Here is a 136,991-nt window from a genome sequence, read left to right as displayed (position 1 = left end):
TATTAAATATATATTAATTGATTTTAATTGAGATAATGATGAATTAAAATAAATATCTAATTGGGAGTGTTTGGAAATAAGGGGTGTTTGGGTTGGAACCCAAGCCTATTCCATATGGGAATAGGGCAATTAAACTTTATTATAAAAGAAAAAGGTTAATTGAAAAAGTTGAAAATTCATTCAACTCATTTTAATTGTAAAAGAGAAAAACGCACAGCCCTTTTCCTCTCTCCCATGCTAGACTTGTTTGTTTATTGAAAATCAAAATACTCTTCATTTCTTCTTGTTTCTTAAGGCTAAAGAGGGATCTAGCAAATCCCTCCTTAGTTCTTTGCGATTGTCTTCATGTGGACTACGTCGGTTTGATCATACACTTGGGTCGGTAGCAAAATATATTCAGAGACAACTTGGAGGAGCCTCCAAACGTGCGTATGATTTCTTAAACTCTAGATTAATTTTCTACAAATTCTTATTTGGTATAAACTGTAAAATTGTACCCTGATCTTGATTCTATGGAACAATCCTTGTATTATTGTTTTTTTTTTTTGTTTTCCGCTGCCTCAATGGATCATTTCCTGACACTCCACACCAAAACTCTCCCAAGTTGAAGCAGTTCTTAATTGGCAAACTGAAAATGCTTTAGTCCAAAATAAAACCATTACAAAAATTGAACAAAAATTGGATCTGGTAACTCATTAGGTGGACTCATAGTCTCAAAACCTCACCATGCTGATTTCTTGTTTAAAAAAAAAAAAAAAAACAGATTGATCAGCTCCATTAGGAATTGATGCACATTGTCAGTATTTCTCATACCTATTCAGCTCAATTTCTCTAGAAGGAAGTAGAACTAAAGTCGCTCAAAACTCAAATGGTATCACTTTAATAGGAATATCTTAAGCAAAAACTTAGACAACCATAGACTTTTCTTGAAATGTCTTTGGTGCTAAATCCTTTTGATTCTTCATCAGCATGGCCACAACCCTGATTTTCATCCTTCCCAAAGATTAGTCAACCTTTGGTCTTGCCTCACATGCCCTCTGGTGCCATTCAGGCTTTTGGCAACTCTGAACAGTTCTATGCAAGACTCCACAAAGATTGTGATGAAAAGATTTGTTAGGAAACGATCATCTATGGCAGCGGAAAACAAAACTAATTTACATGACAGATCGTTCCTTAGAACCAAGATCAGGGCACAAAAATTACTGTTTATATGTTATAATAGAATCTGCAAAAAAATCAGTTTAAAGTTTAGAAATCATACGCACGTTTGGAGGCTCCTCTAAGTTTGTCTCTGAATGGATTTTGCTACCACCCAAGTGTAGGATTGAACCAATGTAGTCCACACAAAGACAACCCCAAGGAACTAGAGAGGGATTTGCTAGATCCTTTTTAGCCTTGAAGAACCAAGAAGCAATCAAATAAAATTTGATTTCAAGCAAAAATAAATCTGGCATGGGAAGAGGAGAAAAGGGGCTGGAGTTTTTCTTTTGTGAATGAAAAATGAATTCTCTAATTTATTTCACAAAGTGTACCCTATTCCATCATGGAATGGGCTTGGGCACCAACCCAAACAACTCCTTGTATCCAAACAGCCCCTTTAAGATATTTTATTTTAATTATCATTATCTCAATTAAATTCAATTAATATACATAATATATTAATATTTAACAATAATGAAAATTTGTTTAAATATATGCGAACACATAATTAAACGTAATCTCAATTATTTAATTTTAATATCAAATTAAATAAAGGCTATGACCTCAGCAAATTTAATTGCACTGTGAAATTAACAAAATACCTTTTTCCTAAAAAGACGAAAATGCCCTTCTTGTAAACTGGTTCTTAAATTATCTTCTATGTGTGTGACCCGTAGGCTCCTTATCATACTGGTAGTGTGTTGTATCGTGATTAATACCAATTAATCGTCTCACTACACATAGACCAAGATTGGCCTCCAGCAAGGCATCATGGCCACCCGATAGATTCGGATTCAGCGAAACACCTATTTGTCAACGATATGGTTACCATACAATCCGATCCTTTCATCATCAATTATCTCGACGAGACCGAGGTATAGACATAGTGTCAACCTTTGATTACTCTCGATATTGTATATTCAGTTACAGGACCAATGATCTGTATTATAAACTGGATAGAGCAACAACTCAATCCCATTGTGGCCACAGTTTTAGTGTCATTGCCATTTACTGAATTGCGCCATGAGATAACTTCTCCCGTACCCGAGAGTGATGAATCCTCTGTCTATCCACCATAGTCTTGATACACTCCTTGATGAAGCCAATAAAAACCGTATTGACAAATCTGAAAAGAACTAAGTTAGGCTAGTGTCAAACTACACCAATCGGTGCACAAGGAGCTCCGATGATCTAAAGTCTAAGGATCACATGCACCACGATTCGTTAGAGGATTTGTTCCATAGACACTGGGGTTACCATCCATATGGAATCCTCTGGTGGGTCAGTCCAGTGAACTTGCCTACAGCAAGCACCCATGTGTTGCACTAGGTTGTCACCAAACAACCTTGACAAGTGAGATCAGTCACTACCTTTCGACAAGGTCGTTCAATACTATGATAGCCTTACCATATTATCTGTGCCCTTCAGAATAATACTGGGGCTACGTACGTTTCTAAAATGGCCACCATATATGCTCATAGGGTTCTCACTATCAAGATTTGAAACACTTGATACCCTCGTCACGGTTCTACCATTCTAAAGACATATATCAATACATACAACGATGATTTACGTGACATAGTATAAAATGCCTTTTATTGATCAATGAACATTATTAGAAAGAGTCAATTCTACAATAATTGATTGGCTCTAGGGCATCTACTCTAACACATCATCCTATCCTTCATCTAGTATAATTTGTGGTTCTAGAACTTCATTGAGTTTTACTTTTCTTCCATTAGTACTTCTTAGAAAAAAATTAATTTCTAGGAAGGCACCAGAACGAACAACAAAAATTTTGCGCTCTTCTAGGTGGTAGAAGTAGTATCCTTTGGTCTCCTTTGGATATCCCACAAATATACATTTACAGGATTTTAGGCCCAGCTTGTTCGAAGTCAATTTCTTAACATAAGCTTCATAACCCCAAATCCTTTGATAAGACAAGTTGGGCCTTCGCCCACTCCATAGCTCATATGAAGTCTTATCCACAGACTCTGACGGCACATGGTTCAAAATGTGAGTCCCAATCTCTAGGGCATAAGCCCAGAATGATGCAGGTAAATCACTAAAACTCATCATGGACCTAACCACGTCAAGTAAGGTCATATTCCTCCTTTTAGATACTCCATTGTGCTGGGGTGAGTTGTGATACTATCCCACATTCCTTCAGGTATTCAGAAAACCTTGACCTTAAGTATTCACCTCCTCGATCCGACTGAAGAGCTTTAATACTTTTACCCAACATATTATGTACTTCATTCCTGAATTCTTTGAACTTATCAAAGGCTTCAGATTTATGTCTCATAAGGTAGACATAACTGTATCTACTGAAATCATCAGTAAATGTGATGAAGTATGAATATCCACCTCTGGCTTCAACTATTAGTGGACCACATACATTACTATGAATGATGCCTAACAGTTCAGTAGCCCTTTCACTTTGTACTGTGAAAGGAGACTTGGTCATCTTGCCTAATAGGCATGACTCGCATACCTCAAATGGCTGAAAGTCAAAAGGGTCCAAAACTCCATCCCTTTGAAGTTTTGCAACGCGGGTCTTATTAACATGACCCAATCTACAGTGCCAAAGATATCTCTAATTTTGATCGCTATGTTTAGCTTTCTTGGTTTCAACATTTAGAATATCTTTATTGTTTAAATCAAGAACATATAATTTGTTATATAACCTTGCAAATCCAAATAGACTATCATGCAAACTAAAGGATAACAATCCATTAGATATCTCAAAATGATACCTTATATTATCCAAAGCGGATATTGAAATAATACTTCTAGAAATAGAAGGTACGTGATAACAGTTATATAGTTCCAACAACAAGCCCATAGGCAAAGATAAACAGTAAGTCTTTATAGCCAATGCAGCCACATGTGCTCCATTTCCAACTTGTAGGTCCACCTCTCCCTTAGCGAGCACTCTACTCTACCTTAGTCCCTGCACATCAGTACAAATATGAGTACCACAACTAGTAAAACAGGCTTGGACTTCTTCAAGTCTTGTTCTGTAGTCCTCAGCATGTTCAAAAGCTCTGACAGGATTTTCACCATTGTGTTCATATTGAAGTTCATTATGAACGGTGCATAAGAGTCAGGCAAGGATTGCAGAATTAAATTCATTTGTAATTCTGCATCTAACTCAAATCCCAAAGTCTCAAGCCTCTCTATGTGCTCGATCATCTTGAGCACATGAGGACCAACTTGGGCTCCCTCAGTCCGACGACTTCCAAACAATGCTTTTGACACCTTGTACCTCTCATGTCGAGCATTCCCTTCGAAAAGTTCCTTGAGGTGTAGAATAATGGTAACGGTATCCATATTCTCATGCTGCTTTTACAACACTGGTGTCATCAATGGTAACATCAAGCATTGAACACCATCAGCATCATCAAGGAACTTTTGATAAGTATCCTTTACTTCCTAAGTGGCATTAGGATCAGGCTCAGCCATGTATGGCTTTTCAAGGATATACAATTTGTTTTCCAACTTAAGTATAATCCGAAGATTACGATACTAGTATGAGAAATTCGATCCATCCAACCTGTTTTCTTTCTCGATTATCGGTCGCAGGTTCATAATGCTCATTTTGGTGAATCGACAATTGTAGAAAAGACAAAGTCATTATTATTTAATATGGTCTTTTTATTAAATGACGCTCCCACTATTTTCCTCAAGTCAATAGCCCTCACTATTAAATCGAGAAAGCCCGTTGGCTTTCCTAGTGGACTGAAATCCCATCTTGCCTATTTCAAACCTTCGCTTTGGCGAACAAGCCAAAATGAGTTGATTAGGTAGGCCAACAAACTTAATCCACACCAGTTGATAGCTCCTACTATCAACCTCAAATGTGATAAAGCCAACACGCCAATCACACAATCCAATGGCCCCAACCATCATCCTCAAGTGTGATTCTCAATATCAGTAGAGTGGACACTACATGCCACCATGTACACACAATATGTGTACTTCTAACGCGTTTATCAACCTTCACTTTGGTGAACAAGCAAAACCATCATTTTAAGTTGACCCATCACCATTAAGAAAAACTCCAATGAATTTTAACCTCCACTGGTAGAAGTGTACCCTTCGCTTTGGCGAACAAGGTTCCGACGAACAGTGGTTTGACTAAAACCATGGTGATGGAAGGCTTACATGACTTAATATACTTTAATTGAGGGTTTGTTATTTAGTGTCTCACCAGATTATTATCTTTGTTAGAATAACATTGTTTGGCATGTTATTGAACATTCAATCTTAACATGCATTCTAAACAAAATATTAAAATGTGTCGGTACATGGCCCAACTAAAACCGATTTCCTCGAGCCTAGAGGAATCGATACGTCACCTAGGGGTCCTGTAATGAATATCTTGAGTCTTCAAGTACAATTGCCTCTTCCTTTGATCCGCCTCAAGTACATTAAAAAAACATCATACTAAATTTACAATAAAATTAATCTTAAAGTAATTTTACATCAATAAATTTAGAAACCTCGATTTACATTCGAGGGGAATGAGATGAGAAGAGAATGTACATCGAGAAGGGGAAGGAAGGCAGGACATGCATGCCCTATTTTAAAACTTACAACCATACATACCCAAAAATAATTTAAAACATTCACCATAGGTCATAGGGCTCATGTATCGGGCACCATGCAATATACAAACAAGTACATGGCATACATTTCAAAAACAATCAATTTTTGAATTGGGTGAGTTTATTATTAATTACCCTCTTATATGTTCAGAATGGTTATTGGCTTTATAGGTTATTAAAAACTGTAATTTGGTCCCTTCGCGAAAAACACAGAATTGGGACAACAACTTCGTCGCCGCGGCGAAACAGGCTACCCTGAAAATTCCAACAAGAACATCGCCACGGCGAAGTCTGCAAATCCCAGAATCGTACAGTTCTCGTTTTTGCAGTTTTTCATGTAATAACACGTATCCAAATCAAATCGAATACACAAGCATTCGACCAGGATACCAACCAACCAATATAACATTCATCAACACATTATTAAACTAATTGATCAACTGAATCACTCATTCAAAAGCAGATTTTGCAGATTTAACAAAATAACATGTTAAAATTTTGTAACCAAGGCTCTGATGCCACTGTTAGGAAAAGATCCAGTCATGGCAGTAGAAAGCAAAAAATAATTTACAACATGGATTGTTCCTTAGAACCAAGATCAAGGCACAAATTTACAGTTTATATAATAAATTAAAATCTATAGAAAATACAGTCTAGAGTTAAGAAATCATACGCACGTTTGGAGGCTCCTTCAACTTATCTCTGAATAGGTTTCGCTATCAACCTAAGGGTAGGATCAAACCAACCGTAGTCCACATGAAAATAACCTCGAGGAACTAAAGAGGGATTTCCTACATCCTCTTTAGCCTTAAGAACCAAGAAGGAATCAAATAATATTTGATTCAAGCAAAAAGGCAAACTGGCGTGGGAAGAAGAGAAAGGGGGTTGGAAAATTGAATGAATGAATTATTTAATTCACAAAGTGTTGCACTTATATAGTGCACACTTTGCCCTATTCCATCTGGACTAGACTTGGGCACCAACCCAAACAATTCCCCTTGTATGCAAACAGCCCCATTTAGATATTTTAATTTTAATTATCATTATCTCAATTAAATTAAATTCATATATATATATATATATTAACATTTAACAATAATGATAATTTCTTTAAATATATGCGCACACATATTTGAACATAATCTCATATATTTAATTTTAATATCAAATTAAATAAAGGCTACGACCTCAACAAATTTAATTGCACTGTGAGATTACAAAAATACACTTTTTGCCTAAAAAGATGAAAACGCCCTTCTTATAAACTGGTTCTTAAATTATCTTCCATGTGTGTGACCTGTAGGCTCCTTATCATACCGGTAGTGTGTAGCATCGCGATTAACACCAATTAATTGTCTCACTATACATAGACCAAGATTGGCCCCTAGCAAGGCATCATGGCCACCCGATAGATTCGTATTCAGTGAAGTAGCTACCTGTCAACGATATGGTTACCGTACAATCCAACCCTTTCATTATCTGTTATCTCAACTAGAGCAGGGCATAGAAATAGTATCAACCTCAGTTACTCTCGATATTATGTGTTTAGTTACTAGACCAATGACTTGAATTATAAACTGGATAGAGCAACAACTCAATCCCACTGTGGCCACAGTTTTAATGTCATTGCCATTTACTGAATTACGCCGTGAGATAACTTCCCCCGTACCTGGGAGTAATGAATCCTTTTTCGATCCACCATAGTCTTGATACACTCCTTGATGCAGCCAATCACTACTGTATTGACAGCTCTAAATAGAACTGCGTTGGGCTAGTGTCAAACTACACCAATCGGTGCACAAGGCGCTCTGATAATCTCAAGTCTACGGATCACATGCACCACCATTCATTAGAGGATTTTTTTCCATAGACACTAGGGTTACTGATAATCCTAGGATTATACTGTTTTATCTAGGATTTTTGGCCAGATTTTGGATACTTCTTCTTTCGTTTGTGCCTGAATTGCAACTTAATTTCATATATTTTATGTTTTAGGCCAAAACATGCAGTTAGAACAAATACTGAGCGGAATTGTGTTTCTGGACCCAGAAGCAAGCGAATCTCAGGATTTGGGAAAGTTTTGAAGCGGATTTGAAGCACTATGAGCTTGTTCCTATTGGAGATCACTAAAGATTGAAGATTCAAGCAAGGAACCAAGCAGAGGGTAGTTTCATAATTTTAGAATAGTTCAGAAAAGTTTGCCGCAGCGAAGTTCTTTTTTCGTCGGGGCGATAAACTCTCGGGTTAGATAGTGAATTAGAAGCCAACTCGATGTCGCGACGAAGTTTATTCTTCACCGCGGCGAACTCTGCAATTTTCAGTTATTGAAACTGTGCGTTTTAATTTTTATGCGAGAGTCTTAGGGTTTTGGGATCGACTATATAAGTGGGACTTAGTTATTTTGTAGGGAGTTCGACACTTTTGGAGAAAGAAGAGAAGATTGGAGATTGAAACTTTTTGGATTCATCAAATATGGAAGATTTTGTTCTCTTTTCGTTATTCCATCATGTTGAATTCTTTGTTTGTAGCTTTTATTTTGATTTGCTTTAATTTTAGTATGAACTAACTGATGCGTTGTAACTACAACACACAAAATAGCAAGTGCACTAATCGCAAAAGTAATAAAGTGATGAGTATCGTTCCCACGAGGATTGGTTGTTAAGCAGTGATTTTCCTATTTGTTTTTAAGTTGGAGAAACTGAAAGTGTTTGGATTTATGGGAGAATCTACAACTAAACTGAAAGCAAAATCTACTAATTATTAAAAAGCTAATTAATGAAAGCAAGATTAAAGTATGAGTAAATTCAAGTAAAGCAAATGGTTAGGGTTTTGAGTTTATTAGGACTCTATGGATTAATTCTACAAATTATGCTACTTCTATACTCACATGCATGGATTGTAAATCGAATTCCCAAAGTTGTAAAACATACCTTCTCAGGCTATGAATTCCTACTTTTCCCTATTAAACTTCCGCACCCAACAAATTGAAGATTAATATATCCAAGTTCATTAAGCTAATGGAATCCTAGATTGATTTCATTGTTCTCAAACCTATCTCTAGCGTTCAATACAACAATGGTGATCACCCAAGAAGCTCAACATGATTCATTTCTCAATCTCATCATGTTCAACAAATAAAATCAATAAAAAAATCAGAATAATCACACAATCCATGTAATAGAATGTAAAAGCAGCAATAATCTATTTATTAACCATAGAAATCCTAATTACATCAAAACCCTAACCCAAAGTGAGTTAGTTCATAACAAAATTAACACAAATAGCAAGAAAAACAGTAAAAACAGCGTTCAACATGCTGAAGCAAAGACAAAAGAGTAAAGATCTCCCCTAATTGATGAATCCACAAGGTTAAATCTCAAATCTTCACTTTTTTTCTCCCAAATGTCAAAGCTGCTCTAAAACCAGACGAACCCTTCTCAAAATGGCAAAATTTTTCTTAAATAGTCCGCCCAAAAACCTAAAAACTTTCCTAAAATAAAAATGTACGTTTTGAAGAAAACTAAAAATCGCAGACTTCGCTGCGGCAACGAATTCCCGAGATTTTATCGCTGCGGCGAACCTTGCTGAACAATTATGAAATTATGAAATTGCCCTTCGCTTGCTTCCTTGCTTGAATCTTCGATCTTCGATGCTTTCCAATGGGAACAAGGTTCATAGTGCTTCAAATCCGCTTCAGAACTTCTCCGAATTCTGAGATTCGCTCACTTCTGGGTCCAAGAACTCGATTCCGCTCATTATTTGCTCAAAGTGCATGTTTTGGCCTTAAACATAAAATATGTGAAATTAAGTTGCAATTCAGGCAAAAACGACATAAGAAGTATCCAAAAATCTGGCCAAAAAGCCTAAATAAAACAGTATAATCCTCGGATTATCAAATACCTCCAAACTAAAGACATGCTCGTCCCTAAGCATCAGGTACAAAACACAACAAAAAGAAAAACACCAAACACAAAACAATAAAATTGAAAATGAAATGAGAAAAATTAGACTCAGGCTCAAACATAACAAACTGCCTAGAATTTATACCAGTCTAAAAAATTGTTGAACAATTATTACTAGAAAATGCTCAACACTCCAAGAAGTTATTAGTTGCATTGACTATCTTTCTCTATTGGTCCCCTGAGTAGGTGATCCCCACTTCAGTCCACATCCCAACTTCCCGGATTATTTTATGCGGAAATGCAAAGTTTATCAAATGGCGACAGACTCCATAAGCCTAAGTATCGAACTACTCTCCACTAATAAGGATTAGACATCACTAAGGATCAAAAGGCCTTTACAAGCTTTCAACGTTAGGCTCGGTTAGTGGGCTCTAAAGAAAAGGAAAAGATAGACAAAGCAAAAGAACTCGGTTTCCCTTAAGCAAACACTAAGAACTACATCAACTTCCACTTTCTTTCTCAACCACCGCTCAAGGTGTCAACCATATTATAAGCCTCAAACATGTGCACTTCTTATTTTTTATTCTGAATGCACTTCTAAAAACTTTACATTTTTTTTTTTTTTTTTTTTGTAACGCAAACACTAAACTTTTTTTTTAAATTTTTGAAGGTTAATTACCCTTTTTATTCTTCTTGCCCTTCTCAAGACCCCCAAACTGATCTTTTAGTTCATCAGCATCTCACACAACTTTCCAAGCTCTTTGTGTTTGCATTAAGTTCAAAATTCTCTTAAGGGTTGTGAAACGTGTTTAGGGTGAAAGGTTTGGGCATTATTGGTTGCACAAGGAAAAAAAAAAAAAAAAAACAACGACGATTTCATAAGGCTCAAATGGGTGACTAAGGATAAATTTTCATGGTCGGCTGGAAAGGCTCAAACGTTTCGAAAAACTGCCTAAATCACTTCCTTAATAATGTCTATTCCTAGAATTTCGCCTCAAGCACTTCTCAACTAGGTTCTAGAGTCCCCCAACATTATCAAGACTTCACCTAACCACATAAAATGAATCTAAGCATGCCAAAATAATGGAAATGGTGGTTGAACCACTCAACAAACCTCAAGCTAAATCAAGTCAACAAACCTAAACTTGAAGCAATGCTTAACATTTTTCAACAATAAAATCCCAACAATCCTATTCTCATCATAAACTTATGCAATTCATCATTGGCGCAATCAAGTCAACAAACCTAAACTTGAAGCAATGCTTAACATTTTTCAACAATAAAATCCCAACAATCCTATTCTCATCATAAACTTATGCAGTTCATCATTGGCGCAGCAAAACAAAACATGAAAACACTAAACACAAATAAAAAATTTTTCGAAATTTTCCTACCCCCAAACTAAAAATGACATTGTCCCCAATGTCACATTATGCACAAATTAGGAATAGAAAAATAGAATTGAAAAAGGTATGAGATAGACTATCAACTTAGCACCTAGCAAGTAAGAACGAAATTTGTCAAATGCAAAAACCACAGCTGACAACTCTTTTTCAGTAGTGGTGTAAGTTAACTGTGCATCAGTGAGTGTTTTTCTAGCATACTGAATTACATGCAACACTTTGTTCTTTCTTTATCCTAAAACTACTCCTAATGCAAAATCACTAGCATCACACATCAATTCAAGCAGTAATTCCCAATCAGGAACTGTAATAATAGGTGCAGACACTAACAATTTCTTAAGAGTTTGAAAAGCATGCATGCATTCATCATTAAAATCAAAAGGAACATCTTTAATCAGTAAATTGCAAAAGGGTTTAGAGATTTTAGAAAAATCTTTGATAAACCATCTATAGAACCCCGCATGCCTAAGAAACTCTGAATTGCCTTAACACTTACAGGTGGTGGCAGCTTCTCAATCACTTCTGTTTTTGCTTGATCCACTTCAATGCCATCCTTTGAAATTCTTTGACCGAGTACTATTCCCTCCTACACCATGAAGTGGCATTTATCCCAGTTGAGCACCAAATTCGTTTCCCGACATCGCTACAAAACAAATGAGAGATTAGATAAACAATTGTCAAAAGACGAACCAAAAATAGAGAAGTCATCCATGAAGACTTTTATAAACCGCTCTAGCATGTCACCAAAGATTGACATCATGCATCGCTGAAATGTGGCTGGTGCATTGCATAACCTGAAGGGCATCCTTCTGTAGGCAAAGGTGACATAGGGACAAGTGAATGTCATCTTCTCTTGATCTTCAAGAGCAATGGTGATCTGATTATAACTTGAAAAATCATCCAAGAAACAATAGTAAGCATGCCCTGCCAATCTCTCCAACATTTGATCGATGAAAGGAAGTGGGAAATGATCCTTCCTTGTCGCTTCATTCAATTTCCTGTAGTCAATGCATACCCTCCAACCTGTGACTGTCCTAGTTGGTATCAATTCATTGCTTTCATTCTTTATCACTGTGATACCTCCCTTCTTTGGAACCATTTGCATTGGGCTCACCCATGGACTATCAGAAATAGGATAAATTATGCCCTCATCTAGAAGTTTCACCACTTCCTTTCTCACCACTTCCTTCATCGAAGGATTCAATCTCTGTTATGGTTGTGCCCTAGGCTTGACATCATCTTCCATGTGTATCTTATGCATACAAAACGATGGAGAGATGCCTCTAATGTCCGAAATAGTCCATCCAATTACTGATCTATGTTCTCTTAGTACCCGAATCAACCGCTCTTCTTCTAAATTACTCAACCTTGAATTGATGATCACTGGAAAGGTTTCTGCTTCACCAAGATACACATATTTGAGGTGAGAAGGTAAAGGCTTCAGTTCAAGTTTTGGAGGTTCTTCTATTCTTGCCTTTTCCTTCTCTTTCTCAATATCAAATTCTTCAAATTTTAGATCGTGGCTCACATTAATCGACTGAAGTGCTTCCAAAAATCTAGCATACTTATTCTTCGCTGGCTCATCTACCTCTATTATTTTTTCTTGGGCAATACAAGCTTCTAGAGGTAGTTGAGGGGTGTTCTCTTCAATAGCCTCTGCTACTAGTTTATCCACCACGTCTATACTAAAACATGAATCTGACTCTGATGAAAATTTCATGGCTTCAAAAACATTGAATGTTACTATTTCATCTTGAACCCTTAATAGCAACTTTCCTTCTTGCATATCAATGAGGGCTCTTCCAGTGGCAAAAAATGGTTGCCCCAAGATGAGAGGCATTCCTTGTCCTCTTCCATGTCCAACACAACAAAGTCCGCAGGAAAGATAACTTTGTCCACCGTTACCAACACATATTCAACTATGCCCCTTAGATGCTTGATGGATCTATCTGCAAGCTGCAAAGATATGGTCGTGGGTTTCACTTCTCCAATCCCTAATCTCCTGAAAACAGAAAAAGGCATTAGGTTTATGCTTGCACCAAAATCACATAAAACTTAATCAAAAGTAATGTCTCCTATAACACAAGGAATAGTAAAACTCCCTGGATCTTTGAGTTTCGGGTGCAGCTTCTTCTATAAAATGGCGCTGCACTCCTCCGTGAGCATCATTGTTTCCTTATCTTTTAACTTCCTTTTGTTTGATAAAATCTCCTTGAGAAATTTTAAGTAGCTCGGCATCTGTTGCAATGCATCTACAAAAGGAATGTTAATATGTAGTTTTTTTAATATTTCAATGAATTTGGAAAACTGCTTATCCTGATTTTTCTTTCTGAGTCTCTGAGGAAAAGGCACAGAATGGGTGTGATGTGCCAACTCTGGTGGTATCTCGGGAAATGGCAATTTCTCTTTCTTTTGCCTTTGCCTCTCTTCCCGCTTTTGTTCATCTTCCCTATAACTGGTTGGTTTCTCTTCAACAATGATCTCTTCGTCAACTTCCTCATAGGAATCTTCATTTTCTTTTGGTGGGCTTCATTCTTTCCCTGACTGTTCCACCTCTTCCAAGACTGTCCTACTCCGTAGTGTTATTGCATTTGCTTGTTCACGTGGGTTTGTCACTGTGTTACTTGGTAAGGAACCTTGTGGTCTCTCATTGAGCTTATCAGCCAATTGACCCACCTGTACCTCCAAGTTCCGAATAGACGCCCCTTGGTTTCTGAAATTCATCCTCATCTCATTCATGAAACCTATGGTCTCTTGCATAAATTTTCTGAACATATCCTCCAATTTTGTCACTCTTTGATCTCCTGGTTAATTGTTCACCCCCGCTTGGTTGTTTGGCATCGTTCTTTGGTTCCATTGATTGTTTTGCTGATTCTATTAATTCTAATTGCCCTAAGACAGGTTCAGATGATTCCTCCAACCAGGATTATACGTGTTGGAGAATGGATTGTTCTGTTGTCTTTGATTTCCTGCCAAGTAGTTAACCTGTTCTGATGATGAAGACGCTAAAGCAAATGTGTTCCCCACTTGACATTCACTGCTCACATGACTACCTACACACAAATCACAAGTTAGTTTAGGTGCTTGAATAGAATTTACCTGCATACTTCCTAACTATTTCTAAAGTGTTGTAAGTTGGGCTGAAATGGACATGTATGCATCAACTTCATGAAGACCCATAGATTTCTTCAATTGTATCCTCTTATTCGGTATTTGATAATTGTTGCTTGCCAGAACTTCAAGCAACTCATAAGCTTCTTCAGGTGTCTTATTTTGCAACGCTCCTCCCAATGCTGCATCTACCATCGTTTGCACATTAACCATTAATCCATTATAAAATGTTTGGACTTGCATCCAAACTGGCAACCCATGGTGTGGACACCTCCTCAGTAGTTCCTTGTATCTTTTCCATGCCTCATATAATGATTCAGACTCTTCCTGTAGAAACGATGTGATATCATTTCTCATCTTCGTAGATTTTGCTGGAGGAAAGAATTTGGTCAAGAACTTCTGTGTTAATTCATTTCAGGTTGTGATCGTCCTTGGTAGTAGTGCCATTAACCACCCCTTTGCCTTATCCCTGAATGAAAAAGGAAACAATCTCAATCTAATTGCGTCATCTGACACTCCGTTTGACTTAAAGGTATCGCAAATCTCTAAAAAGTTTGCAATGTGTAGATTTGTTCAAATCTCCCTTGAACTGTACCGACTGCTGGATCATCTGGATGATTGCCAGCTTTATTTCGAAGGTATTGGCTTGTACTGTTGGTCGAGTTATACTTGACCCACTGCCATCAACCGTGGGAACTGAAAATTCCCTTAGTGTTCTATTTTCTGCCATCTCAACAACCAGGGCCTCTCGTTCTCTTCTCTCTCTGTTAAGTCTTCTTACGGTTCTTTCAATCTCTGGATCTACAGGAACCACTGGATGACGTCTCGCTCTTCGTATAAAATACACAGAAAGAGAGAAAAAGTGAGATCACAAGCTAACAAAAAAGAACAACAAAAATTAACCAATAAACAATTAAAAAAATATATAATAAATAAAAAACTCCAATCTAGCTAACACAAGAAAATTTCAATGTTAACACAAAAATCAATCCCCGACAACGATGCCAAAAACTTGATGCGTTGTAACTACAACATGAAAAATAGCAAGTGCACTAATCGCAAAAGTAATAAAGTGATGAGTGAGTATCGTTCCCACGAGGATTGGTTGTTAAGCATTGATTTTCCTATTTGTTTTCAAGTTAGAGGAACTGAAAGTGTTTGGATTTATGGGAGAATCTAAAACTAAACTAAAGCAAAATCTACTAAGTATTAAAAAGCTAATTAATGAAATCAAGATTAAAGTAGGAGTAAATTCAGGTAAAGCAAACGGTTAGGGTTTTGACATTATTAGGACTCTATGGATTAATTCTACAAGTTATGCTACTTCTACACTCACATGCACGAATTGTAAATCGAATTCCCTAAGTTGTAAAACATACTTAACAAATTGAACACTCACACTCACAGGCTATGAATTCCTAATTTGCCCTATTGAAGTTCCGCACCCACAAATTAAAGATTAATAGATCCAAGTTCATTAAGCTAATGGAATCCTAGATTGATTTCATTGATTCTCAAACCTATCTCTAGCGTTTAATACAACAATGGTGATTACCCAAGAAGCTCAACATGATTCATTTCTCAATCTCATCATGTTCAACAAATAAAATCAATAAAAAAATCAGAATAATCACACAATCCATGCAATAGAATGTAAAAGCAGCAATAATCTATTTATTAACTATAGAAATCCTAATTACATCAAAACCCTAATCCGAAGTGAGTTAGCTCATAACGAAATTAACACAAATCGAAAGAAAAACAGTAAAAACAACGTTCAACATGCTGAAGCAAAGAGAAAAGAGTAAAGATCTCCCTTAATTGATGAATCCACAAGGTTAAATCTCAAATCTTCTCTTCTCTTCTCCCAAAATGTCAAAGCTGCTCTAAAACCAGACGAACCCCTCTCAAAATGGAAATTTTTTTCTTAAATAGTCCGCCCAAAAACCTAAAAACTTTCCTAAAATAAAACTATGTGTTTTGAAGAAAACTAAAAATCGCAAACTTCGTCGCGGTGAAGAATTCACTTCGCCGCGGCAACAAATTCCCGAGAGTTTATCACCGCGGCGAACCTTGCTGAACAATTCTAAAATTATAGAATTGCCCTCCGCTTGCTTCCTTGCTTGAATCTTCGATCTTCAATGCTTTCCAATGGCGAAGAATAAACTTCGCCGCGGCAACGAATTCCCGAGAGTTTATCACCTCGGCGAACCTTGCTGAACAATTCTAAAATTACAGAATTGCCCTCCGCTTGCTTTCTTGCTTGAATCGTTGATCTTCGATGCTTTCCAATGGGAATAAGCTTCATAGTGCTTCAAATTCGCTTTAGAACTCACTACAAGAATTTAGGCTTCTCACAGCAAAATAATTTGTCACTATAAATATCAAAATTGTGACCATTTCTTTAATGTGAGGAATTATATTGGTTATTAGGTTGGTCACATTAAGCTCGTACTCTTAAGTGTATGGTGACGAAAGAGTGTTTGGTCACCATAGCCTAATTATTTATTGTGACAATAATAATTTGTCACTTTAAACTAGTTTATTGTGATAAATTATTTGTAACAATAGAAAGCAATTTTTATCATTACAAGTAATATTTTATCACAATTGATTTACATTTAAAGACCAAATGATAAGCTTTATGGTGAAAAAATCATATATTATGACAAAATTGATTTTGTCACAATTGTAAATGGTGACTAAATTATTTGTTCATAATTTTAATAGTAACAGAAATTTATTTGTCATTGACTTTATTGTGACAACATTTATTTCGTCACATGTTTGTTTATATGACAATATTATTTGTCAAAAATTATATAGTGACAGAAATAATTTTGTAAAAAATTTAATAGCATGACAAATAATTTTTGATACAAATATTTTTGCATGACAGATTTTTTATTGTCAAAATAATATAAGCGTGACAAATATTTTTTGACATCTTAATAATGATAAAAATATTCATGTCTGTGCTTCTAAAATGTGATGAATCTTTTTCGTGAAAAGAATATTCAAGTGAAAAAAAGAAATTATGGGGAAATTAAAATCGTGATAAATTATATTTATCAAATTTTGTTAATAGCAATAGAAATATTATTGTCAAAAACATGAAAAGTGTAGTGACAAAAATTTAAGTCATTAAATTTTGAGACCTTATATAATTTTTTTGTTAATATTAAAAGTAACAAAAATATCTTGTCAGCAATTTAAAAGAGTAACAAAAGTTACTTTATATCAATTTGATCCGACAATTTTATATATACATTTCACATTTAATAAATAAAATTATAAATAATTACCCTTTTTTTTTCCCACAATGGAATGTACAGCTATTATCATTATCAAAACTATGAATCCATGTATCACTTTTAACTTAAGATGAAATTATAACAAGGAAAAATTTATTAAAATATATAAAGTCAACAACATTATAATTTTAATACATTTAACTCATAAAAGCTAAAGATAGTCTACTATAGCTATTTTATTGATATAAATATGAAAGCATTCATGTGTTCATGGTCCCTCCTTGATCATTTTTTCATTCTGTTAAAAAAAAAAAAAAAAAAAAAAATTAATAATAACCTCTATATAATATTACATTAATTATATATATTTATGTCACACCAAATTGTATTAAAAAATAAGTAAAGTCACTCCACTATTGGATTATTTAGTAATACATTTAGAAAATAGTTGAGTAATTAATTAACTAACAACATTAATTAAATAATTTACTTCCAAAGGATTGATAAATGCATCCCATTAAAGCATAAAAAGTAACAAAAATGTATTATTACCTTATCACCGAAAAAATCAAACTCTGGAAGACACCTATTTCGGATAAGCCTCTTTCCCTTAGAAGCATGGTATACTGCAAATGGAATTTGAACAAGCGTGTAAAGGAAGCCGATAATTCCTGTTGCTATAACATATCTGCACCAATTCACATTTTAAATATAAAATTTGCAGTGATGCTTTTTAAAATTCAACAATTTTTTTTTTTTTTTTTTTGTTTAACTAAAAATTTAGGAGATTATTTTTACCTGTACGCAATAACATTCTTGAAAGAAATTTTGGTATCACCACTAAGAGTGAATTTATCTAGATACAATAAAACAATAGAAGCAGCTAACAATCCAAGTGTTAGGAGCCTCAGCACAACAACTGATATCAAGACTGACTTTGATTTAGAAACCATGAATGAATAAAATGTTTAGACTTTAATAAATTTTTATATTTACTTGTGCCTATATATGTTGGTTATAATATAGCTAATAAAATATAATTCATAAAGGATCTTTTCAGCAATCGGTAGTCGGCATGTTTAGTATTTTTAGATTGTTGACAGAAATTATATACACCAAATGAGAAAAATCAAATAAGAAAATGTTAAAACTTATATGCACCAAAACAATTGTTTCAAGTTCCCAAATTCAGGAGAAAAAGGGCGGCTTCATCTCAACATTTTGTTGTTTGTAGATGAAGATGAGGTAAGAAAAGACAATAAAACAAAAACAAAAAAAAGCAATATTTGCATTAAGAGAAATGATAAAAAGTGGAGCAAAGAGGGACATACAAGAAGTTTCACTGAGAAGGATGTTGGGGGCGTTCCTAGTAAAAGCAAAAAGGAGTAGTTGGTTCTCAAATTTATAAGTTCTATAAAGACAAGAGAGAGAGAGAGAGAGAGAGAGAGAGAGAGAGAGAGAGAATGATGAAGGGTTAGTAAAGAGGTAATTAGGAAATATATTTAAAATAGGATATATGTTTAAAAGTAGAATTTAATTTTTAATTGTATATATATAATTGACTTAAGAAAGATATTTAAAATAGGAAGGAAAGGATACTTAAATATTGTTTAGAATTTTAATTGTATATATACAATTGAATTAACATAGAAAAGATGTTTAAAATAGGAAAAATATTTAAAAATAGTTTGAAGCTTTAATTTTTATATATTCAAGAGGGAATTAAAAAACAAAATTGCCGCCTCCTTATAAATTGCCTCCAAAATTTTTACTTTCTAATTCTACTCAAACCGTATTTGTCTTCTTCTTCTTTATACCCTTTTTATTTCTATTTTCATTTCACCCCTGTTTCTTTCTTAATACTATGATAATGTCATCCTTGTCCAAAACAAATTATTTATTACACTGAAAAGAGATGAGTATTGATATTTTTTATATAAAGTTTCCGTTGTCCACCTATAACAACTGTTACCATGTATACACTTTAATTTAATTTTTTTACTAAACACTAGGTAAGACTTTTTGCACATACAAAAATATACTTGAAATATTCATTTTTCTTGTTATAATTTTTGGAAATAATTTAAATCTTTATGATATTACGTTTTATAACTTATAATAAAATTATCATCTTAAGTAATAATTATAATGTCTTCTGATGTAACATCAACTCATTTAAAAAAAAAAAGTATAAAATATAATATTATACCTTCTATTTTAATAGATTGCCTTGATCGTATATCTTAAATATATGTTAAAATAATGACAATTTTTTGATACACTAATGAGAATTGTGTTATTTGTTATAGTAAATTAAATACTTTGATGTAATAAAAAATCTTATAAAAAAGTATAATATATGTTTGTTAGGTAGATGCCCTAGAGCCAATCAATTATTGTAGAATTGACTCTTTGTAATAATGTTCATTAATCAATAAAAGGCATTTTATTCTATATCGCGTAAATCATTATTATTGCAATATATATGATATATGTCCTTAGAATGGTAGAACCGTGACGAGGGCATCAAGTGTTTCAAACTTGATAGTAAGAACCCTATGAGCACATATGGTGGCCATTCTAGAAACGTCCGTAGCCCCCGTATTATCTAAAGTAAGGGCACAGATAATACGGTAAGGCTATCATAGTGTTGAACAACCCTGTCGAAGGCAGTGATAATCTCAATTGTCAATGTTGTTTGGTGACAACCTGGGTGCAACACATGGGTGATTGCTGTAGGCGATACACCATAGCGAGTTCCTAGACTGACACACTAGAGGTTTCCATGGATGGTGACCTAGTGTCTATGGAACAAATCCTTAAAGAATGGTGGTGTATGTGATCCTTAGACTGAGATCACCTGGATCGCCTTGTGCACCGATTGGTGCAGTTTGACACTAGCCTAAAGTAGTTTTTTCAGAGCTGTCAATACGGTGGTGATTGGTTGCATCAAGGAGTGTATCAAGACTATGGTGGATTGACAGAGGATTCATCACTCCCGAGTACGGGAGAATATCTCACGGCGCAATTCAGTATATGGCAATGACACTAAAACTGTGGCCACAGTGGGATTGAGTATTGCTCTATCCAGTTTATAATACGAGTCATTGGTCCAGAAACTGAATCATAATATCGAGAGTAACCGAAGGTTGACACTATTTCTATGCCTTCGTCTCGTGAGATAACATATGATGAAAGGATTGAATTGCACGGTAACCATATCGTTGACAGGTAGATACTTGCTGAATCCGAATCTATGGTGGCCATGATGCCTTGCTAGGGGCCAATCTTGGTCGTGTATAGTGAGACGATTAATGGGTGTTAATCGCCATACTATACACTGCCGAATGATGAGGAGCCTATGGGTCACACACATAGAAGACAATTTAGATCCAAGAAGAAAGAAGGGCGTTTTTGTCTTTTAAGGCAAAATGGTATTTTGGTAATTTCACAGTGCAATTAAATTTGCTGAGGTCGTAGCTTATTTAATTTGTTAGAAAATAATAAGTGAAAATACGTTTAAATGTGTGTTCGCACATATTTAAATATATATTATCATTATTGTAAATGTTAATGTGTGTGTATATATATATATATATATATATATATAAATATATATATATATATTATATTATATATATATATATATATTTATTATATATTATTTATTATTTAAAATATATGAATTGATTTTAATTGAGATAATGATGGAAAAATAAAATATTAAATTGGGAGTGTTTGGCAACATGGGGCGTTTGGGTTAGAGCCCAAGCCTATTCCGTATGGGATTAGGGCAAATTGATTAACTATAAAAAGAAAGGTGTGTGTGTTAATTGATTAATTAATTGATTTCTTCTTGAAATTAAAACACACAGCAGCCACTCCAAAACACTCCCACGGCAGAAACATCTTTGGCCTAAAATCAATTCAATTGATTTGCTCCATATTCCCAGGTCTAGACATCCTCTAATGTACCTGAGGACTCTTTTTGCTGCCTGCAAATGCAGCTCACTTGGTTCATTCATGAACCTAGAGAGTAAGCTTGCTACATACATAATGTCCAGCCTTGTTGTAGTCAAGTATAACAAGCACCCAACTATGCTTCTATACTTAGTTTCTTCAACCTTGGCAGCACCACCATTTTTGCATAGCTTCAAATTTTGCATTAGAGGTGTGTTAACAGGTTTGTAGTTTCCCATTGCAAATTCTTTTGAGTAGTTCATTAGCATACCTTTCTTGGGAGATAAATATGCCATAAGGGGACTGCCACACTTCCATTCCCAAAAAGAAACTCATCTCCCCTAAATCGATCATCTCAAATTCCTTATGCAGCTCCTTCTTGAAATCCAGCAGCCTAGTGGAATCAGTCCCTATCACCAGTAGATCATCAACATACAAGGATACAAATATCCTTTCATCATCAACCTCTCTAACATATAGGGTGTGCTTATTTGGACTTCTTTCAAACCCCAAACTTATCAAGAACTCATTAATTCTACTGTACCAGGCCCTAGAGGCCTGTTTGAATCCATAAAAGCCTTCCTAAAGAGATACACCTTATCCTCTTGCCCTTCAACTGTATACCCTTCAGGTTGCTCCACAAAGATCTCTTTATTAAGCCACCCATTTAAGAAAGAAGATTTTACATCCATTTGGAAGACTTTCCACTTGAAATGGGCTGCAATTGCAAGAAGGATTCTGATGGTGTCATGCCTTTCAACTGGTGCGAAAGTGTCAGTGAAGTCCACCCCAAACTGCTATGCATAACCCTTCACTACAAGCCTTGCTTTGTGTCTGTTAATTGAACCATCAGGATTCAATTTCTTCTTATAAATCCATTTCACTTGAATGATCTTTCTTCCGGCAGGTGTGGTTACTAGTTCCCAGGTTGTATTCTTCTCAATCATGTCAAGTTCTTCTTCTATTGTTGTCCTCCACTCTTTAACTTTGGCTGCTTCAACATAACAAGTTGGTTCCATCAAGGCCAAGTTGTATCTGTCATAAATTTCAGCCAAAGGTCTAGTTCCCCTGACTGGAGAATCAGCTTTAGAATCAGAACTGAAATCTGAAGCATCCTGATTAGTTGTTAAGTCTCCTCCTTGTTCCTGCATATTACTCCCTTCAATTTCATTTCTATCCCAGTTCCACAGCCCTTCTTCATCTACTTTTACATCTCGGTTAACCAGGAATTTTTTGGTCTTAGGATTGTAAATCCTATATGCTTTGGACAAGCTGCTATATCCAACAAAAATTATAATTTCAGCCTTCTCATTCAGCTTACTCCTCTTACTGGCTGGAATATGAGCATAACAAATGCTTCCAAATACGTTGAGGTGGTTGATGCTTGGCTTTACTCCATACCAAGCCTCAAATGGTGTTTTGTTATCCAAGGCTTTAGTTGGCAGCTTGTTGAGAAGGTAAACTACTGTATTTATAACCTCAGCCCAGAAAAATTTTGGCAGTTTTTTCTCAAACAACATACATCTTGCCATTTCCATTACAGTTCTGTTTTTTCTTTCACTCACACCATTTTGCTATGGTGTGTAAGGAGTGCTCAACTGATGCTTTATTCCGGACCCTGCACAAAGTTCTTGAAACTGGTTTGAGGTATACTCTGAACCATTGTCACTCCGGATGGTTTTCAAACTCAAACCAGTTTCATTCTCCACCATTTGCTTAAACCCCTTAAACATTGCAGCCACCACACCTTTTTGTTTCAGGAAGTAAACCCAGCACAACCTGGTGAAGTCATCTATAGACAACAGAAAATACCTGCTGCCATTCAGAGAAGGCACCTACATTGGACCACACACATCTGTGTGTATAAGCTAAAGCTTTTTAGCAGCTCTCCAATATTGATTTGATGGAAATGGTTGCCTACTGATTTTCCCCAGTTGGCAAACTTGACATACCCCTTCCTTCTCCTCAATTTTGGGCATGCTTTAAACAAGCTCTCTCCTCCTCATTTCCTTAAGACCTGAATAATGAAAATGCCCAAGTCTTTTGTGCCAAACTTCAGTTTCAAAACACTTTGCAGACAAAGCATGTAAAGCTAAGTTTTTCCATTCAATTGGAAAACTTTTCCCTAGCATTCTCACATTCATCAACTAATTTCATAAGTTATCTACTACAATGCAAGACATGTTTTGAAAGTGCAAGGAGTAGTTCTTTTCTAGCCTTTGACCCACACTCAGCAAGCTTAGGTTAATTTCGGGTACATAATGGACATTTGAAATATATTTAGTGCCTAATGGAGTTGGGACAGCAACCTTACCTCTTCCTTTGACTTCCAAAAATTCTCCATTGCCAATCTTGACTTTGGAGTGAAAAAACCTATCAATGCTCACAAAGCTTGACAAATTTAGAGTCATGTGGTTTGTAATACCCAAGATATCAAAGGTATGTTCCTAACTCAAAATAGTCCTTTAGATGTTAATTTTATGTTAAAAAGCATAAAATCTAACTAAGGGCAAAATAGTCAATTCATTTGGAATGGTATGAATCAATTATCCATAGAGAGGCTTAGGGGCAAAATGGTTATTTTGCCTATGGATAAGCATTGAAAAATTCAAGGATGAGTAGGCTTCATTGCATTTAATGGCATTAATTAAGTAATAATTATGTCTAGTGTGAAATGACCAAAATGCCCTTATATGAAGAATTAAGGACTTATGAGTTATACAATTAAAATAATTGGGCCAATTGCATAATTTTGGAAAATAAATGAAATATTTTCCTATAAATGAGATGAAATTCGTTCAAGCCAAAGGAGAGAGCCTTTCTTCAACATTTCTTCCATTTTCTCTCAAATCTTCCATGAAACAAGCTTTCTTTCTCTAGGTTTTCAAGGAGTTTTGCATAATTTTTCAAGGAGAACAAGATAGGAGCCTTGGATCTTCAATTTGAAGGGTTTAAGGTAAGGATTAAAAACTTTAGTTTTGATGTGATTTGAAGATTTGAGGTAGATGTTGAGGTATAATGTTATATATGTAGGATTAAGGTGTAAAAGAAGTCAAAGGCAAAGGATTTGTTGGAGGAAGTCTTTAAAAAGGTAAGGAAGAACCTCCCATGACTTTAGGGTTTATGCTAGGGTTTGTAGATTTTTATGAAACCTTAAATTAAAGCTTTAAGGCATAGAATTAGTTGATGGCAAGTGTAGTTGAACTCATTTATTCTACTTATTGCCTTGAATTCATTATACATGAAGTTATTGCTATTTATGTTTTATGAGTTGTTATGTTTGATTGAAGAAAATGAAGTGTGGATACTGATTGTGGCAAAAATTGTAGTATTGGAGGCCACATGGTGTTGAATGGTTGCTATTAGAAGTGTTGATGTGTTGTTTGCATTAGCTTACAATGTTATAGCAATAATGGATGATTATGGGAATGAGATTTTACACTTCCTTTAAGATGTTAAAGACTATTAAGGGGAGGTTTATTTGATCCATAAGTTAACCTATTGGTTAATGTCAATAGGAATTGATGTGGCATAGTTAATATGAAAATTCGGATTTGATGGGCTTAGGGGTTTTGTTAACCCTGCTTCAGTATTTCGACCATAACTTGAGTTATAAAAATCGAAATGAGATGATTCTTGAAGCATTAGAAAGCTAAGACACAGACCTATAACTTTTATGTTTATGCCAAGAGCCAATTCGTTTGAGAAAAGGATGGAAAATGGCCTGAAGCATAAACTGGTTATTAAAGTTTAAGATTTAACATAATCAATTCTTATGATTATGAATTGATTATTAATGTATTATTGTAAGTATGCCATGTACTAATGTTTACCCATTAGTTAGATGATCTTTGAAAGATATACATGGTCATGATGTCAATGCATGATTAATGTTATGAAATGGCATGAAGATGCAATGTAATACATGTTTTAAGATGATGTATGTGAGCAAGAGGTAATGTAAATGGGTTGATAATCCATAGATGAATTAAAAGTATTAAGCTCACCAAAATATGTATTTACATGCCATAAGATGTTAGAGATGCAAATAGACATGATAGAGATGCATATAGACATGATGGAAAACGCGTAAGCATATCCTCGTATACCGGTTGAGGAAAGATGAATATATGCTTTAGATGCTAAATAACGCGTAAGCACGCCTCCCGATGATATGAGCTCTAGATGAAATTTGAGGCTAGATGATATGAAGTGCTTAAGATGCTAAGAAAGGTCCGATCGGCTAGACGTTAAATGTTTCATATGCATTTAGTTGCATTACATGAGTTATGATGTTATTTACATCATGAGATGATTTATACTCATGTTAGATGATTTTAGATGTTATGTCATGACATGTGATGTGTGTGTACTATGTTTACATACTTATTTGTATGTGTACACATTGATGTTTATCTAGCCATGGGATAAAATGATGAAAAGCATATGAATTAGTAATAAAAGGGGAAGTATCCCTAGATGTAAAAGATAAGTGATGTGTTAACAAATATGTTTAAATAAAGATCAAATAGTACATTCAGAATGAAACAGATCATTCCTTACTGAGCGATTAGCGCTCACCCTTTCATTGTTGATTGCTTTGCAGGTAGACTAGAAGCGAGGGATGCTAGAGACAGCGGGACTACACGTGAGGGGAGATGATTTATTGTCATCTCGATGTTTTTATCTTGATGTAAATAATGTAAATGATAAATATTTGTGAAATACCTTTGGAAGCTTCCACCCTATAAATATGTTTTGATTGTATAATTTCTTAAAGTTTGTAAATTATAAGTTTGGATCCTGCGTGACATTTTATATGCATGTTTTGGATATTATTATTATTATCCTTATACAGATTTTTTCTAAATATAACTCGTTCTCCAGACATGTATCCTCGGGATTCTCATTGAGGGATATTCAGAGGATACCTGACTGGAGGGGGGTTTTACATGGTTTGTACAACCACTGTCAATTAGCCATACATCATCACACATGCTGTGGTTTGTGCATGAAGCCATGAAGAGCTGGTCTACTTCTGGATTTGGTTGCTGGACTTCCACCACTGTAGCATGCTGCTCTTGCTAATTTCTTTTGCTTTTACACACTTTTTTTATGTGTCCATACTGCTTGCATGACCTGCATTGTATGCCAAGTCTGAACCAACACTTATATTCTTCATGGTTCTTCTTTTTGCAGTGCACACATGGAGGAAATGATCTTGGTCCACCACGTTTCCCTCCTTGATTGTTGCTCTTCTCTTTTCCTTTCTTTTCACCACCATATTTCTTGTCTTCCCTTCCTTGTACTCTTTCTTTCTGTCCTACAAACATGGCTGCCTTAGTTGTGTCTTCTTGCCTCAGCTGCCTCCTTTGTTCCTGGCCTTGAAGTGAATGAACCAGCTCAGCCAAACTGATTCGGGACAGATCTTTAGAGTCTTCTAGGGACAAAATTTTTGCTTCAAACCTCTCAGGTAAGCTGACCAGGACCTTTTCTAGTACCCTCTGGTTAGTTAGTTCTTCCCCTAGTAGTTTGATTTTGCTCACCACAGCTATAAGTCTGCCCACATATTCCTTGACAGATTTTTCCTCTTGTATCTTCAGTACTTCAAATTCTCTTCTCAAGTTTAGAACTTGCATATTTCTTGTCTGGTTACTCCCTCCAAACTCCTCCTTGAGAGTGTCCCAGGCTTGTTTAGGGGTCTCACATGCCATGATCCTGGAGAAGACCTGATCTGTCATGGCTGAATGTATACAAGACAATGTTCTTGGGGCTTTGGCTGCTTCTTCTTCATGAACTCTCATTTGGTTCAGTGTCGGGTTTGGTCCAAGTTGGGGAACTTGCTTCTCCTCATCCACATATTGCCAGAAACCATGGCCCCTTAGGTATGTTTTCATCTTGACAGCCCAAACATGGTACTGATCACCATTGAAAACTGGAGCAGAGATTGGAGCAGAACTGGATGCCATGGATAAGATTTTCTTGCGTTAGTATTCTAGTCCTGAAGGATCAAGGAAGCTCTGATACCAATTGTAGGTTTTTCAGGGTTAAAAAGCTAAAAGAAAGAAGGATTTTTGTGCATGAGAGAGAGCTAACATTAAGAGTAAAAAACTGATTCCAAAAAGTTGTATTTTTCATTCATTAACAGAGAGATATATGGACCTAATACATCACTATTACAACAACTTCTCAGTATAAATAATCTTTAAATATACTACAATTTGAACTACCCTTAACAAACACAAATTTCATTGAGATTTTGTGGCCTTAATCACTGGCTATCTTCACCTAAACATCACACAAATACATCTCCAAATTGGACAAGAACTGCACTTGACAGACAACCCCTTTTAGTTCAAAAACCAGCGCCAAACTTACAAACCAAACATGCAAAAAAGGTTTCTAGCAAAATATCATTTACTTCAACAAACTTTCATATTATTGTACCAGAAATCCTGGTAATATTTTCATTGGATTATCTTTCCTATTTCTTTCCTATTGCATTTGGTCGCATCTGCTTTTTAAATGCAATTTTATTATCATGATGCATGATCTATTTATTATGTCTTTGCCTCCTCGTATTCTTTGATAGAGTGCGCCTTACATTTCCTTTTTGTGAATGTGCATTTCTATTTTTGTGCATGTTAGAAACTTTTTCTAACCCTTGCCACGCAGCCATTATCATATAGATGAAGTATGTATTGTTGGATAGGTGAATTAGGGATAGTTGATGACACTGAAAACTAAGAAACTAAATTGGAGAAAGGAATAATCATATACAAAGTTAGCAAAGAACTAGATTGGAAACTATATATAACTTTGCCAAACAAAAAAAAAGGGAACTTTAAATTGGGTTCTTAGAAATGCACTCCTAAGGCAGATGAATGTTATAGAATGGGTCATAGAGGAGTTGAAGAAGAAAAATTTGGATAGTATAGGAATCGAGAAGATATAGAAATAGAGGGAATGCAGAAGGGTAAAATATAGCAGAAAGAACAGGAAAGGGGAGAAGTGTTAAAAAGAAAGGGGGAGAAATCCAAGAATGAAGAGAGAAATAACTAACACATGAGAAAACCAATATTCATATTTAATTATCATTCACGCTTGTGTTCAATAATAATAGAAATAACTATTTAACACATTATTGTCTTTTGTAAATTTTGAGATACTAAGAAGGTTTTTAGTTATTCTAGGCACACGTAGGACATTTTTTAGATACAAACATTTAGAGTATAAAGCACTGGGTAATAAGGAAAAACCAACATGGGAGATGTTTAGAGACTCACCACTGCCGACTTGCAATTGATCAGTCCCATCATAGTTCTTGCTAGCTGCTAAGTGATGAGGATCAAAGGTAACGTGATCTGTAGCTCCTGAATCCATGTACCAGGCTAGATCAGGTGGTGTGGTGGTGGAGATAGGCATAGGTACTAGGGAGTTGGGAGTCAGTGATGGATTCTGATGGAATATATGGTAAGCTTGATTAGGAGTGGGTGTGTTTATGTAATAGCTTCTTTCTTCACTAATATACTTAAAAATTATACAAAGATAATACATATAAGTATAAATGAAAGTAAATAGGGCCAAATTTTTCTCTTTACTTAACATATAATCATTTACAAATACAAAATAACATATGCAAGAGCTTTAACAACGGTGGACAATAGGGCCATTTCTCTGCACTTCTTGATGTCCATCCGACCGCTTCTCGCCTATTTCCTACAAAATATGGAGAACAACGGGGTGAGCACAAATTGCTCAATAAGTAAATCCTCTACTCTTTCATCCTTGTGACTTTCTCTTGAATTCTTTCTTTACTCTATTCTTTTTCTTCTTCATTCTCTCTTTGTTCTTTCTCTTTTCTTTTACTATTTCTAGTTCCCTTTGTTCTTGTCTTTCTTTCTTATTCCCTCTGTTCTTTCTTACTTTTTGTTCTTTCTCTCTTTCTTATTCTCACTAACCATGGGGGAAGTCATGGTAACATGCCTGAATGAGATGCACATGCACTAATGCAAGGAAATCCATTTTCTCTCTTCTTTTCTATTTCTTATTCTATTTATTTTATTTTCTTTCTTGCTTAAGCTTTCTCATTCTTTCTTCTTCTTCTTTCTTCTTCTTTCTTATTCTTATTCTTATTCTTTCTTTCTTCTCTTATTCTTTCTTTCTTTTCATATTCTTTGCTGATCGGACTCGGTTGATGCATGGATTCGGAACCCTAGCCATGTGAGTGAGTACAATCCTATCTACATGCACTCTTGCGGACTGTACAAATTCTTTCTTCTTCTTAGGCAACCTAATTAAGGTGGCGTGCATGTAGGAAATTCTTCTTGGTACAGCCCTGATGCGTGTTTCCTACAACATGCAATATGTAGCAAGTATACTAGTCGCACTAAGTAATAAAGTGATGAGTGAGTATCGTTCCCACGAGGATAGTGTTACTAAGTACCGATTTTTCTAGTTAAAGTCCTAATTGAAGCAACAATAAATTGGATTGATGGACGATTAACAAACTAAAAACAAATGCAAAACCCAACAACTTAATTAATTAAACAATGCTAACAAATGCTAGGGTGTTGATTTCACCTAGATACGCTAACCCAATTCATAGAATCTATTACCCAAGTTCTAATTCCTTGATTGAAAATCGAATTCCCTAAGTTGTAAAACATACATTCTCATGCTACATTTCCCTACTTATCCCTATTAAGCTTCCGCACCCAACAAAATGAAGATTAATAGTTCAAAGGATTTTAAGCTTTGTGGAATTCTATCTAGATTTCATAGATCGCTAAACCTATCTCTAGCGTTTGCTAATCTACGGTATTTATCCCAAGAGGCACAATCACAAATCACTTCTCAGTCTCATTGTGAACAACACACATTTGAATGGTGATCAAGCATCCAAAAGTCATTAAGCAAAGAGATAAACACTCAATCATGAAATTAAAACTCAAAGTAATTCAATCCATATAAATTTGAATCATTGTATCAAGATTACATCAAACCCTAGCTAAACAACTCAGTTCATACTCAAAAACGAAATAAAACAACAAAAACAAACTGAATCAAGATTCATCATTGAAAAGCAAGCAAAAGATGGAGAAATCTTCTCTAATTTGAAGCCCAAATCTTCAATAATCTTCTCCTTCCATGAGCTGCCTCCCAAATCACGAACCAAGCCTCTTTTCTCTTCCTTTTCGCTCTAATTTATACCTCTCTCACTTAAGGACGAAGCCCTAGCAAGCCAAAACGCGTCGTTTTATTTTTGCATCTGACGCAGGTTTCGCCGCGGCGAAGCTTTTTCCTCGCCGCGGCGAAGACTTACAGGCCCAATTTGAGCATGATATAGTTAGAATCTGGAAACGTGTAAAACATATGAATTGTAGCCCTTTCAATTATCTTTCTGGTCGTTCAAGAATCAGCACAATCCGAGGTCTACAGCTCAAGTTATGGCAGAAATACTGAAGCACGTCCAAAGACGTTTTTCTTCAGTTCCCAGCGTCCTTTTCACAACTTCAAGCCAAGTTTTCACCTTTGTCCAGTCAGAATTAGGAAAAACCCAAAACATGAAAGTTGTAGCTCTTCGTCTTAGCTTTCCAAAGCTTCCTAGTTCCGGTCATTCCGAGTTTCCAAGCTCAAGTTACACAATTTACGCTCAAAACTGTCATTTATGCTCAAAATCATCGTTTAGGCCTGCAAAGACAAATTAATAGAATTAGGTAGCAATTATGGCCCAAATTGTATGAAAAGTATCATAAGTCCTATCAAAATTCAATGCAAAATCATAGTGTAGAATATGATTATCAAGCCCTCATCCACATACATTCTTACAGGTCGTACAAATTCTTTTTCTTCTTATGCCACTCACTTAAGGCAGCATGTATGTGGGAATTCTTCTTCTTGTCACCCACGGGTTCCCCATCGCAACAACCTATTCTTTTCTCTTCTTTAGCACTTTTCTTTCTTTAATCCTTTAGTGTTTTTCTTTCTTTCTCTTTATTCTTAAAGTTCTTTATTCTTTCGTTAAATTCTCATGCATATGCAAATATATGCATGTGGATGGCTCATGCTCATACTTCTTTCTTAAGTGCAAGCATGTAATGCAAATATGCAATGTTGCACAAAATTAAGTTTTCTCTACTCATGCATATGTTTCTCTTAGGCATTTCATCAAACAACAAGCATGCATAATTAAATTCTACTTTAGCTATAATTTTCCTTCTTTCTTAAACCATCCATAATTGGAGTAAAACTCCCTTGAATTATCACAAATCCTGGCCAGGAAAATACACTTCAAATATTCTACTCAAATTCTTTCTAAATTCAACCAAACTTCACTTGGTCACCGTCATACCAACTCCACTTCTCATGGCTTAAATCTACTCATCAAAAGCCATCTACTCATCAAAAACATCATTCTCAACAATCAATCTCAAAATTATAAGCATATACATGCATATAAAATCTCTACACAACTTAATTACTTGAAGCTTAGCTTGGGTTGGATTTTCTTACCTTATGCTTGAGTAAGTCCACAAGAATCCCTCTATCTTTGGTAGACTTGTTCGTTCTCTCAAACCCTAAGCATAAACTTAATAAGAATTCAACACTTACACAAATTAATTTCATAACTAGAGCAAGAATCCTTACCTTTTAATGCTTAGGATCAAATCCCTATCAAAATCCAACCAAAAGCCCTCAATTTCCTTTAGAAAATTGGTGAAGAGATGAGAGGAATGGAGAGTGGAAGTGGTGTATGGGGTGTAGAGAATGGGAGGGCTTGTAAGGCTAAACCCTTATTAGCTCATATAAATAAATATTCTTTCCCATTTTGCCCTTACACTTTCTTAGAAATTCCATATTTACCCTTTAATTCTTTACAAATACAACCCCATCTCCAATGCATTCTCCATGAAATTTTCTTACATTACACTCCCCACTGTTCCTGCTAATTAGGGGTAGAATGGTCAGTTTACCCATATAGAAAATTCATCTAGAAACTTCTCAAGAAATTCAGCCGACTTTCGCCCCGGCGAAGATTTTTCTTCACCTCGACGAAAAAATACAGAGCATACGTCGCCGCGGTGAGGATTATTCTTTGCCCCGGTGAAGTATTTAATTCTCTAATTCGCCAAGTCTTCACCAAATTCAGGGCAACCACACAACAATATCACCATACCAGTTTAACTAAGGGCCAACAAACAACATTTAAAGGCAAATAAACATGAATAAGCTATGCACCTCAAAGTGGGCATTACAATTTAGTTGTTGGCTTGGGACAGGAAAGCTAGGCTATGATGAGGTTTGCTGTTGAATGGAGAAAGGGACACCATGATGTCCTTATCCATGAGACAGATTGTTCCCAAAGGAAACCCTTCCAACAAGCCTAGAAGTCGGGCAAGAACTCCATAATGTATGAATTGAGGATGAGAAGCACCATACTGGGTTACTGAAGCACCAAACTGAGATTGAGCAGAAGTGCCAAATTGAGATTGAGCAGGTGGAGCCCCATTATAGGTTGAATTATACCTATGATAACATTTGCCGCTGTGTGGCCAACTTTGCTACATACTTGACACACTGGTTTGCCTCTGCCAACACCTCTGCCTCGGCCTTTGCCAAAAGACTTATATCCGGGTGCTTTGTAAAGTGGAAAGGTAACACCGATAGGTCCTCGAAATTGACTCTGATGTGCAGAAGGAAAGAGTGAGTCAGTATGTGTGATAAGAAAGGAATATGTTGGATAGGTTGGAGCAGAGTAAGTAGTTGGTACTGATGCATTGTAATACCCACATTCAGAAATATGGTGGGGATTATTTTATAGTCATAGTGAATATATTTAACTGTTTTTATAAAGGAATTCCATAACAGTTTCAATAGGGGTAAAATGGTCATTTCACACAGAATCACGTGTTCAAGTGAAAAGTGAGTATGATAAATATAATATATTAAGTGTGCTAGCCATGAGAATAGAGTGGTAGAAAGATTATGGAAAATACACGTGATGTGATGCCGAGATAAATACGTGTTTGTAAAGTAATAGAAAGAAATTAAATAAGGGTAAAATGGTCTTTTCACTCACAACCAGATGCAAAAGTGGGAAGTGAAAATGACCAAGAACATGTGTTAAATCCATTGAAAGTTAGGGTATATCGGTAAATGCATGTATGGCATAATTGGAATTATCATAAGGTGTAAGGGTAAAATAGGAATATACATACGTACATACATACATACATACATATATACAAATATAAACTTCATATTATTGTACCAGAAATCCTGGTAATATTTTCATTGGATTATCTTTCCTATTTCTTTCCTATTGCATTTGGTCGCATCTGCTTTTTAAATGCAATTTTATTATCATGATGCATGATCTATTTTTATGTCTTTGCCTCCTCTTATTCTTTGATAGAGTGCGCCTTACTTTCCTTTTTGTGAATGTGCATTTCTATTTTTGTGCATTTTAGAAACTTTTTCTAACCCTTGCCACGCAGCCATTATCATATAGATGAAGTATGTATTGTTGGATAGTGAATTAGGGATAGTTGTAGACACTGAAAACTAAGAAACTAAATTGGAGAAGAAGATAATCATATACAAAGTTAGCAAAGAACTAATTGGAAACTATATATAACTTTGCCAAACAAAAAAGGGAACTTTAAATTGGGTTCTTAGAAATGCACTCCTAGGCAGATGAATGTTATGAATGGGTCATAGAGGAGTTGAAGAAGAAAAATTTGGATAGTATAGGAATCGAGAATATATAATAGAGGGAATGCAGAAGGGTAAATATACAGAAAGAAAACAAAGGGAGAAGTGTTAAAAGAAGGGGGAGAAATCCAAGAATGAGAGAGAATAACTAACACATGAGAAAACCAATATTCATATTTAATTATCATTCCCGCTTGTGTTCATAATAATAGATAACTATTTAACACATTATTGTCTTTTGTAAATTTTGAGATACTAAGAAGGTTTTTAGTTATTCTAGGCACACGTAGGACATTTTTGATACAAACATTTAGAGTAAAGCACTGGGTAATAAGGAAAACCAACATGGAGATTGTTATAGACTCACCACTGCCGCTTGCAATTGATCATCCCATCATAGTTCTTGCTAGCTGCTAAGTGATAGGATCAAAGGTAACGTGATCTGTAGCTCCTGAATCCATGTACCAGGCTAGATCAGGTGGTTGGTGGTGTAGAGGCATAGGTACGAGGAGTTGGGAGTCAGTGATGGATTCTGATGGAATATATGGTAGCTTGATTAGGAGTGGGTGTGTTTATGTAATAGCTTCTTTCTTCACTAATTACTTAAAATTATAACAAGATATCAATAATTATAATGAAAGTAATAGGCCAAATTTTTCTCTTTATTAACATATATCATTTACAAATACAAAAACATATGCAAGAGCTTTACAACGGTGGACATAGGGCCATTTCTCTGCACTTCTTGATGTCCCCCGACCGCTTCTCGCCTATTTCCTACAAATATGGAGAACAACGGTGAGCCACAATTGCTCATATGTAAATCCTCTACTCTTTCATCCTTGTGACTTTCTCTTGAATTCTTTCTTTACTCTATTCTTTTTCTTCTTCATTCTCTCTTTGTTCTTCTCTTTTCTTTACTATTTCTAGTTCCCTTTGTTCTTGTCTTTCTTTCTTATTCCCTCTGTTCTTTCTTACTTTTTGTTCTTCTCTCTTTCTTATTCTCACTAACCATGGGAAGTCATGGTAACATGCCTGAATGAGATCACATGCACTAATGCAAGGAATCCATTTTCTCTCTTCTTTTCTATTTCTTATCTATTTATTTTATTTTCTTTCTTGCTTAAGCTTTCTCATTCTTTCTTCTTCTTCTTCTTCTTCTTCTTCTTATTCTATTCTTATTCTTCTTCTTTCTCTTATTCTTTCTTTCTTTTCATATTCTTTGCTGATCGGACTCGGTTGATGCATGGATTCGGAACCCTAGCCATGTGAGTGAGTCACATCCTATCTACATGCACTCTTGCGGACTGTACAAATTCTTTCTTCTTCTTAGGCAACCTAATTAAGGTGGCGTGCATGTAGGAAATTCTTCTTGGTACAGCCCTGATGCGTGTTTCCTACAACATGCAATATGTAGCAAGTATACTAGTCGCACTAAGTTAAATTGATGAGTGAGTATCGTTCCCACGAGGATAGTGTTACTAAGTACCGTTTTTTCTAGTTAAAGTCCTAATTGAAGCAACAAAAATTGGATGTATGCGATTAACAAACAACAAATGCAAAACCCACAACTTAATTATTAAACAATGCTAACATGCTAGGGTTTGTTATTCACCTAATACGCTAACCCATTAATAGAATCATTACCCAAGTTCTAATTCCTTATTGAAAATCAAATTCCCTAAGTTGTAAAACTACCTTCTCAGGCTACATTTCCCTACTTATCCCGTTAAGCTTCCGCACCCATCAAAATGAGATTATAGTTCAAGTCTTTACGCTTTATGGAATTCTATCTAGATTTCATAGATCGCTAAACCTATCTCTACGTTTGCTAATTTATGGTATTTATCCCAAGAGGCACAATCCAAATCACTTCTCAGTCTCATTGTGAACAACACATATTTGAATGGTTTCAAGCATCCAAAGTCATTAGCAAAGAGATAAACACTCAATCATGAATTAAAACTCAAAGTAAATCAATTCATATAAATGAATCATTGTATCAAGGTTACATCAAACCCTAGCTAAACAACTCAGTTCATACACAAAAACGAAATAAAATTACAAAAACCAACTGAATCAGATTCATCATTGAAAAACAACAAAAAGTGAGAAATCTTCTCTAATTTGAAGCCCAAATCTTCAATAATCTTCTCCTTCCATGAGCTGCCTCCCAAATGACGAACCAAGACTCTTTTTCTTTCCTTTTTGCTCTAATTTATATCTCTTCACTTAAGGACCAAACCCTAGCAGCCAAAACATGTCGTTTTATTTTTAAATCTGACGCAGGTTTCGCCGAGGCGAAGCTTTGTCTTTGCCGCGGCGAAGACTTTCGGGCCAAAAAATAGCATGATAGAGTCTGTCTGGAAAAGTGTTAAACATATGAATTGTATCCCTGTCAATTATATTCCTTTAGTTCAAGAATCAGCACAATCAGAGGTCTACAGATCAGTTATGGCAGAAATACAAGCACGTCCAAGACGTTTTTCTTCAGTTCCCAGCGTACTTTCACAACTTCAAGCCAAGTTTTCACCATTGTCCAGTCAGAATTAAAAACCCAAACATGAAAGTTGTATCTTTCGTCTTAGCTTTCCAAAGCTTCCTATTTCCGGTCATTCCGAGTTTCCAAGCTCAAGTTACACAATTTACGCTCAAAACTGTCATTTATGCTCAAAATCATCGTTTAGGCCTGCAAAGACAAATTATAGAATTAGGTAGCAATTATGGCCCAATTGTATGAAAAGTAGCATTAGGTTTTTCAAGGTTCTAAAGCTAAGAGAAAGAAGGTTATTCGTGCATGAGAGATAGCTAAAACAGAAGAGAAAAACTGATGCAAAACAGACTGCGTTTTTCATTCATAAACAGAGAAATATATGGACATAATACAACACTATTACAACAACTTCTCAGTATAAAATAATCTTTAAAATACTACAATTTGAACTACCATTAACAAACACAAATTCATTTTGATTTTGTGGCTTTAATCACCGGTTGTCTTCACCTAAACAACACACAAATATCACTAGACAGACATCCCTTTTTAATTCAAAAACTGGCGCCAAACTTTCAAACCAACCATGCAAAAAGGTTTCCAGCAAAATATCATTTGCTTCAACACTCCTCCTTGATATTTTTGCTGGAAACTCCAAGTCTAAATCTTAATTCTTCAAACTTGGATCTGCCTAAGGGTTTGGTCATTATGTCAGCCACTTGCTCCTCTCCTTTGCAATGAATCAGCTTTACCTCACCATTTTGCTCTGCCTCTCTCACTGCATGATACTTGATTCTTATATGTTTTGTGCGACCATGGAGTACTGGATTCTTGGACATTGCAATTGCCAACTGGTTGTCATAGTGCAGCACATTTCCTTGATTCTGTTCCAACCTTAAGTCTTTCAAGATTTTTCTCAGCCAAACCAACTGGTTGACTACAGCAGCAGCAACATATTTAGCTTCAACAGTGGATTGTGCTACCACCTCTTGGTTTTTTGAATTCCAACTTATGGCACATGCATTCAAAAAGAAAACATAACCAGAGGTGCTTTTCATGTCCTCCAAGGAGCCACCCCAATCACTATCAGTGAAGCCATGTAAACTAAAATTTTCAGCTCCCTTAAACCATATTCCTAGGTCTGGACATCCTTTAAACCGAAGGACTCTTTTCGCTGCTTGCAAATGCAGCTCACTAGGTTCATTCATGAACCTAGAGAGTAGGCTTGCTGCATACATAATTTCCGGCCTTGTTGCAGTCAAGTATAACAAACGCCCAACTATGCTTCTGCATCAACCTTAGTAGCACCATCATTTTTGCACAGCTTCACATTTTGCATCAGAGGTGTGTTGACAGGTTTGCAGTTTTCCATTGCAAATTTCTTGAGCAGTTCATTAGCATACCTTTCTTGGGAGATAAATATGCCATAAGGGGACTGCCATACTTCCATTCCCAAGAAGAAACTCATCTCCCCTAAATCGGTCATCTCAAAATCCTTGTGTAGCTCCTTCTTGAAATCCAGCAGCCTAGTGGAGTCGGTCCCTGTCACCAGCAGATCATCAACATACAAGGATACAAATATCCTTTCATTATCAACTTCTCTAACATATAGGGTGTGCTCATTTGGACTTCTTTCAAACTCCAAACTTATTAGGAACTCATTAATTCTGCTATACCAGGCCCTAGGGGTCTGTTTCAATCCATAAAGAGCCTTCCTAAAGAGGTACACCTTATCCTCTTGCCCTTCAACCGTATACCCTTCGAGTTGCTCCACAAAGATCTTTTCATCAAGCCACCCATTCAAGAAAGCAGATTTTACATCCATTTGGAAGACTTTCCACTTGAAATGGGCTGCAATTGCAAGAAGGATTCTGATGGTGTCATGCCTTGCAACTGGCGCAAAAGTGTCAGTGAAGTCCACCCCAAACTGCTGTGCATAACCCTTCACTACAAGCCTTGCTTTGTGTCTATTAACTGAACCATCAAGATTCAATTTCTTCTTATAAATCCATTTCACCTGAATAGACTTGCTGGAGCTCCCAGGTTGCATTCTTCTTAATCATGTTAAGTTCTTCTTCCATTGCAGTCCTCCACTTTTTAACTTTGGCTGCTTCAGCATAACATGTTGGTTCCATCAAGGCCAGGTTATATCTGTCATAAATTTCAGCAAAAGGTCTAGTTCCCCTGACTGGAGAATCAGCTTCAGAATCAGAGTTGAAATCTGGAGCATCCTGATTAGCTATCAAGTCTCCTCCTTGTTCCTGCATATTACTCCCTTCAATCTCGTTTCTGTCCTAGTTCCACAGCCCCTCTTCATCTACTTTTACATCTCAGTTAACCAGGAACTTTTTGGTCTTAGGATTGTAAATCCTATATACTTTGGACAAGCTACTATAACCAACAAAAATTCCAGTTTTAGCCTTCTCATCTAGCTTACTCCTTTTGCTTGCTGGAATATGAGCATAACAAATGCTTCCAAATATTTTAAGGTGGTTGATGCTTGGCTTTACTCCATACCAAGCCTCAAATGGTGTTTTGTTAACCAAGGCTTTAGTTGGCAGCCTGTTGAGAAGGGAAACTGTTGTATTTACAGCTTCAGCCCATAAAACTTTTGGAAGTCTCTTTTCAAACAGCATGCACCTTGCCATTTCCATTACAATTATGTTCTTTCTTTCACTCACACCATTTTGTGTGGTGTGTAAGGAGAGCTCAGCTGGTGCTTTATTTCGGATCCTGCACAGAGTTCTTGAAACTGGTTTGAGGTATACTCAGAACCATTGTCACTTCGGATGGTTTTCAGACTCAGACTAGTTTCATTCTCCACCATTTGCTTAAACACCTTAAACATTGCAGCCACCTCACCTTTTTGTTTCAGGAAGTAGACCCAGCACAGCCTGGTGAAGTCGTCTATAAACAACAGAAAATATTTGCTGCCATTTAGAAAGGGCACCTACATTGGACGACACACATCTATGTGTATAAGCTGAAGCTTTTCAGCAGCTCTCCAGGATTGATTTGCTGGAAATGGTTACCTGCTGATTTTCCCAAGCTGGCAAACTTGACATACCCCTTCCTTCTCCTCAATTTCGGGCATACTTTGAACAAGTTCTCTCCTCTTTATTTCCTTAAGGCCTGAATAATGAAAATGCCCAAGTCTTTTGTGCCAAACTTCAGTTTCAACACATTTTGCAGACAAAGCATGTAAAGCTGAGTTTTTCCATTCAATTGAAAAACTTTTCCCTAGCATTCTTACATTCATCAACTTATTCCCTAAGTTGTCTACTACAATGCAAGACATGTTTTGGAAATGTAGGGAGTAGTTCTTTTCTAACATTTGACCTACACTCAGCAAGCTTTGGTTGATTTCGGGTACATAAAGAACATTTGCAATATATTTAGTGCCTAATGGAGTTGGGACAGCAACCTTACCTCTTCTTTTGACTTCCACAAATTCTCCATTGTAAATCTTGACTTTGGAGTGAAAAAACCTATCAATGCTCACAAAACTTGACAGATTTGGAGTCATGTGGTTCGTACAACCACTATCAACCAGCCATACATCATCACACATGTTGTGGTTCGTGCATGAAGCCATGAAGAGTTGTTCTGCTTCTGGATTTTGTTGCTGGACCTCCACCATTGTAGCTTGCTACTCCTGCTGATTTCCTTTACTTTTACACACTTTTTCTATGTGTCCATACTGCTTGCATGACTTGCATTGTATGCCAGGTCTGAACCAACATTTAGATTCTAGATGGTTCTTCTTTTTGCAGTGCACACATGGAGGAAATGATCTTTGTCCACCACGTTTCCCTCCTTGATTGTAGCTCTTCTCTTTTCCTTTCTTTTCACCATTGCATTTCTTGTCTTCCTTTCCCTGTACTCTTCCTTTCTGACCTGCAAACATGGCTGCCTCAGTTGAGTCTTCTTGCCTCAGCTGCCTCCTTTGTTCCTAGGCTTAAAGTGAATGAACCAGCTCAGCCAAGCTGATTCGGGACAGATCTTTGGAGTCTTCTAGGGATGAAATTTTTGCTTCAAACCTCTCAGGTAAGCTGACTAGGACCTTCTCCACCACCCTCTGGTTGGTTAGCTCTTCTCCTAGTAGTTTGATTTTGTTCACCACAGCCATAAGTCTGTCCACATATTCTTTGATAGATTCTACCTCCTGCATCTTGAGCATATTCCTTGTCTGGTTACTCCTTCCAAACTCCTCCTTGAGAGTTTCCCATGCTTGTATAGGGGTCTCACATGCCATGATCCTAGAGAAGACCTAATCTGTCATGGCTGAATATATACAAGACAATGCTCTTGGAGCTTTGGCTGCTTCTTCTTCATGAACTCTCATTTGGTTAAGCGTCAAGTTGGGTCCAAGATGGGGAACTTGCTTCTCCTCTTCCACATATTGCCATAAGCCATGGCCCCTTAGGTATGTTTTCATCTTGATAGCCCAAACATGGTACTAGTCACCATTGAAAACTGGAGCAGAGATTGGAGCAGAACTGGATGCCATGGAGAAGCTTTTCTTGCGTTAGTATTCTGGTCCTGAAGGATCAAAGGAGCTCTGATACCAATTGTAGGTTTTCAGGGTTTTAAAGCTAAGAGAAAGAAGGTTATTCGTGCATGAGAGAGAGCTAAAACAGAAGAAAAACTGATGCAAAATAGACTGCGTTTTTCATTCATAAACAGAGAAATATATGGACATAATACAACACTGTTACAACAACTTCTCAGTATAAAATAATCTTTAAAATACGACAATTTGAACTACCTTTAACGAACACAAATTCATTTAGATTTTGTGGCCTTAATCACCGGCTATCTTCACCTAAACAACACACAAATATCACTTGACAGACAGCCCCTTTTTAATTCAAAAACTGGCACAAAACTTTCAAACCAGCCATGCAAAAAGGTTTCCAGCAAACTATCATTTGCTTCAACAAATCCGGCATAGCTAAAAACTAACAAAACAGTTCAGGGCACACAGTCGGGTGTGCTACTTCACCAAAACTTTGCCACAACGCTAAAAAAGAATACATAATCCATAATCATTTGCAGTATACAATGAATGCAAGATATACATTACAGTGGCAGCTACACTTCCATATCAATCTCGCTCACTTTCCATTTACAAGAATGGCATCCTATGGCGGAGGTCGTAAAGACACTTGAGCGATAGCTCCTTGTACTGCTCAAAAATTTCTGAAGGTGTTCCATTGTTCCACTTTTTAGTCTCTCCATGCGGGCTTGAAGTCTAGATAACGCCTTCTCATCCATGGGGAGAACCGCACCCTGTACAGCAGGTGGTCTGATTAACGATTCTGACTCGAGATTCCATGATTTAAATTATCGTTCTTGTTTATTAAAGGCCTGCTTCCAGCTTCTGGGTTCCCAACAGCTGCAGCCAATTGCATGCTCTTCATCCTTTCTCTAATGGCATCTAATGTCCCCGTGGTCACTGCAGCTTCAATGATGATTTCCACTGTTAAGTTTGTTTTAACTAAATGAACTGAGAAAAATTTGAAAAAGCAAAAGCAAATTGTACGTTACCTCCATATCTCTCATTTCGTTGATCACCCAAAGAATTCTCGGAGGCAAGACCTCTTGAAGCAATGGCATTACTGATTCTATTGTCTTCAGTATATGAAGGTGGTAAATTAAAGCTTGTTGGATCAGGTTTTACATTCAGTGATTTCGCATCATTTAATGAATTTGTATGTACAAGAGATAGAGGTGCAAATTCAGGTGATGAACCACTTAAAGATGATGGAGCCGGAGTTGAAATTGGTAAACTTGAAGGTGTCTGTTGATGTAGTGATGCTTTGCTAGAAATGCATCAAATGCTCAAGTCTGCAAGTTTGTGTTTGGAAGATGCAGAAGCTTACATGCAGCAGTGATTTAACGTGCATGGGAGTGTTTTTTGAGTAATAACTTGTTTAGAAAATTAAGGGTATTTAAGTAAAGTGTATTAGAAGTAATATGTGTGGTGAAATTTGAATTTTGAAAGCTGTAATGTGTGCTGTAGTTGGTGTAATTAGCAGAGAGTTGTTAAGTGTTATATACTATCTTTCTTCAATGAATATGATATGAAAAATATTTTACGGTGCTCTGTTTTTTATTTTTCTCTAATGTTCTCCAGCTGAAACCATCAAATGGTATCAGAGCCACCACAAAATCCAGAAACTTAGTATTGTAAACCTTCGATCACATCTCCAAAAACCTTCTTCATCTCAAAACGATAAATCTGTGATTGTTCCTTCTTCTTCTTGCGACAGACACGAAAAACAGGGGCATGGCAACGCAATCTGCATTGATGGCTCCACCGGTATTCAACGAAGAACATTACCACATCTGGGCAGTAAAGATGAAAGCTTTCCTTCGTGGACAGGGACTGTGGCAGTATGTGGAAGAAAACCGGTAGCCACCACCACTTGGACAGAATCCCACGTTGAACCAGTTGAGGATGCATGAGGAAGAAACAGCCAAAGCTCTAAGAGCTCTTTCTCACATACATGCTGCTGTGACTGATCTTGTTTTTACAAGAATCATGGCATACGAAAATCCCAAAGAAGCATGGGATAAATTAAGAAAAGAGTACATGGGGAGCACTACAACAAGGAATATGCAGATTCTTAATCTAAGAAGAGAATTTGAGATGCAAAGAATGCAGGAAACTGAAAAAGTAAAGGATTATGTTGATAGACTAATGAATGTTGTCAACAAAATCAGGCTTATGGGAGTGGAGTTGACTGATCTTAGGGTTGTGGAAAAGGTTTTGGTGAGTCTTCCAGAGAGATTTGAGTCCAAAATCTCTTCCTTAGAGGACTCTAAAGACATGACTCAGATCACTTTGACTGAGCTTGTCCATGCTCTCCAAGCTCAAGAGCAAAGAAGGCTTTTGAGGCAAGAAGATACTAGTGAAGGTGCTTTAGTTGCAAGCTACAAAAGCAAACCTACACAAGCACAGACAAAGAAGTATGCTGGAGATAGGAAGGGGAAAGAGAAGAGTAGCAATCAGTGGGAAATACCTGGTGGTGTTAAGGAATTTCCAGCCTAAACTCACTGTAAAAAGAAAGGGCACCCGAAGAGAAGATGCTGGTCCAGGCCTAGTATACAGTGCAGGAGTTGTAAACAATTTGGGCATATTGAAAGGGTGTGAAAAAACAAGGCAAACCAACCAATACAACAAGCAAAAGTTGGAGAGGATCAGCAACAATGTCAGGAGGCTGAACAACTTTTTGTGGCCACTTGTTACACGGCACAAAAAAGCAATGAAGCTTGGCTAATTGACAACGGCTGCACAAATCACATGGCTACAAACCTACAAAATTTTGTGAACCTAGATAGATCATATTGCTCCAGAGTAAAGATAGGAAATGGTGAGTTCATGGAGGTCAAAGGCATGGGGGATGTTGTTGTCCAAACTTGGTCAGGTACAAAAATAATCTCTCATGTGTTGTATGTTCCTAGAATTAGCCAAAATTTATTGAGTGTTGGGCAGATGTTAGAGAGAGGTTATTCCTTGCACTTTGAGAACCAAGCATGTACCATACTTGATCCTAAAGGAGCCGAATTGATGAGGGTAAAAATGCTAAGGAAAAGTTTTCCGGTTGAGTGGAAAACCACCAATGAATCTACCTTGTTAACTAGACAGGAGGAGTCAGAAACTTGGCACAAACGGCTTGGACATTACCATTATAATGCCCTCAAAGAGTTGAAGAAAAGGAACATGGTCCAAGACTTACTAGAGATTGAAGAAAAGAGTACCCTTTGCAGTGTTTGTCAAATTGGCAAATTGAGTAGACCTACATTTCCTTCGGATCAATCCTGGAGAGCAACAACAAAACTTCAGCTAATCCATTCAGATGTTTGTGGTCCTATGCAGATAGCATCATTGAGTGGAAGCAAGTATTTCATACTTTTCATAGATGATTATACACGGATGACATGGGTGTATTTTTTTAAGCTGAAAAGTGAGGTTCCAACAGTGTTTAGAAAGTATAAACTGATGGTGGAAAATAAGGTTGGAGTAAGGATCAAAGTGTTTAGAAGTGACAATGGAACTTGTAACATCTACTGAAAACTGTACAAAGCATGCATAATAACAATAGAAAAGTTGGGCCCAAAGTTTTCTTTTCATTACAATTCATGTGTCTTTTATACATAAAGAGTACTGTTTACAAAAAAATGTATTTTAAAAGACAAAACAGGGGAAACAGTGTAGCTATTCCTCATTGCTTGCCGACGCCCCTCCGACCGCATCATCACCTAGAACCTGCATCCACAAAGGAAAATAACGGGGTGAGCACAAAATAATGCTCAGTAAGTANTTACATAAAGTTCTTTACTTCATTAGAAAGTCACGATTGTGAATCAACAGATGCAAAATGTAATATGTCTATGGAACTATTATTCAAAAAGCATCTTCTGTGGCCTAGGTAGCGGCAACTAAAGTATTGTAAAACTTAAATAAATAATCATTTATTGGACATTGGACAAAAATAATTTATTACATTAACATGTTTAACATGATTTTATGGAAGACATGATCTAGATGAGTGTTCTACATTTCTCACTCATCTAGAATAAACCCGAGAAAAGAAATATAGTTCAATCTTCACTCATCACAACCACCACCAACTAAATGAAGAAAGTTGAGCTTCTGTTCATCGCTTCACCAGTCACAGGCCACCTTGTTCACCAAATTGAGTTTGCAAAGCTATTGTTAGATCGAGATGATCGTTTCTCGGTGACCGTTCTTCTCATGCATTCGCCTTCTACTGTAGCTTTTCCTGGCCTACTGTTAAACCTTCCGAGTAGACATAAACAAGGAGGCAAAGAATTTGAAAAGTTTGATGTTGATTTTGTATAGTTCCTAGCAGAGCTTTTCCCACATATTTGTTTGATTAAGCTTGCAATGCCCCAAATCCCATATACAAAAATTGCATACCAGTTTGAGACGATACTCAAATACCAAAAAACTAATCTCTAAAATTCTAATAAAATTATTAATCGCAAAGGAAACTTATTCTCCAAACCAAAACATTAAATATTCAAATCTTCAAGGTCTTACAAATCAAATAAGTCAAAATTTGAGTAGAGTTGTCAACTCGATATGGTAAAAATCATACATGAGTTAGTATAACATTTAATTTGCACAGTAATAAAAATATTAACCGAAATTCAGATATCAAGACAAAGATATCATTTCATATAATTTTATTTTTACTTCAGAACTTAATAAACTATTCACATCATTTATATATCAACATATTTTCATTTAGAACTCATGTCACATAGTGTTACCTATAGTTTGAGTAGCTCGATTAATCCCACAAGTTAAGTTCGATCACTGTTCAAAAAACTAAAAAAACTTGATTAAAACTCGAACTTGAACTCAATAATATAGTAACCGAGTCGAGTTCGAGTACCTAGATACTCGACTCGACTCGACTCGAATCCTCTAGTCGGATCAGATCATATATCACCTGTAACTGATGGCCCAGCTAAAATTTTAGATCAAAAGTGTATACAATATAACAAAGTAGTCTGGTTGGACCAGGATAATCATATCAAAGTTCATAACAGTAGGAACATGGAGCCAAAATATTCTTTCTCGTATCTTTATTTATTTATTTTAATTACAAAACATTTTTCGTTTTTTTGGCTTTGTAAAGAAAATAACTCCTAGTTGTTTCTAATGATGAAATCCTAGGTTTGAATTAAGAGGGATGAGAAAAATCACAATATCTTAACAGTGAACCAGGCTATTATAAAGCTAATGACTACACTTCATTTCTGAACCATGGAAGCTGATGACTACACTTACATTTCTGAACCATGGAAGACGATTCGAGGAGACTAAAGGGTTCATTGTGAACATATGAGTGGGTTTGATAATGTACCAAACTACCACCAGTTCACACAGTTGGGCCGTTGATTGATCTAAAGGGTGAGAATAACAAGCTAGATTCAGATGAGACACAAAAAGCCGATGAGATCATGAAATGGCTTGATCAGCAACTTGATTCATCAATTGTTTTCTTGTGATTTGGAAAAAGTGAAAGAAATTGTATTCGGTTCGGAGCAAAGTGAGCCAAGATTATTGTAGTCTCTACGTAAGCTACAGACCAAACATGTTGAGCCAAGTGATTACTGGTGATCATCTTAGGAGGTGTTGCCAATTGGGTTCTCGGAGAATATCGACTTTTTCGACCCAAATAACGGTTTTACGACCCTTTCTTACTCACTGACTTTTAACATATCATTTTATTATCCAAATTTATATTCTATTTCGATTCCGGCATCTTTACGACGTCACACCACCAACATTCGCTTCCCTAATCATCACACGCCAAAACCCCTCAAACCCTACTCCTGTGACCCCATCAATTGCAAGCAATCGAGCGATTAAGGGTTTATGCGGCTGCTCCTCCCAAGTCAAATTCTCATCAATCACAACTATCAAAATCCAACTTTCCACTCCCAAAAGACTCATCAGCCTCCCTTCTTCAAAGGTCCCAACAGTCTGGATTGAGTTTACTCTCTGTTCATTGTCGGAATATAAATTTGAGCAATTAATTAATATTTTAAAAACCTGTGGAAAATTGACGTCATTAAGCCATTATTTGATGGGAAAATGGTCATTACATCTTTATTGATTGATTGTATATACATTTATTGCAAATAATTTTTTTTGTCAACAATCTTCTAAATTCATAGAAACGTTTAGAACAAATTATGTGAACACTAAAAAATTTAATAAGATTATGTAAATAGTCAGAGAACGGTATTGAAAAACTTAGATAAATAATGATTGCTAGACAAAAATATTTTATTGCAATAATATGTGTAACATGATTTTATAAAATACCTTATTCTAGATTCCTCACTCATCTAGATAAACCCAACCCAACCCAAGAAAGTCAATATATACTTCCATCTTCTCTTATCATAGCCACCACCAACAAAATGAAGAAAGCTGAGCTTGTGTTCATCCCTCCACCAGTTTCAGGCCACCTGGTTCCCCAAATTGAGTTTGCAAAACGCTTGTTAGATCGAGGTGATCGTTTCTCAGTCACTGTTCTTCTCATGCATTCTCCTACTATCACTTCTCTTGCATCTGCGTACACCAAATCTTTTGCAGAATCTAATACTCCAATAAGGCTCATCAATCTTCCTCCTCCTGTACACTTCTCTCCTTCACAGGAGCTTCGTAAATCTATTGAAAAGTTTATAACTGAGGTCGTAGATTATCATAAAGCCTGTGTTAAAGAAGTCGTTGTCAAGGACGTTCTTTCAAACTCTAACTTAGCTCCACTTGCTGGGTTGGTGATAGATTTCTTCTGTACATCGATGATAGATGTGGCAAATGAACTTGGTGTTCCTTCTTATTTGTTCTTTACTTCTAATGCAGCTTTTCTTGGTCTCTTGATGTACCTTCCAACTCGACATGCTGATGGCAGAGAATTTGAAGAGTTTGATGGTGAGATTGTGATTCCTAGTTATGTTAATCCAGTTCCAAGCAGTGGTCTGCCTGAAGTTTTGTTAAACAAGTATGGTGGCTACACGACATTTATGAACCTTGGAAGAAGACTCAAGGAGACCAAAGGGATTATTGTGAACACATTTGAGGAGCTGGAGTCTCATGCGGTGAAGAGTTTGATGAATGATTTTGTTAATGTGCCTCCTGTTTACACAGTTGGACCGGTGATTGATCTAAAGGGAAAGAGTAATAATAAGTTAGACTCAGATGAGATCATGAAATGGCTTGATGATCAACCTGATTCATCAGTTGTGTTGATGTAGTAATGCTTTGCTGGAAATGTGTCAAATGCTCAAGTCCGCAGGTTGTGCGTGGAAGATGCAGAAGGTTACATGCTGCTGTGTTTTTTACGTGCATGGGAGTGTTTTTTGAGTAATATCTTATTTAGAAAATTAAGGGTATTTAAGTAAACTGTATTAGAAGTAAATGTGTGGTAACATTTGAATTTTGAAAGCTGTAATGTCTGCTGTAGTTGGTGTAATTAGCAGAGAGTTGTTACGTGTTATATACTGTCTTCCTTCAATGAATATGATAAGCTTTTTGCATTATTTTTATTGTGCTCTGTTTTCCTTTCTCTTTGATGATCTCCGGCTGAACCAACAAATGGTATCAGAGCCATCGCAAAAAACCAGAAACTTAGCATCCTAAACCTTTCGTTTACGACTCAAAAACACACTCCATTCTCAGCAAAAACTTAACCTGCATCTGCCTTCCTTCTTCTCTGCATCAGACGTGAAAAACAGAGCATGACAACTCAATCTGCATTGATGGCTCCACCGGTGTTCAATGGAGAACATTACCACATCTGGGCAGTAAAGATGAAAGCCTTCCTTCGTGGACAGGGACTGTGGCAGTATGTGGAAGAAAACCGGCAGCCACCACCACTTGGACAGAATCCCACGTTGAACCAGTTGAGGATGCATGAGGAAGAAACAGCCAAAGCTCCGAGAGCTCTGTCTCACATACATGCTGCTGTGACTGATCTTGTTTTTACAAGAATCATGGCATACGAAAACCCCAAAGAAGCATGGGATAAATTGAGAGAAGAGTACATGGGGAGCACTACAACAAGGAATATGCAGATTCTTAATCTAATGAGGGAATTTGAGATGCAAAGAATGCAGGAAACTGAAAAAGTAAAGGATTATGTTGATAGACTAATGAATGTTGTCAACAAAATCAGGCTTATGGGAGTGGAGTTGGCTGACCGAAGGGTTGTGGAAAAAGTTTTGGTAAGTCTTCCGGAAAGATTTGAGGCCAAAATTTCTTCTTTGAAGGACTCTAAGGACATGACTCAGATCACATTGATTGAGCTTGTTCATTCTCTCCAAGCGCAAGAACAAAGGAGACTCATAAGGCAAGAAGACATTAGTGAGGGTGCATTGGTTGCAAGCTACAAAGGCAAACCTACACAGACACAAACAAGGAAGTATGCTAGAGATAGAAAGGGGAAAGAGAAGAGTAGTAATCAGTGGGAAAGGGCTGGTGGAGTGAAAGAATTTCCAGCCTGTACTCATTATAAAAAGAAAGGGCATTCGGAGAGAAGATGCTGGTTCAGGCCTGGTATACAGTGTAGGAGTTGCAAGCAATTCAGGCATATTGAAAGGGTGTGTAAGAACAAAGGAAACCAGCCAACACAGCAAGCAGCAGTTGGGGAGGATCAGCAACAATGTCAAGAGGCTGAACAACTTTTTGTGGCCACTTGTTACACGGCACAAACCAGCAGTGAAGCTTGGTTAATTGACAGCGGCTGCACAAATCATATGGATGCAGACCTGCAAAACTTTGTGAACCTGGATAGATCATATTGTTCCAAAGTAAAGATAGGAAATGGTGAGCTCATGGAGGTCAAAGGCATGGGGGATGTTGCTGTCCAAACTTGGTCAGGTACAAAGTTAATCTCTCATATGTTATATGTTCCTAAACTTAGCCAAAATTTATTGAGTGTGGGGCAGATGTTAGAGAAGGGTTATTCATTACATTTTGAGAATCAAGCATGTACAATACTTGATCCTAAAGGAGTCGAATTGATGAGGGTAAAAATGCTAAGGAAAAGTTTTTCGGTTGAGTGGAAAACTATAAATGAATCTGCCTTGTTAACTAGACAGGAGGAGTCAGAAACTTGGCACAAACGGCTTGGACATTACCATTATAATGCTCTCAAAGAGTTGAAGAAAGGGAACATGGTCCAGGACTTACCAGAGATTGAAGAAAAGAGTACCCTCTGCAGTGTTTGTCAAATTGGCAAATTAAGTAGACCTTCATTTCCTTCGAATCAGTCTTGGAGAGCAACAACAAAACTTCAGCTAATCCATTCAGATGTTTGTGGTCCTATGCAGACAACATCATTGAGTGGAAGCAGGTATTTTATACTCTTCATAGATGATTATACACGGATGACATGGGTGTATTTTTTGAAGCTAAAAAGTGAGGTTCCTGCAGTGTTTAGAAAGTATAAACTGATGGTGGAAAATGAGGCTGGAGCAAGGATCAAAGTGTTTAGAAGTGACAATGGAACTGAATTTACTTCAAAAGAATTCAGTTCTATTTGTCTTGAAGCAGGAATCAGGCATCAATTTACTACACCATACACCCCACAGCAAAATGGGGTTAGTGAGAGAAGAAATAGGACCATCATGGAGATGGTAGGTGCATGATGGCAGAAAAACAACTTCCCAAATACTTTTGGGCGAAGCAGTAAACACTGGAGTTCATCTCCTGAATAGGCTGCCAACCAAGTCAGTCAAGGCACAAACTCCAGTTGAAGTTTGGACTGGAATTAAACCTGCAGTGGAGTATTTAAAAGTGTTCGGAAGTGTGAGTTATGTCATGGTTCCTGCAGTGAAGAGAACTAAACTTGATGATAAAGCTGAAGTTGGCATTCTCATCGGCTACAGCAGTCAATCAAAGGGTTACAGAGTGTATTATCCTGAAACAAAGAAGATGTGATAACTAGGGATGTGAGGATAGATGAAAATACAATGTGGAATTGGGAGAGTAAACAAATTGAGGTTGACAGGAACATGCAGCAGCCGATTGAAAATGTGTTTGATGAACATGAAACTGAAGAAGATGGAACCAGCAGTTCGTGGAACCAGGACTTAGCTGATGTTATGCAGGGGCAATGTGGCTGTATCAGAACCTAAAACGTATGCTGAAGCTGCTGGATCGAGGCCTAGAAAAGTGCCATGCAGGAGGAGATTTCTATGATTGAGAAGAACAACACCTGGAGGTTAGTTGAAAGACCTGAAAACAGAAGAATAATTCAAGTAAAATGGATCTATAAAACTAAAGCTCAATCCGGATGGTACAATCCACAAACACAAGGCTAGACTCGTGGCAAAAGGATTTGCAACAACAAGGTGTGGATTACACTTATAAGTTTACTCCGGTAGCAAGACATGACACTATAAGGATGATCATTGCCATGGCAGCTCAATTTGGTTGGAAAATTTTCCAACTTGATGTCAAATCTGCGTTCCTAAATGGCTGCTTAGATGAGGAATCTTTGTAGACCAACTTGAAGGTTATCAGGTAGGGTGAAGAGGGAAGGTGTACCTGCTGGAGAAGGCTTTGTATGGCCTAAAACAGGCACCTAGGGCCTAGTACAGCGGATAATGAACACCTAAAGCCTAGGCTGTGCGAAGTCCAAACAAACATACCCTTTATGTTAAAGAGCTGAGGTGATCTAATTGTGGTGTCATTGTATGTGGATGACCTGCTGATGACAGGGAGCAATTCAGATCGTTGAAGATGTTCAAACAATCCATGCAATCTGAATTTGAGATGACAGATTTGGGGGAGATGTCATATTTTCTTGGATGCAAATTTTTCAGTCCAAAAGGGAATATTTGTGCATCAAGAAAAGTATGCAAATGAAATTCTCACAAAGTTTGGAATGGAGAATTGAAACCTGCAGATACACCTTGGTTTCTAATCTGAAGCTGAGTAAAAATGATGGTGAAAAAGAAGTGGATGAGAGCATGTTTAGAGGTCTGGTAGGCTGTCTGCTGTACTTAACAGCCACACGTCCAGACCTGATGTTTAGCAAGCTATCTCTCCAGATTTATGAGTTGTCCAAGTGAATCACATCATAGAGCAGCAAAGAGGGTGTTAAGGTAGTGAAGGGAACTTCAAACCTTGCATTTGGTTTAAAAGGGCAGAAAAACTGGTTCTGCAGGGAGACACCAGACATAGTGATTGGGGAGGTTCTTTAGATGACTTGAAAAGTACCTCAGGGTATGTGTTTTATATTAATGAGGGAGCCATTAGTTGGTTGTCGAAGAAGCAAGACACGGTGGCTCAGTCCACAGCAGAGGCAGAATACATTTCTGCCGCAGCAGCTGTGAACCAAGCTGTTTGGTTCAGAAAAATTCTGTTTGATTTGAAGCAAGTTCAAGATAAGCCAACCTCTATATGGTGTGATAACCAATCAGCAGTGGCTATGGCAAAAAATCCTGTCCTCCACGGCAGAACCAAACATATCAAAATCAAATTTCATGCAGTTAGAGAAGCTGAAAATGATGGGGAAGTAACTTTGCTGCACTGCCGGGGTGTGGACCAGATTGCAGACATTATGACTAAGAGTCTGCCTAAAACCAAGTTTGAGGAACTTAGACTCAAACTTGGTGTTTCCAGCATGTGCATCAAGGGGGAGTGTTGATGTAGTGATGCTTTGCTGGAAATGTGTCAAATGCTCAAGTCTGCAGGTTGTGCGTGGAAGATGCAGAAGGTTACATGCTGCTGTGTTTTTGACGTGCATAGGAGTGTTTTTTTAGTAATATCTTGTTTAGAAAATTAAGGGTATTTAAGTAAACTGTATTAGAAGTAAATGTGTGGTAACATTTGAATTTTGAAAGCTGTAATGTCTGCTGTAGTTGGTGTAATTAGCAGAGAGTTGTTACGTGTTATATACTGTCTTCCTTCAATGAATATGACAAGCTTTTGCATTATTTTTATTGTGCTCTGTTTTCCTTTCTCTTTGATGATCTCCGGCTGAACCAACAAGTTGTTTTCTCGTGCTTTGGAAGCATGGGGAGTTTTAGGAAAGAGCAAGTGAAAGAAATAGCACTTGGATTGAAGCAAAGCGGGGTAAGGTTCTTGTGGTCATTACGGAAGCCACCACCAAAGGATAAACTTGAAAATCCTAGTTATTACAAGAGTGATGATCTCCAGGAAATCTTGCCAAATGGGTTCTTGGAAAAAACAAAGAAGGTTGGTTTGGTGTGTGGATGGGCACCACAAAAGGCGGTGTTGGCACATAAATCAGTGGGAGCATTTGTGTCACATTGTGGGTGGAATTCAATCTTGGAAAGCTTGTGGTTTGGTGTCCCAATTGTGACATGGCCTATGTATGCTGAGCAACAGCTTAATGCATTCCAACTGGTGAAAGATTTGGGACTGGCTGTGGGGTTGAAATTGGATTATAGGATCATTAAGGGGGAAGTTGTGGTTGCAGATGAGATAGCAAGAGCTATAAAATGTGTGATGGAAAGTGATAATGAGGTGAGGAAAAGGGTCAAAGAGAAGAGTGAAAAGAGTAGATTAGCAGTGATGGATGGTGGATCTTCATATGCTGCATTTGGAGGCTTAATTGATAATATATCCAGAAACAAAGCACATAAGAAGAATAGTACTCTTTAGTCTCTATTTGATCTTTTATGCATGATGTGTAATGCCTTTGTTCCAATTTCTTTAAGATTTAACTTCATGTTGAAAGTTTGTTCATGAATCTTCTTATAAACTAATATTTTATTTTTCTAAAAGTTCATCATGCATCTTTTTTTCTTTTTGTTATGATCGATGGTGTCCACACATATTTTAACTAATCTTTCGGGATCCTAAAATTATCAATCTAATAAGAGTTCTAATAGTTACTCTTATTAGAAATAGAAGAGAGATTCGAACTCAAGATTTCTTGAGTAATATTTCCAAGAATTCTCATCAAACCACTCGACCATCCAGAAGTAGTTGTCATGCATCTTCTTACATTTTATTCCAATGACATTAACCCAATTTGAGATTCTTTAACAATTGTTAAGTTGACTTTTAATGGTGATTATGGTGTTTGAAAGGAGATTGCAGCAGCGAAGCAATTACCCCACCCACTTCCTTCTTTCCCTCTGCGAGGGAGCCCCCACGGCCCTCCCTTACAATTTGTGATATGATATCATATATTTTTTGAAACTTTCTTTCTTATCTACTTAATTTAATTATATCATCATTGAAAATAAAAAAAAAATTGGGTGGCAGAGGGGTATATGTCACGTGTAAATCTATCCAATAAACCATTATATGTATATACATTACATTTAAGTAGTTTTTTGGTTTAATGCAATGGAAGACTTAGAAATCTTTTGTTCGGGGATCACTTTAAAAGAAAGAGATCTCTTGACAGACTTTAAAGTGGGGGATGAAGAATTCTGTGGTGGGTTTACGGTGGGTTTTTAGGTGGCTTTGCGATGTGGTGGGTGTTGATGGTGTGAGAACTTGGTGAATTTGATCAGTTTAATTGGAGTCGTACATTCTTGGGTGAAATAATGAAATTGATAAAGCTTGAAAAGTTAAGGATAATATTAGAATATTACCTTTAGGCAGAAGGTTAAAAATGTATTTTCAGAGTTTATTGGGCGCTAGGAATCTATTTTCGAAACCATTGAGTTGTTACGTCAATAGCAAAAACACATGGGGGTTTACAAAAATTTCCCTTCAAGCTAGTTTTCTGTATTTCCCTTGAACAAATGAGAAAGATGAACGAAATTACATATGAATTGCTCGAAGTTCCAAGATGTTAAAGAAATTCTAATACCAAGTTGGTATTCAAAGTACTCGAGATTTTCTATGATTTTGATTATAAATTCTAGATTTTCTAAGATTTTGATTATAAATGTTATTAAATTTAAAGAATATAAGACCAAGTATGCCAGATTTTTTCTTATTATAATACCATAAAATACATAGAACCTTATTGCATATTAAATTATTGAATATGATGCTTTAGATAGTAGTGTAAAATGTCACCCAAAAATTTTCGCTCTATATATTTATTGTATTTCCACATGGATGTATAACATGAATTTGTAGAACAATTGTTAGGATTCTTTTAGAATTAGGATACCACCAACACCAACAATGAAGAAAGCTGAGCTTGTGTTCATCCCTGCACCAAGACTAGGCCACCTAGTTCCCACTGTGGAGTTTGCAAAATGCTTGATCCATCGAGATGATCGTTTCTCAGTGACTGTTCTTCTCATGGATTCCCCATTTGGCAGCTCTATTTCAGCTGCATACACCAAATCACTTGCAGAATCCAACACTCCAATAAGCTTCATCAATCTTCCACCTCCTCCAGACTTCTTTCCTTTTTCACCAGAGATTCATAAATTTCAGAACAGTTTATAAAAGAGTTTGTAGATAGTCACAAAGCTTGTGTTAAAGAAGCTATTATCAAGAACGTTCTTTCAAACTCAAACTCAGCTCCACTTGCTGGGTTGATGGTTGATTTGTTTTGTACATCAATGATCGATGTGGGAAATGATGTTGGTGTTCCTTCTTATTTGTTCTTCACTTGTGGTGCAGCTTTTCTTGGTCTTATTTTAAGCCTTCCGAGTAGAAATGATCAGAATGGCAGAGAACTTGAAGAGTTTGATGATGAACTTGTGTTCACTACTTATGTCAACCCATTACCGAGAAGAGTTTTGCCTCTATCTATGTATACTAAAGATGGTAGTTACACTACTGAAGCTGTGAACCTTGGAAGAAGATTCATGGAGACTAAAGGGATTATTGTGAACTCAGATGCGGAGCTGGAATCTCATGCGGTCAAGTGTTTGATGAATGATTTTGATTGTGTGCCACCTGTTTACACAGTCGGATCGCTGATTGATCTTAAGGGTGAAAGTAATAAGTTAGTTTCAGATGAAACTCAAAAGGGTGATGAGATAATGAAGTGGCTTGATGATCAACCTGATTCATCGGTTGTGCTTTTGTGCTTTGGAAGCATGGGGAGTTTTGGTGAAGAACAAGTGAAAGAAATTGCATTTGGAATGGAGCAATGTGGGGCAAGGTTCTTGTGGTTTTTACGGAAGCCCGCACCGATGGATAAAATTGCTGACCCTAGTGATTACATTAGTGATCATTTTCAGGAAATCTTGCCAAATGGCTTCCTGGAGAGAACAAAGCAGATGGCAATGGTATGTGGATGGGTGCCACAAAAGGCGGTGTTAGCTCATAAATCAGTAGGAGGATTTGTGTCACATTGTGGGTGGAATTCAATCTTGTGGGTGGAATTCAATCTTGGAGAGCTTGTGGTTTGGTGTTCCGATTATTGCATGGCCTTTGTACGCTGAGCAAAAGTTAATGCATTCCAAACGGTGAAAGATTTGGGATTGGCTGTGGAGTTGAGACTGGGTTATACAAACAATAGTAAAGAAGTGTTAGGGGCTGTGCAAAACCGGGTACCCGAACCGGTTTAGACCAAAAAATCGGGTACCCCTAAAAAGATACCCGCAAACTGAACAGGTTTGTGGGTACCCGAACTTGATTAAAATTCATCATGAATTTTAATTTTTTACAAGATACAATTCCATCAGGGGTATTTCATTCAATAATTTTACAACTAAAGAAGCAGCAGCAAAGAAGTATGTGAAAGGAAATAGAAATACAGAATCAAATCTCTACTACTCTTTGCTTCTACTTTTTTTTTTTTTTTCTTATCCTTAATATTCTTTTTGCCTTTCAAATATCACTTAATTATAAAAGATCAAATGTAATCCACATGCTTAAGATTGCGGGACCTGACGCACTTTACTGGAGACTAGAGAATTTGAGAGAGATGAGAGCAAAGTGCGGGACCTGACACAATGATGTTGACGGGCTGAAATTTTAGGGCAATGTATTTGCCTATTTGGGGCTTTTGCCCTTTGAAAATTGAAAGTAAAAAAAAAAAAATTAAAAACTAGGTTTTCTTTTTTTTTTTTAATAAAACCGGGTACCTGGTTATCTTAAATTAAATAATCGATACCCGAACCGAAAATTTGAGTATCTTATAAAAATTACCCGAAAATTCGGGTTCGGTTCGGTTACCGGTTTTTTTTGCATAGCCCTAGTGTTAGGGGATGAGATAGTAAGAGCTATAAAATGTGTGATGGAAAGCTATAATTTGGTGAGGAAGAAGGTGAAAGAGAGAAGTGAAAAGAGCAGATTATCAGTGATGGATGGTGGATCTTCATTTGCTGCATATGGAAAACTGATTGAGGGTTTGTTAGTAAACATGACGAAATATGGAATGCTTTTATTGATTTCATTGATCTCTGCTGGCTGAAATTAAGCAGTAATTAGAGTTTCAATCAATAACTTAATTCAAGTGATTGATTGAACAATTACAGAGATTTTTTGTTATTATTACTTTCGTTTTTTACATTTACAAAGATGTATAAATTGGCCAATTGTAAGGCCTTACAATATACTGAATATACAAATTTCTTCTCTCTTTCTCTTTTCTTGGGCATACTCTGGCAGTGTCATTGTCTTGAACTGCTTCTCTTTGTCCTGCTCTTTGTCTCTGTCTTGATTCCTTACATGGTATCAGAACTTAGCTAACAGCTTCTGCTTGGCTATCAACTCAGCTTCTTTCTCTTTGTCCCTGCAAACAATAAAAAAACACCATTACCCTTCAGCATCGAACTCAACCCAAATACAACTACAACAAACCCAGACGGCCCAACTAACACAATCAACCCAATCACCACAAATAGCCCACACAACTCCGGCCCAACAACCAATCTCTATCTGTTACAACCCGCACAACCCAAGCCCACACAATTCAAAACAGGCCTAACCCAGCCCATTTTCCATATCGAATGCCGGATTACAACCCAAAATTTTTTACCCATTTAAGGCCTAACCTAGCCTCTCTTGGAACACTGGGTTACAACCCGGATTCTTTTCCCACATTGGGTTCGGATCCAAATCCCTACCCGCATCCTTTTCGAATTATTCCAACCATCGGGAACAATCACCCTAAACTAGGCGATGTTCTCTTCTCACCAGTCTCTGATGGACTTAAATTAGTCCTCATCAAACAAACCCTAACTGGATCTGACAACTATGCCTCCTAGTCTCACGATTTCTGGCGAGCCTTCATCACCAAAGACAAAAATCCATTTCTTGATTGGGCTTTTCAACCACCGCTGCAACCTCATCTTCAACGCCATTGGAATCATTGCAATATGTTGGTCTGATCATGGATCAGCAATTGTCTTTCGTTAGAGGTTGCGGCTGGGCTCCCACCAACAGAAATGGCTGTCGAGATTTGGGCTAACATCAAGGAGATATATGGGGATCTTGCCAAAATCTTCACTCTCCGGTAGCGCCTCATCGAACTCAAGCAAGGGAATAACTCAGTCACCACTTATTTCAATCGGCTCTCTACCGTTTGGAACGAGTTAGACACTGTGGAAGAAACGCTTGAGAGGCCACCAGAAACTCTCAATCAATACCACAGAATGTGAGATCACAACAGATTGTCGCATTTTTTGCTCGGATTAAATGACAGTTTTCTTTCTTTCAAGACACAGGTACTGGCCACGTCTCCACCACCCTCTCTCCGATAGAGTTTTCAACTGGCGGTGCAAGATGAAAGCCAAGCCAGTTGAAATCTAACAGAACATCACCGGATTCAATGGCGTTGGCAAGGTTGAGAGAGAATGGGGATCCACAATGGCTAGGGCACAATGAAGGTGAAAAACCTTCTCTTATATATGACGAGGTGAAGGGCTCAGATTCAATCTTAAGATTTGACGGCCAGAAAATCATCACGTTTTTAAACACATCTCACGGCTCCAATTGTGCCATGTCACGCAATGGGTCAAACAGGTCAACTTCTTGGTCAAACGTGTCAACTAGATCTGGAAATGGGTCAAATGGGTCTAGATTTGGGTCAAATGGGCCGGGAAATTCAAGATCCAATAAAAATTGATTATATTGTGATATTGTAAAAGAATAAATCATGATCGGGACCATTGCTGGAGATTACATGGTCGTCCGAATTCCAACAATAAGGAGAGAAATGGTCATTCTTCTTCTTTCCAAGTTTCTCTTGGAAATCAGTCAGCACCTACTCTCAATCTAGAACAATATAATCAATTGCTCCAATTACTGAACAATGCCTTGACTGCTCCCACTGCATCTTACGCAAGCACCTCTTACTGTTTTAATGTATTCAAAACTGATATGTGGATTATTGATTCAGGGGCTAGTGATCACATAATTTGCCACCCAAAATTTTTTACCACTATTTCCACTGCCTAATCCACTTCCATTCATATGCCGAACAAAAATATTACCCCAGCTACTCATATAGGAACCGTCCACTTATCTGCCACTTTATCACTTAAAAATGTGTTATGTGTAACTGCATTTCATTTTAATCTCATCTCAGTATCCAAAATATGTGAAGACAATAGTAGCACTATAGAGTTTTATCCTAACACATGTAAATTTTAGGACCCTTCGATTGGGAAACTGATGGGCTTAGGTAAAGTCAACAGAGGTCTATACTATTGGGCACCTATTGAATCTACTAAAAGTTTTCCTACTTGTAGTCCAAATAAAATTTCCCATTGTAATATGATGATTAATAAAAATTCCTTTATTCTTCATCAACGATTAGGTCATAGTGCAACTATCCCTCACCCTTAGTGTCCTATATGTCTATTGGCTAAACAAGCCTACATTACCTTTCCGCATAGCACTTCCACTACAACCCAATCTTTTGTTTTAATCCATCTTGATATTTAGGGGCCCTACCACACCCCAAATCATGATGGATCTAGATTTTTCCTCACCATTGTCGATGACTTTTCCTAGGGTACATGGATATTCCTCATGCAATCCAAATCCCAAAAACTTACTCACATTAAGAATTTTTTGTCCATGGTCACCACCCAGTTTTGTACTTCTGTACAAAGAGTTAGAACCGACAATGCTAGGGAGTTCTTTAATTATAATTGTTCATCTCTATTTTTATCTCTTGGCATTCTACATGAAAGCTCTTGCACATATACACCACAGCAAAATGGGGTTGTCGAAAGAAAACACCATCATCTACTTGAAGTAGCCTGTGCCCTCAAACACCAAGCCCACATATTTGTCTCTTTTTTAGGCGATTGTGTGATCATAGCCACATACCTAGTCAACCGCTTGCCAACCAAAGTTCTTCATGGTAAGACTCTTTATGAGATACTGTTCAAGAAGCCACCAGCTCTTGACCACCTTCGAGTATTTGGTTGCCTTTGTTATGTGACCACCCTTGGCTTGCATGACAAGTTTGGTACCCGAGCCACCCGTTGTATATTTATGGGATATCCTATGCTTCAGAAAGGTTACAGGCTATATGGCCCAGTTGAAAACAAGTTTTTGATCTCTAAAGATGTTGTGTTTCATGAAGACACTTTTCCGTTTGCCACAAACGACATTACTACATCTACATCACCCAGACTGGTTCCTGAAGATACTATCTAACAAGATCCTCTATTCTATATGACACTGGACCCTCCGGTTCTTCAGCCTGACTGCACTACCAATGATTCTGATACAGCAGCCACTAATGATCCCTAGGAAGAAACACCTATTCAGATTTCTACTGTTGGTTCCTCACCTGGATCCCCTATTCCAGCTGTTTCCACACCAGGATCCACTGTTCCAGTTCTAGTTATTCACACATGCCGTAGTACTCGACAGATTCAGCCTCCAATCTAGACAACAGATTATGAATGTCCTACTATTTCAGATTCCTTAGGTACATTATACCCTACCTCCAATTATGTGAGTTATAGACGTCTCTCTCCTATACACAGAGCCTATATCAGTTACATCTCTACCGATCGAAAACCCACGAGTTACTCAGATGCTATTCAATACTCTCACTGGCGTCAAGCCATGGCTGATGAACTTACTGCTCTGACTCAGAATCATACTTGGGATCTAGTGCCTCGTCCCTCTCATAGAAAACCCATTGGCTGTAAATGGGTCTACAAAATCAAGCACTGTGCTGATGGATCCATTAAACGTTACAAAGCTCGATTGGTAGCTAAAGGCTTCACTCAGCGTGAGGGCTTTGATTATCAAGAGACATTCTCACTAGTAGCCAAACATGTCACCATTCGTACTTTCCTTACAGTGGCTTCCGTTCGTGATTGGCCTCTCCATCAAATGGATGTTAACAATGCTTTCCTTCATGGTGATCTTCATGAAGAAATTTATATGGATCTTCCTCTCGACATTCACAGACAGGGGGAGAATACAGTATCTCATCTACGAAAATCCCTCTATGGCCTCAAACAAGCATCCCAACAATGGAATGAGAAATTTAGCAAAGCTCTCATTGGCATAGGATTTGTTCAGTCCAAACATGACTATGTACTATTCACCTAGCACAAAGGTAAAATCTTTATTGCTTTGATCATCTATGTAGATGACATTCTTATTACAGGAAATGATACAGTAGGCATCAAATCCTTGAAAGAGCATCTCAACAAACAATTTCGAACAAAAGATATAGGTGAACCAAAATATTTCCTAAGAATCGAAATTGCATAATCCCCGGCAGGAATGTCTCTCAACCAACAGAAGTATGTCTTGGAACTGATTTCTGATTCTGGACTATCAGGATACAATCTAAGTATTATTCCAGTAGAACAAAACACCAAATTGACTACTCAGGAATATAACAATAGGACATCATCTACTAAAGTTGATCCACCTTTGGAAGACCCCACAAATTATCAAAGACTTGTTGGGCGATTAATCTACCTCACTATGACTCGCCCATACATCAGTTATGTGGTCCACATCCTTAGTCAATTCATGCATAAGCCTAAACAATCTCACATGGATGATGCGATAAAGGTTTTAAAAGGATTCCTAGCTTAGGTCTTCTCCTTCCTTGAGACAAAGGTTTGGATATCACAGCTCATTGTGACTCAGACTCGGCCACATGTCCAATGACAAGAAATCACTTACAGGATTCTACACCAAGCTAGAGGGAGCTCTTATGTCTTAGAAAACAAAGAAACAATCGACAGTATCTCTTTCTTTAGCAGAGGCAGAATACAGAGCCATGGCAAAAACAACATGTGAGATCGTTTGGATTTTAGGATTATTAAAAGACTTAGAAGTACAGGTAAGTAAACCGATTCTTTTATACTATGACAACAAGGCTGCAAATGACATAGCAGCAAATCCAGTATTCCATGAAAGAACGAAACATTTAGAAATTGATTGCCATTTTGTCAGAAACAAAATACGAAAAGGGGTAATCAAAACTTTACATATTCGTACTTCAGAACAACCAGCAGACATCTTCACAAAGCCATTATGTAGCAGACAACATTCATATTTACTTAATAAGCTTAAAGTTTTTTACATCTACAAACCACAAGCTTGAGGGGGAGTGACGAACTATGGAATGCTTTTATTGATTTCCTTGATCTCTACTAGTTGAAATTATGCAGTAATTAGAGTTTCAATCAATCAACTTAATTCAAGTGATTGATCGAACAATCACAGAGATTTTTTGTATTTATTACTTTCCTTTTTGACATTTACAAAGATGTATAAATTGGCCAATTGTACAACCTTACAATATACTGAATATACAAATTTCTTCTCTCTTTCTCTTTTCTTGGGCATACTCTGGCAGTGTCATTGTCTTGAACTGCTTCTCTTTGTCCTACTCTTTGTCTCTGTCTTGATTCCTTATAAAACATGTAATGAAGAAGATAAGTTAATGGAATATGATACGTAAAAAATTGAATGCATACATCTTCATTATCTAAATAAAATTATTGTACAATTTGAAATTATGCAGCATCATATACAATAAAACCTCTCTATAGTGATACTTTGTATAGGAATAAACTCTACATAGTCATAAAAAATTCTAGTCCCAATTTGGGATAGTTATAAATAAGAATAAAGTTCACATTGTATTAAGTTATATTTTTTCTAATTCCCACCTTAAGGAAAGTTGTCTTTACATAGTAATAATTATCTGTATATTAAAAAAAAAAAAAAAATATATATATATATATATATGTTATGTTATATTAAAGGTTTAAGATGAAATAAAATATTTATCTAAAATTGTTTGGGACAATGATTTATACTTTAGAGTTGTTACCACATCTTTTACCTTGCGAGTACGTAATAACTTGCTATTATGGACATTTTCTTATTGAAGCCAAAATATTTTTAGCTTCTGAAGCATGTTGAGAACTTCATGGCACAAAACCTTTTGTATTTTCGTACTATTATCCCCAAGATTATTTCCTTTCTCTTATTCTTGTCTAATTGCAGCAATGATTTCTTCTTTGGTTAAAGCATATACGATTTATTGCTCATTTGGATAATCAAGGAAGATATTAATATCCATTCGATTAGTGTAGTGAAGTTGTCGAATCTGATCCCTTAATTCTGCAATGACTCTTTTATTCTCCTCATCCACTTCATTTGTATCTTGTAAGTCATCGACATTGGGGAATCTAATTTTGCAGTGCTTGAAACCATTGGTAATTGTCTATGACTTCATATCAATTGACCATGCATCAACTGCATTTACAGTTCAATTAATAACACTTATCTTTATTGGTTCCAAGACACGATCTTCTATCCGTTTCAAAATAGGCAATTGAAACGCTGAATTGAAATCCTAATACTACTAAAATATGAATTAAAATCCTAATACTATAAAACTAAAACATGAACTATAAAATAAGAAATTAAAACAATAATTTTTGTAACCACATCTCCATTAAGTTATAACCTCCTCAGAGTTATAAAATTAGTTAGTCCCACCATTATGACTATAGAAATGTTTTACTATATATATATGATATGGATGTTGGATCTTCTTTTGCTGCATTTGAAAGCTTGGTTGATGAAATATTAAGAAACAAGCCATGAAGAATCACATTATCTTAATCATATTTAAGCTTTTATGGTTGGAATTATCTTCTATTAGAAAATATTAAAGTTTGGGTGTCCAGAATCCATTGAATACCCTACAAGCTCAATGGACCAGGTAAGTCATCACAAATGTGGTAGGTGGCCAATTTGTAGGACTTGAACACAAAACCTCTCGATAACCCACCCAGATCACTAAAATCTTGCCATCCGGCTACAAGGCTAATGGTCAACCTCAACACCCAGATGACCAATAACCACCTACAAAAACAGTAGAAATTGAATTAGTAAAATGATAATGAAGTAAAACAATTTCAATTTACATAAACATGTACTGATGCTGATTTTGCCGTCCAATATTCTCACCTTATAACCACTCCAAAAACAAAATTTTTATCTTCACTTTGTCTAAGCGCCCAGTTTGTTTTATATATTGGACACACATCCAAGTAAATAAATAAGAACTTAATTTCATCGCCATAATCTCCATAGCCAACAATGAAGAAAATTGCAGAGCTAGTGTTGATTCCTGCTCCAGGATTAGGCCACCTTGTGCCCAAAATTGAGTTCGCAAAGCGTTTGTTGGATCGTGATGATCGATTCTCAGTAACTGTTCTTGTAATCAGGCCTGCTGTTGTTCCTGATGCCATTTTTGCACATGTTGAATCGCTTGCAGCCTCTGATACTCGAATCAACTTCATTAATCTTCCCCGTTCTGATGATCACAACCGTTTAATGGAGTTTCCGAAGTCCCCAGAAAAGTTACTCTCGGATCTATTGGATGCTCAGAAGCCGTACGTTAAAGAGGCTATTATGAAGCATGTGATTTCTAACTCAAACTCAGCTCCTCTTGCTGGATTGGTAGTTGATTTCTTTTGCACATCAATGATTGATGTTGCGAATGAGCTCGGGGTTCCTTCTTATCTGTTCTTCCCTTCCGCTGCAGCTTGTCTCGGCCTTTTGTTAAGCCTCCTGGGTAGACATGATCAAGGAGGCAGAGAATTTGAAGAGTTAGAGGCCGATTATGTGTTCAAGAGTTATGTCAATCCAATTCCTAGCAGAGTTTTGCCTATGTTTATGTTCAACAAGTATGGTGGCTACACTACACTTGTGAACCACGCAAGAAGATTCAAGGAAACTAAAGGGATTATTTTGAATTCATTCGCGGAGCTCGAATCTCATGCTGTTAATTCTTTGTTGAATGATGATGATATTCCTCCTGTTTACGCAGTTGGACCCGTGATGGATCTCAAGGGTGAGAGTGAGTCAAGGTCGGATGAGACACGACGCGATGAGATCATGAAATGGCTTGATGATCAACCTGATTCATCAGTTGTTTTCTTGTGCTTTGGAAGCCAGGGGAGCTTTGGAGAAGAACAGGTGAAAGTAATCGCAGAAGGACTGGAGCAAAGTGGGGTGAGGTTCTTGTGGTCACTGAGGAAGCCACCACCAAAGGGTAAACTTGCAATGCCTGGTGAGTACACAAGCGATATCCAGGAAGTACTACCAAATGGGTTCCTGGAGAGAACAAAGGAGATGGGAATGGTGTGCGGATGGGCACCGCAAAAGGCGGTGTTGGCTCATAAATCAGTCGAAGGATTTGTGTCACATTGTGGGTGGAATTCAATCTTGGAGAGCTTGTGGTTTGGTGTTCCAATAGTAACATGGCCTATGTATGCAGAGCAACAGATTAATGCATTCCAAATGGTGAAAGATCTGGGACTGGCTGTGGAGTTGAAATTGGATTATAGAGACACCAGTGGAGAAATTGTGTCAGCAGAAGAAATAGCAAGCGCTATAAAATCAGTAATGGACATTGACAATAAGGTGAGAAAAAGGGTAAAGGAGGTGAGTGAAAATGGCAGATCAACTGTAATTCATCAAGGATCTTCCTTTTCTGCATTTGGACACTTGCTTGAAGACATAATCAAAAACAAGCCTTGAAGATCAGGATGATTTGTCATCAATTTTTAATTTTGCAAAAAATATTCTGAAAATTCTTCCATATTTTCAGGGAATGAACAAAGAATACAATAAATCCACCAAACAAATACAATTTAACTGCAAGAAATTTGAGAAATGGTTTCAATCTCTTAAACAGCTGGAAATTTTGACATGAACTGCAGGATCCCTCTTCTTCTTCGTCTTCGTCTTCTTAAAATGTTTCGATGCAGCTTTCAGCATCTTACTCCATTTCTGCAAATAATCGATCAAGTTTTAGAAAGCAAGAAACTTTCCAAATTTACAACCCAAAAGCAGAAAATTTTAATTTCAATTACCTTAGAGCTGATGGGAACACAAGAGCCTTTAACAGAAGCGGGAGAGAATTCAGAGGCCATAACATTCACCATTTTCTTCTTCTTCTTCTTCATTGTCTGCTTCAAAAGATCGACATTAATGTTGAGTTTCTTCTTGAAAAAGGTACCAAAACCAATTTTCTGGGCGCTGTGATTCCGCATCTTCTTCTCCAACTCAAACCCACCTCCGAAATCATCATACGAGAACTTTAATGGAGTCACCAAGTCAAGGCCCATGGGTCTGTACGGACGAGGGACCAAAGGAGACCAGAGTGAGCTCTGTGAGTAGTCAAAGTCGAAAGCCGAGTTGTCGGGGAACTTGCACAGGAGATCTCGAGACATCAATGGCTCTAAGTACTCGATCACTTTAGCTGTAGTTGTAATGAGCCTTTCTTCTTCTTCTTCTTCTTCTTCTTGGTATTTCATTGTTTGATTTGCTGCGTGTTATGTTGTTACTTGTTTGCTTTTGAGTCTGAGTGTGAAACTTTTTAAGAGGATTCTGAGGTTGAAGACGACATAAAAAGTAACCGTTACATCTGAGTAGTTCAAGTACTTCTAAATGTTTTTATTTTCCGATTCTACCCTCAGTTTTTTTTAAATTCCCTGTTTTGTGTCTCTAGCCAACGTCACTTTGTGGGATTTTTTGGTTTATACATGTGCCCCTAAGATTTCTCTTAACGACAAAATCCCCCCTTAGGTATCCTAATATGGAATAACAATTTATTATGTGCCGCTAGTATTCTATTCTCTAAGGAGCCCCACCCAAATGGGTTGGATTTGGTTAATAATTAAATTTGGGATGGGTCGGATTTGGGTTTGAATATCTTGATCCAAATTATTTTGGAGCGGGTATGGGAATACTAACTTTGACTCTGACCCAATATATAACCATAAATAATAATTATATAAAATATTTAACATCTAAATTATAAGTATTATATATAAAAGGTTAATTATTTCCTTTTTTTTAAAAGAAAAAATAAACCCATAACCACCGCAACCTTATTCCTCAATTGACTTACTTCAAATTGATTTATTGTCACATTCTTCACATGTGAATTGAAAATAAGGTACGTAATTAGATTGTTTAATCTATAATTAATTAATTATTAACATCTTATTCAACTTTATAATTGTATGAACATTAACTTTATATTAAAAAAATATATATTATCAAATTAAGTAGTTCAGGTTTATGAATTATGATTTTACGTTATTTAGAATCAGATTTATTATAAACTTTTAATATTATTTTATTTCTTTTGTTTATGATTTATTTCGAGGACTTATTAAATTTTGAATATAAAATTTTACATTAAATAATTAAAATCATTAGTTATCATTTTAATAAATAATTTGTATATATTATGTTAGAGTTATTTTTTATACATAAAATGGATCAAATGAGGCGCGATCCAGTGTTTTCTCTAAAAAAAATAACCCAAACCCGCCCCATTTATAAGAATTGATAATTGGGCGGATATAAGTATTCATGAAAGAGGTGGATATGGGCATGGATTTCTTAGTATCCAACCCAACCCGCCCCATTGACATCTGTAGGAGAACCCTTTTGAGTATGAAGCAAGAAAGTATAAAGGGAAGAAAAAGAAATAGCATTTAGTTCTTCATTTTCTCACCTCCCAAGCAAGCACATATTCCCAGCATGAAAGTAACTCAATATGCAATAAAAGTTCCAAATAGTCTGAATAAAAAAGCAGTCCTATAATGCAAAGAAGAATATATATTTGTTTTTCAGGATGATAATCCCATTTGCTTTATGGCCAGAGCCACTTTTGTCCCAGATTCTTGCTCTTTCCCTACTTCAACTGCCTCTATTTATATGGATAACCACAAACTGAAAAATCCCCAGTTGCTAGTTGTGATCTCAGTACTAAACTTTGATGGAAATCTAGCTGCATTTCTTGCCATGGAATCAACAAGAGACTGCATCAGATTACTTGTTTTAGTTGCCACCACATTCTTCACTCTAACTGGTATTCTTCTTTTCTAATTGCATTTCGGTTTAAGCTTTTCGGTTGATTGGTTTATTAAATGAATATCAATGTGACGACAAGCTTTTACTTATTAGTTTAAGCTTTTAATTTTTATAGATGGGAGAGTTGCGCGAGGTTCGCACTTTCGCGGTTCTAAAATCAGAACAAGTCCAATCTACAACAGGATGAAATTTGATTTTGAAAAACCTGAATCATATGGCCTAAATTCTCCATTCTCCATGCCACCATTTGAATCACTAACACCACTTCCTTCACCAAATAACTCCCCCGCTCCCTTCGGTGTCTACCCACCATTTCTTCCACAACCACCCTTCCAAAGCCCACCGTACAGCCCACCGCCAAATCCCATTTCACCAAGCTCACCTCTAGGCCCAGAAAGCCCGTTGGCGCCAAATCCTATTCCACCAAGCCCACCTCAAGGCCCACAAATCCCATCGCCACCACTGAATCCCATTTCACCAAGCCAGAGCCCACCACAATTTGTCCCACTTCCACCAATTTATCAGCCACCTGTTGTTTTGCCACCACCGTCTGTGCCACCACCACCACAGAAGAAGCCACAATATGCTGTGTGGTGTGTGGCCAAGCCAACAGTGCCTGACTCAATAATCCAAGAGGCCATGGATTATGCATGTGGATCAGGAGCAGACTGCAAATCAATTCAACAAAATGGTCCATGCTTTCAACCTAATACAATGTTTTCTCATGCATCATATGCTTTCAACAGTTACTGGCAGAAATCAAAGCAGGCTGGGGGAACCTGTGATTTTGGTGGGAGTGCTATGCTTGTCACTAAAGATCCAAGTAAGTATAGTAAATATTTATTATATCCATCTCTTGACATTTCAGAAATAACGTAAACCCCTACATTGTTATTGAACTATTAAAACTTACTTGTTATAAGTTAATGAACATTGACCCGACTACATTCTTGCTGTTTCTTTTAGAATCTTAAGTTTAATATCTTTTATCCTATTCATTGAACCTTACGCTTTGGCCTTTCCAAAAAGAACAAAAAAAATTCCTGGTTCCACCCCTGGTTATACAAATAGAACATGCATGTAGGGATAACATTTAGTATGTGCAGTTACAGATCCGAAGATACCAAACCCTAATGGAATGAGTCAAGATCAAATTATTTAGACCCGACATATTAGACACCTCTACACAAAAAAGGAAAAAAAAATTAAAAATATATATATTAGCTTCTTGGGAATATGCAACACCACCAGCAAGACAGTACTGAGATCACATGCAAAAAATTTGTCCAAGATGAACAACTTCAATTTGATTTCTTACTTTCCAGGATGGGTTTGTCTCCTTTGATACATAAAGACACTTATTTTTTGTCAGATTCTTCCCCCCTTTCGTTCTTTAATTAATTATGCATGCTCTTTATTATTTTTTGCAGGTTTCGATGAGTGTCAATTCATCTCCAACTGATTAAGAGAAATCGCTTTTGCTAGAAGCAATATCTTGTCTGTATTTATTAGGATTTTGGCTATGGAAACCCTTTTTTCTTTTTTTTTTTCTTTTTTAAGATAATATATTCTTCTGTGCATTAAGGAATCATTAAGAAAATAAAATATTGTAATTAATTAATAGAGTTATTATTATTTAGCAAGTTCTTTGTATGATTCTCTTGATATTTAAGACTGTCTTATATATTATAAAAATTTGCCCTAAAATAGTATAACTAAGGTGGTAAATAAATTATCATTTTGATTTGAAAATCTAATTAATAGGTTATTCTATGAATTATCATAGAATTTATAATTATTAGCTCGCGATTCGAAAATGTCCAATCGATAATTTTTCAACGTGATTTACGCAAGTGCTATCATAATATACAATTATACATGAGAGAAAGACTAAATCCACCATGAGCTTTTGATCCAATAATCAAGGTCCTAGTCTTTGAGCATGGCCAAAGTATACTCAGTGGGGTCGCTTGACCCTACTGAAATTTTAAAATTATTAGAAATAGATATATATTTGATAGTAATTAACAATTTTAATCCCACTAAAATTTATATTGACTCCATTAAAATTATCTATATTTTATTAATCCCATTAAGATATTTTTATATTTTATTAATCATGGGATTCGAAAATACTCTTTTTTTTCTTTTTTTGAGTTTTCTCTCTTTCTCAATTTCTCTTCACTTCTTTCATACTTTCTTCTTTCTTTGATTAAAAAATCTACAATGATAATTATAAAATTGATAATTTAGTATATATAACTTTTAGAAATAAATTTTTAGATTATATTTTTTTATGTTTATTACTTTAATATATTTTATTATAAATTTATTAACTTAAATTGTTTGATGTTATTGACTAAAAATCATGGTTATGTTCCTGGTTTAAACTATAGGAATTAGAGAATACTAAATCCAAACACCAGGAGTAAATGCAATTATCTCAAATATATGATTGTTATATCTAGATTTTAAATCTGAATTTTAAGTAAATTTCTCTACCACAAAAGTCGGTGCCTTTCATCAATGGAGGGTCCATTGCACATAAAAGAATAATGAACAGGGGGATATAGACAAAGTACACTGACAATTTTTTCCAGGCTATTAATTGACTGTATCTAGCTACGTCAAAAAAATTGTCTAAAAAATATTATCTTTTATTTTATTTTATTTTGTCCATAGCGGAAAATTAAATTGATGGGTCAGTGTTAAAATGTCGTGTTGCTATACATTTCTTTTTCAAGAAATTTATGAGCGTAAAGATCTTGATCCAAGTTGAGAAGACAAGACAGCTGTTGGATGGCTATGAAATTCTCGTGCCAAAAAGATTTGAGCCTGCAACTGTTTGTGTTTTTTTATCTTGTGTTTTTTTTCTCATATCATTTTCAGTCAATATCATTCATCTCACCCAAAAAATTTATCAATTACTGGATTAATATCAACAGCTTTAAAATCACATGAGATTTGTCTTTGGATGTTTCAGTCTAAACATGGCGATGATAAAATTCATAATAGGATATTCAACTAGAGAATTACTATATATAGACTATAGAGAGATTCTCTTTGTAGACACTGGAAATACCTTGTGGTAAGAGGTACTTATCCAAGTCCCAATCAAGATTGGTATTAGTCTCATACCTTTGGGCAAGGGTGGATCCAGCATTAGTTGAGGGTGAGTCATGACCCACACTCAATTTTTTAAAAAAAAAATACTAATATATACCCTCCATTTTTTTTTAAAATATTAATATATACAAAAAAGTATTAATGTTTAATTAATTTTTATTTTAGTCTATCTTAATAAAAATTTCTAAATCGGTTATTGCCTTCGGTATAGGAAGACACGAGGATTTCACAAAAAAAAAAATCATTATATAGCAGTATGCTAATATATATTCCTAACATTTTAAACAAGCGTTCAAATTTAAAGGAAAAAAAAATTAAAGNTAGAAAATATATTCAATCAAACTCCATAATTTCTCTTCTTTTTATTTTGTCTATTTGCATTATCTTTAAGATTAAATAATGAAATCTACGGATATTTTTGTGATTTGAGGCTCTTAAGTCAATGAATCCTGATTACCGACAAATTACTTTAATACTCGCAATCCAAATAAAAAATTTACGCACAGAATTTATAAATTTGAGAAGAATAGATTTAAAATTTGAGGCTCTCCCCTCTCGGTAGAGTCTAAAATAAATCTAACCAACCTCTATGATCGAATAAGGATTATTAGGTATAGTATTGAAGAGTTTCTGAGTTTAATTTCTTTCGATTGCTAATAGAAATGATTAACGGAGGATTACCCGATGGTTATTACTAATAGGAATGGTTAACCAATCGTTAACTTTAGTGCGTTTAAATTGGTTCGAACATTCTAATTATAAAAAATAAAAAAAATAAAAAAGTCAACAAGTTAATTAAACTGGTTGGACATTCTGGATTCCAATAAGAAATATATTTACAGGATTTATAAATTTGAAAAGAATTGAAAGTTAAAAGTCTTTGTAGATGGTAAACTTTTTGTCTTTATAAGAAGGCGATTGCATGGTGTGATATTGCATACTTGTAAACTCTTTACCATGGGGAAGTTGGGGTTTGGGTTTTATCTTATTTTGCTTGTAAACCTGTGCGGTTTGCTCAGTTCTTTCGCTTGTCCTGGGTGCCGAAAGCCATCTCCTGCTCCTAAATGCCCCGCTCCATATCCACCGCATGTTAAGCCTCCCTTCCACCCCAAACCACCGCATGTCAAGCCCCCTTACCACCCTAAACCACCCTATGTTCCCAAGCCAACGCCCCCGTACGTTCCCAAGCCTCCGCCAGGTGAAACCCCACCACCTTCGCCACCAAAGCAAGCGACTTGTCCCATTGATACTCTAAGGCTTGGCGCATGTGTGGATGTGCTAGGTGGTCTCGTAAAAATTGGCGTCGGCAGTAGTGCCAAGGACTCCTGCTGCCCGGTGCTGCAAGGGCTGGTGGACTTGGACGCCGCCGTGTGTCTTTGCACCACCATCAAGGCTAAGCTTCTCAACATCAATATCATTTTGCCCATTGCTCTTAAAGTTCTTGTCGACTGTGGCAAGAACCCACCTTCTGGATTTCAATGTCCTACTTAAGGATTTTTCGGTAATATATATGTAAGTTTCATGCAAGTAGTACAGATGAAGATACAGATGATTGCTTTGTGAAAGTAAGTTTTCATGGAAGAATGATCATCAAATAACACGAGTGAGAGAGAGGTTGAAGAAGAGTTCAATGTGTTTTGTTTNGTGACACCGCCCCCGTACGTTCCCAAGCCACCGGTCGTGACACCGCCCCCGTACGTTCCCAAGCCTCCGCCAGGTGAAACGCCATGTCCACCACCTTCGCCACCAAAGCAAGAGACTTGTCCCATTGATACTCTAAAGCTTGGCGCATGTGTGGATGTGCTAGGTGGTCTCGTGCACATTGGCGTCGGCAGTAGTGCCAAGGACTCCTGCTGCCCGGTGCTGCAAGGGCTGGTGGACTTGGACGCTGCCGTGTGTCTTTGCACCACCATCAAGGCTAAGCTTCTCAACATCAATATCATTTTGCCCATTGCTCTTAAAGTTCTTGTCGACTGTGGCAAGAACCCACCTTCTGGATTTCAATGTCCTGCTTAAGGATTTTTTGGTAATATATAAGTTTTATGCAAGTAGGACAGATGAAGATACTGATGATTGCTTTGTGAAAGCAAGTTTTCATGGAAGAATGATCATCAAATATCATGAGTGAGAGAGAGGTTGAAGAAGAGTTCAATGTGTTTTGTTTCATAATCAATCTCATTGCATATCAAGAATGCTAAGTTTATTATATGCTTTGGGAATAAATGTTGGTTGATTGTGATCATCTAATTAAATTGTTCTGTGTACGAGTTCAAAGTTATATCCTTCTTTCTCTCTAGCTCTTTATTATTATTTTTTCTTCAATTTCAGATCCTCGATTATTTTTTGTTAAAAGAAAAAATTTCAATAAATTTTGATACGTGCAAGAAAATTCGTTAATACCAACTAATAAATCTTTAAGAACTTCGATGGACATTTGAACCGGTTTTCAACTTCACATCCTCAATTATTTATTGTTAAAAGAAAAAATTTCGATAAATTTTGATATATGCAAGAAAATTGATTATTACCGACTAATAAATTTTTAAGAGATTCGCTGGACATTTGAACCGATTTGCAACTTCACATTCTCAATTATTTTGTTAAAAGAATTTTCTTTGATAAATTTTGATATGTGCAAGAAATTTTTTTAATACCGACTAATAAATCTTTAAGAGATTCCATGGACATTTGAACTGATTTTCAAGTTCACATCCTCAAGTATTTATCATTAAAAGCCAAAATTTTGATAAATTTTGACATGTACAAGAAAATTAGTTAATACCAGCTAATAAATCTTTAAGAGATTCGATGGGCATTAGATCCGAAATCAATTAATTGATTATGCCGAGGGAGAAAGGTAATTGATTGATTGCATTTGCAAGAAATGACATCTTATAATTCACAAATTACTATTACAATATGGGTTCCTGAAAGGAATTAATGAGCTTTTTACCAAAAATTTAATTAGGTTTTTTATATTTAATGAGAAATTAATCTTGACAAATTACAATTCGTATTATATAAATCTAAATATTTACATTAGAAAAAGTATTTTGAAACCCACCCATGGGTAGCCCAATGGTAAAGGTGAACCAAGGGAGCTGTAAAAAGTCTAACTTACTGTCTTATGTTCGATTCTTAGTTAGGTATAAAGATTGTATTTTTGTCCATGATTTACATAGAAGGCTGCAACGGTGGCTTGATGTGAAATAGTCTCCCCTAAGGATAAGTTGGCTCGTAAACCTCAATTATAAAAAAAAAAAAAATCGCAACCAAACAATACAAGAAAAAGTGACATGACATATCAATTTGATTGGTATAATTCATTGTGGAACAATCCAAAATAGTTTTCAGTATAAAACAGGTAAATGGGACTAGACCTTTCACAAAATTGCTACAAGCAATATATATATAAACACTTTTGGATCTTATCTCTTTTTCGAGTAACACTGAGTAAAAGAGTAGGTCTAGAGACCTATAAACTTTACATTGTATTATTTTCTAAGTTATGTTTTGTTCTTTTGGTGTTCGATAATTCATATGGTAGATTCCTTTCGAAAAAATGAAATATAGTAATAGAATCTTTTTCGGAAGAAATTTCATATGTAGTGACAAATAATAAGTCTTATAAATTTTTTATGAGTCAATAGATTCCATTTGTATAATAATCTTATATTAAAAATGACCCTCATAAGTCAAAAAATTATGTGTTTGAGGGAGAAAATAATTGTTGAGCTGCAAAGCAAGACCAACAAGAAAAATCAAAACTTTCGGCTGATAAAGATAAAGGCCCAAACTAGTTCCGCCCATATTTGGACAACATACTTGCCAAGCAATAAGATAAATAATTAATTATAAAATATGATACACCTTACTTATGTATCCTTACAAAATGTTTTAATATAAATATCATGGAAAAAAAAAAATACAATAATGCTGGACATGCAAAATTTAAAAACGAGTCAAGGTGGGTTGTCAATAGTAACACTTTGTGTAATAACTCTACTAAAGGAGATTTTAATAACTAGAATCACTTCTAGTATGCATATTACAATTTTTACTACCCAATGCTAAATTTGGTCCAAAGGTAAAAAATAATTTGTTGCACCAAAAGATGTGATTAGGCCTACAAACGAGCTGAGGTAGCTCTTGAGCTCAAGGAGCTTGTGTGTCGAGTCGAGTTGAGTTCGAGCCTAATAATACACGACTTCAACAATTAGTGAGTTAACTCGAGCTCGACATATTGTATAATATTTTAATTTTATATTAATATTTTATTTATAATAATTAAAAATCGAGTTTGAACTTGATTTTAATTCGATTACGACCGAGCTAAGCTTGAGTATGAACTCAAGCTTGAGCTTGATTTTGACTCGGTTGTAATCGAGGTCGAACACGAGCCGATCATTATCTATCGAGCTCGACAATTAAAGCTTGATAAATAAATTGAGGAAATAAGGAATATTTTAAGTAACAAAAATTTTATTTGGAGAAACATATTTGAAATATTTTTCTTATATGAACTCTTTTGAGTTTAAAGGACTTCACGACGTATATACATATTTATGGTTAAGATCTAATTGTTAGTATATTCATTTTTATGTATCTATTAATCATGAACTACTGTTACCTCTAGTAAATGTTGAGGTAGAATATGGACATTTTTCTACAATTTTTGAGAAGTGAAAAATAATGGTTTTTGACCACATAAGAGTTATGCAAAATACATGTAAAGTTATTTTGAACATTTTCCTATAATTTTCAAGAAGTCGAATATAATAACCTTTAGATATATTGATACTCATGAAACGATCAATGATTGTCAAAGTTTTACACAGACATATAACAATCTCAAAAGTTAGTGCAAAATATGAAAATTAAAAGGAACTCGACAAAAGAGCCCCGTAACTTTGAGAGAAAAGGTGTCTCCTCGCTAAGGGAGTTGTAATGACTAGATTGAGAGTCTGAGACGAGTGTTTATAAAAAACACAGGTCTTCGCAAAGTCATAAGACCATATATGGGGGCTGATGCCTGCTTAGGGCTGTTAAACGAGACAAGCCGCTCACGAGCCAACTCGGCTCAGCTCGTTAACGGCTCGCCTCGCCTGGAATCAAACCGACTCGGCTTGATTCGTGAGAGAGTACGAGCCGAGTTCGAGCCTGCCTCGACTCAACTCGACTCGTTAGGCCGAGTCGAGCCAGGCTAGAATTATTGAAGGCGTTTTAGGAGTTTTATTAAGTGTAGGGGATTAAACTAAAATTTTAAAAACAAAAAGTTTGCAAAAATGATAAAGAACACTCCAATGTTAAAATCCCTAAAAACGCAACTAAAATCCTTTTCCCTAAAACAAAACCAAACCAAACCATTTTAGGCAAGTTATGGGCGTCAGATTTGGTAGAGAGTGTAGGGAAACAAGGAGAAAGAAGGAAAGAAATCAGAGTTGGTGGAGAGTGCAGGGGAACAAGGATAAAGAATGAAAGAAAGAAAGAGAAAATAGGAAAAAAAAAGGAGAAAGAAGGAAAGAAATAGAAACTTTGTATGCTTTTTACTGGCTCACAAGGGAAACAGGAAGAAAGAAAGAATCGTGAGCAAAAACGAAGGGAAAAAAGAAGAAGAGAGAATCGTGAGCAGAAAGAAAGAAAGGGTAAAAAGAAGAAGAGAGTCGTGAGCATTGGAGTCTAGTGAGAGAGAAAAGAAGAAAGCAAATCAATGTGAAAGAGAAAGAGTAATAAATGAGAGAGAGAAAAGAAAGACTACTAAATGAGAAAGAGAAAATCTATACCAATTTTTTTTTTAAAATTTGTATGCTTTTTACTAGCTCGCGAGCCGACCGTAACTCGGCTTGTTAAGCTAGCTCGTGAGCTAGACTCGAATTTTTTTCTCTCTTTACAAGTCGAGTCGAGTAAGAAAATTAAAGGCTTGGCTCACTTGGACTCAGCTCGATTTTTTTTTTTTTTTCCGAGCTCGTTAAGCTAAAAACTCAGCTCGTTAACAGCCCTATGCCTGCCCAGTGCCAGGAAGGATTATTTATTAATTTTTAAATAATGTATCAAACGTATTATTTTTTAATTGTATTTTAATTTAACCCAAAAAAATTAATTTGATAATCACCAGTTACTTTGGGCCCTAAGATTTTTTTGCTATCCAAAGTCTAGCTGGAAATATAGCCCAAAATCCGAAAAGGCTCGGCCCATTAAGTTGAATTTTGTCGGGAAAATAAACAAAAACAAAAGATTTTCTTGAGAAAGAAGTCAGTCGAAAACAGAACTTATAAAGTTATAATAGAACTCGGGAAAAGCTTAACTCCGGAAGAGCATCAACATTTAACGGGAAGAGAAAGCGTTACAGTTGTTGTTACAGGTAAAGATCCTGTCTTTTCTGATTTTTGTTTTTGTTTTATTCGAAAGATTGAATTTTTATGTGGGTTTTGAGTGTCATTACTGTTTGTTTTTTGGTTGTCTTTGTGTCGAATTTAGGGTTCTGTGTTTACCTTTAGCTGAGACTTGAATAGTTTTTTCTGGGCATGGCTTAGATTTCGTTGTTTGATTCAATTTTTGGTGGGTAATTTTCTGTGTTATGAATTGTTTTGAAGAAGCACAGTAAGAGTTATGATCAAAGTTCTGAGAAGAGAATTAATATAATTTCTGATTGAGATTAATGTTAGCTTTGATGATTCCGAGGATTGAATTGATGCCCGCCCTTGGGATATCAACTTGTTATATGTTTCAATTATATACTGAAATTGAAGTAACTATGAGGAGTTGCTGCAATGGTCAAGCCTATGATTTGTTCCCACAAGGTCTGGATTTCGGTTCCACGGGGTCAACTACTTGGCTAGAAGCCATGAATTTTCTGCTTCCGGAAAACTGTAGGTTTTAGTGGTTGTCAATTTTGAACTCGAGGGACTCAAGTTTAGGGTCTAGGAGATAAAAGAAAGAACTTGCAGTTATGTATGTTGATTTTATTAGTTTAAGTGGACAATGCAAAATGTGAGATATTCTCTTTGTGGACAACTGTTTCACCATGTTCGTGTAATTCTTCTTGTAGTTTTAATATATTTTCTTGAGCTTCGTATCAGAAGGCAAACATGAGAAACAAAATCCCTTAGATGGGTAGCAAGAAAGGCCATTGATCTTGGTCTTGATATCAAAAAGAGTACTTGCCTAATCAAGACCTTGATGCAATGCAACGTTTTCTTGGAAAGTGGTTACCCCGTGGGAAAACATGCTTGATTGGTTTTAAATCAAAATGATTGTCTTGGTTGCAAGGAAAACAAGGCTGAAAGTGAATTAAGTATGGTTTGGAGGCATGGTTTCTGTTTTCTTTAAACAGAAATCAAGGAGAACTATTATACATAGTTGTGGTTCATTCTCTTGTTTTTTGCCTCCTATCATTATCATTGATATTTTTGTTATCTTAGTCCATTTTCATTCCTTAATAATTCTTCTGTTTCCAGAATCGTACTTCTATCATATTTGGCTATTAAATTCTCCAGGACTTGCTTGTGTTTCTGCTTTGATTTGTGCTTCTTTTATATCTTCTATTAATATATAATCTTTCAAGCTTATCTTGAGTTGTTCTAGTCATTAACTACTTAAATGCAAATTTTCTTTTTGATGGTGAATACATGGCTGCAGTTTTCTATTCTCATTGTTTTTTTTTCAATTTGTCTAATCTGATTGTTTTTGTTTGTTCTTATTCTTCCAGTCATTACCAAAAATGTCTCGTAGATATGATAGCCGTACCACAATTTTTTCCCCTGAAGGCCGTCTCTATCAGGTTGAGTATGCAATGGAGGCCATTGGAAATGCCGGTAGTGCGATCGGCATATTATCAAAAGATGGAGTTGTCCTAGTTGGTGAGAAGAAGGTTACTTCCAAGCTCCTGCAAACCTCAACTTCCACCGAGAAGATGTACAAGATTGATGACCATGTTGCTTGTGCTGTTGCTGGAATAATGTCTGATGCCAACATTCTAATAAACACTGCAAGGGTCCAAGCCCAACGCTATACATATGCATACCAAGAGCCAATGCCTGTAGAGCAGCTAGTTCAATCTCTTTGCGATACCAAGCAAGGTTACACACAGTTTGGCGGTCTCCGCCCCTTTGGTGTTTCATTCCTTTTTGCAGGATGGGATAAAAATTATGGCTTTCAGCTGTACATGAGCGACCCTAGTGGAAACTATGGTGGTTGGAAAGCTGCTTCAATTGGTGCAAACAACCAGGCTGCACAATCAATCCTTAAACAGGACTATAAGGATGATATCACAAGGGAAGAAGCGGTCCAACTCGCCCTGAAGGTGCTCAGCAAAACCATGGACAGCACCAGTCTTACTTCGGATAAGCTTGAATTGGCTGAGGTTTACCTTACACCTTCAGGCAATGTGAAATACCAAGTCTGCTCACCTGAGTCCCTGAGTAAGAAGTTGGTGAAGTTTGGAGTGACCCAACCTCCTGCTGAATCTTCTTAAGTTAAGTTCTTCTATGCTTAATTGTAGCTTAAGTTTCAGAGAAGTTTGGACTATCTTTGTATTACTTTATGCTTAATCGGAAAATGAACTTCCCGAACAATGTGTTTGATGATTGGAATGATTAATACTGTCAGGTGTTTAGTGATTATGGATGCAGTTTATCTTCATCTTCCTTTTTATTATTGTTTTCGTGCTTTGCAAGTACATGCAACCTTCAATTTCATGAATTCTTGGTTTCATTATATCATGGAAGTGTAATTTTCTCCATATTAGAGGCATGTTTATAAAGGTTACATATTGATGAAGCTGCAATCTAGAGTATTTGGATGACGTGTTGTGGGGTCAATACACGTGTTCGAGAAAAGTATGACGCGTGTTGTGGGGTAAATACACGTGTTCAAGTTCTTTTCTTGCTGTGCTCTAGTTAACAAAATTTAGGTTTGTCATGTATCATGTTTATGATGCATAGTTGAAGGTGTTTAGGAGTCACTGAACTGATATTTCTAACGTGCAGATGAAAGTCAACCAACAACTATTGGCCTTTGATCTGCACCTGAGAATTTTCAATTGCTTAACTTCCTAGGAAGATCACCCTATATCTTATGGGTATATTACATAGATTTTTCATTGAACTCTTGTTTTTGTTTATAAACTGATGTGATATGATAATTATTGAAAATATACCATCATAGTGTTGATAATAGCTGAAAACACAATCATGTGATTGAGATTCAATCATAGAGAGCTATTTTAAAATTCAAATGTGAAGTGAAAATGTGGGACAATGGTGACATTGATGAACAAGCAAACATATTCATCCCATAAAAGACTAAACACAAGCAAACAAAAAGTGACCATGAACCTGAACATGAATATGATGAGTTTGAGTACAAGAGAGCATAATGTTTTCTACTGTAACTTCACAAAATCTACATTTTAATACTGTGTAGATCCAGAAGTAGCATTTTAACTTATATTATAAGCAACTTTAGTTATTATTATATGAATGTTCCACATCTTCAATTCATTTCAAATATGCCCACAATGTTCCCATGTGCACTCTCATTTTAAAATCTAAGAGAATCATATATTTTAAACTTGTATGCTTCTGGGATTTTAGACCATTGTCTCTAGTTCCACCTGAGAGCTGAGATTTTAGTTTACTCCATGTTGTTAAAAGTAAATATTATTGATTATAATTAGTTGGGTCAATTTCAGGAATCTCTTTTGAAGTTGGGTTCGTTATGTATTAATAGATTCCATTGGTTCAATTTTTTAATCTAATGGTAAATTTTAATGGATACTCTTAATATCTTTTCATTGGATTAAGACAAACTGATTGTTTAAAGTATCAAGGTAACATTACCTTTTATGTGGATCCTTGAACCATAGCTCAAAGATTGTTTCTACTGTAACCAGATAGTTCATATACAACCTAACCTCATAATATAACATAATTATATGGTTATATAACATAAACACTTGTCGTGAATCACCCATAAGGGATTAGTCTAATGATCAGGCGTGAAGGTTTGATGTTCGAGTCTCTTCATAGGTAGATAAGATTACAAGGTTCGATGGGAACCCCAGTTTCGAATATTTGATTCTAAAAAAAAAAATGGTAGTATTGTGATTCATGCTTGTAGTTTGTCTATGTAAGATCGAGGTTCAATTTTCCTCATAGGTACCTTAGGGGCGGAGGGAGGGGGGTCAACTTGACTTCGAAAAATTATATATATATAATTTTTAAATTCATCAAATATAGTAAATTAAATTCATAGTTTTTTTTTTTTTTAAATCTCACAAATGCATTTAATAAATTATATAATGAATTTTATATATTATTTAATTGTACAAAGAACAAAATGAAGAAAGTTTGTATATTTTTTCATATATTTTATAAAATAAATATTATTTCTAAAATTTGTTTGTCAAATTAAATTATTATCAATTGTTTTGTGTTTCAATACTTATATATATATAATATATATATATATATAAATATAAGGGTAGCTTACAAGTTAAAGTTACAAGGAATCGAAACATAAAAGCGAAATTACAACAAAAGTTATATATTTTATATAAAAGCTAGATAAATCATTGAATATTTTATTAATAGAAACTTTATTATAATTTAATTTGAAAGTGTTGTATTTGTGTTAGCTTAACAACTTGTTCATTAGTAAATTTTGATAGTTTTGTTTTACTCGTCAAACACAATCATAAATATATTAATTATATAGAGCATTAAAAAAAATACTCATATTTTTATATAACTTATATCAAATATTATTTATATAAATTTATTTATAATATATTATTAAGTTTAATTAACATCCAGAACCTGGGTGGTCCGGGCTTCATTGTTGCTGCAGTGTGGTGTTGTTAAAAGTCAGTTAATTGAAACTGATGGGACAAACAGAAATAATACCATAGAGAAGCCGGTGAGCCAGCCCACACCACATTACCAGCCATTAATTTTTCACTTGCGTAAAAGCAACCGTTTTGATTTTTTTTTTTAAAAGTGCATTTCCATAGCATCACTTTCACAGTCCCACCGTTGACAGTACACTCAGCCCCACGCCAATTTTGTGCTTCATATTTTTGTGTCCAAAAGTGCTTCTGACGCAACGTTGTGGCCACGTTCGCATGTTGAACCCAAATTATTGCCTCCGCCATGGCTCTGACCCAACTGAAACAACGGCAATGGTTCATAATAAGGGATATTCGATGACATCAATAAAAGAGTTGCCTTAATCTGTATCTTAAAGAACACACGTTACGATCACTTACCCATAAAAAACACATTTATATCAACATTGCAAAATATAATTTTGTTATCTTTCTTTTAACAATGAAAGGCCCATATTTATTATTTGATATAAAATGTTATTTATTGTTAATATGATTAATAAATATTTGTAATATAAAAATATAGACATTTTTGTTACAATAAATCAGTTGAAATGTCTTATTTCATTTTTTGAAAAATTTAGAGAGAATGAGTTAACATCTTCTATGATTTATGCTAAAGAGATTACAGAGCAGAGGGATATGAAATCAAAATTTCATGAAAAACGTATAATAAAGAGAAAAAAAAAAACAATTTGATGAGAATGAAAACGAAGAGACGAAATTGTCTGCTAAAAAATATTTTAGAATTAATTATTTCACATATTTAGTTGATCATGTCATTTACTCACTTCAAAGTATGTTTGAACAATTTGAAATATACCGCGATAATTTCGGTCTCCTTTATAATATAGAAAAAGTTAAATTTGTTTGATGATGATAATTTAAAGAAAAATTGTTTAAATCTTGAAAACCTTTTAAAACATGACATGCTCTCTAATATTGATAATTTAGATTTATATTCAGAATTAAAAGAAATTACAAACGTGGAAATTAAAACACCACTTGAGATACTAGATTTTTTAAAAAAAAAATGTTAATTTTTTTTTTTTAAATGCAAGGATAGCTTATAGAATACTATTAACTATTCATGTTACTGAAAAAAGTTTTTCAAAATTAAAGTTAATAAAATCCTATTTGCGTTCAATAATGTCACAAGAAAGATTAGGTAATTTGACTATATTATCAATTGAAAAAGATTTGGTTTTTAAACTTGAATACAAAAATTTCATTAATGATTTTGCATCTAAAAAGACAAGAATAATAAATTTAAAATAATTTTTTTAATATATACTTATATTTTTAGAAGGCTCACAAAGTAACTTTTGAGTCTTGTCTAAAGTTACAAATGTTCTTAAGACAACTCTGCTTTCTATAAATAAAATGTATGAAATAATCAACGTTATTTTTTTTTCTTTTTATTTTAAACAAAATAAGACAATTCACCCCAAATTTGAGTTGTCTTAATGTATGCTCTTATACATAAAATGCATGGAATCAAACATATATTTTACCGATTAGTGATCATACCCTAAAAAAATGTTGGGTTACACGTTAATGATATATGCGAAGACAACCATATAGACATAAAAGAAGTATTTAGTTACTAAGTTAATATTATTTATAATGTATTCAGAAATTCTTTAATTTCACGTTGTGAATTTAAATTAGAAACTAAAATCTGGACAAAACTTGTAACATGTATCATTGAATATCCTTAAAATAATAAGATCCATGTAAAGAGATGATTAGAAAATATAGATAAGTGAGGTAACGTAACCCTAAACTCAAGTTTGATTATTACAAACTCAAACCTAAGGTTGTACCATTTTAGGAATCTAACTCAAAACCTTAAACTAAATCTATATTTGACATTTGTTGACTCATATCAACCTATGTCACGTGTCAATTTCTCATTGGCCCCCAATAATCTCTCTTCTCTCCTGAAACTCTTAAAATCCACCACCTTCTCTCTCACCTCTCAAACTCAACTCGCCTCCCAAAGTTACCTTCCAATGTCTCCCCAACTCTCTCTTCTGTCTCTCCTCCTTCTTCACATTGCCATTCTTCCATCTCTGCAACAAAAACTCAGCCCCGTCGATCTCGCGGCTCTTGCTGATATCAAATCCACTCTCACTGACATTCCCCGCTCCGACTTCTTCTCCTCCTGGGACTTCACCTCGCCCGATCCCTGCTCCTCCTTCGCCGGCGTCACCTGTTCCCTCTCTCGAGTCACCACTCTCAGTCTCGGAACCGGCTTTACGGACTCACCTGGACTCGCCGGCTCCCTGTCCCCCTCCATCTCCAACTTAACCTCCTTAACCCAGCTCATTCTCTTCCCCGGCCTCGTCACCGGCCCCATCCCTCCCCAACTCGGTCAACTCTCAGACCTCCGTGTCATTTCCTTGACGAACAATCGCTTAACGGGGACGATACCCACTTCGTTTAGATCTCTCAAGAGCTTGCACACACTCGACCTGAGCTTCAACCAGCTCACCGGGGAAATCCCGCCAAGTTTGACGAGCCTTCCAGAGCTGAAAGTTCTCATTTTGGCGTCGAATTCGTTGTCGGGTGAGTTACCCGGCGTGTCGACTCAGTTGCTGCATTTGGATTTGAAGAAGAATAGGCTCACCGGACCGTTAAGATCCCTGCCGTTAACGTTGCGCTATGTGTCGCTATCTGACAATTCTTTGACGGGCCCACTCAACGGCCTACAATCACTCTCAGAGTTAGTGTACCTCGACTTAAGCATGAACAAATTCAATGGGCCCATCCCGGCCCAACTATTCAATCCTTCTTTGTCTTCAATGTTCTTACAACGGAACAATTTATCCGGTGGGCTCCCATCAAGGTTCGTCGGCCTCACATCATCACGATCATATGGTGAGGGATCGATCGTCGATCTTAGCCACAACTTCTTGACAGGGGAGTTATCACCCATCTTAGCAGGTGCCGAGAGCTTGTTCTTGAATAATAACCGTCTGATTGGAGCCGTACCACAAGAGTACATTCAAAGTGTGTTAGACGGAACAACCAAAACATTATACTTACAACATAATTACTTGTCAAAGTTTCCTTCAAAACCCGGATTAGTGTTACCTAATACGGTGTCATTATGTTTAACGTATAACTGTATGGTGCCCTCAATCGGGATGATGTCATGCCCTGCAAGTGCCGGTGGACAAATCTCGAGACCAACGTCACAATGTTCAGCGTTTAAGGCTCACAACTCAATAGATTAAGTCATAAATATCTTATACGTTATAGGAATATTCTTATGAGTGGTAACATTTTTTTTTTTTTTTAATTTTTTTGTTTTGTTTTGTATTTATTACTAAAAGTGGTTGAATTTGTATTTAAAGGGGGTGAAAAAAAATATAGATTATAAATTAAAAAGTCGAGGCATTATTTGGCCATTATTATAGTGTGGTGAGTTGGTGTGTACTTAGTAATCTCTAGAAACCTTTTGTTTATTCTTGTTTATTGACGTGTGCCCTAGTTTGATAATAAATTTTATTTTTGTTAATTTCTAAGATTTTTCCTTAATACATTCATATCGAAATATAATGTTAAAATTATAATAGTTAACATGAAACTAGTAATATAAAATATATAATTAGTAATATTAAACACTAAACTCATAATATCATCATTGAACGATAGTATTTCTTTTATATATATATAATCATTATTTCTGGAATAAAATTTAAATTATGATTTAAGTTAATTATTTCGGTAATTTAATAATTAAAATAATAATATGAGGAAGCAAAAGCCATAAAATTAATAAGAGTTACATGATTTTTAGTAAATCATTTAATGAATTTCGTGAAATGTGTGAATAAAGATAGAGCAAACAAAATTTATTATTATTTGTCGGCTCAACAATCCCAAGTGGTCCACACGTGTTTATCTTGTAAGCGTGTACGCATGCCAACTTTTTACTCTTCATTATGTGAATTCAAGTGTAGAGGTATACTATGACGGTCTTCGGTAACGTTACTGGTTACTTGGTCTTAATCAAGGTTTAGGGTTTAGGGCCACTAAAATAGAATTTGTTCAATTTGGTGCACTAAATAGTAATTTTATTCGATTACGAACACTTTGTTAATTGTAGTTACATTTAATAAGAAACGAGGATAAATTAGTGATTATATAAGTTAACTTTTTTTTTTTTTTTTTGGCAATTACATTTATTATGTTCAATGTAATAGTACAAAATTTAATTTTTTTGTGGGACGAAATATTTGGGCCTCATGAGCCCATAATATATATGGGCTTATTATAATCATACTATACAAGTAAATATGATGTATAAATCATCCCGTCTCAATTATTATTACATAAATATACAATTATTCATTAGAGAGAAAATACTAAATACTTAAAAACGAGGGTCGAACAAATTTGGATTTTTGATCTACACCTTCTCTTCAAGCTCACTAAGTTGAAGTCAAAAGTGAAATCCTCAACTTTGAAACCATCCTACTAATCCAACCCGGGTTTTATCAAACAATCCCTAAAGTGTATCTTATGTGATTTACTCTCAACATGTAATGTCGAGGGATAACATTACCCTCTACAAGAACCTTTAGATTATAATTCAACAAGGGAATTGCTATTCTTACAAAGAAGTCTACAAAGTAGACATACAAAGTTAATCTCCACCCTTCATCTTCATCATTTCTCTCTCTCTCTCTTTCTCTTTTTCCGTTTTTCTTTTGTTTTTTCCTTCACTTTGTAAGCTACTTTGTAAACTTCTTTGTAAGGATAGATTTATCCATTCAACAATTGCGATAGATGTGACATTACCGTTCGTAAGATAAACAGTTGTACCATGTGCATACTTGAAGGGTACCGTTAAAATTTTGAATGTATGAAAAAGAGAAATGTTGGGCCGAAAAGAACTCCAAACATGATGCTTAGAAACTAAGCTAAAATAACTTTAGACCAAACAAAATAGATTCTTAAAGGCAATCAATGTCTATCTCTTTGGCACCACCAATATTCAATTATCACGTTTATAACCTTTTTGTATAATCTAAAGACAATTAATCTGAAAAAATTTGTTCACACACTAAATATTTAAAATAAAATTATTTAATATATGTATGTATTTTCTTTTTCATTGATCTAATCGTTAGTATAATTAATTTATTTTTAGAATAATATATATATCAAAATTTTATTGTGTAAATATATAAAGGATATGATATAAAACTTTGAAGTAAAATAGTAATCGGGAAAGAATTTTTTTTTTTTTTTGTTTAATTCTCAAAGATAAGAAAGGGAAGTATGGAATTATTCTCTTGCACAACCAAACATGCGTCTTCTTTTTTTCTTTCTATTTTATGCTTAATTAGTATTTTATTATAATAATTATTATTTTATTTTACCAGTAAATCCCCCCTTTTTTCTTTCTTTCTTTACAATTTAATGATACCAAACCTTATAATCTTGATGGCCAAAATACTTGTGAGATATATGATATCTCCTAATAAATAGAATCACATGCTTCATTTGATTAACACGTGCAATAATATTTATAGTGAAAATTAAATTATGGGTTTGAAAAGTAATGTATTTGTTTGGTATGTAAAAAGGGTTAGTAGTCATAAACCCTCTTAGGTATTACTAATGATAAAGGTGAATCTTGTTAACAATCTCTAATATATATTTACGCGCACTTCAACTAATCTTAGGAAGAGATTAGTGCAATGATCCATAACCAAGACCCCACACTTAATTGTATGCTTAAATAAGAAATCGAACCTCAGACTATGCACTTATCTCTAATTCACTCTAACCATCTGAACTACCCACAGATGGATACGTAAATTTAGAACATTTAAGGTAAATTTATAAAGTGTTTGTAATTACCTACAACAATTGATTTAAAGACTTCATAAATGATGGTCAATGGTAATTTGGCTATTGAAGAGACAAACATTCTCCTATAAAAGGTAAGAAGATTGGAGAAAATCTGTCCCAATTACCAATAATAACCTCTATTAATTCATTATATATGTAATTTTTTTAAATAACTATTCATAATTTATATACATCTATTATTATTATTATTATTTTTTATATAATAAATGAACTTATGAATTATATGTATCATTGGAACCATGTACTTTGTATATGAATTGATTAATATGTTGTGAATCACATTCTCGTATCATTAAAACCCAATAAAATTTTAACTAAATAGTAAAAAAGCTTTTGCAAATTTTATTTAATTTTTTAACATTTGATTGGGTTTGTTCTTAGACTTACAAAAAATTGCATAAATTAGGCATAGTACAAAGATATTTATGTTAAAAAGGAATTTTTTTTTATATTTTTTATATTATATAATAATAATAATTCTCTAGTTAGGATATCTTGATACAAATTTATTATAACTATGCATAAACATCTTTGGATCTACTATCTAGGTTATAAAATATCATTTTCTGATGTAATGAATCCAATAGTGCATATATATGATTTTGACTAAATTCATATCAGGACGTCTTGAAAAAAAAAAAAAATATATATATATATATATTCTACTTGATACGTAATTAAGTAGTTAGGATGTCTTAACATTAGTTTTTTGGTTTATGCTTATATAATATGGAATTTAAGTTATAAAATATTATTTAGATCTAATGAAATGAATCTATTGATATTTAAATGTGGTGATGACGTCATTAATATGATATCTTGAATACTATATATATAAATTTACTGTTGCAGATGACTTGATATTTTGTGCGGATACATACGACTATATATATAGTGTTTGCTTAATTATGTTGTTTGAACTAAGCTGGCTGTAAAAATACAAAAGCTGAAAGAGAATAATGCTGCCACCAAGCAAGAAGAATATGGCGAATAGTTATAAGCCAATTTGCAGCTTCCATGGAGACTCCACCTCCACCTCCACCTCCAGTCTCGTTCTCACAACTGATCCAAAGCCTCGACTCAGATGGACTCTCGAGCTCCATGAACGATTTGTCGATGCTGTGACTCAGCTTGGAGGACCCGAAAGTACTTCCCATTTAACCACTTTTTCTCTTTTCCCAATTAATTTCTGTGTATTATTTTTTATTCATTTATATGTTTTATATAGATGCAACTCCAAAGAACATCCTTAGAATTATGGGGGTTAAAGGTCTCACTCTTTTCCATCTCAAGAGCCATCTTCAGGTTTTATTTATTTATTTAAATTTCTTCATTTTTTTTCTATATATTAATGTAATTGATATTCTCCTCACTAATTAATTTCAATTTTTATATTTCTGAACTTGTATTATATATAGAAATTCAGGCTTGGGAAGCAATCACAATACAAGGATCATTTCACTGACCAAGCAACAGCTAGGAACACTGAAAGAGGTGATTGTTCTTCATTTCTTGCTACGAACTTTAAATTTTTTAATTAAATTTCAACGGTACGAGAAAATCTATATATTTAATATTATAATTACATATTATTTTCTTTAAAACAGGAGGCTTTCAAAGAAATAATATTTCTGCAGCTACTTCAGCTGGGATAGCAAATTGTACCTTGAGTGAGTAAGTGATTATTTAATTTATAATTAGATAATTATTTCTTATAGAATTTATTAAAATCATTAGATTAAATTTATGTTAATGATATTAAATTATTAATATCTAATTCTTCTTCATAAATTAATGTTTTCTTGCGTTTTATGCACGCTCATAGTAAGATATCATGTATATCTTTATTAAATATTCTGATTCTTTTTTATTTATTAATTAGTTTATTATTATTTTTTTATTAGCAGGAACATACACCCAAGTGAAGTACTTAGAATGCAAATGGAAGAGCGAAGGAGATCAGATCAAGATTTAGAGGTAAATTAATTTAGAAGTTGACACAAAAGAATAATATTTCGTTTAGGATTCTTTCTTGATCTAATTTTTTATCAAAGCTAAGGTTGTTTAATGGTTTATTATAATGGTTTGAGGTCCTCTCTTCCATCGAGCTTTCGGATTTTCTGTTTAAAATTTATTTACTGGGTTAATGTCTCAACCCTTTTCGAGTTTTATTGAATAAGAAAAATCTTTTTACAATTTCATAAATAACAAAAGTTTCTTTGCCGTTACTAAATCGTCGATATCTTATCACGAGTGGTTTAATATTTACTAAATTACTCTCCAACAATTTATTTTAATACCTAAAACTTATGTGTAAGGAGATTGTGTGTATTACTGTAATCTCAGGAGGATCAGCATGAACAGACCCAAGTAGTGATGAGTGGGGCCTGGTGCCCCCACTCAATTTTTTTTCTTTAATTAATTTGGTTTTTTGCTTTGAACCCTTTGTATTTATATTAATATTTCTAGATTTGACTCAACTCATTTATTTTTATTTTTGTTTTATTATAATTATATTATTTTGAACTTGTTCTTCTGAAGTTAATCTCTGGATTCGTCCCTGTTGATTAGCTCAGTTAAAGGTATCTAACTCCTCTTTGTTGTGTTAATAGGTACAACAACACCTTCAAATGAGGATTGATGCGCAGAGAAAATATATGCAAACGATGATGGAGAAAGCTTGCCACACAATTAATTGTGAAGAAAATGTGAGCAGTCAGAGTCAATGGCTTAATCTTGGTATTGATGATCAAGAGCTCCAGGAAATGAATATTAACATTATGAAAGATTTTAGTTTCCTAGAAAACTTTCCATCTCTAGAAGAATTCAACGTTGGTACCACTTCTTCTTTACTTGAAGATGATGCTTTCAAAGGGAATGATCAACAGCTTCAGCTTCAGCTTCAAATGGCGCCCCTCACAGCTGATGGTAACAAAAATATCATAAGATTCATGCCAGGAAATTCTTGAAAATTCAGATTCTTGTGGACTATTACCCATTCTCGTGAGTGCAATTGTAGAGGATAACCTCTTTTTTTTTTTTTTTAAGTAAGAACTCTTAGTTTTATGTTTGTATATGCCTTTGTCTAAGCATTTGATATTACTATGGGAAAACTGATATTCAAGGATGTAGAAACTTAAACAATCTAGAGTAATACGAAATAAAAAACAGTAAACACACACAAGTAAAGAGAAAGAATAATATGTGTAACTTGTCTTGGTTCACCAAATTAACATATTACGTCTAGTAGAATCAATATTATTGAAATACTGTCTCACTTCTCTCTTTACCGTGAATATAATTTGTCTTATGATTCGCTATCGCTCACATACAAGAGAAAAATAAGTTTATATACTAGGTTTAAAATAGTAAAACTTAATATTACAAGGATCCATTTTCTTAAGCCCAAACCCAATTAGGAATTAATTATTTAGAGAAATCCTTTAACGAAACCCCTGAATGTATCTACGTGGCTTGTTTTTGCTGAAGTGATCGACAACTCTAACAGTAACAACATACGTGAACAAAATCTCACGTGCCTAGAAGAATCCTCTAATGACTGCGACGGTATGTTCCAATCTATAGTCATAAATATTTATATAACTTATATGTATTAGATACATCACATACATTACATCCGTTCATTAAGTTCATTTATTGGAACATGGTACAACAAAGATCATACAACAAGACTGACTGCAGGTTTTAAAAGAAGAAGAAATCAAGTGTAATGTAGAATGAAAAAGCACTTAAATTTTAATATGTTAAGGTTTGGGAATTGGGATTAGCCGCACATGACATGTTTCTCAGAAGATTCTCAATCAATTCTCCATATGCAGCAAATGAAGATCCACCCTCCATCACCGCTGATCTGCTCTTTTCATTCTCCTCTTTGACCTTCTTCTCACTTCATTATCACTTTCCATCACACATTTTATAGCGCTTGCTATCTCATCTCCCAACACAACTTCTCCACTGGTGTTCCTATAATCCAATCTCAACTCCACACCCAATCCCAAATCTTTCACCATTAGGAATGCATTAATCTGTTGCACAGCATACATAGGCCATGTCACAATCGGAACACCAAACCACAAACTCTCCAGGATTGAATCCCACCCACAATGTGACACAAATCCCCCTACCGATTTATGAGCCAAGACTGCCTTTTGTGGCGCCCATCCACACACCGTTCCCATCTTCTTTGTTCTCTCCAGGAACCCATTCGGCAAAACTTCCTGGAAATGATCACCTTTATAATCACTAGGCAAACCAATTTTGTCATTCTGCGGTGGCTTCCGTAAAGACCACAAGAACCTGTGCCCACATTTCTCCAGCCCAAGTGCAATTTGTTTCACTTGATCTTCACCAAAGCTCCCCTGGCTTCCGAAGCACAAGAAAACAACTGATGAATAGGCCGATCCTCAAGCCATTTCATGATCCCATCTCTTTCCGAATCATCATCGCCAAAGCGTACTTTTATCACTCTCCCCCTTCATATCAATAAGCGGCCCAACTGTGTAAACAGGAGGCACATCACCATCTTCAAAATCATTCATCAAACACTTAACCGCATCAGCCTCCAGCTCCGAATAAGTGTTGACAATAATCCCTTTGGTCTCCTTGAATCTTCTTCCATGCTTCACAAATGACTCATAACCGCCATATTTGTTGAACAAAAACAAAGGCCAAACCTTACTCGGAACTTGATTAACATAACCAGGAATCACACAAGCAGAATCAAAATCTTCAAACTCTCTCCTAACTTCATCATCTCGGCCTGGAAGGTACAACATGAGAGCGAGACAAGCTGCGTTACAAGTGAAGAACAAATGAGAAGGAACACCGAGTTCTTTTCCCACATCCACCATTGATGAACAAAACATGTCAAACACCATCCCGGCAAGTGGAACTGAATCAGAATTGGAAAGCACATTCTTGATGATAGCTTCTTTGACATAAGGTTTGTAACTCTCTCTGTGATCCGCCACAAGTTTTTCCTTGGAAACTTCAGATTTTTCCAGTGAAGGCGTCTCTACAACAGGAAGATTAATGAACCTTATTCGAGTATCGGAAGCTGGAAGTGACTGAGTGTATTCGGAAGAGCCAGTAAGAGACTTTGGGATGACGAGAACAGTGATTGAGAATCGATCATCTCGATCTAACAGCCGCTTTGCAAACTCAATAGTTGGAACTAGATGGCTTATTCCCGGTGAAGGGATCAACACTAGCTCAGCTTTTTTCATCTTTTTGCTTCAGGTTTTGTGGTAAGACAATGTTGAATCAGAAAGTGTTAGAGGTTACCGTTAATGGCGTTGCTCGCAGTTCAATGCATTCCTTTTGCACAACGATATTCATTATAAAAGTGCCGTCCCTTGCGGCTCCGAAACGGAAGCAGGATTTTAAAATATTGCGGGGAATAGCTTATTTTTGAAACTTGTCCTATTCAAGAAAATATAATTGTTTGAGTAATGCTACACCACTCTTTTACACCATTTTTATTACATCATGATGTGGTATATACCACAACCACTAAATTCTATTATAATATTAAAAAATTTAAATAATTAAAAATATGTGTGGTTGTGACATATGTCACATCATAATGTAATAAAAATGATGTAAAAAAGTGGTGTAAATTTAGGATTACTCTAATTGTTTTATATGATTTTATAGATGTTAAAGTGAAGACTGAAAAACGACATCGCTTTGGTACTTAAGTGAAATGCAGAGTTTTGAGGCCGAATGAGTTGAAAATCCTGACCATCAAAATTGTCCAGATCCAACAGCTGAGGTTTGTTAAAGGGTCAACGGTATAAAAGAGGGGTGAATAGTTCATTCGCGGAGATCTGATTTGGGGTTTTTTCTTCTAATTGTGTTGTCTGTTCTTCGTTAGGTTTTCTGCACTTCTTTGAGAATCATTGTAACTTGGGGTAGATTGATTACTATTAGTGAGTGTTAGTCAATCTGAGAGGATTGTTTACTCTTGTGTCTTAAGGATTCCTGGTGAGTGTCTTTGGGTGTAGTTACGGGTTGATTCTTGTATAAGATCCAATAGGGTGTAATCTGGTTTGAGTCTATACGGTGTGAATCTTGTTCTAATAGTAGTGTCGTGAGCTCTCCATTTCCAGAGCTCAACGTGGATGTAGATTTATCCAATCTGGATAAATCGAACCACGGTAAATCTTGTGAGAATCTTTGTGTTTTGTTGATCTGGTGATTTGTTTGTGTTTATTAGCTGATTATAACAATAGAGTTAATACATCAATCCTTTAGCTATGATATGATAACAAATGTTTTCTATGAGAATTTTAAAATAATTGAAATTTTTTCTATTATTGATGAATTGTTAGTGAATTATTAAAATCTTTTCATGATCAACATGGATGAGTTATAAAAGTTAATTAATCACGTGGAACCAATTCATAAAAATAAATAAATAAATAAAGATAAATGTTACATATTCCTAGATCTATATACACTTGCTTAATTAGTAAATAATGCCACAATGTACCCACTATCAAGCACTGATTCATTAATCTTAATTTGGTGTCTAAAATGCACGTGAAGAAAATTAAATAATACATAATGTATGCCATCTTATTCTTTAAACTTCAAAGTAATTAAATGATAAATTACTTCTTTTAATACAAAAATAAGTGGTTATTACTAAGCTTCTTTCATGGCTTTGTTTCTTATTATGTCATCAATCAAGCCTCTATATGAATTAAATGAAGATCCACCTTCCATAACTGCTAATCTGCTGTTTTCACTCACCTCCTTCACCCTTTTTCTCACCTTTTTCGCACCATGCATTACACATTTTATAGCTTCTGCTATCTCATCTCCTGACACTACTTCTCCACCAGTGCTTTTGTAATCCAATTTCAACTCCAAACCCATCCCCAAATCTTTCACCATTTGGAATGCCTTAAGCTGCTGCTCAGCATACTTAGGCCATGTCACAATTGGAACACCAAACCACAAGCTCTCTAATATTGAGTTCCACCCACCATGTGACACAAATCCTCCTACTGATTTATGAGCCACTACCTCCTTTTGTGGCGCCCACCCACACACCAAACCAATCTCCTTTGTTTTCTCCAAGAACCCATTTGGCAAGATTTCATGGAGGTGATCAATCTTGTAATCACTCGGCTCTTCAAATTTGTCTTCTAATGGTGGCTTCCGTAAAGACCACAAGAACCTCACCCCACTTTGCTCCAATCCAATAGCAATTTCTTTCACTTGCTCTTCTCCAAAGCTCCCCCAGCTTCCAAAGCACAAGAAAACAACTGATGAATCAGGTTGATCATCAAGCCATTTCATGATCTCAGTGCGTCGCGTCACATCTAAAACTAGCTTGTCACTCTGACTCTCGAGATCAATCACCGGTCCAACTATGTAAACTGGTGGCACAGAGTCAGTATCATTCATCAAACACTTAACCGCATGAGATTCCAGCTGCTCAAATGTGTTGACGATAATCCCTTTGGCCTCCTTGAGTCTTCTTCCATGGTTCATAAGTGTAGTGTAGCCTCCATATTTGTTAAACAAAACTGGAGGCAGGCCACTGCTTGGAACTGGATTAACATAACCCGGGATCACCAACTCATCATCAAACTCTTCAAATTCTCTACCATTTCGAGTCGGAAGGTACAGCAAGAGACTAAGATAAGCTGCACCAGAAGAGAAGAACAAATAAGAAGGAACACCAAGTTCATTCCCCACATCTATCATTGACGTGCAAAAGTAATCAACAACTAATCCAGCAAGCGAACGTGAGTCAGAACTGGAAACTACATGTTGACAATAGCTTCTTTGACACAAGCTTTGTAAAAATCTATGAACTCGGTGAAAAACTTTTCTATAGATTGATGAATCTCTTGTGAAGGAGAGAAATCTGAAGGAGGAAGATAGATGAACTTTATTTGAGGGTTGGATTCTGCAAATGAATTAGTGTATGCTGTTGTGAGAGAGGTTTCAGAAGACAAATCAATGAGAAGAATAGTTATGGAGAAACGATCATCTCGATCTAAGAAGCGCTTTCAAGCTCAATATTGGGAATAAGATGGCCTCTGGTGGATAGAGGGATGAACACAAAGCTCAGATTTCTTCATTGTTGCTAGTGATGAGAGAAGATGCAAGTGTTGTCAGGCAATGTGACAACTATACATATTGTATGAAATAATTTTTATATGAAATTAGATATTTAACGAAATAGAGATGGCAGCTATGACAAAAATAACAATAAAAGAGACAATACCATGCCGAGGTACGTACAGTTAAATCAATAGTATTATAATATTTTCTCATCTATCTCGTTTATAAGAAATAAATTATAAGAGAAAAATATAATTATATACTAAGTTTAAAGTGACAAAACCTAATTTTATAAGGATTTCTATTCCTAAGTTCAAACCCAACAAAGAATTAATGATTTAAAGAAATCTTACGGTAGTTATATATGAAAAAAATCCAAATTGCCTACGAGCTTGGGGATACTACCCTCACGATCTCCCGCCTGCTCACTGGATAGCAAGACCCCCGAATGCGTCCATATAACCCATTAATACTAAAATAGTCGACAACTCCAATAATATGCTACTTAAAGATCGATGATGATCATTCACATGGACTGGATGAAACGGGCTGAGAAGTTGTGGATGAAATCAGAAACAAATAAAATAAAATAAATTCCAACATGAAAATCTTACAAGATTAACATAATCAGGGATCACAAACTCTTAGAAATTCGCTACTGGTTTTGTGGTGAGATAATGTTGTGTCAGAAGGTTTTAGAGCTCACCATTAATGGCGTTGCTAGCAGTTCAAGGCATTCTTCTGCAAAATATTATGGTGCATGTTTGGTTTAATATTTTTATTCCTATTCTGGATCCTATTCTCCAAATAGCATTTGATACAATATTCTAAAAATATTATCTTATTTTTTTAATTACATTTTAACCCCATAAGGTTATTAATTTCACTAAATACCCCTTAAAAAAAAGTTTAAAAATTAACAAAAACACCCCCATCAACCCAACTTGTCAGATTCCGGCAACCACCGTTGGTGATAGCCGGAATCTGTACAACGGCCTAACTTTCGACCAGAAATGACCGGAAGTTCACCGCTGTGGCCTTTTCCGGCCAGATCCACCACGGATCTGGCCGGAAAAGGCCAGATCTGGCCGTCAGCGACGGCCAAAGAAATGGCCGTCGTTGACGGTCAACGACGGCCAAATATTGGCCATCGTTGACCGAAAACGACGGCCACATCTTTGGCCGTCGCTGACGGTCAAAGATGGCCCTCGTTTGGCCTTTTCCGGCCGTCGACGGCCATACCAGACCGTAGATCTGGCCTTTTTCGGCCAGATCCACCATGGATCTGGCCGGAAAAGGCCATAACGACCTGTTACGGCACAGATCTGACAAGTTTGTGCCGTAACGAAATTTTTTGGCCAAATTCCGGCGGTGGTGGCCGGAATCTGACACTGCAGGTGGTGGGGGTGTTTTTGTCATTTTATATGTTAGGGTCTTTAGTTAAATTAGTAAACCTAAGGGCTTTTTTACAAATTTTTAAAATTTACCTCGTAATACTCCCATACCAATAAACCAATACTATCCCTAAATCCTATCCAAAATATTAAACCAAACGCACCCAATTATAAAATGGCACCAGCGGCTTGGAAATGGTAGCCGAATTTAGAATAATGCGGGATAGCCTGTTTCGATACTTCTGTCAAATAAGAAAATTATTGTAATGATTGTTTTTTTTTTTTTTTTTTTTTTTGTGATTGGGGTTATCTGGGTCGTTAAACACACTTGAGTATCTTTTAGGGTTCTAAAATTTACTCCATTTTAGTAGTTATCTCTATTAAACTGATTGGGGTTATCCTTATCGGAGATTCCAATGACATTTGAATGCGTCTATATAGCCCATTAATGTTACAATAGTCGACAACTCCAACAAATATGGTATTTAAAGATCACGACCATTCACATGGACTGGATTAAAACGGGCTAAGAAGTTGTGGATGAAATCAGAAACAAATAAAATAAAATAAATTCCAACATGAAAATCTTACAAGATTAACATAATCAGGATCACAAACTCCTAGAAATTCGCTACTGGTTTTGTGGTGAGATAATGTTGTGTCAGAAGGGTTTAGAGCTCACCATTAATGGCGTTGAATTTAATATAGTAAACCCTCTCTACCGATACTCTTACCAATAAATTTTATATAATCATAAAAAATTTTATTTCTAATTTGGGATAGTTATAAATAAGAATAAACTCCACATTGTAATAAATTATAATTTTTCTAATTCTCATCTTAAGAAAAGTTACTTCCACATAAGAATAATTATTTGTATATTACAAAAAAAAAATATATGCTATATGACATTAAAGGTTTATGATAAAATAAAATATTTATCTAAAATTGTTTGGGACAATACTTTATACTTTAGAGTTGTTACCAAATTCTAACTTGCGGATATATAATAACTCGCTAGCATGGACACCTTCTTATTGAAGCCAAAATATTTTTAGCTTCTCAAGCATCTTTAGAGTTTCATGACACAAAACTGTTTGCATTTCCGTACTATCATCCTTAGGATTATTTCCTTTCTCTTCTTGTCTAATTACATCAATGATTTCTTCTTCAGTTAAAGCATATACGATTTGTTGCTCATTTGAATGATCAAGGAAGATATTAATATCAATTCGATTAGTGTAGTGAAGTTGTTGAATTTGATCACTCAATTCTGCAATGACTTTTCTATTCTCTTCATCCACTTCATTTGTAACTTGTAATTCATCGATATCGGAGGTCCTAATTTTGCAATGCTTAAAACAATTGATAATTGTCTGTGACTTTACATCAATTGACCATGCAACAACTGCATTTACAATTCCACCAAGGATATTTATCTTTTTTGGTTCCAATACATGATCTTCTACTTGTTTCAAAAGTTAGCGATTAAAGCGTTGTCGATAATAACCTTTGAAATTTCTAATAATGCCTGCATCACATGGTTGGATTTTGAAAGTGCTAGTTAATGGTGGGAATAGAACAGTTGTGTGATGAAGTGGGGGGAGATTCTCCTTTTTGCCTTGCGCGTACAATTATCCAATATAAATAAGAAATTTCTATCCAAACAACTATCAAACCACTCAAGCCATTCCATAAAAAACAAAGATGTCATCCATTAATTTGAATTCGCTCGATACTTGCAATTGAGACTATCACAGTTAACATTATTAAAGCATCTTAGATTAAGAAACTTATTGATGACCCAAAGCGGAAGTTTGTCAGAGCCATCGCCATTGCAACAAATAACAATTGTAACTCTTTGTTTTGCTTTCGGCCCTCCAACTGCTTTGTTGCAAGAGAGTTATCAGCTTGCATTCGATAAAATAAGCCAGTTTCATCCATATTATAAATGTCCTTCCAAGCCTATTTGTCTAATTCCCTTCTTATTGATGGCAATCTGGCTTCAATTTTCTCCATATTAACTAACCACTTTCCCCAAAACGATGAAAGGAATGAATTCTACTAGGATAAGTAAATAAGAAATTCTAATACTACTACTAAAACAATGAATTGAAATCCTACTAATACTAAAACATGAATTGAAATCCTAATACTATCAAAACATGAATTTTAAAATAGGAAATCAAGTAATATTAAAAGTAAATAGAAAATCCTAATACTACCAAAACATAAATTATAAAATAAGAAACAAGTAATATTAAAAGTAAATAAGAAATCCTAATATTACTAAAACAATTAATTGAAGTCCTAATATATACTATTAAAACATGAATTATAAAATAAGAAATCAAAATAGTTTTTTTTATAACTACACCTCTATTAAGTTATAACCTCCTTATAGTAATAAATTAGTTTGATCCCAACATTATAACTATAGAGAGGTTTTATTGTACTTCTTGATCCAGTTACCTAGAAGTGGTTAATTATTGTAATGTATTACTTTTCCTAAAATCTAAATCAAAACAGAAAAATAAATTATTTGAAGGACAATTTATAGATTCTTGATGGAAGAAATTAGCCGAATTATTATTATTTATTTTTAGTAAAGGGATAGTTACTGAACACCCAAGGTTTGGTCCAATCTCATATATCCGATGTGGTATCGATAATAATGCACAAACGGCACCCCTACCGTGAGGATTTTTCAATTGATAGATCATAGTAAATGACATTAATACCCTCAAAAAAATAATAAAAATAATAAAAATAAATAAATTGATATTAAATAAAAAAATTAAACAATCTATTTTTGTTTATGAATAATTTTTTATCCATTCTAAAAAATAAAGGGGAAATATTATTTAACCCTATTGTAAGGTGTAAGACAAAAGCTAGCCTACAGTGGAAAGGATCTCACAAAATAGTCTAACCCAATTTTCTTAGCGGAGACTGGAAAGAACAAAAACTGTTGCCGTGTTGCGGAAGAAGGGTATATTTCAATTTATTTATTTTCAATTTTTTTATATCTTAATTAAAGTTTAATTTATAACATTTGCCATTTACTATTTTTTTTTTTCCTTTTTACTAATAAAGCTAACTAAACAGTCCTAACAAACAACAGGGGTCTAGAGTTATTACCGATATCATAGGGGATTTATTGGATTTGACCAAATATTGGGGGTTCTTTTTAACTATCCCAATTTCCAAATGAATGAATGAATAAATAAATAAATAAATAAAGACAAAGATTACATTTTCCATATAGATTTATACTTTACATGTGGTTGCTATTGTAGAATAATTAACTCAAGGTAAGACAATAAATTAACAAAGAAAGGAGATAGGGACAGCCTGAGAGAAGTAAGAGATATGGGACTGTTATGATATTTCATGATGATTATCCCAATTTTGTGTACAAAATGGCCTAGTCCTGGAGCAGGAATCAACACTAGCTCTGTAACTTTCTTCATTAACGTTGGCAATCAAATTTCTACTGATTTTGTAAGTGGGTATTGGTCAGCTGGGTTAGGTTTGATTAGCTACAGTAATTGTGATTTAAGTAGAACAAAGATGATTAAATCATTAGATTATGTACTCAAATTAAGGAGGGTGTATTTTATTCAACGTCATACATGATGATTAATCTTGAAACATGTTGAAAAGATTAAAGGCATAAATCTCCTGTGCTTTAATTTTAAAAATAAAAAACATGTATAGGTACATGTTTTAACTCCCAAAATTACAAGTACGTGCTTTTTTCTTGTGTTAGACTTTTATCACACAAAGTTGCAAATGTAATCCCTTATTAGATGTGCAAGAACCGTTTTCAACACATTGATTTTCAACACATTTTCATACTCGCATATCTTTTTATCTCATTTTTGTCAACAAATGAATATGCTAGTTCATATTGTGATAAAATATGAATTAGTATATTCCCTATTTTATACATGGATCACCTTACGAAAAGTTAAATATATCTTTATTTTATCCGGATCAGTTAATCTAACAAGCATTTTTGTTTAAAATATTAGGTTTATCCGCCTTGAATTTAACAACAGTTTATACTATGAATAATTGAAAGGATTTTTTTTTTTTTGTTCTAAAAACCATAATATTCCTCATTTTGATATTGTTCCAGTTTTAAAAAGCTTAGATTCTATGTAACTAGAATTTCTCTCATTTCATATTGTGTCAATTTTGAAAGTCTGAATTTTGTCTCTTAATTGTCTATTGCTCTTTAAGGTTTATTACATTTAAGGGATATATCCCAATACTTTAAACTAACTAATAGACCTTAAATCAAGGGGTTGAATGCAACTAATTTTATTTATATAAACTATCGTTGAGTGGTATGATAATAAAAGAGTAAATGAGGATATAACATAATCTCTCATGTTTGAGTCTCTTTAATAGTAAAAAAACAAGAAGAAGATATAATATAATTTTTTGAGTTTGAGTTTCACGATTACTAATATGAGTGATTATTGAAATTTTTACTCTGTTAGTAATTTTAGGATACCAATAATTAGTTAAATAGGTACAAAATGACCCAACAAAATTTAACTTACATAAATGAGCCAAGACCTCCTTTTGGGGAGCCTAGCTAGATTTGTACCATTTCATTCACCATTTGATACTTAGCCAAATATTTGATTTATCAAATAATATTATATTTACATCATTCTTTTATATATTTTTTATTATATTGATATATTTTACAATCATATAAATTTTTAATTATTTTTAATTTTTAACATTATAATAAAATTTATGTGATTATAATATATGTCATCATATAATGGTGTAGTAAAAATGGTTTAAATTACTCCTTCCCTACCTCTCCTTTATGAGTTATAACACGACAATCTAAATTTGTAAAACTATAGCCACATATCGTTGCAGTATTTAATGAGCTCTAAATTGATTGACATGACGAGGAAAGCTGATTCATTTATTAAAAAAGATTACATCAGAATTTCCCAAACCAACTACACAATTCCACTTCAAAATAAAAATTATATTTGTGTTTGATTTGATATAATGATTAATGACAACGAAACTCCAACCATAGGACATTAAAGATGATTAAGACTACGCTTCTTCATGGCTTATTCCTTAATATTTCATCAATCAATCGTCCGAATGCAGCAAATGAAGATCCACCTTCCGTCACTGCTAATCTGCTCTGTTCACTCCTCTCTTTAACCCTTCTCCTCACCTCATTTTCACCATCCATTACACTTTTTATAGCTCTTGCTATCTCATCTCTTAACACGACTTCTCCACTGGTGTTTCTAAAATCCGATCTCACCTCCACAGCTAAACCCAAATCTTTCACCATTTGGAATGCATTCAGCTGTTGCTCAGCATACATAGGCCATGTCACAATCGGGACACCAAACCACAAGCTCTCCAGAATTGAATTCCACCCACAATGTGACACAAATCCTCCCACTGATTTGTGAGCTAACACCTGCTTTTGTGGCGCCCATCCACACACCAAGCCAATCTCTTTTGTGTTCTCCAAGAACCCTTTTGGCAACACCTCCTGGGCGCCACTCGTGTACTCATTTGGCTCAGCAATTTTGTCTTTTGGTGGGGGTTTACGTAAAGACCACAAAAATCTTATCCCACTTTGCTCCAATCCAGACGCAATTTCTTTCACTTGTTCTTCACCAAAACTCCCCATGCTTCCAAAGCACAAAAACACAACTGATGAATCAGGTTTATTATCAAGCCACTTCATGATCTCATCTGAATCTAACTTATCACTCTCACCCTCGAGATCAATCAGCGGTCCGACTGTGTAAACTGGTGGCACATTGTCAAAATCATTCTTCAAACACTTAACCGCATGAGATTCCAGCTCCTCAAATGTGTTCACAATAAGCCCTTTTGTCTCCTTGAATCTTCTTCCATGGTAGAGAAATGAAGAGTAGCCACCGTACTTGTTTAACAAAACTGTAGGCAGACCACTGCTTGAAATTGGATTAACATAACAAGGGATCACTAAATCACCATCAAACTCTTCAAATCCTCTACCAACTTGAGCATGTCGAATTGGAAGGTAAAGCATGAGGCCAAGAAAAGCTGCACTAGAAGTGTAGAACAAATAAGAAGGAACACCAAGTTCATTTCCCACATCGACCATCGATGAACAAAACATATCAATTACCAACCCGGCAAGTGAACCTGAGACAGAACTGGAAAGCACATTCTTGACAATAGCTTCTTTAACACAAGCTTTATGACTATCTATGGACTCGGTTATAAACTTTTCAACAGATTTATGAACCTCTTGTGAAGGAGAGAAGTCCACAAGAGGAAGATGGATGAACCTTATTGGAGTATTAGATTCTGCAATTGATTTGGTGAATGCAGGTATAGCAGAGCCACCAAGAGGAGATTCCATGACAAGAATAGTCACTGAGAAACGATCATCTCGTTGGATCAAGCATTTTGCAAACTCCACAGTGGGAACTAGGTGGCCTAGTGCTGGTGCAGGGATGAACACAAGCTCAGCTTTCTTCATTGTCGGTGCTGGGAGTGATACGAGAGAAGATTAAAGTGATTTTTTGTTTTTTTTTTTACTTTTCTTGGGGTTTAATTATTTATGGAGATACTCTTATATAAAGACATCTTGTTAAACATGCATAAATGTGAAAAGAATGAAGCATGCAGAAAGCCTTGGATATTTTGAAAGCCAAGAATGTTGGGAGAGAATGGTGGTGGTTGCTGGGTCTATTGACTGCTAGGTAAGGGAATTACTGTGCGGAGATGGTGGAGTGAGCGTGGCATCAATGTCTTCATAAACGAAAATACAAGAAGATTCATATAAATTTAGAAAATTAAACATTAGAATTTATATTAGATAAACTAAAATTAAAGGAAAAGATTTATGTTTGTGTTATGCTTTATTATGAGACCAGTAGTTATCGTGTAAATTTTAGGGTATTTGTTTTTTTTAATGAATTTTAAGTATTTTTTTAATATTATTAGAAATGATTGAAAAATATGTTCGATATGTTTCTCTAAAAATAATATATTTTTTTAAATAAATTATTAACTAAAAACAATTTGTTATATATATATATATATATATTTTTTTTTTTTTTTTTTTAATCAGATTATGGGTCCATTATTAACTATCAATCAAATGACAGAATAAATTTAGCTACTTAATTTGCAGTTGGACGGAAAAGATTATGGGTTGACTGTTAGCATCCTTTAGGCCTACTTAATTTCATTGTCCCTCGCAGGATGTTTTACAATTTGGATCTGGAACGTAGGCCCACTGTAAGTGATGTGCTGATTAATGGGCAATGAAGATGGCTTGATAGTTGATACCAAGTCCCCTCTATTTTGGGGCCCTTACGGACGGATGAAGCCTTTTGGAAGTTGCTTGGAGAAAATAATAATAATAAAAAAATAAAAAACCTTTTGGAAGTCTACTAATAGCCGAAGAGCTAAAATTTCCTCATTTTAGACATGGAGAGATTTGTAAATTGAGAATATTGCGGTGCCGTAGTGCACTGTCGTATCGAATAGCACTTGTATTCTACGACAAGCCTTTATTTTATGGCTTGCTATCAGAACGAAACTACTGACCCAAGATAGGATGTAGGCATGGAGTAGGTATGAGGATCTTGCATGTGTTTTATGTGACAATGTTTATGAGACTCATAACCATCTTTTTTTCGATTGCCTGTTTTCCAGGCCGTTTGGAGGACTACCCAGATTAAAGGTAATTTCCTTACTCCTGTGATTGGCTGGGATAATATTGTTGCATGGTCTGCGGACAATTTCAAAGGAAAAAAAATCAGAGCTATAATAGGTAGACTCCTACTTGGGGCAACTGTGTACCTAGTGTGGCAAGAGGGGAATTTGAGCATTTTTCAAAAAAAAATCAGGAGTCTTGCGTACGTGAAGCGGCAAGTTATTGAGGTTGTAAGACTTGGAATGAGCAGCCTGCCGTTTAAAAATACGGGTAGAACTCGAAGAGTGATGGAGGAATGGAATTTGCCCAAGGAATGTTTCATTGATGGAGCCAATAGTTACCACTGATCTTCAGATGTCTCTTAAGAGAAGAAAAGGAAGACGTTCTCGAATGCTGACCTTGTTGCATTGTGTGGGAGTTATTGTTGTGCTTGCAGGTGCTATATAGTGGACATTTTGGATGATAGCCCTCTGATCTTTTGTTGGTTGACACAGGACTTTATGTTCCCCTTGGCCTCTATTTGTACTTTTTGGAGCTGTTATGTGCTCTATTCTTCCTACCTCCAGCTTGACTCTTGTTTGGGTATGCTCCAAGCTTCTTTTGCCTACAGGTATATGCTGAGCCTCAACAACCGATGTGCTGGAAGTCTGAACTCTGCCCATGATGGCCCTTGTCTGCACCACTAAGATTCTCTATTGACTGTTGGTGTGGTAGAGCTGGATATTTGAAATTTTTGGGTTTTTTTGTGGCATGGGGTTGTGATGAAAAATCTGGTCTGGACTGGCAGCAGTACTACCGATTTTCGTTGGCTTTTTCTAGTTCTGGGCTGCCCTTGCTTTGTTTAACAGGATTTAGCATGGTCTTGGCTGATAGTTATGTGGTTTTGGGACTGCATCTTCTGGTTTTTCAGTTGCCGTTGGTGAAGGGACTTGATGAGAGGTGTTTCTTTTTGGTGTCCTGCTGGAGGGGTGATGCAATCACAAGCAGCCGGCGTCAGCCCATCTTGAGGCAGGAGCCGTATATTGGTGTATCTATCTTGGTTCCTGCTGCCCTGTATAGGGTTTGATTGTTTTTAGTGCTGCAGCCTAGGATGTTTTTTGCCTGCCAGGTTGCTTTGTTTGTGCCGAAGATTTGGTGTTCCATCCTTTCGCTTTTTTGTATAGCATGGTTCTTGGTTATGTCCAAGGGTTTGGCTTTGACTGATATTCTTTATTCTTTAATACAATTACCGAGTTTACCCCAAAAAAGAAAAAAAAAGAAAAAAAAAAAAGAANAAGTATAATTGTTATGCACCCAACTTTGGTATTCCCCCAACTAGAAGGTAAATAACTAACTCAAATATGAACACACTGCAACCTCAAATTCTTGTTCTTACACCTAAGACATTTAATCATACAATTCTAGAGGGATAGTGTTATGTAAGGTTGTTTGATGTTAAACTATTGATGGCAATGATGTTTTACTGAAAACATGAAGATATGTTGTAGCTCTACAGGTTTTTGGCGCCAAAATTGAAGTGTGGAGGGCTAATTTTGAATGATGGAATTGTTAGACTTTTGAATTGTAATGTGCTATTTTTAGATGCATACAGCCGAATGTTATGGCTTTGTATTAGTTTAATGTACTTGTATTAGGTGAAATGTATGGTTAAATTTGAATTTGTATAAAAATATCCTGCAAAGAGTGGTTGTAATAGTGGCTGATTTGGCCTTTAAATTGGCTGTTTTGATGTAATACAATCAAGCTTTTGAATGCATCAGATTAACTCTCTCTTTCCTTAGTATTCTCCAGTTAAAGAATCAACATTTGGTATCAGAGCTACTGTGATTCTTAGGGCCAAAAACACAACACCATAACTCACCACAACCCCATTAAGCAACAAACCCAACTCCTCTTTGTCCACCCATCTTTAATGGTGAATAGTTCCATGTTTGGGCTATCAAAATGAAGACTTATTTGAGAGGTCACGGTTTGTGGCAATATATGGAGGAAGAGAAACAAGTTCCACAGCTTGGAGCAAGTCCAACACTGAATCAGATAAGGATTCATGAATAAGAGTTAGCCAAGGCTCCAAGAGCATTGTCTTGCATCCATTCAGCAATAACCAACCAAGTTTTCTCTAGGATTATGGCATGTGATACTCCTAAAGAAGCTTGGGATAAGCTCAAGGAGGAGTTTGCTGGAAGTAGTCAAACCAAAAACATGCAAGTCTTAAACCTGAGAAGAGTGTTTGAAATGCTCAAAATGCAAGAAATTGAAAATGTCAAGGAGTATGTGGATAGACTAATGAATGTGGTGAATAAGATTAAGCTACTTAGACTCCAAAGACATGTCCCAGATCAACTTAGCAGAACTTATGCATTCTCTTCAAGCACAAGAGCAGAAGAGGTTGCTAAGGCAGGAAGACTCAAGTGAAGGAGCCATGATAGAAAGCCAAAAAAGGAAAAGTTTTCCAAGGAGGAAAAAAAAGGTATATTAGAGAGAAAAAGGGAAAGGAGAAAGTGAACAAACAAGGAGGGAAACATGTCGAATGAGAACCTTCCCTCTACGTCCACATTCCAAGAAGAAAAATCACTCCAAAAACAGGTGCTGTTAGGCCTGACATACAAGGCAGGTCTTGCAATAAATTTGGGCACATTGAGAAAGTATGTAAGAACAAGGGGAACCAAAAGGACCAGCAATCAAAAGCAGTGGAAAGAACATAGCAAACTCAAGAAACAAATCAGCTTTTTGTAGCTTTAGGTTGTATGGTTGCCAACAGCTCTGATGTGTGGTTGATTGACAGTGGCTGCACCAACCATATGACTCCGAATCTTGGTCATTTTGTGAATTTGGATAAGAGTTATCAATTGTAATATCCCACTTGAGGTACCTATTTAAGATTTGCTGTATTAGTTAAAAGTTTACTGTTTCAGTTTCAATTGAGTTGGTTGAATGGTTGCCTTGAAATTAGTTGAATTTGGTGAAGTTTGGAAATCCAATCTTCGCCGGGGTGAAGAAGAAGCTTTGCCATGGCGAGAAGGAGCTGCACCCACGGGTAGGTTCTGCCCTGGTTCGCCGGGGCGACGGAAAGTTCGCTGTGGCGACGAGCCTAATAAAAAGTTTCTTGAGTTTTCTAGAGAATTCTTCTTTTAGGGCACAATGACCATTCTACCCCTAATTAGTAGGAAAAGTGGGGAGTAAAATGTAAGAAAATTTAGTAGAGATTGTGTTTGGATGGGGGTGTAGTTGTAAAGAATCAAAGGATATAGATGGAATTTCTAAGGAAGGGCAAGGGCAAAATGGGAAAGGATGCTTATAATATGAGCTAAAAAGAGTTAAAGTGTAGAGAAACCCTTTATTCATTCATTTCCACCGCTTCTTCCATTTGCCTAATTTCTCTCAATTTCTCCATCCAATCTTCCAAGATTTCTAAGGGATTTAAGAGAGCTTTTGAGTAATTTTGAGTAGAGATTTCATCTAAAGCATCCTAAGGTAAGGATTCATGCTTTAGATGTGAGTTTTCTTATAGTTATAGTGAAGTCTTATTTGGTTGTTATTGTTCTTGTTGTTGTTTTGAGTTGTAGAAAGGAGACAAGACAACAAAGGAAAGGAAAAGTGCTAAAGAAGTCACCTTTTCACAAGGTAAGTAAATCCAACCAACTTGAGTTTTGAATAAGCTTTTGAGTAGAGATTTAGAGATTGAGTAGAGATGTATGCTTGTATAAGTATGTTATGTTGTTGAGAATTGAGTTGAGATGAATATGTATTATGAGAAGTGTTTTTTATGTGTGATGAGAAATGGAATTTGAGATGAAGTTTGAGAGATGTTGTGTGAACCTATTTGGAAGTGCTTTTCTTGACAGGGATTATGAGTATTTGAGGGAGTTTTCCCCCATTTTGGATGGCTAGAGAATGAAGTATAGTAGTAATTTTAGTAGAGTGTTTATATGCACATGAGTTGCTTGATGAAATGCCTAGGTGAAATCTGCCCTGTCACTGCCGTGACTTTCTAAGTAATTTTTGGGCATTTTACGGATTGAACTGGGCTGAGACCAAAACATAGAAGTTATAGCCCTGTTTCTAAGCTTTAAAACGAGACCAAAACCGTAGCAATCCAAGGTGTATAACGCAAGTTATGGCCTTTTTAGTGTGACTTGTGCAGAATGACTGTTTTGAGGAAATCTTGTATTTGGCATTTCATAAGTGCATTAGTGAGTATGAGCTATCTATACACATTTGTTTATACACTCAAGAAGTAGTTTGAGATATAGTAGAGAAGAGAATAGAGTAGGTTGTGCGATGGGGAACCCGTGAGTAATGGGTAGAGTATTCCCGCATGTACGCCGCATTGAGAGAGCGGCATGAGTATCAGATAGAGAAGTGGTGTAGCCCGTGAGAGTGCATGCGGATGAGGGCTATACCCGAGTTCCCGAGAGAGAGATTATACACTCACATGGCCAAGGGTTCCGAATCCATGCATAACCGAGTCCGATCGGCTAGAATGAGTAGAGGTCACGTAGAGTGGGAGCGAGTCCCGGCCGTGCCCCCGGTAAGATGGGGCCGTGACTTATTACAGAGTTAATAGAAAAGAGTTCTAAGAGTTATAAGAGAAAGAGAGAGAGAGGGAGAGAAGTACTAAAGAGAAATTGAATGAGAAGTTGTAAGGAAAGAATTAGAGAGAGAGAGTTACGGGGATAGATGAGTAAAGGATTTACTTACTGAGCATTATTTTAGTGCTCACCCCGTTGTTTTCCTATGTTTTGTAGGATCTAGGTGAGGACACGGTCGGATGGACGTCGGCGCTCGAGGAGAAGCGGTTACACTGTCTATTATGTTTTTGATGACTTTTGTACACATTATAATTTTGTGTAAAAATGTATATGTTGTACAGAATATATATAAATATATATATATATTTAATAAAAAAGAAAAATTTTGGGCCCAATTTCTTTATATTATTTTATATGTATTTCATTATGAATATTTGAATAGAAAGTGGCTATTACATCAATCCAAAGTGAAGGTGGGAGATGGTGAACTGTTGAGGCGAAAGGCAAAGGAGATGTAGCTGTTTAAATCAAGACAAGTACTAAACTTATTGTAGATGTTTTATTTGTGCCTGAAATTAGTTTAAGCCTACTTAGTGTAGGACAAATACTAGAGAAAAATTATTCTCTGCATTTCAAGGACTCCATTTGTGTTATCTTAAAGGGTGATGAGATTAAGTTGATAAAGGTTAGAATGCAAGGAAAAAGCTTCCCTGTATAATGGGGAAAACTTGTCTTTCAAAACCACTCTACTAGGATAGATGATTTAGAGTTGTGGCATAGGAGTTTTGGACATTTCCATTATCATGCCCTCAAGGAACTCAAACACAAAAACCTTGTTTATAACTTACCTGAAATTGACCAAGGTGAAGGGTTGTGCAAAACCTGTCAAATTGATAAGCTTAGTAGGCCAGCATTCCCTATAAATAAAGCATGCAAAGCAAGTAAGAGACTCCAGCTTGTACACACAAATGTGTGTGGTCCAATGCAGCAAGCTTCCCTAAGTGGAAGTAGGTACTTTATCCTATTCATAGATGACTTTTCTAGGATGACATGGGAGCCTTTTTTTATCCAAAAAAGTGAGTAGCTCTTGTGTTCAAAAGGTTCAAGTTGTTGGTTGAAAACCAAACAGGTTTGACACTCAAATCATTGAGAAGTGATAATGATACAGAGTATACTTCCAATGAGTTTGAAAAAGCATGCAAAGGGGCTGGAATAAGGCATTAGTAAAGTAGTCCATACACTCCACAACAAAATGGAGTGAGTGAAAGGAAGAATAGGAAAATGATGGAGATGGCAAGATGCATGATGGTCGAGAAAAATTTGCCAAAATTTTTTTGGGCAAAAGCAGTCAACATTGGGATCTATCTCCTTGATCAATTACCAACCAAGGCTTTAGAAACAAGACTCCTTTTGAAGCCTGGTATGGTGTTAAACCAAATGTGGACCACTTGAAGGTGTTTGGAAGTGTGTGCTATATTCTTGTTCTAGAAAACAAAAGGAGCAAATTGGATGAGAAGGTTGAAGCAGGCATTATGATTCGGTATAGCAATCAGTCTAAGACCTACTGATGAGAATGCAAAATGTCATATTTACCCCCTTAACGTCTAGTCTTTTATACTTATTTTTTGCCTAAATGTACTCATTATTATTCTATTTTGATTTAGGATGCAAATGGAAGCATTAAATGCAAAACAAAACTAATTAGGTGAATTCAGTCAATTTCGACATCGCTTCGTAATCTAGGCAAACCTCTCTCATCCTAGCTCCAATTGAGATGATTCAAAATGATATGGAACTAGAAGAAAGAGATCTATAACTTTCATGTTTTGAGTTTGGAGATATACTTACTGCATCAAGGTTGTAATCGGGTTTGAAGTTGCGCACCTGCACTGCTGACGTTCAGGAACATTCCGCCTTGTCATGCAAGTCAAATTGGCAGTTTATTATTGGAAGTTTTGAAGACCTGTTGCACGCAAGTTACAGCTGGAAACACCACTTTCCTATTTTATATCAGGACTTTATTTTATTTTCAATTAATTAGATTAGGATAAATGTTATTTTAGGATATTAGAATATTTTTAGGAGATTTAGTAGATTAAAAATATTTGAATTGGATATTTTTAAAGGGGAGATCAGATTGGGAGAGAACACACACACGCCTCTCCTTCTTCTCTTCTTAAACTTCTTTTGAGTTTTTTATGATAGCCATGAGCGGCTAAATTTTCATAACTTGGTCGAAGGAAATGGAGGCCTTGGAATCAATAAAACTGTGAGATCTAATCTGTTTTTTTTTAGCGTTCACTATATGTTTTGAGTATTGGATGTTCTTCTATGCCTATTTTCATGATTGTTTCATTTAATTACTAGAAGGCCTACTAGTTTATTATTTGTTGCAATCTATTACTAAATTAGATATCAAATTCGTAATTGTTTGATCCCTTTATTTGTGAGTAACTAAGAGTTAAGAATTTGCTACGTCAGGAATTATTAAATCTTAAGAAGAACACTCGACTGAATTAAATACAATCGCTTGTGTTTGTGTTGTTCAACTTCATCGATCTCTCTAGTTCTTAAGGCTGCCACTAGATTAAACCTTTAGCACTTGTCTTGGGTTGTTTAGTAGTAAGATTAATTAGATCGCTTGTTTCCTAATTAACTGCAACTAAGGAGAGATAGGAAAATAGTTCCAATGGTGAATACTCAAAGTAACAATTGATATATACTTGCATCGATGATCAGTTGTAAAATTCCAATGGTGGATGTTGACTTAGACCAAGGTTTGTTATTTTGATTGATTTCGATAATTTAATTTGAATTATTTTTCCTGAAATTGTTTTCGTTTTACTCAAACCACCCCCAGCCTTGTTCACGTAACATAAAACTCGGCTAGACACTTTCCGTGGAAACGATCCTTACTCACACTACTACATGTGTTTTTAGGTTTTAATTTTGGTTGCCTGCAATAGCACACCACCTACATAATCTACAATACGAGCAATAAGAAGATTATGGTTAGTAGTGATGTCAAGGTAGATGAATATGCTACATGGAATTGGGAAAGTAAACAAGTTGAGAGAAAGGCAAGTCTCCAGCGGGACATAGGTTTAGAAAACCAGAATGATGAGTTGAATTTAGAAGAAGTGGATGAAGCACCACTCAAGGGTACCAGGTCTCTGCATGACATATATGAAAGGTGCAATGTGGCTGAATTAGAGCCTATAGGTTATGCTAAAGCTGCGAAATCTAAGGCCTAGAAGGTTGCAACGTAAGAGAAGATAAGTATGATTGAGAAAAATCAGACTTGGGAGCTAGTTGATAGGCCACTTGGCAAGAGAGTGATACAAGTCAAATGGATATTTAAAAGGAAGATAAATTCTAATGGATCTGTGAATAAACTCAAAGCCAGACTTGTTGTCAAAGGCTTTGCACAACAATTTGGGGTTGATTTTTCAGAAACTTTTGCACCGATGGCAAGACATGACACCATTCGACTTCTCCTTGCATTGGCAACTCAATTTAAGTGGAAAATCTTCCAACTTGATGTGAAGTTTACATTCCTCAATAGATGGCTTGATGAGGAAATCTACATTGAGCAACAAGAGGGGTATGAAGTCAAGGGAAAGGAATAAAAGGTTTATCTGCTCAACAAGGCCCTGTATGGCCTCAAACAGGCCCCTAGAGCCTAGTACTGTAGAATCAATGACCATTTGTGTAAGCTAGGATATTTTAGAAGTCCAAATGAGCACACCCTTTATGTAAGGGAACAAAATGGTGAAGTGGTAATAGTTTCCCTTTATGTTGATGACCTCTTGGTCACTAGAAACAACCATAATCAACTAATGGAATTTAAAGAAGCAATGTAGAAGGAGTTTGACATGACTGACTGGGGAGAGATGAGTTACTTCCTTGGTATGGAGATACAACAAAGCTCAAATGACATTTTCGTGTGTCAAAGGAAGTATGCAATTGAGGTGTTGAAAGAAATTGGCATGGAGAATTGCAAACCAGTTGACATTCCCCTGGTTCCAAGTCAAAAACTAAGCAAAGAAGATGGCAGTGGATTGGTTGATGAAGCTGTATATAAAAGCTTGATAGGCTACTTGCAGTACTTAACAGCAACCAGACCTGATCTAATGTATTCTGATTCATGAGTAAGCCTAGTGAAGTTCATTACAAGGCTGCTAAGAGAGTGCTAAGGTATGTAAAGGGCACTGTTGAGTTGGGAATTTGGTTTAGGAGGGCTGAAAAATTTAGTTTGGTTGGTTATTAAGACAGTGATTGGGCTGTCTTAGTTGATGATATGAGGAGCATTTCAGGGTATCCTTTCTTGTGAATATGGTGCTTTCAGCTGGCTTTCTAAAAAACAAGAGACAATAGCCCAATCTATTGCTGAGGGAGAATACATTTCTGCCGCTGTTGCTACTACTAACCGGGCAATCTGGTTGAGAAAGATTTTAGGGGACTTGAAGCTGAACCAAGGTGGGCCTACTACTATCTATTGTGATAACATGGCTGCTATTGCAATAGCTAAGAATCCTATCCTCCATGGTCGAACTAAACCCATCAAGATCAAATATCATGTTGTAAGGGAGGTTGAACTGATTGGAAAAGTTAGCTTAGCTCATTGTAGAGGAGAGGACCAGGTTGCTGATATCATGACGAAGGTTCTATCCAAGTCCAAATTCGAAGAACTTAGGCTGAAGCTTGGTGTTTCCAACAAAAACATCAAGGAGGAATGTTGATGGCAATGATGTTTTACTGAAAACATGAAGATATGGTGCAGGTTTACAGGTTTTTGGCGCCAAGTTTGACGTGTGTAGGGTTGAATTTGAATGATGGAGTTGTTAGACTTTTGAATTGTAATGTGATGTTTTTAGGTGCATACAGTCAGATGTTATGGCTTTATATTAGTTTAATGTACTTGTATTAGGTGAAATGTATAGTTAAATTTGAATGTGTATAAAAATATCCTGCAAAGAGTGGTTGTAATAGTGGTTGATTTGGCCTTTAAATTGGCTATTTTGATGTAACACAATCAAGCTTTTGAATGCATCAATATTAACTCTCTCTTTCCTTAGTATTCTCTAGTTAAAGAACCAACATAAACTATAACAATGCCATTACAGAACATCTGAATCATGACCTCCCTTATAAGTTGTCACAAGATGATATTTATGTTACACTTGGATGCAAGAAAGCAATCCAAATTATATTATCAGCCTTTTTCTGTCATGGAGCTAACATTTTGCTCCCAAGACCTGGTTGACCATTCTATGAATCTTTCTTTGGATAGATGAATTTCGAAGTTCGCCTTTTTGATCTTTTCTAGAAAAGGGTTGGGAAGTTGATCTTGATGCAGTTGAAGCTCTTGCAGATGAGACTACTGTTGCTACGGTTATTGTAAACCCTGGAAATCCTTGTGGAAATGTTTTCACTCACCAACATATGCAAAAGGTATAGCTAATTAAACAACTTTTATTTATTTCTTTCTCTGTTCTTCTTCTTCCTTTTGTTTTCCCAAGAATCAAGAATTTAACTACTTTAAAGCATATGAAAACTGAAGGATCAGATTTGGTAATGTAACTGTTGGTTTTGCAAGAGAATACAAGAGAAAAAACCGATGAAAGAGAGACAAACGAAGGCTAGAAAATATGCTCTATTTTGCATTCAAAAACAGGGATGATATACACAAGAACTTGTCCACTATTTCACCCAAAGTTTTGCAAATTTAAAATTTGAACAAACACATTCACCTAAACACATCGTTGAAATCATTCTAAAGAGTGACCAAAAAACTACTTCTGCATGTATAGTGGAAGTTCAAACGGCGGCGACAAAATATGCATTTTTTTTCTATAAACTTTATCATTTCTAGCATGATATCACAATCTTCAACACTCCTCCTTGATATCATTGCTGGAAACACCAAGTCTAAACCTTAGATATTCAAACTTGGCTTTGGATAAAGCCTTCGTCATGATGTCTGCAACTTGTTCTTCACCCTGGCAATGCATCAACTCAACTTCTCCATCTTGTTCAGCTTTCCTTATAGCATGAAACTTTAACTTTATATGTTTGGTTTGACCATAAAGAACTGGGTTTTTGGCTATAGTTACTGCCGATTGATTGTCACAAAAGATCACAGTGGGCCTCCTCTGAGTTTGCTTTAAATCATTCATAATTTTCCTAGGCCAAATAGCTTGGTTCACGGTTGTAGCAGCAGAAATATATTCTATTTCTGCTATGGACTGAGCTATAGTTTCCTATTTTTTGGACAGCCAACAAATAGCACCTGAATTCAATAAAAATACATAACTGGAAGTATTTCTCATATCATCAATGGATCTAGCCCAATCACTGTCTAAGTATCCAACAAGCTGAAAATTTTCAAACCTTTTGAACCACACACCAAATTTAGGATTGCCTTTAATGTATCTCAACACCCTCTTGGCTGGCTTGAGATGAATTTCACTCGATTTGCTCATGAACCTGGAGAGAAGACTTGTTGCAAACATTAAATCAGGCCTAGTTGCTGTTAAGTATAGTAAACATCCTATTAAGCTTCTGTATAGACCCTCAATCTACCTTCACAGCCCCATCTTCTCTGCTCAGATTCTGATTTGCAACCAGTGGAGTATCCACTAATTTGCACTTATCCATGCCAAACCTTTTAAGAACTTCATTAGCATACTTCCTTTGATTGACAAAAATGCCACATGAAACTTGATTGATTTCCATACCAAGGAAGTAGGACATTTCTCCCAGGTCTGTCATTTCGAATTCACAATGCATGACTTCTTTAAACTCATTCAACTGACTTTGACTACTTCCGATGATGAGAAGGTCATCTACATAGAGTAAGACAATAATCAATTCTCCTTCCAGCTCTCTCACATATAAGGTGTGCTCATTGGGACTCCTCAAATAACCCAAGCTGATCAAATAATCATTAATCATGCTGTACTAGGCTCTAGGAGCCTGCTTTAGGCCATACAAAGCCTTCCTTAAAAGATACACTTTGTTCTCCTGACCTTTGACTTGGTACCCTTCTGGTTGCTCAATATAAATCTCTTCATTGAGCCAACCATTCAAGAATGCAGACTTGACATCCAGTTGAAAGATTTTCCACCCAAATTGTGCCACCAAAGCAAGTAGCAACCCAATTGTATCATGCTTAGCCACGGGTGCAAATGTATCTTGAAAATCAACTCCATATTGTTGAGCAAATCCCTTGACAACCAGCCTAACTTTATGCTTATGAACTAAACCATCTGGATTAAGTTTCCTCTTGAAAATCCACTTGACTTGAATCACTTTTCTATCCTCTGGTCTGTCCACAAGTTTCCAGTTCTAATTTTTCTCTATCATTACTAACTCCTCCTGCATAGCAACTCTCTAAGCTTCTGATTTTGCTACTTTAGAGAAGCTTGTTGGTTCAAGTGCAGCCATGTTGCACCTCTCATACACCTCAGCCAAAGATCTAGTACCTCTAACCGAGAACTCCTCTTCAGCTTCACTTTCATCTTCTTAAAAAATCTGAACCAATAGCTTCAATCAGCCGTGGTCTTGCCTCTTCATCAACTTTGTCCTCCTCCCAATTCCAAACACCTTTCTCATTAACTTTAACATCTCTAGTAATATGTATCTTCTTAGTTTTTGGAATGTACACTCTATAAGCCTTGGATTGATTGCTATATCCAATGAGTATCCCTATAATTGCTTTGTCATCTAGTTTACTCCTTTTAACTGTTGGAACAAGAATATAACAAATACGTCCAAAGACCCTTAGATTGTCCATGGTTGGCTTGACTCCATACCATGCTTCATAAGGAGTTTGGTTGATCAAGGCTTTTGTGGGAAACCTATTAAGTAGATAGACTGAAGTGTTAATAGCCTCTGCCCAGAAACACTTCGACAACTTCTTCTCAACAACCATACATCTCTCCATTTCTACAACAGTCCTATTCCTCCTCTCACTTACTCCATTTTGTTGTGGAGTATAGGGACTGTTGTATTGGTGTTTAATCCCAACCCTATGCAAATTGTTTCAAACTCCTTTGAAGTATACTCACTCCCATTGCCACTCCTCACTATTTTAATACTCAAACCAGTTTGGTTTTCAACTTGCAGCTTAAACCTCCCAAAAACTGCAACCACTTCGTTCTTTTGCTTCAAGAAGTACACCCAACACATTCTAGACCAATCATCAATGAACAAGACAAAGTACTTGCTCCCATTCAATGAAGGTGTTTGCATAGGTCCACATACATATGTGTGGATGAGTTGGAGTTTCTCTATAGCTCTCTAAGCTTGGTTTACGGGAAATGGTAGTTTGCTCAGGTTGCCAAGTTGACATGTAGGGCATATAGACTTGATTTCATCAATTTTGAGTATGTTCTGGACCAGCTGTTTGGTTTGAATTTCTTTAAGGTCATGGTAGTGAAAATGGCCAAATCTTTTATGCCATATTTCATATTCATGTACCTTAGCACTATGAGCCTTAAATTATGACCTTTTTTTCCACTCAATGGGGAAACTCTTCCCCATCATTCTAACCTTCATAAGTTCACAGCCCTCACTATCTAAAATTTTGCAAGATTGATCCTAAAAATGTAGGACATATTTTTTCTCTAACATTTGTCTCACACTAAGCAAACTTTGGCTTATTTCAGGAACATAAAGAACATTAGAAATTAGCTTGGTACCTTATTGAGTTTGCACAGCCACATCACCTCTACCCTTGACATCTACAAACTCTTCATTCCCTGTCTTAACCTTGGACTGATATGCCTTATCCAAGCTGATGAAGCTTTGCAAATTCGGAGTCATGTGGTTGGTACAACCGCTATCAATCAACCAGGTCTCATTGCAAAGTGGAGTTGCACAGCAGGATGCCATAAACAATTGCTCAGCTTCTTAGCCTTGTTGCTGTCTTCAACCATTTGAGCTTGCTGTTGGAAAGGTTCTCCTTTGTTTTTGCAGACTTTCTATGTGGCCAAATTGTTTACATGCTCTGCATTGGATTCTTGGCCTGAACTAACACCTCTTCTCAGAATGACCATTCTTCTTGTAGTGAGAGCATGGTGGATACTCCTTTATCCCACCTGATTTGTTCCACTGATTATTGGCCATTTCCTTTCCCTTCTTGTCTCTAGCGTTCCTCTTATTACCTCCCTGCACAAACTTCCTTTTGTGAGTTGCCTCATAGTACCTTCACTTGCATCTTCTTGTCTTAAAAGTCTCTTCTGCTCTTGAGCTTGTAAGGAATAGACCAGCTCAGTGAGAGTGATTTGAGACAGGTCCTTAGAGTCCTCAAGAGAAGAGATTTTGGACTCAAATCTTTCGGGTAAGCTCACCAACACTTTCTTTACTATTCTTCTATCCGTCAACCCCAAGCAGCCTAATTTTGTTAACCACACTCATCAACCTGTCAACATACTCCCTCACCTTCTCAGTTTCTTGCATTCTTAGCATTTCAAATTCCTTTCTCAAGTTCAACACTTGCATGCCTCTTGTTGTGTCTCTTCCCATAAACTCTTCTCTCAACTTATCTCATGCTTCCTTTGGTGTTTCATACACCATAATCCTTGTAAAAACAAGGCCAGTTACGGCTGCATGGATGTGAGATAGGGCTCTCGGTGCCTTGGCAGCTTCTTCTTCATGTATCCTGATTTGATTTAGGGCAGGATTTGGTCCTAGCTGAGTTGGTTGACGATTGTCCTCCACATACTACTACAAGCCTTGTCCTCGGAGGAATGCCTTTATCTTGATAGCCCACATGTGATATTGTTTGCCATTGAAGACTGGAGGAGTAAGGGAAGCCATAGGCTGTGCCATTAAAACAAATTATTTGGAGTTTGACAATGAAGATGTCATAACAGGGGTTGAAAGAGAGACAAACAAAGGCTGGAAAATATGATCTATTTTGCATTAAAAAACGTGGATGATATATACAAGAACCTGTCCACTGTTTCACCTAAAGTTTTGCAAATTTAAAATTTGAACAAACACATTCAACTAATGCAGGTACAAACACATCAAATACATCACTTAATCAGACCTAATTCACCTAAACACATCACTGAAATCATTCTAAAAGGTGACCAAAAAACTACTTCTGCATGCACAGTGGAAGTTCTAAGGGCAGCGGCAAAACATGCAATTCTTTTTTCTGTCAACTTTATCATTTCCAGCATGATATCACAATCTTCAACAGTAACATTAATCAGAATGCTATTATTATATCATGAATACCATAGCAATACAAGAAAGTTTCTCATTCATAAAACGCTTTGGTCATGCTATGCATCGTAAATTACTACTAAAATTTTGCAACAATATTTGTCATCTGAGCAACGTTTCATGTAATAAAATGCCATATTGCTGAGACATCAAGAAAACAAAGGATTGTGATAATATCTGATGAAGCTTATGAGCATCTCACATTTGGGAGTACTCCTTATGTGCGAATGGGAGTGTTTGGATCAACAGTGCCATTATTACAGTTGGATCTCTATCAAAGAGATGGGCAATTCCTGGTTGGCGGCTTAGTTGGCTTGTGACATGTGATCCCAATGGCATCCTTCAAAAATCAAGGGTTGGTTTCTTTCTCTCCATGTCTTGCCCTTAATTTGTTGATTGATGATATGTGTAATTTATGTACTTTATGTAAAAACTCCTGACATTTATGAACCTTATGCACTTGTCAGCTTGTTGATTCCATTAAAAACTATGCCAATTTTTACTGTGATCATGCGGCAACCTTCATTCAGGTTTGTGATTCATGATTCAGATTAATGTACACACACGTGTCTTCTGTTTGTACATGTAAAGACAGTGAGCATTCGTATTTTATTTTATTTTTTTGGCATGTCAGAATCTATTGACTTTCCACTTTAGAAATTATTAGTGTTTGGTTTGTGCATCAGGGAGCGGTTCCTCAAATCCTTGAGAAAACAGAGGAAGATTTCTTTTCAAAAGTTATTAGCATACTAAGGGTAGCTACAGATATATGCAATGATAGAATTGAGGAGATGCCTTGCCTGACTTGCCCACATAAACTAGAAGGGTCCATGTTTGTGATGGTAATGAGTCGTATATAATTATATCATCTTTGCTTTCATAAAATGGATGTGAACATAGTTATCAATTGTTTTTTTCTTTGTAGGTGAAGCTGAACCCATCACTGTTGGAAGACATTAACGATGACATGGAATTCTGTCTTAAGCGTGCTAAAGAGGAATCAGTCATGGTTTTACCAGGTAAGATACACAAAATCTGAGTTTTTGGATCTAGGGAGATTGAATTCCTATGTTTACCAGTTTGATACTTTTGTGACGTCTCTATAAAATGGAGAAAAGATATTTTAGTAGTTCGTTTTTTCTAATTGAAAGTCAATACTCAAGAAATGGACTAAAATTGGCTGGTGGCTGGACCTTTGATACTGATAATAAGAAATGTTGCAGGGAGAGTACTAGGAATGAAAAATTGGCTCCGAATAACTTTTGCTGTTGAGCCTGCAGCTCTTGAAGATGGGCTTGGGAGGATAAAAGCCTTTTGTATCAGGCATGCCAAGAAGCAACAATTTGATTGGGCTCAATTTCTGTATGTGCAATTCAATCGAAGACATAATAGGTGTTATTGCTTTATTCATCGTTCATGTTATTATATCGTCTAGTGTTACTAGTATCTAAACTCCATGTGTTTGCTTCCATATTTAGAATCCATTTATAGAACGTGGAAATTTGGCATGAACTGTCCCAACTAGATGGGACAATCAGATTTCAGGTATCTGAATATTTGCTTCCAATTTTTATAAAAGGTAACCAATTGATCCACTTCTTGGTCACCACAAAACCTCATTGTTTTGTTAACCGATGAATCAGACAATTAGTTGTCAAGGAAGAAAGAAAAGTATTTTCAACTCATTGGGCTACAGCCTACAAGACTCCAAAAACCTGATCCTGCTAAAACGTTATAAAAGATACGCACAGCGTCCCAACGTTATTAAAATACTAATCAGATTATTATATTGTCCTTCTTCTAATGATGGAGATTTGAGAATATTATAACTTGACATGTGTTAGTTTCAGAAAAACAATTTATTTTAAGATAACAATTAAACTGTATTCCATCACTGTCAGACGATGTTAGACATAGTTCAGACTTTCAAGAACATTGAAATGTCCATAGTAGATTTGATAAATATTGACGAAATCTTCCTAAAGCACGGTTAAAATTTTCATTACCATTGCTAAACCCGACGAAGGAGTCAGTATCTCCTGAAAATTCTGGTGAGGAGTCGAGACCTCCTTACCTGGGAATTCTTAATATGCCGATCTACTTTTTCCGTTGTTATTTTTCTAATCTACTTTTCTGTCTTTACTTCTCTGATCCGTGTTTCGGTGGAAAAACGATGAAAAAAAAAACTGCCGTCCCTTGCATTCAGTCTTTTTTTAGGCCTATATTTGTTTGGTTATCCAATTTTTACTTTATTTTAAGTTAGTCCTCAATTTATTTTTTCCTTCTAAATAAAAATTACACATATCATTATATAAGTGCCTTCTCAACAATTTAAACTGGTACCTCGGGTGTAGAGATTTTCTCACTCCCGCCAAAATAGCCGGTAGGAGTATCACAGAAGCAAAGCTAAACAGAAATAGACTGCGTCTGCAGCATTAACAGCTCAGCTCAGATCCTTAACTGATTGAATAAATATATAATCGAATATGTGACAGAAAAAAGAATTAAAAAAAGAGAGGAGAGAGAGTCGCAAATTCACTTTGTCTAACTTGACAAAATATAAATCCACCCAGCTGAAGATTCGGTAGTTGGCACAACTATTAACATGGAAAACAATAGCTCAGTAAAGAAATGGGGGTTTGAAGTTGAGCAAAGCCAAGGAGTTTAGCTCTGAATCCCACCACTGTCATTAATGTCACACAGGCAATTACCATCTTAAAGGACAATCTTGACAAAAACGACTCAAGACCATTGTTTTAAAAGCCGGACCGGACCTGTCGGACCAACCGGTTGGACCGGAAACCAGTCACGTGTCTGGTTCGGGTCAATCCTAAAACCGTTATAATGCAATGGACCGTGTTAAACCGTTAAAAAACCGGATATTTTCAGCAAACCGCCGGTCCAACCGGATCGATTGATAAACGGATCCAATTAAAAATCCCTAAACCTAATACACGCAGCCTTCTTTCTCATCGCGTTCAGTTCATCTCTTTCTCAGTTTCTTACGAAAATTTTCTCAGTTTCTTACGCAAATTTCTCAGCTTCTTCTCTCTTCTTTGTAAAAATTTTTCAGCTTCGTCTCTATTGTTTGTTCTCTGCGAAGATTTCTCTTTGAAATCCCACCCAAATTGCATTTGAACTCTCTGAAATCGACGACGATGTCTTCCTCCCTCACCGGAAATCGACAACGTCTTCCTCCCTCACCGGAAATCGACGACGTCTTCCTCACTCGTCGGAAATCGACGACGACAGCTCCATTCCTCGCTGGAAATCGACGGCGACAGCTCCATTCATTGACGATAGCTCAATTCTTCGATCCAGGTAATAAACACGCCATTCATTAAATCCAGCTTCAATAATCAATAATTTCAATTTCATTTTTGTAGCAATGTCATCCTACAAATATTCAGGAGGTCCTATATAGGATCTGTGAACAAACGAGCAGTCTATAGACCGTGTACTTCATCCTTTTGATTTTTATGCATCATATATGCCTCTGATGATTAATACATAATGTGGTATCAAATGAGTGTAGCATTATTTGTCACCTGATATCTGTAATATTTATTTTAACACATTCAAGTGGCATTTTGCGTTATATGTGTAGGGATGTTACTATATATGTATATTGCTCTATGGTTTTTATTTCATCCTTCTATTAAAGCATGCAAGACTGCTAGGGTTTGTTTGTGTTTTCATTGTTTGATTGTAGAACTGAGAATGACCATTGGTTTTGCTGATGCGTATATTATGTATAGTCTAATTGTTTTTGTTTTTCTCTTTTTGGAAAGTATGATTGTTAATTTGTGGTATTAGTGTTTAAGATTGATTTTTAGCTTTCTGATTAAGTCAACGCTCAACTTCCGCTTAGTTAGGTGTCGTTATGGGGCTTAATTGATTTTTTTTATTATTATTATAATCTATATATTGTTAAATATGAGACTGATTTCATAATGTTGGGGTTGCATTTAGTTGTTAATTGAATATTTGAAATTAATTTATGATGTAGAAAGTAAAGCATTCACTCCCAACTGTATCCATCTTGAACAACTAAAATGGAATAAGCTTGCTTATAGGGTGATACCAGTTAAGTCATAAAGTACTTTTGAAACTATCAACCGGTTTGTTCATTATGAGTTTTGTTGTTTGACCTTTACCTTTTTGGATTACAAATTTTGCCTGTGGATACTTAACTGCTTTGATTGGCAACTGGTGTTCTGTGTTTTTTATGATTTATGTATTTTATTCTATCTATAGAGTTTCGTATTCGATATTTGCTTGGTAAATCAATTATTTCATTAGGTTAAGCATCAATATTACATTATTCTTTCATAGAAAATTACATTGGTAGAAGATTCTAGAAAGAATTTGCACATTCATTAGTATGGTTCATCACTCTTATTATAACTTGCTTAGTGTTGGATTATGCATAGGATTCTAAAGATTTATGTTTTCTGATTTTTCCTTTTAAATTTGTAGCCGTGTATGTGGGAACCCTCATGGGTTGAACTTTTTTTTTTGTCCCAAGGAAACAAAGAAAACATATTATTCTATCAAAAGAGTAAATGAGGTTATAGATTCTGTATAAGAACCAAAAGAGGTAACACCTAAGTTAATGCGATTCTTTTGTTTGCAATTTTATTGTGTGATAGGTAGATAAAGATTAAAAATAGACAATGGCAACATATGGCACTTAGTATCTATTTAAATTAAATTACAAGTTTTAACTTATGATTTCTATTTTTTACTTAAATTTACGTAGATGGTGGTGATGGTTATGATGATGATGATGATGGTGATGAATTTTGATGCTAGTGTGTGAAGCTCTATCAACATGGAGACAGATCAAAGAAAAAACACTTGCATCAAATGTTTTGTTATTAATTAGTATGTATTTTGACATTTAATATGTAAATACAACATCATGTTTGGATTTGGACTTTGAATTGTAGTTAAATACTTAAATTATGTTAGGATTGTTGTTGAATTAGAACTTTGAATCATGTTGGATTAGACAGTAATTAAGTTGTTATTGTCTTATTAAAAAACAGAAATCTAAAAAAAAAAAAAAAAATTTAAAAATGTGCTGACATCATCATGATGTGTGATGACATCACCGATCCAACCGACATCCAACCGGTTGGACCGTGACCCGGCCATAAGAGCAGGTTGCTCGCCGGTCCGGTTTTTAAAACAATGCTCAAGACCTACCATTCCTCTAGGCCATGTGTTAGAGTGATGGCTTTATACAGTGACGTTTCATCATTAAGTGGAGCGACATCGTTTTGAGCAAAGTAAAGATCAATCTTGTTCGTTGGCTAGCTGAGAATCTAACAGTAGAAAAGCAGTCAATTGGTCAATGGTATAAAAGTAGTCTTACAGTCCAAATCGAGTGATTGAACAAAATTCGTGTTTTTCCTTTCTCTATAAAATGAAACTGTCTCTGCTAGGGTGTGGGTTATTGTTTGTGATCTTGAATCTTGTAACAGGGAGTTGAGTGGCTGGTTTGTAGGCCGCTTGAGGGTGCTAGGGTTCACAGTGTGTTTAGGATACTAGATTTGTGTCTCTAGGGTGTTACGGGTTCTGTAAGGTTCTAGGAAAGGGTTCAATCTGTGGTCGAGTTGTGTTCTGTAATCTTGATCAATATAGTGCAGCGAGCTCGTTGGTTTCCCAAGCTCAACGTGGACGTAGCTTGCTCAATCTTGCTCAATCTGAGCAAGTGAACCACGATAAATCTTGGTGTGTTGTGTGTGCATTTTCTGTTTGATTTGTGTTGTGTGATTTGCTGTTGATTTTGGTTGATTTGGTGCGAATAGTTATAACAGTGGTATCAGAGCGAGGTTAGAGGATTGAGAGAGAAGAAATCAGGGTCTAATTTTTCAATCTGAAATTTTAAGGTTTCTCAATTTTAGGGTTCCTCAGTCAAAATTGGGGATTTCCAAATTTTAGGGTTTCTCAATTTTAGGGATTCTCAACTTCTAGGTTTTCTCAGTCAAAATTAGGGATTTCCCAAATTTTAGGGTTTCTCAATTTAGGGTTTCTCAGCCAAAATTGGGGATTTCTAAAATTTAGGGTTTCAAATCAAAATTGGGGGTTCGTAGCATAGGTTCCAAGTTGAACGGGCTTAGATTTCATACAGAGTAGAAATCTAAGGTTTCTTTTCTCGTTTTCTTGAAACTCAAGAACGTGTCACGATTCTTGAATCTGCAATCTCTTCAACCAAAACCTAAACACTCACCATGTCAAACACTTCCATACGAATGGAAATCTCCCAATATGATAGGAAGATTGACTTCGGGAGTTGGAAGAAAAAACTACTATCCCATAATAAGGTGGCAATCACACTGGAAGAAGACATCAAGAAGTGGCCAGAGGAAAAACTGAAAAAGAAGGAGGAAATCAATGAAGAGGCTTACAATCTGATCATCCTAAATCTGTCAGACGATGTTCTCAAAAAGGTAGATGGGATCGAATCACCACTAGAACTATGGGGTAAACTCAACACCTTGTATGCTTTACAGTCTGCCCCAAATTTAGCCTTTTTGAAGGGCACTTTATTTTCTTACAAAATGGATAGTTCTAGGAGTATGGAGGATAATTTAGACGAATTCCTTAAAATGACTCTGATCCTAAAAGGAACAAATCAAGAATTAGGAAGTACTAGCCTTGCTATGATCCTTTTGAATTCACTGCTAGATGACTACCAAGTAGTCAAAAATGCATTATAGTATACTAGTACTGTACCAACCCTAGATCTAATAGTTACAGGTCTTAAGGCTAGGGAGTTAGAATTGAAAGTCTAGAAAAGAAATGGGTCTAACTTGTTTGTTAAAACCAAGGTGGAGTCTAGTCAGATAGGGAGGAGTAATCCTATGAATCAGGGGAATAGGAATAAGAAAAAATGGAAGGGAAATAACAAGAATAAAGAAACTAGAAAATGTTTTTCTATAATAAATCTGGTCACCTTAAAAAGAATTGCTTTGAATGGATCAAGAAACAAAAACAAGGGAACACAGAGAACAACTTAGCCAAAACCACAAACCTGGTAGATAAACATGAGGTGCTTACAGTGTCAATGTCTGACACTGCTAATGAGTGGGTATTGGACTCAAGGTGCTCTTTCCATATGAGTCCAAACAGAAACTGGTTCCAGTAGTTTAAGGTAAATGAGTCAAAAACTGTTTACATGGGGAATAATAATGCATGCAGGGTTAGAGGAATTGGCTTTATAACTCTAAGTCTTAACACTGGTAAAATGGTTAAACTCACAAGAGTTAGGTACATCCCAAAACTGAAAAGAAACCTGATATCTCTAGGTACCCTAGATGAATCAGGCTGTAGTTATAAGGCAGAGAATGGATGCCTGAACATATACAGAAATAGGAATCTAATCTTGAAAGGAGAGAAAAAGAATGGGCTTTACATACTTTGTGGGAACATTTCCTCAAACTGTTTTAACTCTGTGATTAAGTCTACCAACCTGTCCAACACAGAAAAGTGGCACCTTAGACTAGGTCACATAAGCCAAAGAGGAATGGATATCCTGAACAATCAAGGTCAATTTGGAAATGATAAGGTCTCTTCACTGGAGTTCTGTGAAAATTGCATACTAGGAAAACAACATAGAAACAATTTCCAAAAAAGGGGTACACCAAGCCACTAGTCAACTTGAATACATTCATTCTGACTTGTGGGGACCTGGGAGGGTTAAGACCTATGGGGGAAATAGTTACTTTATGTCCCTAGTGGATGATTACAGTAGAAAGGTTTAGGTCTACCTATTAAAGACTAAGGATCAAGCCTTAGAAAAGTTTAGGAAGTGGACACTCTTAGTTGAAAATCAGATGAATAAGAGGGTTAAAGTTCTTAGAACTGACAATGGGTTAGAATTCTACAACCAAGAGTTTGATAAATTTTGTAGTGATCAAGGGATCTTGAGGCATAGGATTTTGAAACACATCCCTCAACATAATGGGGTGTCTGAGAGGATGAACAGAACCCTCTTGGATAAAGTGAGATGTATGCTTATCACCTCTAAAATTCCCACCTTTTTTTGGGGAGAATCCCTAACCACCTCAGCCTACTTGATAAACAGAAGCCCTTCCACTGCCATAAACCTAAAATGTCCAGAAGAGATGTGGACTGGAAGAAAACCTAATTTGAGACACTTGAGAGTATTTGGCTGTGCTGCATATGCACACACTGTTGGAGGAAAGCTGGAACCAAGGTCTACAAAGTGTATTGTTTTAGGATACCAAGAAGGAACAAAATGGTACAGGCTGTGGGACAAGGAGTCCCCTAGGGTTAAAATTGTAGTAAGTCAAGATGTGATTTTTAATGAGGGTCTTTTTCCCTGTAAATGTACTAACCCTGATGTAGGTCCTACTCCAAGTGTAAGGGAGAGTTCTAGTCAGCCTGAGACTACACAAATTAAGGTGGAGCTTCCTGCCCAACCTCAACCACTGTAAGATCCTGAAACCATTTAGGAAACTGAAGTTGTTCCTAAACCTGGAGGAGAAACTGGACATTCTAATCCAGAACAAGAGGATGAGATAGAAACAGCTGAAGACATAGAAACTCAGCTTGAAAACTTGCAAGACTACCAACTTGCAAGAGATAGGGCCAGAAGGCAGGTAAGAATTCCCACAAGGTTTTCATATGCTGAACTCATTTATACTGCCCTTCTTGCAGGTACAGAATTGCAGAGAATCATACCAGAAACATACGATGAAGCAGTGAACTTTAAGGAGAGGGACAAATGGAGGGCTGCCATGGAAGTTCAGATGAAGTCTTTGAAGGTGAACAAAACCTGGGTTCTTGTACCAAAGCCAAAAGAGCAGAAGGTAATCCAATGTAAGTGGTTGTTCAAATTGAAGGAGGGAGTGTCAACCAGAGAACCACTCAGGTATAAGGCTAGATTAGTAGTCAAGGGCTTTACCCAAAGAGAGGGAATAGACTTCAATGAAGTCTTTTCCCCAGTAGTCAAGTATAAAACAATTAGATTAATGCTTTCCATTATAGCTCACCTTGATTTAGAGCTTGAACAACTAGATGTGACCACTACTTTCCTTCATGGGGAGCTTGAGGAAGAGATCTACATGAACCAGCCTATAGGGTTCATAGATCCAAAGACCCCAGACCATGTCTGCCTTTTTCTTAAGTCCTTATATGGCCTAAAACAATCCCCTAGGCAATGGTATAAAAGATTTGACACATTCATTGTAAGTATAGGTTTCATTAGGAGTAAATATGATAACTGCTTTTACTTTGTCCTAAATGATAACCTGTCTGTGTACTTACTGTTGTATATGGATGACATGTTAATAATTAGCAAGTCTAAGTCCTTGATTTGTGAATTGAAGAAAAAATTGAGTGCTGAGTTCGAAATGAAAGATTTAGGGAATGCAAAGAAGATCCTAGGAATGCAAATTGACAGAAATAGGCATAAATGTGAGCTGAGAGTGCACCAGTGTTCATATTTGCACAAACTGGTGGAAAAATTTGGAATGGCAGGTGCAAAACCTGTTACAATGCCACTGGCCAGTCACTTCACACTGAGTAAGTCACAATTTCCAAGAACTGAACCTGAAATGATTAGGATGGAACATATACCATATGCCAATGTGATAGGATCCCTAATGTATGCCATGATTAGCACTCGGCCTAATTTAGCTTTTGTAATTTCCTTACTCAGTAGGTATATGTCTAACCCTGGTATGGAACACTGGATTGCTTTAAAATGGGTCCTTAAATATGTAAATGCTAATTAAATGTTGTGTTACACTACTGTAAAAGGATTACTTCACTTGAGTTGGTTGGGTTTGTAAATGCTGACTTTGTAGGTGACAAAGACACCAGGAAATCAACCACTGCTTACTACTTCACTTTAGGAGGCAACTGCATCAGCTGGAAATCCCATTACAGCCGATAGTTGCATTATCCACGACAAAGGCTGAATATGTGACTGTTGCTGACATATTCAAAGAAGCCATCTGGCTAAAAGGAATCCTTAGTGAAGCCAGGTTAACAAATTAGAGGCCTATAATCTTTTCAGACAGTCAGAGCACAATACATTTGAGCAAGAATCCTGTGTACCATGAACGAACCAAGCACATAGATGTGCGATATCACTTTGTTAGAGACCTGATCTCAAGAGAGGAAATAACACTTTTAAAGGTATCAACTGAAGAAAATCCAGCAGACATGGGTACCAAAACAGTCACTCATACCAAGTTCAAGAACTTGTTATTCATTCAATAGGAAAGAGTGACCAGAGCAATGAAGGATCCAAAGAAGAGTAAGCTGCACTACAGTCACGAATAAATCCATCAAGGTGGAGATTGTTAGAGTGATGGCTTTATATGGTGATGTTTCATCATTAAGTGGAGCGACATCGTTTTGAGCAAAGTAAAGATCAATCATGTTCGTTGGTTGGCTGAGAATCTAACGGTGGAAAAGCAGTCAGTTGGTCAACAGTATTAAAGCAGTCCTACAGTCCAAATCGAGTGATTGAACAAAATTCGTGTTTTTCCTTTCTCTATAAAATGAAACTGTCTCTGCTAGGGTTTGGGTTATTGTTTGTGATCTTGAATCTTGTAACAAGGAGTTGAGTGGTTGGTTTGCAGGCCACTTGAGGGTGCTAGGGTTCACAGTGTATTTGGGATACTAGATCTGTGTCTCTAGGGTGTTACGGGTTCTATAAGGGTCTAGGAAAGGGTTCAATCTGTGGTCGACTTATGTTCTGTAATCTTGATCAATATAGTACAGCAAGCTCGCTGGTTTCCAAAGCTTAACATGGACGTAGCTTGCTCAATCTGAGCAAGTGAACCACAGTAAATCTTGGTGTGTTGTGTGTGCGTTTTCTGTTTGATTTGTGCTGTGTGATTTGCTGTTATTTTTAGTTGATTTGGTGCGAATAGTTATAACACCATGCATGGTGACCCCGCTTACTTTCCTAGCTTTCAGACTATTAATGTTGCCGAAGATGCCATTGTCGATGCCCTCTAGTCTGTCAAGTATACAATAAAACCTAACCTCTTTATAGTGATATTCTATATAAGAATAACTTTCATATAATCATAAAAATTTTAGTCTCAACTTGGGATAGTTATAAATAAGAATATACTTCACATGATAATAAGTTATAAATTTTCTAATTCACGTCTTAAGAAAATTGCCTCCACATAGCAATAATTATTTGTATATTGCAAAAAAAATATGATACGTTACATTAAAAGTTTAAGATGAAATAAAATATTTATCTAAAGTTATTAATTTTCAGACACAGAAAAATAGACCATCCCCAACACTGAAGACATAAAAATTTACATTGTGAGTACAGTGATGCGAGATGTAATTTTCAGAACCTTCAGCATACTCAAATTACAAACAAAGATTTCTCTGTATAGTCCTTCTCAATGACTCAATAGCAGTTTAGACTATAACCTAACATAAAATTTATAAATAGCAAAATCTGCCATAGTTTTCAAACCAAACATTTATAGATGGTAAGAGTAAGAAGTTGAAAAACACAAGTAAATCTAAAGGATAGAACAAAAGCGGAGAGTCAGGTTTGTTAAGGAAATCGGTAAGGCAAATATGTGTCACTAGGCAGGCAATGATTAATGAAGTTGAAGTAAATCGGGAAGTTCATTCATATAAAAGAAGCCTATAGTTAAACTATATCCTATCCACTGTAAAGGCAATACACAAGATGAGCCTAAAACATGCATGATTTGCATAATTTTATAAGTAATGCTATGCCAACAAACCATTCTCACAAACCTCTTTTACAACCCTAACTTGTCAACAGATTAACACTGTCACATCAACTCCCACCACACCCAATGCATCCAAGCACTACGAGAAACAAACGGTCATTCTTGGAGAAGTAACAGTCGCCCCCTATGAAGAATCGGCCGTTCCTTATGAAGAAATGACCGTTCCTTATGAAGGAACAATTGTACCTTATGAAGGAACAACCATTCCTTCGTAGGGAATGACTGTTCCTTCAAGGAACAACGTTGTTCCTTAAAGGAACATGGTTGTTCTTTTAAGGAACAGTTGTTTCTTCTCTCTTCTCTTCTTTATTTCTTCTTCTCTCTTCTCTCTTCTCTTCTCTTCCCTTCTTCTTCTCCTCCTCCTCTTGAGAAACAGTCAATTCCTTTGTAAAAAAAGGCCATAACTTTATAAGGAACGATCATTCCCTATGAAAGAAACAATCATTTCTTTGGTCTAGTCAAAATCATTTTTCGAGGTGGAGCTGTCATGGCAGTACTAGTCAGGTGCCACGTCGGCGTTGTGAGAAGGGGCTGTTGGCGTAGTATTATTCTAATTTTATTGCTATCCCACAAATTTCTCATGCACAAGTCACCAATTTTTTGGTGCAGCAATTCCGAAGTGAAATCACTTTATTATATAAATTTTGTTTCAAACATTGATTTAGTGGTTGAAGTGACTTCCATTGAATAGGTGAATAACTAATTGCAAATTCCCAAACGTAACACATAGCCCTAGGACATGATCTTGAAAGTAAATCCCCAAATTGAAAAAATAACCTTAACATTAACCACGTGACAACTGATAATTTGGAACCCTAGACAAATTTTCAAAAGAGTAAACAACATGTTCTCACCCGAGGTTCAGTGAAATGACAAATTGATACCCCTGGTTTCAATTATTCTAGATTCACCCTGAAAATAACCATGTTTCCTTTCTTTTAATAGTTAAAGGCTAAAATGATCATTTCCTATATTTAATATTTTCATTTTCTGCAAAAACATCTCCCACGCCCAACTATCATCACCACCACCACCATCTAGCCACCACCTTTCAATACCATCACGACCGAAAACCGCACGTCACCACCATTCTACCCATCTACCACCCTCACAATCCCTCTAAACCCCAAAGTCATCCTCGCCGCCACCAAACAACCAGCACCAAATCACTCAAAAATTCAGCCACAAACCCCCACAAACTCAACACTCAACACAACCAAAATTAGCAAAAAACCACAAGCAAGAGGCTGACCTAGGTATAGGTGTTGGTTAGCAAGTATGAGAGGTGGCGTCGCGCGTTGGTTGGCGAGCACGAGAGGCAGCGTCACGCACGGGTGATCGCGCAGAGTTCATGTGTTGGTGAGATTTCACGTAGATCATGTAATGGAGCAAATCGGTGTGACTAGAAGCAGTGGCAACGCAAAATACAGATCTGGAGAAGGGGAAGCATGGGATTACACAATCTACAACTAGTTGCTACACAAAGAAGCGTGATGGAAAGGGCGATGGCGGCAATGTTGAAATAGGGGTTGGTAAAGAAACTAGCTGAGTTGCAGAGATCGAGACTAGGTGGGGATTTGATTGAGATGGAGAAATTTGATGAGAATGATGAAAAATTGGAAAGAAACAAAGAGGCTAAATAAAAGAGGCATTTGGAAATGCATCCATTTGCTAGCTGTGTGGCGAGATTTGCAGTGCAATTAGAAGTGGGAGATGGGTTGAGGCAAAGAGAGAAAAGGGCATTCAAGCAAGACATTTTGGTAAAAGTGAGGGAAGCATCCGTTTTTTATGCAAAAGTAGCCACCATTGTTGCAGAAGTTTCCGACACCCACGCCAGTCAAGATATGAGAGAGGAAGAATGGGTAAAAGAAAAAGAATAGGGAGATGAAGAGGAAGAAGAAGAAGATGGGAGGGCAGTTCAGTAATTGCAGTCTTTGCACCTATGTCAGAATTCAACAGTAGTTAACGATGTTATTTTAAAGGTGAGAATTTGGAATAAATAAATGAAACCAGGGTACCTACTTGCCATTTCGCTGAACCTCAGGTGGGAGCATGTCGTTTACTCTTTTCAAAATTCCCAAATTACAGTATCACCATGTTAACCCTAAACCCGAGAAAGTGATGACATTTACAATTCATAACTGAAAAGATAAACCTAACCCTATGAAAGAAACAGGACCGCTGTCAATTAAAGATACGTAGCTGTGCAAATTCTCAAAGTAACCCTAACCCTAGGGCATGGCACTGAATTGCAAATTTTCTAATTTAAAAGATAACTTGAAATTCCTATTTACAAAAAGTAATCCCAAGACAAATCGCAACATTTCCTAATTGAATAAAAATATCAAGATGTTAACCTTCATTGAAAAAATCATATGACATTTTCAATCCCAAGTTTTAGGAAAAAATAAATCCTAGGAAAGAGATAGGATAACTAAAACACATTTAAGTTTGAAATAAATTAAATAGTCATAAGCTTTCATTGCTTAAATGATTTAAGCATATCGCTTAAAAGATGAGCTTATATCACTTAAGCAAATGGTCATTTCTTAAAAAGTTTCAAATTTCAAAACTATTTAATTAATTCCAAACTTAAAATGGTGTTTTAATTAAATTTCCCAACCCTAACCCAAGGACATGATGAGAATTCACTTTCACAATTAGAGAACCAGAAAAGAGGAAACTCAGAGAAAGAGAGACAAAAACAAAAGCATCTAACTCATATCACCTTTACAGGGAGACATAGACAAAAGCCTTAAACGCGGGAAAGATTGGGCAAGGCTTCAATTTATAACAGAAGATCTTGATAACAACAGCCATGATTAAGCGGTAGTAAATATAGGACCAAGGGGTTGGCCTAGGGTAAAAGAGTTTCTTCCCTTCCTTGAGTTTTTAGGTAATAACATTATAGCTTATCTGGTTTTTTTGATTTACAGAGTATTCAAAAAATCTCGAAAATCAATTGAGGTGCATGTAAGTTGGTCGACCACCTCAGTTAAAATATATATATATAGGAACGGTCCAGACCTAATCTGGTTTTATTAAGTGCCATAAATGTAAGAACTGCCTAGATCAACTCTGATTCGTTGATAAGTCTCTCTAACTTTGACTTGACGTGGCCGGTTAAGTGGTATAGTGTATACTTTGTGAGCGTTATTTATTTTAAAAAGGAAAATCACAAAATTAAAATTAAATTAAGATTTACGTAACTAAGTTAGGTAAAGGAAGTTATGGATTAAAAATTCAGTACAATAAAACAAAGTATAGCCCGTTTAAAAATTAGTATATTAATTTACTGATTTAAGATAAAGCAATAAACGAAAATTTGCATTAAATTAAACAATAAAGTAAAAAAGTTAAATTGGTAGAAGATTGAAGAGAGAGATTTGAGTTGATGTAGATGTTTATGCAAAGAAAAATGCTACGGACACTACTGATGTTTTGCACCGAATTTTTACACCGAATTAATTGTGAATCCTAATTGACTTAAGAATATGACACTTATCCAATTACTTTAAATATAGACAAAAATTTAATGAAACTTGTCCAATTATTTTGAATATTGACAAAAATTGAATGAAGATAGCGACATTTATTTTTGGATTGAGACAAAAATTGAATGTAAAATTTTTTAAATTAAACAATGGATAGGCGTCCATCTAAGATGGATGCTTGTCCATTGAATGTAAAATTTTTTAAAATTTTTTTAACGGCCCCATCCATAGTAAATAAACACTCATCCATATAAGATAGACGGGCGTCCATTATTTTTCTTTTAAAATTTTTTGGACATCGTCCATAGTAAATGGACACCCGTCCATATAATATGAACAGGAGTCCATTAAATATGGGCGGGTGTCTATAAATGTTGGACGATCGTTTATTCATGAAAGACTCCAGCGTGGTCGCGTCTGACTGGTTGTCATGTTCTTTGGTACAAAAATTCGGTGTAAAATTACGGTCTCCATAGCATTACTCTTATGCAAAATCTAAAAGCCATCATAAATGTACATTAATATTTCCTGACCTCAATGATGATAATTATACAAGTAATCGTACAAAATTAGAACGATAATCAAAGTGCGGTAATACTTAATTGATATGTACTTATTTTCTATACAGCCCACGTGAAATCTGATTGTGGTATGCATAAACACTAATCACATGTCGCTTCCAGTAAGGGGGCGTTTGGTTGAGGGTTATGTAGGATTATTGGGGTTAAGTCATCTTATATTTACTTGATTATCATGTTTGGTTGTCAAGTAATATAAGATACCAGTAATCCTTAAATATCAATAGTGATTACTATTGGTAATATTGGAGGTAATCTAATTACCTCCATTTTCTTAGGTATTCTAAGATTACCAAAGTTATATTTTTTGTTACAATTCTATGTCTTATTAATAAAATTTTAGGACAATAATGCCCTTATTTTTAAATTTATTTACATGAATATGACTTTTACTATTTCACCCAAATTAATTAATTTTTTGGACTAAATTACCCTTGAATTCAAAGCAAATTGCAGCCCACCCAAGCCACCACCCCCACCCACCTGCAGCCGCTTGCCGTCGGCAACCACCGCCATGACCAGCCGTTGGAACAAGGCACGGAAGGCCGAAAATGGCCGCTGTGCGTCGATATGGCCATTTTCGGTCAAATATCTAGCGAAAATGGTCAGATCGTGCTAGATATGATGGCCAGATCGATGGCCGTTAACGGCCACGTCTGTGGCCATCAAAGGTCAGATCCATCGATTTGGCCATCAACGGCCAGATCGATGGCCGTTAACAGCCACGTCTATGGCTGTCAACGGCCAGATTAGATCTAGTCATCGACAGCCAGATCTATCATGTCTAGCC

The 136,991-nt window shown here is 36.0% G+C and overlaps 13 protein-coding genes, 1 non-coding gene and 1 pseudogene across 15 annotated transcripts; 10 read left to right on the top strand and 5 right to left on the bottom strand.

Moving 5' to 3' along the window:
* Positions 1-14,479: 14,479 nt before the first annotated feature.
* On the top strand, positions 14,480-14,586 carry LOC116110352. The gene has a single exon (XR_004124875.1). It is a non-coding gene; the product is annotated as a small nucleolar RNA R71 (small nucleolar RNA).
* A 27,377-nt stretch (positions 14,587-41,963) lies between these two features.
* Positions 41,964-42,994, bottom strand: LOC116110342 (protein MOR1-like). Its single transcript, XM_031396570.1, has 3 exons — positions 42,872-42,994; positions 42,202-42,454; positions 41,964-42,109 (listed from the first exon to the last, which is right to left on the bottom strand). Exons 1-3 carry the CDS (start codon positions 42,992-42,994, stop codon positions 41,964-41,966), a joined length of 522 nt encoding a protein of 173 aa, XP_031252430.1.
* A 4,628-nt stretch (positions 42,995-47,622) lies between these two features.
* Positions 47,623-48,459, top strand: LOC116110341 (UDP-glycosyltransferase 71K1-like). Its single transcript, XM_031396569.1, has one exon. It carries the CDS (start codon positions 47,623-47,625, stop codon positions 48,457-48,459), a length of 837 nt encoding a protein of 278 aa, XP_031252429.1.
* A 4,768-nt stretch (positions 48,460-53,227) lies between these two features.
* LOC116110340 (anthocyanidin 3-O-glucosyltransferase 2-like) lies at positions 53,228-53,839 on the top strand. Its single transcript, XM_031396568.1, has one exon. The coding sequence runs from the start codon at positions 53,228-53,230 to the stop codon at positions 53,837-53,839; it is 612 nt and encodes a 203-aa protein (XP_031252428.1).
* A 1,874-nt stretch (positions 53,840-55,713) lies between these two features.
* Positions 55,714-56,544, top strand: LOC116110339 (putative UDP-glucose flavonoid 3-O-glucosyltransferase 3). The gene has a single exon (XM_031396567.1). It carries the CDS (start codon positions 55,714-55,716, stop codon positions 56,542-56,544), a length of 831 nt encoding a protein of 276 aa, XP_031252427.1.
* Positions 56,545-64,657: 8,113 nt separating this feature from the next.
* Positions 64,658-66,103, top strand: LOC116110338 (anthocyanidin 3-O-glucosyltransferase 2-like). The gene has a single exon (XM_031396566.1). The coding sequence runs from the start codon at positions 64,658-64,660 to the stop codon at positions 66,101-66,103; it is 1,446 nt and encodes a 481-aa protein (XP_031252426.1).
* Positions 66,104-66,111: 8 nt separating this feature from the next.
* LOC116110350 lies at positions 66,112-66,955 on the bottom strand. Its single transcript, XM_031396579.1, has 2 exons — positions 66,439-66,955; positions 66,112-66,355 (listed from the first exon to the last, which is right to left on the bottom strand). The coding sequence occupies exons 1-2, from the start codon at positions 66,880-66,882 to the stop codon at positions 66,245-66,247; spliced, it is 555 nt and encodes a 184-aa protein (XP_031252439.1). The 5' UTR covers positions 66,883-66,955; the 3' UTR covers positions 66,112-66,244.
* Positions 66,956-68,338: 1,383 nt separating this feature from the next.
* Positions 68,339-73,856, top strand: LOC116110337 (pistil-specific extensin-like protein). Its single transcript, XM_031396565.1, has 4 exons — positions 68,339-68,450; positions 68,568-69,275; positions 72,456-73,066; positions 73,187-73,856. The coding sequence occupies exons 1-4, from the start codon at positions 68,384-68,386 to the stop codon at positions 73,592-73,594; spliced, it is 1,794 nt and encodes a 597-aa protein (XP_031252425.1). The 5' UTR covers positions 68,339-68,383; the 3' UTR covers positions 73,595-73,856.
* Positions 73,857-77,805: 3,949 nt separating this feature from the next.
* LOC116110344 (proteasome subunit alpha type-4) lies at positions 77,806-80,230 on the top strand. The gene is made up of 2 exons (XM_031396571.1): positions 77,806-77,939; positions 79,287-80,230. The coding sequence occupies exon 2, from the start codon at positions 79,299-79,301 to the stop codon at positions 80,049-80,051; it is 753 nt and encodes a 250-aa protein (XP_031252431.1). The 5' UTR covers positions 77,806-77,939; positions 79,287-79,298; the 3' UTR covers positions 80,052-80,230.
* Positions 80,231-84,467: 4,237 nt separating this feature from the next.
* On the top strand, positions 84,468-85,989 carry LOC116110351 (LRR receptor-like serine/threonine-protein kinase ERL1). The gene has a single exon (XM_031396580.1). The coding sequence runs from the start codon at positions 84,479-84,481 to the stop codon at positions 85,703-85,705; it is 1,227 nt and encodes a 408-aa protein (XP_031252440.1). The 5' UTR covers positions 84,468-84,478; the 3' UTR covers positions 85,706-85,989.
* A 3,297-nt stretch (positions 85,990-89,286) lies between these two features.
* LOC116110349 (myb family transcription factor PHL12-like) lies at positions 89,287-91,489 on the top strand. 2 transcript variants are annotated; one of them, XM_031396578.1, is made up of 6 exons: positions 89,287-89,501; positions 89,584-89,660; positions 89,774-89,849; positions 89,963-90,029; positions 90,263-90,332; positions 90,968-91,489. In XM_031396578.1, the coding sequence occupies exons 1-6, from the start codon at positions 89,315-89,317 to the stop codon at positions 91,322-91,324; spliced, it is 834 nt and encodes a 277-aa protein (XP_031252438.1). In that variant the 5' UTR covers positions 89,287-89,314; the 3' UTR covers positions 91,325-91,489. The 2 variants fall into 2 exon arrangements, with proteins under 2 accessions (XP_031252438.1, XP_031252437.1); XM_031396577.1 differs by having other exon boundaries at positions 90,260-90,332.
* Positions 91,490-92,215: 726 nt separating this feature from the next.
* On the bottom strand, positions 92,216-93,601 carry LOC116110336 (UDP-glycosyltransferase 71K1-like). Its single transcript, XM_031396563.1, has 2 exons — positions 92,833-93,601; positions 92,216-92,760 (listed from the first exon to the last, which is right to left on the bottom strand). Exons 1-2 carry the CDS (start codon positions 93,599-93,601, stop codon positions 92,216-92,218), a joined length of 1,314 nt encoding a protein of 437 aa, XP_031252423.1.
* Positions 93,602-95,024: 1,423 nt separating this feature from the next.
* LOC116110335 (UDP-glycosyltransferase 71K1-like) lies at positions 95,025-96,095 on the bottom strand. The gene has a single exon (XM_031396562.1). The coding sequence runs from the start codon at positions 96,093-96,095 to the stop codon at positions 95,025-95,027; it is 1,071 nt and encodes a 356-aa protein (XP_031252422.1).
* Positions 96,096-102,925: 6,830 nt separating this feature from the next.
* LOC116110347 (anthocyanidin 3-O-glucosyltransferase 2-like) lies at positions 102,926-104,609 on the bottom strand. Its single transcript, XM_031396575.1, has one exon. It carries the CDS (start codon positions 104,388-104,390, stop codon positions 102,960-102,962), a length of 1,431 nt encoding a protein of 476 aa, XP_031252435.1. The 5' UTR covers positions 104,391-104,609; the 3' UTR covers positions 102,926-102,959.
* Positions 104,610-105,899: 1,290 nt separating this feature from the next.
* On the top strand, positions 105,900-124,447 carry LOC116110334 (annotated as a pseudogene).
* Positions 124,448-136,991: the final 12,544 nt, after the last annotated feature.

The sequence above is a fragment of the Pistacia vera genome, unplaced genomic scaffold (assembly GCF_008641045.1).
Source record: "Pistacia vera cultivar Batoury unplaced genomic scaffold, PisVer_v2 Contig600, whole genome shotgun sequence".
Lineage (NCBI taxonomy): Eukaryota > Viridiplantae > Streptophyta > Magnoliopsida > Sapindales > Anacardiaceae > Pistacia > Pistacia vera.
Note: the sequence above shows the minus strand (reverse complement) of the source record. Positions and strands in the feature narration are given on the sequence as shown.

Coding starts and splice junctions, on each gene's coding strand:
- LOC116110342 (XM_031396570.1), bottom strand. CDS start 42,994: ATGTTCTTCGTTGAATACCGGTGGAGCCATCAATGCAGATTGCGTTGC. Junction 42,455..42,871: donor ATCGTTTTGAGATGAAGAAG/GTTTTTGGAGAT, acceptor CTACATCAACAG/ACACCTTCAAGTTTACCAAT. Junction 42,110..42,201: donor ACGAAATGAGAGATATGGAG/GTAACGTACAAT, acceptor TTGAAGCTGCAG/TGACCACGGGGACATTAGAT.
- LOC116110341 (XM_031396569.1), top strand. CDS start 47,623: ATGAAGAAAGCTGAGCTTGTGTTCATCCCTCCACCAGTTTCAGGCCAC.
- LOC116110340 (XM_031396568.1), top strand. CDS start 53,228: ATGGGGAGTTTTAGGAAAGAGCAAGTGAAAGAAATAGCACTTGGATTG.
- LOC116110339 (XM_031396567.1), top strand. CDS start 55,714: ATGATCGATGTGGGAAATGATGTTGGTGTTCCTTCTTATTTGTTCTTC.
- LOC116110338 (XM_031396566.1), top strand. CDS start 64,658: ATGAAGAAAATTGCAGAGCTAGTGTTGATTCCTGCTCCAGGATTAGGC.
- LOC116110350 (XM_031396579.1), bottom strand. CDS start 66,882: ATGAAATACCAAGAAGAAGAAGAAGAAGAAGAAGAAAGGCTCATTACA. Junction 66,356..66,438: donor GTGTTCCCATCAGCTCTAAG/GTAATTGAAATT, acceptor GATTATTTGCAG/AAATGGAGTAAGATGCTGAA.
- LOC116110344 (XM_031396571.1), top strand. CDS start 79,299: ATGTCTCGTAGATATGATAGCCGTACCACAATTTTTTCCCCTGAAGGC.
- LOC116110351 (XM_031396580.1), top strand. CDS start 84,479: ATGTCTCCCCAACTCTCTCTTCTGTCTCTCCTCCTTCTTCACATTGCC.
- LOC116110349 (XM_031396577.1), top strand. CDS start 89,315: ATGCTGCCACCAAGCAAGAAGAATATGGCGAATAGTTATAAGCCAATT. Junction 89,502..89,583: donor TCAGCTTGGAGGACCCGAAA/GTACTTCCCATT, acceptor TGTTTTATATAG/ATGCAACTCCAAAGAACATC. Junction 89,661..89,773: donor ATCTCAAGAGCCATCTTCAG/GTTTTATTTATT, acceptor TATTATATATAG/AAATTCAGGCTTGGGAAGCA.
- LOC116110336 (XM_031396563.1), bottom strand. CDS start 93,601: ATGAAAAAAGCTGAGCTAGTGTTGATCCCTTCACCGGGAATAAGCCAT. Junction 92,761..92,832: donor GAAGGGGGAGAGTGATAAAA/GTACGCTTTGGC, acceptor CCTATTCATCAG/TTGTTTTCTTGTGCTTCGGA.
- LOC116110335 (XM_031396562.1), bottom strand. CDS start 96,095: ATGATAGATGTGGGGAATGAACTTGGTGTTCCTTCTTATTTGTTCTTC.
- LOC116110347 (XM_031396575.1), bottom strand. CDS start 104,390: ATGAAGAAAGCTGAGCTTGTGTTCATCCCTGCACCAGCACTAGGCCAC.